The sequence below is a fragment of the Struthio camelus genome, chromosome 15 (genome assembly GCF_040807025.1).
Source record: "Struthio camelus isolate bStrCam1 chromosome 15, bStrCam1.hap1, whole genome shotgun sequence".
NCBI lineage: Eukaryota > Metazoa > Chordata > Aves > Struthioniformes > Struthionidae > Struthio > Struthio camelus.
Genome location: NC_090956.1, coordinates 112,941 through 254,038, shown reverse-complemented (window position 1 = coordinate 254,038; position 141,098 = coordinate 112,941). Strand labels below are relative to the sequence as shown.

At 43.2% G+C, this 141,098-nt stretch overlaps 4 protein-coding genes and 2 long non-coding RNA genes across 29 annotated transcripts; 5 read left to right on the top strand and 1 right to left on the bottom strand.

Moving 5' to 3' along the window:
- Positions 1-7,588: 7,588 nt before the first annotated feature.
- Positions 7,589-24,303, top strand: UBE2I (ubiquitin conjugating enzyme E2 I). 2 transcript variants are annotated; one of them, XM_068908496.1, is made up of 7 exons: positions 7,589-7,749; positions 13,937-14,015; positions 14,243-14,326; positions 18,355-18,427; positions 20,131-20,240; positions 20,421-20,500; positions 23,645-24,303. In XM_068908496.1, exons 2-7 carry the CDS (start codon positions 13,950-13,952, stop codon positions 23,706-23,708), a joined length of 477 nt encoding a protein of 158 aa, XP_068764597.1. In that variant the 5' UTR covers positions 7,589-7,749; positions 13,937-13,949; the 3' UTR covers positions 23,709-24,303. The 2 variants fall into 2 exon arrangements, with proteins under 2 accessions (XP_068764597.1, XP_068764596.1); XM_068908495.1 differs by having other exon boundaries at positions 7,625-8,123.
- Positions 24,304-26,452: 2,149 nt separating this feature from the next.
- TSR3 (TSR3 ribosome maturation factor) lies at positions 26,453-31,007 on the bottom strand. Its single transcript, XM_068908494.1, has 6 exons — positions 30,855-31,007; positions 30,140-30,356; positions 29,188-29,381; positions 28,242-28,415; positions 26,692-26,755; positions 26,453-26,614 (listed from the first exon to the last, which is right to left on the bottom strand). The coding sequence occupies exons 1-6, from the start codon at positions 30,964-30,966 to the stop codon at positions 26,470-26,472; spliced, it is 906 nt and encodes a 301-aa protein (XP_068764595.1). The 5' UTR covers positions 30,967-31,007; the 3' UTR covers positions 26,453-26,469.
- Positions 31,008-31,013: 6 nt separating this feature from the next.
- GNPTG (N-acetylglucosamine-1-phosphate transferase subunit gamma) lies at positions 31,014-42,130 on the top strand. 5 transcript variants are annotated; one of them, XM_068908492.1, is made up of 12 exons: positions 31,014-31,071; positions 31,152-31,206; positions 31,365-31,432; positions 32,982-33,036; positions 33,140-33,223; positions 34,632-34,725; positions 36,284-36,398; positions 36,963-37,045; positions 37,308-37,439; positions 38,795-38,876; positions 39,775-39,912; positions 41,611-42,130. In XM_068908492.1, the coding sequence occupies exons 1-11, from the start codon at positions 31,038-31,040 to the stop codon at positions 39,897-39,899; spliced, it is 927 nt and encodes a 308-aa protein (XP_068764593.1). In that variant the 5' UTR covers positions 31,014-31,037; the 3' UTR covers positions 39,900-39,912; positions 41,611-42,130. The 5 variants fall into 5 exon arrangements, with proteins under 5 accessions (XP_068764593.1, XP_068764590.1, XP_068764592.1 ...); XM_068908489.1 differs by having other exon boundaries at positions 39,775-39,935; XM_068908491.1 differs by lacking the exon at positions 41,611-42,130 and adding an exon at positions 41,319-41,339 and having other exon boundaries at positions 39,775-39,935.
- A 1,719-nt stretch (positions 42,131-43,849) lies between these two features.
- UNKL (unk like zinc finger) lies at positions 43,850-107,231 on the top strand. 14 transcript variants are annotated; one of them, XM_068908059.1, is made up of 16 exons: positions 43,864-43,982; positions 45,963-46,069; positions 53,056-53,232; positions 56,720-56,853; positions 58,855-58,990; positions 59,687-59,804; positions 62,934-63,018; positions 67,785-67,939; positions 77,136-77,324; positions 78,900-78,962; positions 84,661-84,826; positions 93,526-93,618; positions 97,622-97,852; positions 98,450-98,652; positions 99,463-99,717; positions 103,233-107,231. In XM_068908059.1, the coding sequence occupies exons 4-16, from the start codon at positions 56,814-56,816 to the stop codon at positions 103,386-103,388; spliced, it is 1,890 nt and encodes a 629-aa protein (XP_068764160.1). In that variant the 5' UTR covers positions 43,864-43,982; positions 45,963-46,069; positions 53,056-53,232; positions 56,720-56,813; the 3' UTR covers positions 103,389-107,231. The 14 variants fall into 14 exon arrangements, with proteins under 14 accessions (XP_068764152.1, XP_068764157.1, XP_068764159.1 ...); XM_068908050.1 differs by having other exon boundaries at positions 43,875-43,982; positions 45,860-46,069; positions 99,463-99,651; positions 105,348-107,231; XM_068908048.1 differs by having other exon boundaries at positions 43,875-43,982; positions 45,860-46,069; positions 99,463-99,651.
- Positions 107,232-107,801: 570 nt separating this feature from the next.
- LOC138061106 (uncharacterized) lies at positions 107,802-112,158 on the top strand. Its single transcript, XR_011134755.1, has 2 exons — positions 107,802-107,916; positions 111,862-112,158. It is a non-coding gene; the product is annotated as an uncharacterized lncRNA (long non-coding RNA).
- Positions 112,159-114,182: 2,024 nt separating this feature from the next.
- Positions 114,183-119,063, top strand: LOC138061077 (uncharacterized). Of its 6 annotated transcripts, XR_011134701.1 has the most exons (6): positions 114,801-114,918; positions 115,114-115,252; positions 115,594-115,698; positions 116,725-116,807; positions 117,249-117,410; positions 118,972-119,063. It is a non-coding gene; the product is annotated as an uncharacterized lncRNA (long non-coding RNA). The 6 variants fall into 6 exon arrangements; XR_011134700.1 differs by lacking the exons at positions 114,801-114,918; positions 115,594-115,698 and adding an exon at positions 114,183-114,323; XR_011134699.1 differs by lacking the exon at positions 115,594-115,698.
- Positions 119,064-141,098: the final 22,035 nt, after the last annotated feature.

Sequence of the window (141,098 nt, the reverse complement as noted above, 5' to 3'; positions counted from 1 at the left end):
TGTACTTGAAGAGCTACGCTGCAAAAATCTTTGAGGTGAAGTGTAAACTCTGGATTTATACAGCTTTTCTATCCTTAAATCAAAACAGTATTCCAGTTAAAATTTAAGATCCTGAGCACGAAGAGATCACAGCAGAAAGAAGTAAAGCAGAAAGGTGGGATACCACAACATACAGTTCATAGCGATGACCTCTCATGAAAATTTAAATTCTATGGAAAGTTTAACTTTCGACCCTTTTGCTATATAAGTATTCTTCTATCTACATGTGGTGAAGTTGTTTGGTGTGTTGTCTGTGGAACAGGAAGTTAATTTAGTAGATGATTAATGGATTTTCAGTGGAAATCTTTAAGGACTTTTACATGACAAAGTTTTGTAAACTTGTTTAAAAACTGAGAAGTTCAAATTTACCATAGCAGTTTCTTGCTTTAAGTTAGGAAACTGGTAGTACTATTGGCTTAATTTAGTCAGAGAATAATTTTTGGTATTGGGGATGATTGATTTGTAAATCAAATGCTTTTGACTTTCTTCAAGCAGCCATTAAATCAGAGTTTATTTGTTCTTCCAATGAGCAAGTCATTCTGAGTCCTCTGAGACGTAAACGTCCCCTGGTCCATGATAACTGTCCAAAAGTATAGTCTGACTCAGCAGCTCCCCACGGTAAATGTGAAATAGCTTTTTTAGTGAAAGACACAAGGTTACATGGAATTTTCTCCCATTTACTCTCAGGTTATCATGGATTGTGGCTGATAGTAATTTGTTATCCCCCAGCAACTTAATTGTGTGTCAAAGGCCTGATTGTATTTAGAAGCATAAACTGATTCTCTACTGAACTTTTCAGCCCTCAGTATCACGTGCTCAGTTTATTAGGAAAAAGTACTCTGTTTCTTCAAATGCAGCCAGGCTTCTGGTAACGATTAAAAATTCCTTTCATCCTTCATCTTAGCATGAATAAAAAAATATTTCTGAAGATATTGAGCTGAAGATATCTGTGCAGCTTTTTAGTCTTCAGATTTTGTTGAGACAATTGCTGTGTATCTCCGTTTCCAGCAATGTGCCTGCACAGCTATGGTCAATTAGAAATGGGCTTATTACCTGAAAATACCAAAACTGAATCCAGCTCATTTTTGTGTGAGAGAGATTTTTTTTCAGAAGAAAATGAAAACTTCCAGCAGCTAAAAAACAAACAAACAAACAAACAAAATGCCAACAAAAACACCTTGATCACCGGCACGATCAGGGAACAGGTTTGTTGAGTAGGATGATAGCGTTTCCACAAAACCACTTCTCAAAACAGAACGCTGTGTTCTGCGAACCTGTCTGTTGAGTTTTCAGTCTCTCCTTGAGCAGTAAAGCATTTTAGAGAGCTACCATCAGGAATTAAGACACATATATTAAATACAAATCTGATATTTTTATTGGTGTTAATAAAAATGAGCTTGGAATGCAAAAATGTAATAGCATCTAACTGAATGAAATTATCTAGAAACTGTATTACAATGTATATTGTGCAGTCATTCAGGTATATTGGAACACATTTCTTGAGAAGTACTAACAGAACAGCAAAATACTGGGCTTTTCATGGAGACCAAAGTCAAGTGAAAAAGTCTGGAGCTGAAGCTTGGGCTTTTGTTCACTTGACACATGATAAAATTGGGAAGTGTCATTCTCCAATTTTATTCTCCCTCTCCCTCTCTCCCTCTCCTTCTCTCTCCTCTCATCAAAAAATCTCTTTCAGGTTTTTCAAATTATCTTCAATCAGCCCTGAAAGGTGAGGCCCTTGAAAAGAGATGGGATTTTGTTTTTGCCTCCCACCCTTTTAACAATACCTGTTAGCTCAGGATAGTTGGATTTAGACTTCTGGTGGTCACTGGTGAAGTGTCTTTTCTAGCACAGCAATTTTGAAATACACAAGGTCTGAGGATGCTCCCTGTTTGTTTCATTATGGTTTAGACTGCAGTTATTTCTTCCTTTAAGGACAATCTCAGGATCTTACTTGGGTCTGTGTGTAGATGGATTCTTAAAATAAATTACCATCAATACTCCATTTAAAAAATATATATGGAAGGCTCTCTAAACTCAGTGTAACATAACTTTTCTTTCTTTTGGCTTGCAGCAACTGGGAGCTGTTTTTAAAGGCTTCCCCCTGAAGTGAGGCTTTAAAGGGCTAAATAGGTCACACTTTATTATTGTTCAGTTCGCCTAGGTGAGTGTCAGACAGAAGGAACTCTCCATTTACAGTGAAGAAATGCTAAGGGCTATAATGCTTTCCAGGGCTAATTTGAAGTTCCAGAGACGTAAGTTTTTTTAAAAGAGCCACTCTGTTTTTCTTGTAACTCACAGACTCTAAAATCCCTTTTAGAAATGGCTAAACCAGTTGCAGATATACATGTGTTCCTAATCTGACTTGGAGCTTCCAGCTTGATAGGGACAGAGGGGAAGAGAGTACACTTGCCCACCCCTTTATTTTGGCCTGTGCTGAAATCTTAACAGCTTCTATGAACAAAACTGGTAATAGACTCTGAGGAAGACTCTATTCCAGGAAATATTCGCTGAATATTCCTTTGCAATTTAGCTTTCCTTTAGCAAGGTCTAGCAAGGCATTCTACCAAAAGGATTCTCTTTAGGATTTTCAGTGTTAATGGCTACTACCATAATGAGGGAAAAAAAACTTTAATAGAAAGTTATTTTGCTACTTGGAGGGGTGGGGATTCTGCAACAGCATTCTCTTTCTCTTAGAATCCTGCATCAAAATTTTTACCTAACTTAACACCTGTTAAGATTTCCAAGGCCTATTTGTCTGAAATGTTTAAGTTGATGGATATTTGTACTTGGTTCTTGCTCCTTTTGAAAATTTTCTAAAAGCTTATGTGCAACTTTACTCAAACTTAACTTAGCCCATGCGCTTGCTAAGAGGAAGCAAGCGCCGAGACATTGTAAACCGAGTGTTGCTCACCTCTGCTTGGAATTGAACCAAGATCACCAAACCAAGCAAGTATCAGATGGCAACTATTTCCAGCTGCTTCTGTTCTGGGCCTGACCTGAGCCTAAGTATGAAAAAAATTTATTTCCTGTGTGCTGTATAGGCCTGCCCACTCAATTCAGCAGTGGTTGGTTTTTGTTATATTTATTTTTTTTAAACCACTGGTCTCACAACTAGTTGTGTATCAGCTGTTTATGTTAATGTCTAAGTCACCACACTTGCAAAATGTTATTTCCTGGATAGTGGATTAGCAATAACATTTCCTTTTGTGCCAATTCATTATCTCTGAAGTGTTCTTACTGCAGCAAAGTTTGAATTTTGATTTGGTTTTAATGCTTTTGCATTAGCCAGAATTATTAGCACAAACATGGACAACAAATTCAATCCAGGGAAATTCCCTGGATAAAAATCTGCTAGGGCTTCCCAGATCAGTTGACAATGGTTACAATTAGCCATTATTTTTAGAAAAAGCATACAATTAAAATGTGTGTGAGTATTTTTTTAACCTCCTTTTCATAACACTAGCGTATTGTAAACTGCATGAAATAAACGTTTTCTCCCTTTTAAAGTCTGATGTCTTAAGTTTTTCTTTTCTGAATCCATTACTGTTGACGTTAACAGTGCAACACTGCTGATATTCCCTGTTTAGCACTTCAGATATAAAATGCAGTTTGTAGTTCACTTTTGTGCAGTGATTCAAAGCAGTAATACCTTTTCCTTTGTAAAGGAGATGCATCCTTTTCTTAAGCCCCAATGCCTTTCTTAAGGCATTGGCCTTAGTTATTAAAAAAAAAAAACACACACACACACATTTATTCAGATACTTATTCACTGGGAAATTAAGGTATTTTCAATTAAGGTATTTTCCTTCGTGTTTACTGTTGCTGCCCATTACAGTAGGAAATTCTTCCCTCCAGCATGGATATGTAATCACAAAAGAGCCATATACCAAGGTTTAACTAAATATTTTGCATATTTTCTTTCATACAGCTCACAAGTGAGCCTGCCTAAAAATGTCATTTCTTTTAGAATACCTCGATTTTTAACGTAAATGGTTTTTGTTTGAAAAATTAAGCTAACTGAAATCAACACTTTATAATAAGGCTGACATACAGTATAATACAGGAGATGTAAATATGAAGCCACTCAGTACATTTGCTGCAAAAGTTTTGAAGATATAAATTGCTGAAAGAAGTAAATGGTTAAGTACCTGAAACAGCTCAGACAGCTGTTCACAAGTATAGAAAAGATAATAATTCAGTGTTAGTACTGAGAAATCAACTGGATTGCTCTTATTTTCCAAACTGCTAATAAGAACTGTGTATGAGCGGCTAAGACTTGTGAGTTCTAAAAGCTTACAGTCTGTACAGTTAAGTATGAGGTTAATTTCATGCTAACAGTTTTAATCAGTTTTAAATGCAAATAATGGATTAATTTTTCCTTATATATCCAGGACTTTGGTATCATTTTACTGAACTGATTTCTTGCATTTTAATAACATTCCAATTTTACCAGAATGTCACAAGTAAAGACATTAGTCTAGTAGAAATTAACTACTCAGCACATATTTCCATATTTTGTCAGGCTTTCTTCCTAAAAGTATTTGCACTTTACAGTCAAGTAGCACTACTTCCAATCCAAATTCCTATTCTCCGTATTTGTAGCTTCGAGTGTCTTCACAAATTGGCAAAAGTGAGAACTTAAAAGGGATAACTGTATCCCAAACCAGAAACCAGTTAATAAAGGGCACCCAAAAGAGATCATCCTACACTTCCAAGTAAGTCATTAATGTTCCACTCGGATCTTTTATAATATTTGGAATTTATTCTCCTTTTGGTAGGAAGTTTCATATCAGGAAGATGAAAATGACCCTGCAAATTTACCCTCCAGCGTGCTGAAGTCTTGCCTGGCAGTTATAAACAGATAGTCCCGTATTTATGTGATATTCTCTGAGGCTGCAATCCATGCAATTACATAAGATAAATGCTATAAGCATGGTGTTAATAGTTTTCTCTAAGAGCATTGCTTCTGGTAATGTCCTTCCAATCCTCTGCACAGAAATGTCATTTCCTCCACCACATCCATTCAGATCAACGGTGACAATCTTCAGTGCTGAATGTGGGAGGATGCAAATTCAGGCAACATGAAAAACCCTGGCAAATCTATGTACTACAATACAGTGAATCTGCCTGGTACCTTAAGGACCATGCTACCAAAGTTTCATCTTAAATGCAAAGATAATACTTCAGCTTAGAAGACTCTATACTGCAAATGATTGGATACCAGAAAGGTATACAGGGGAGTACATGTTTGTCCTGTTCCTACTGTGGGTATTCACTACTAGCAAAAGCTAGTAGTGAAGCTAGTAGTGATTCCTGAGCTAGAGTGACCTGTAGTCTGATTAGGCATAGCCACTACTATGTTCTTACAGAGCCTTGCTAAATATCTCAATTCCAAACTTCTGCAAAGAAGCCACCAGACATCCCAGGTATGTTTTCACCAAGTGACATGCCATTGAGATGGCATTCAGTAACTGTTTAGTGAAGCAATCTGCATCTGGTGTTTTCCTGAAGAACTCTGAGACTCCCCCTCATTCCCCAAGTCATTTGTGACTGTTCACGATGTATTTTCTGTACATGCATCTGCTAATTGGCTTCCCTCTCTACTCCAGCATTTACTAGTTGAAAGGAATAAAGCAATTAAGGCAGATGCTGCCACAGGTATCCATGCATCAGGAAGAGAACTATGCAAGAGCAAGGACCCACAGAAAGGTAAGTATCCTTATTTTGCATCCTTGTGATACATAACTGGCTGAATCACAAATGTGAATAGGGACTGTTCATTCAAAGAGAACATAGTTACTGTTAAGTAACTCCGTTACGGAGATAAGCTAAATAAGGACATGATGAGAACAGGGCAAGTGATTCAAGGATCTGGGCTGTTTATATGAAGGTGAAATCATTATTTTGCATTCTTAAACAGTTCTGTGATGTGCCACTATTCCTGTTCTGCCTCATGATCTCGTTCAGCATTCCTTGCTGCAACAGGGAGATGTTCCAACCTAAGGTCAGTCCTTTACGGAAAGGTGTATGCGGCCAGCGGAGGTGAATCCAAAGGCTGAAAAGTTGATTTCAACTCTTTCCCTACACCTGGGAGACATGGGATTCCAAGCACAAACTCAGACCCATTCCAGAATGAGAGGTTTCTTTAATGACATATAGTTGTTGCAAATATGTCTGTGGAAGCTCTGGAAACAGTTCTTCCTTGTTTTGCATCTATGCTGGGAATGCCATCTCTTTAAAATATTGCCTAGTTAACTTTTGAGATTTAACGCAAAGATGTTACTACATCAGGCAAAAACTACTGTCCTGATAGCTCAACAGTTCTCGAGACCAGCCTAGAGAGGTGAAAACCAGAAAGAATACTTGTCCTCTCCATCCTTTCTGTAGGAATCAAAACTGACAAGATTAAATGAGACAATGAATTAATTAAAGACACATAAAAACAAAAAGCCTAGAAGGGGGCTGAGACATACCACTCAGCTCATGCCCTTGACCAAGGGCAGGAACTTGCAGCACATGTTGTCTAACCTACTTTTAAAGCCTCCTTTGATGAAGTCTCCACACCCCTCCCATACCCATTAGGCAATCAAATGCTTTAGCATCTTTGCCATTAAATATTTTCTTAATGCCTCACCTTCATTTTTCTTGCTGCAGTTTATACTGTTGACATCTTGTCCCCTCCATTACAGGCATGAATAGTAGGTTATTCCCTTTCTCTGGGCAATACCCTTTCATTTTCTCAAAAACAACTTATGTCTTCATATTGTTTATCATGTTTACAGTGATTCAAGGAGCGTAAAAAATCTAACAAAATTTTAAGTTGGAATTTTAAAAGCCAAGCAGAGCAAAGCACAAACAAAAATTTCAAACGAGGTCTAGATTCATCCTGCCAGCTTTAAGTGCCAGTTGCAACCAAATCCCAGATGTCAAGGGCTACAGAGAAACAGAAGTCCTCCAACTGGCATTTTAATGCATCTAAGATGAACTGCTTGCTCTTTGCCGCTGCCTACTCACTAGCTGGGATGTCGGGCAATGAGATTTCTAACAAAGCACATGTTTTGGATTAGGACAAAGTCAAATATAGGTGGGTTTTTTTTTTTTAAAGTTAATTTTAGCACTCCCAAGATGAGATACAATTTTAAATTTAAGCGCTATATAGGAGGTAATGCAAGAACCACTAACACAGAGAGACCACAGTGAGGCTTTAGCTAGAGGACTGAAACATCATTTAAATTTCAGTAAAATTAAAAAAAAAACGAACAGAGGAGCAGAATGTGATTCATGGCCTACATGCCACTAAAAATGCGTTCTTATAAACCAAGGAAAAAAAAGGAAACGACCACGGTACATAAAGCATCTATCTACCTCTTAAGCATCAGACAAAAACCAGGCTCGGGCCGAGCTCGAGCTCGAGCTACAGGCGGGACGCGGGGCGGCAACCGCCAGGCTCGGAGCTGCCGGCCCCGCCGGCGTCCGGGCAGAGGCCCCGCCCCCTCTGACGAGCCGCTCCAGCCAGCCAATCACCTGTGAAAGGCCCTCTAGGGGCGGGGCCTCCTACCACCAATCAGAGGCCCGGCTGCTCACAGCGGGTTGGGTCCTGTCGGCCTCGAGAGCGTCCCGGGGCAGGCGCGGCCTGCGGCACCGGCTTTAGCGCCCTGCGAGGGACCAGGCCAAATTAGGGTGCAGGTGACTCTCCCAGCGCCCGAGGTAAAAATTCACTCCGTTTCTTGACGGGGCTATAGGAGGCGAGAGGCAAGAGGAAGCGAAGAAGGCTTCAGAGACCCTCCCCCCGGGATTTCCCCTTGCGCTCCCTACTCAGGCATTGTTCCGGGCGCCTCGGGTCCTGTGTCACGAGGATGCGTAAAGCGTGGCGGACGGGTCGGATTCAGGGTCATACCGCGCCGGCGCAGCGGCACGGACGGGTCGGCCTGAGGGACACGCCATCGTGCCGCGCTCTGCACCGAGGAAAGAGGGAGGGAAACTCCGGGCCAGAGACAAAGGGGGGGAGCCGAGTGGGGAACATCCGGGTCACTCGCTGCCGCCTCAATCCGGGACACGCGCGGGTGCTGCGGCCGCTCACGGTGAGGCCTGGCCGGGCGAGGGGCCTGGGGCGGCGCGCTGGCGGCCGCGGCTCCGGGGCAGCGGGGCCCGGCCTGGCGCGCCCCGCCCGCGGCACGACGGGCCGGGCGGCCGCGGGGCGCGGGGGCCGGGCGGCTTCTGCGGAGACCGTGCGGTCGGGCCCGCCAGCGCAGCGCAGCGCTGCCCGCCGCCCCGCGGCCGCCGCCGGAGGCCGCGGCCGCCGCGGGCCGAGCGCGGCGAGGAGGGCTGGGCGGCACCGGGCCTGCGCGAGGCGGCCCCCGCCCCGGCGAGCGCTCGCCTGGGTCCCGGCGGGCGCCGAGCTGCCCCGCGCAGGCCTCGGCGCCGCCCCGGCCCCTCCGCCGGGCCCTGCAGGCGGGCGGCCCGCGGCCAGCGCAGGCACCGCTCGGCTCGCCCGGGGCCGGGTGGCGGGCGGCGTTGCTGCGGCGGTCCGGACCGAGGGCTCTCGCCGCGCCGCTCCTTCGGCTGTTCTGCTTGCGGCTCTGGTGGCCGTGTGTGTCGGGATAGTAACCCCTTTTGCCCTTTCCCCTGCCGCAGGAGGCGGTTTTCTCTCCCAGTGCGGCGCTGGTCTGTTTTGATTAAATCACAACCGTGGGCTTTCTCTGCTCTTCTGAAAAGTAAAGGTCTTCAAGTTCTTGGGCAAGCTACTCCAGTTTATAACTTATTCTTGTGCTAGTATTCAACCCACAGAGCGGGAATGTGAGGCCAGGAGTCTTAAGTTTATTTTAGGGTTGTTTGAAATGAGTAGGAACTAGTTCAAGTTCTTGACGTTTAAAGAGCATGCTGTTCATGTATTTAGGGACTTGCCACAGGTCAGAACTCTGTGTGTAGTAGATGTTGCTTTCCCGCAGCAGAACTGTTCTTTGTGAGACTTGCTTTTTACGTTTGGAAATAGATTTTTATTTTATTATCTCCCCTATTGGAGGATATAAGTAGCTATGATCTGTAATGGAACACAGCCGGTTCACTCCTACGATAAATGTTTTGGTTTTATTTTGGTGTGTGTGGTTCTTGTTTTTATTTTTTCCCCGAAAGTGGGTAGTAGTAGCAGCAGCAGCAGAGGCAAACTACAAAATAAGTTTTGAAGCTTCTGTTCGTTTCCTAATGTTTTGATAGCAATAAAAGAGGCATTTCTGCCTTTTAATGCGGTGGGGGGGGAGGGGGAAAGAAGGAGGGGAGTAGAGTGGAGTGGAGTGCAAAACCAAATGGAACGTGGAGATGGACCTCTTGTGCTTGCATGGCCCCTGCAAGATAAGGTTTATATATTTTTCCAGGGCAGAAGAATGTGTTCTTTCCAGTGATGCATCCCTTTAATGTGTTCTGACCTCAGTTCTGTTCCATAGCAATAAATTTCTCAAGTGGAGGAAATAAATCAGATGTGTTAGTGGGTTTTTTTTGGTTTCATTTGGTTTTTGGTTTTAATAAGAGCTGTTTTTTCAGGTTTTAACTATTTCAAGTTAATAGTAACATCTTGCATTTGCTAGAAATTGCAAGAGCTAAACGTTAAACTTAGGCATTTGGACAAAATGCTACTGGGAAACTACTACTGCAAATTAAAAATGCATAAATTGTGGAGGAAGATAAACATAGCAGTGAGGATATGAGTTCTTCAGTTTTATTTCTGAAGATCTAGTTTACCTACTATAATATCTCACTCTTTCCTGCTACTTAGTTACTTTTGAGACCAAAATATATATTTAGATGACCAATCTGTGCTTAGCGTATCTCAAGCTCCTGCGGAGCAGCAGTTTGATCAAGATGTCTCGATTCCTCTACTGAAGAGCTGCTAGACAGTGTATGTTAGAAATTTGTTAATAGATTGATTCCCTTTTGAGCAGATTCTAATGGGATCTTCATTCTAAACTGAGCTTTCAGTCTCAGTTGCACATCTACTTTGTTTGTGACAAGAGATGAGTGGTGGGGTTTTTTGTTTTTTGTTTTTTTTTGGATACTTGTCTGTTCTTGCAAGGGTACTGAAGCCTCTGAGCCTCATGAAGAGGTTCACCAGGCGCTGACCCATGCCATGTAAATATGTAAGATATTTAGATGCTCTGAAAAAGAAAGTGACAAGCTCCGGAACTGACAATTCTCCTTTTCCACATCCTTTTATGCTGGATGCTCCTTACGATCTTAGAGTCATGCAGGAGCCACAAAACTCAAAGTGAGTCCCCAGGAGTACAGGAAAATTACTCTCCCAAGACAGTTCTTGATTTACTTTAAAATATGAAAAGAGAAGGGAGAACTTAATGTGGTGTTTACTTGCATAGTAATAAGTGTGTAGCACTCACTGCCTGAAGATACCAATTTTAGTTACTTCAGCGTCCCTGGACCCTTCTAAGACATTGTAACAACAGTCTTGCAGAAGAGAGGCTAGAGGTAGGCACAAATATCAGAGGTCAAGTCCAGCTGTGGTTGAACTTTTTCCCAGTTGTATTCAGTAAAACTTAATCAGCAGTTCAGGTTTGACTGGGGGGGGGGGGAGGGGGGGGCAGGATCGACAAAGGTTCGAACTTGCAATAAAACCACTAACTATATATTGTAATAGATCAAAAATTTTAAGTATGTATTACTAACAACTAAATCTAATATAAATGACTTTCTTTCTAGTTGTTTACCTGTCTCTCTGATTTGATATGGATAAAGTAAATATTAAAACCCTGGGAAGTATCAGTGTTTATCAGTGGTTTTTTTTTTTTCGTTGCAAGGTCTTTGGTATTCAGGGTACTGGAATAGCAAAGACTAGTAGACTACACTTCTTTATCAAGCTTCTCAATATATCCTAGTTAATCACATTTGGCTCATTAATGAACTACAGTGTTATGTGAAATTCACATTCAGACACTGAAGTACTCAATTTTTTTACCCAAGCAGCAGAGTTGCTGCTAATTAAATACTGAGCTATTAAGTCACAGATTCCACTTAACTGTGAAATAATGAAAATCAGCCTAATATTTTCTTCATTTAAAATATACTAATTGGGAAAACATCTTTTTGGCTCATAAATCATTTTGTCAAAGTGGTTTTGGAGCCAAACTGTCTCTTAGTATTACCCTTAACTCTTTGGCTAGGCTGTAGAATAGCTGAGAGCTTTGAACTATTTTTACACGCTGTTATCTTTCCCCCTCCCCCTTGCATAAAATATATTATCCTCAGAACTTAAATAATGGCACTTAATTTTGTGCTGTGAGGAGGGAAGAGCAAGAAATTGTCATTTGAACTAAGGGAACGGAAGGCAGACATTGGGAAGACAAATGTACTACACTTGGGAAGGAAGTGGTACGTGGTCCCTCTTCAAAGCTTGATTTAACGTCTTGAGGTGCAAATCAGTTAAAAGATTAGACTTAATCTTTTTGGTCATAACACAGTGTGTGTATATACACTGAAAAATAGTTCTGAATGTAATCTGATCAGTGGTTAATTAAGTCAAATGCCTCAATATTTGAAGCAGTCTTTATAGAACAGAAGAAAGTCTTAAGTTTACTAGGCTGCCATATAGTGCATAACTAGTGGCAAAAGCTAGCAGCTTACAAAAAGTAACCTAAAACAAGTCAGAACTGGAGCTTGAAAATTCATCATTTTCTTCTGTTGAAAATGTATTTAATTAGTGATGTTCTGAAGGACTTGTGTAGTTTATAGGCCCTCTGAGAAGCCAGTGTTTCCCTTGAGATATACATAATTGCCTGTTAACCACAGGAAATTTAATTCTTCATGTATTTGAGAGCATTCTGTAATATTTTCCTTGGAGAAAAGGTAACTGAGATACTAAAGTATCTAAGAATGTCTGAATGGTTAATAAGCACCACTAATTTCCTCAAATTATTGTAGCAGGGTTAGCGCTGCAGTGGGCCACCATGTACTGACAGCACAACTGGAATTCTGTCGTGTATTCAGTAGTGGTTTTTTTTTTTTTTAATCTGTTGCAAGAATATGAGGTCATAGAATAAAATTACTCCCTTTAAAATTTCTCTTGAGGGAGAATTTTGTTCTGACAGCATCTTTTCAATGGCTCCTACTTCTTTTTCTTGTGAATGAAATAACATCTGAAGTGCAGTTTCTTTGTTAACTAAGTCTTCGGACGTAACCAAGATCCAGATACATACCTCTATTTTACTTATTAAACAAATGATAGTGGTGATAGGTATATAACACTATGAGGAATATTAGACTGAATATAGGGTTTCCTGTCCATATTTGCTGTGTTTCAGGATTAATGCTCCTTTCTAAAAATAGCTTTGTCTGGCATGAATTTAACCGCTAGCTTGATGTTGAAATTATGTTTTATGGTCATCTAAGCAAAACTGACTTTGAATAAAACTGGAGGAAGGATTTGAAATACTGACTGTCTCAGGAACTCATTAAAACTCTATCTGGAGTTTTTAAAGCCTTTGAGTTGGGGTGTCTGCTCTGCCAATTTTTGATGACGTGTAAGTACTTAAATTGGAAGCCGGCTGTCTTCTAATCTTTAAAGTATATGGCAAATGAGCATGAGTAGTCCGATGTGAGATTTTAAAATAAAGATCTTTGTAAGCTACAATTCATATGACTGTAGTAATGGACTGTAATATTCTTATGAGTAATGTGCATATTAATGTTATATTGAATGTTGCATAGTTCTTAACAAGCGCTTAAAATGTTCATGTTAATGGAGTGGCAATATTCCTTTCACTAATTCTGTGAGCCTGTTTAGTGGAAGAATTCTAGTATTATTCTGGCTGTCGTAAAGGCTTGTTAACTACATGTAGAGTTAAGAACAGTTGGAGAAGGCAGGCCAACTGCACAGTACCAACTCCTCCTCAAAAAGAGGAAACGTGCAGTAGGGAGAAGGATTAAAAACCTTTGTCAGAAGAGGGTTATGAGTTCCTTTTGACCACGTGGCTAGTAAAACCCCGAGTTCAAGTACAGTTTAACGATGAAAAACAAACTGTCTTTGGCTAATGTTCTGTGTGACTGGAGAATCCTCCCTGAATGTGAGTGAGCCACTCTATTGCAACCATCTCATCTAGAACTATTATTGTATCATCTACGGTGATGACCTGCGCTCTGCATACTTTCTTCTGCAGTTTGCTGTTTCAGTCATCATGCTCGGCTGTTACTAAGGGTGCTGAAGGTGCAGAAAGAACGTTCAGTTTATGTTGGAGTTCAGAACCTGCCTTGTGGAATGAGTGGGACGCTGGTTCTTCCTTAGATCGCTTCTTTATTGCTGTCTGTGTCTGTTGATGTCTAGAAGTTGCATAGTGGCATCTCAGTGAAATTAAGATGACTCTGATAAGCTCTATGCCCTTGTTCCTTTTGCATAGGGCACTGAGTTTCAGCAGGGACTTACTGTCTAAAATCGACACTTCTCATTCCCCCGTTTCCCCCAAACAAGAACAACAGAAGTATTGGCCTGCAGAAGAAAATCATACGCTTCATGGTGTGGTAGAGAGGCATTTATCAGTCACACAAGTACAAAATCTGGGCCCTTTTCTTGTCACTAGTATTTCTATTGTCAAGCTACTGTTGAAGTATTTTTGAAAATGTGGTTCACGTATAACACACGAGGTGGGGATAGTATTTAAAACTAGATGAAGTCTAGTAACTTAGAAGTTGTTGCCATGCAGAGTCTTGATGGTGTTTTTCCTGATGTTGAGACATGTATGTTTTTTCCCCCCACTCAGACAGAACTCAACAACAGTAGTGAAAATCATAGGTGAAAGTGTTTCCTGAGTATTCATAGCTTTTCAAAAGACAATGTAATGTGTGAAATGCGTACATTTTAAGTAAAAGTTTATACTAAAAGCAATTGCTTCTGTTTTAGAGGGACTCCAAATATGTCTGGCATAGCCCTCAGCAGACTTGCACAGGAGAGAAAAGCCTGGAGAAAAGATCATCCATTTGTAAGTATGAGAACTGTCAACTTTCTGACTTCTATAGCTGTTTTGATGATTCTTTCCCTGATGTGTGTTTTTAGTGGTGTTATTTTTAAACACGTGACCAAACAAAAAAGCTACTTAAAACTATGTAGTGCAAAACAAAATAACACCATGTATAAAAAGAAGATAGATAAAGTATGCTAAGTATATCTTCTGAAATCCTCACCCTTTGGCTTTTTGCCTTAATTCAGGGATTTGTAGCAGTACCTACAAAAAATCCAGATGGCACAATGAATCTAATGAACTGGGAGTGTGCTATTCCAGGAAAGAAAGGGGTAAGATTTACTGTTGTCCTAACATCTCACTTGTATACTGAAAAGTAACATAAGCCTGCTCATGTATTAAGGTGAAAACTGAGAGTATAACGTACCTGCAGTTTAATGCAAATGTTTGGATCCTTCTGCTATGGAATCCAGATGGAGTAGATGGAGAATGACACTGGACTAAATACACCATGAGTCTGTTTGACTGTTGGCACTGACTACTTTAAGAAACAAGTGTTTCAGAGGAGTGTGCGAGAATCCTGCATAGAGCAGACTTGAGATAATCTTCTGCTTCATGACAGGATTTATTGTGACTTCTGCTCTTATTAAATGCTGGTTTAAGCCCTAAAGCTTGAAGATTAGTATTTCCAAAATGTTGCCTCTGCTCATTAATTGCCAGTGCCTCTCTTTTGTCCACTGAATAGTGAGTCCCTTCAGTCTTACAGAAGTGCTGTGCTGTAGCACTGTTCTTAATTTTATGGATTTCATGCAAAATAACTTTGCTTTATCATCGTGGAAAATTTCATAAATTGAAGATATGAGATTCCCTTTTTATTTTGGGAAAAGAAGAATAGAGCTTTCTAACATAGTGTTTTTCTAGCTGATTTCATTTATGCTTTTATGTTCACTTCCTAAAAATAAATAAATCTGCTCTCTACAAACCTATTTCTTTCCCTTGTTACTGTAATCAGTTTAGTCTGGTTTTAAGGGAGCGAACCAACAGAACTTCTAGATGGAGATAATCGTTAATGCATGAAGCTTTTCTTGATTGCTACACTGCCATTATAACTTCTCATTTTTGGATGCTATTTCGCTTCCTCTTAAGCTTTTCCTTAGCAAGGAGAAATTGATTATTCTTGAACCCAGTGGGTGCATTCTTTTCTGGAATAATGCTATTAATTTCTTAGTGTTTTTCATTCCTGCTAGCCTTTGGTGTTTTGCATTGGATGTAGAATTTCTTTTGTTGCTTTGACTGTTTTACCACCCCTTCATACCAACTTGCTTAAGGCCCCCTAAAATCTGGTCTCATGGATTTTTGACAAGGAAAGTATATGTTAGTAAAACATGCTGATTCGTTAGCAAATATGCTGATTCCATACTATTGCCCAGTTTGTTTAGTGCTGAACGTGGCATCGAGTGTTGCTGTTAAAGATCTAACTTGAATAGACAGCTACCAAAGCATGGAGCTAATTGATGCTTCATTTTTGTATGACTCTCTGAAACTGTGTACCTCAAGTTATTTCTTAAAGAAGCATCTAAAAATAATTTAATCGTATAAGGAAAAACTCATCTCAGGGTATTCTGCCAAAACAAGATTATCACTTGTAATGGCTAACTATGTATTTTGTCAAGATGTCACCTTTAAATATTTATGTTAAGAAATCTTAACGGTACTGCTCTGTAAATTGTAAAATGAAGCACATAAAACCCTTAAAGGCCAACTTCTTGCCTCCTAGAACACAGCGTATCCCAGGACAAGATCAGATAAAACTCATGTAATTCTTGGATAGAGATCTGTAATAATTCAGGGTTTTTACTTCTGAACAGACTGAATTTTTTCTAGAAGCAGCATGTGGTGTTCGTCTCTGCCAGACCAACCAGTTGCTGTATATTGCCTTTGTATTTGGCGGTGCACTGTACTGCAGCTGCCACCTCTGAGACAGATCAGTGGATGAAATCACCTACACGGCATAGGAGATGTATGTTTGGATCCTTGATGCTAGGTTTTATCAAAACTTAATCGTCCTCCAAAGAGTCTTAAAGACCTCTGATGCTGGTGCACAACTTACTGAGTTGTTCCTTCTCGTGACTGTCTGATATAAGGTTCAGTTTGATTCACTTACCAGGCTTGAATCCTTCTCTTGAATCCTTGCTATCTAATCACTTTTCCCTGTCTGGTATGTGCATACTTGATTATTCTAATCTAAATGTAGAATCTTGCACTTCTGCCTGAGTTGCATCCATTTCTTTTCCAAACTGTTTAAGCATATTCAGTGTAAGTAAGTCTGAACCCAAAATGCTTTATCATCTGCCTGTCATTCCTGTCAGCTTGGTTCTGCCTGCAGATTTATTGTATGTCTTCTCCTGTGCTATCAGCCAGCTCACAAGCTGAAGTAGCAAACGGTATTAGACCTGGAATGGATGTCTCCATACACGTCTTTTTTGACAGTGAATCATTTATTAACTGCCTGTAATATGACTTGAAGATACACCTGCAATCTGTCCAGGAGCATAGTAGGATCTGGATGATACTGCTATGTCATACTTTTATCTTAGTAAGGTTTTTGAATGTCTGCTATTTTACATCCATAAAGTGTATTGGTCTATCAGAAAGAGTCAAAACTTGTTATTGACTGTTCTTGCATTCTACTTGAGTGGTTTATCAAAAGTCATTTGTCTTCCCCCAAGACTGAAAACAAACAAAATAAGAAAATTCTATCAAAAGGCTTCTGTTTCTCTTTTAAAAATGGACAAGTTTGTCTCCTCTGAGAAAGTGTGGAGAACAGATATTTCTAGTTGATCACAACTGACTATCACCAACTCGGAACCTGTTCTTTAAGTACGCTATAGTAAATTTAGTCAAGATCATTCACTCTTAAAAACGCTCCTGTCTTGGTATTCTTTAGCACTTTCCCCCCCCCCCTATTTTAGCCTGAGACTTTGCACAATGAAAACCAGCAACAACAGAATACACTTTTTCCACTAAAAATCACCTGGTTCAGGTAGGGAAGAGGTAGGGCTTTTCTCCTAAGGTGATCTTAGAATGTATCTGTTTGTCCTCGAGGACACAAGTTGATCGCTTATGTTGATAGCTTGTTGGGACTGTTGTCACTCAGATTTGTCTCTAAAGGACAAATCCAACACTTATTTTCATTTTAGTGAGTCTATAGAAAGAGCTAGTTACAGATGAGTGATCTACCATTTTAGAGATTACTCTTTCACATTTCTTACCAGAAGTCAGTTTCTCAGGAGAGAGGCTTTTCTCCTTATGTTCCAAGTGAGGTGACAAGGCAGGATATCTTTTGAGGCAGGCTTTCTGTCTTTTGCTAGATGTTTGTACTTCTTTAGGTAACCACCTTGAGTAGTGCCATCTTATTTAGTCCCTGATGTTGTGTAGTGCTAGAACTGCTCTAACAGAACAGTGTTCGCGATTTCTGACAGGGATGAAAACCTTCTTGGTTTGTCTATGTTTTATACAAAAAGAAGTAATCTGCAAGGTTACGTGCTACCAAATGCAGACAGGAATAATTTAGACTAGTGAAGAACCTAATGTAAATCTAGAATGCACTGTAATATTATTAGTCATTGTTGGTTTGGGGGTTTGTTTATTTTTATGCTTTTTCTCAGGCCAAGCTCTCCTGAGTCAAAATAGAAGCTGTTTATATCCACCCGCTTAAATGGTGTATCCATATCCTATCTTCTCAGATTTATTTTAAGTGTGGGTATAATGTTCATCCCTCGTTACATGTTTAGCATCTAAAACTTTGCTTTATTCTTCTAAATACTATGACAGTTTATACTTGTATTTGAAATTATTTGTGTTTGTATTGAATTTCTTGACTGACTCTGCAACACTTATTAGCAATAATCAAGTGGAGAAAGCAAGTATTTTTTTTTCTTCCAACTGCTAACGATATGGGTAGAATAACTAGTCTCAATGTAGATGTCCCTGTACATCTTTGTGGATTTGGTATGCAGATACAACACAGATATTACTGCTATGTTAAAGCAGACATGTACTCTTAAATGAATCTGTGGTTTGTTTTGTTTCAAACTCTTGAGATTTTGTTTACTTTTGAAATCAAATTCCAAACTACTGCTTAGTATATGAACTGATTGTTTACTCTGTCAATTAAAGTGTTGTACTAGATAGTTCTCTCAACATATTCTTAATAAAACCAGCAAAAAGCTAATTAGGCAGGAGGACAAACATTTCCTACTGGTGTAGCAAAAGGAAGTGTCTTACTATGCTGTTTTGTTTTTGTTCATTTGACTTTTCCTTGCTGTAATCTGAGTTCTACTTAAACTTCTTTTGATAGACACCATGGGAAGGAGGCTTATTTAAACTACGGATGCTTTTCAAGGATGACTACCCTTCTTCACCCCCAAAATGCAAGTAAAATGACCAAAAAACACAGGTTAAATAGAACAACAGGTTAAAGCAGTCCATGAGGCTGTTTGAATGGTTACTACTTCTTATTGATTTCCTACTGAAGCGTGTTTTCCTTCCCACCCTGCTTTTGCGTTTAGGGGGAAAAAGTGATGAAATGAGCAAAATGCGCAGTATTAGAAAGCTGAGGAGTAGAGGGCTGCTTTGTGGATTTCCTGAAAGTTTGACAGAAGCATCAGTTGAAGTGTCCCCTACTTGATCAGCACTCCTCAGAATCAAATAGCCAGGCATGGTTAATCTAAACTTCTTGGGACATTTTCTTCCTTAAAGTTGGTCTTTTAAGCTGAGAACTCACTCAGAAAGCAAGATATTAGACAAATTTAAAAAAAAATAGTTCCATCAACTTTAACCTTTTTATCTATTAACACTAAATGTGGACCTGTTTGTTTTGTTTTTTATTTTTTTCATATTACATACAACAAATATACTCAGATGTCTTCTTTCCTTGTTAAGATAAGGAAACTTTTAAGACACACCTCACTTATAAACTTTAGAAGTCTGACATGATGTGCCTTGTCTAGTTCCTAGGGCTGTTAAAAAGGCTACTCCCACAAGTCAATGGACATGATAACAAACAGCTCTTTAGACAATGGTTCACTACTTTAGTGTTTCAGCAGTGTCCGTTTTCTTGGCTATTCCTTTAGTTTGTCTCCACCTAAATTCTTGTGACACAAGAAGAAACATACTTTTTAAACTAGAAAATATTTTAACATGAATATCTCAAGAAATACCAACTAGTTTAGCACGCTTTGCAAGTGCTGAATGAACTATCATCCCTTAAGGTATATCTGTGAGTTACCAATTATTATGACTTATTTCTTACCAGTACAGCTCCTCAGTTCCCACTGAACTTCATTGAGGGGCTCATAAGCAAACTTAGTTGTGATGTAGGTTGAATAGAAAACTGCACCAGTATCTAAATATTTTTCTACTTGAGTAATGCAATGAACGGTTACTAAGATTGTGGCTTTTGCATTTAAGTCCTGCATAGATTAAAGAAATGTCAGAATATGTATTGCTTGGCAAAGAAATAACTGCACAAGCCTACCTCAGTGAGTCTTGCAATTGAAACTTGGTTCCTCATGTTCAGTGCATGTTGGTTATACATAAGCTTCTGGCACTTTTTTCAGTTTCACTTTTCTTTTAACTTAAATTTTTCTGCATGGACCTTTCAGTATTTTAAAGTGAGGGGAAAACAGATGAATGAATGGTAGTATCTCTCCTGTATGGAGTAATATGTGTCGCTATAAATATAGGATTAGTTTAAAAGGCTTTTTATCATAAAGACATTACAAACTTATTTGGTCATTTTTTACTCTTACTTCGAAAGATTGCTGATCACAGTGATACTGATATATTTATTGCCTGGACTGATCTCGCAGGCACTTGATGGAGTTTCTGTTTTAGATGCAGGCTGAGCCAAGAGGAAAACTAGTAGCAGTAGCCCTGAAAAATCTCTTTGGGGATTGTCTGTCTGTGTCTCTCTTTTTCCTTTATTCCTTCCACTTCCCTCCCCCCCCCCCCCCCCCCAAAAAAAAAAAAAAAAAGCCTTTTGTCATTGGCCTGTTTTTTTTCATTGATAGTGTAAACTAACTTTTTAATTTTAGTCTTATCTCTGTATGCAAGTAACTCTCTTCTTCCTTAGGTAAATTTGAACCACCATTATTCCACCCAAATGTGTATCCTTCAGGCACAGTGTGTCTCTCCATCTTAGAGGAGGATAAGGATTGGAGGCCAGCAATCACAATTAAACAGGTTATTAATTATACTTGGACATAAGCACTTTCCTTTGTTTTGCCTGCTTGTGTTACCTGAATCTAAAATGTTCAGTGTATGTTTCTGTAATTGGCTTCTAAGAGGGTGGGGGTTTTTAATTGTACGTTTCTTAGTAATATCTATGCCTACATTACTCGCTTCCTATTCCTTCTTAAATAGATCTTGTTAGGAATACAAGAACTTCTAAATGAACCAAATATTCAAGACCCAGCTCAAGCAGAGGCTTACACAATTTACTGGTGAGTATCTTTACGTATCAGCTTGAAAGCTGTCATATTACCTACAACTATATATAACTGACAGTATAATATGGGGATGTTCTTAAGAACGGTTAAGGTTTCTTACCTTCATGGCTGTGACCTGTGGAGATGCCTAGCTTATGCTAAGCTTAAGCCAAAGAGTAACTTTGAAGTTAATAGGCTAATGGTGCTTTTAATAATGTGACAACAGCAATAAATTACAGAACCTTTCTTAGTTGGACCATGATTCTTGTATTGTTCCGTCTTGGGACAGAATCACTTCCCTTAAAGGCTAAGTGAGGGACAGTGATGAGGTGTAATGATCTTGTGCAACTAGTGATTAGAAGAATGGGACTGGATTAGGTGATAAGTCCCATTCATCAGTACAGGAATAAGTCACTTCTATCTGGTAGTGGGTATCTATGAGCATTTGTGCCTGAAGGGTAAAGTGTAGCTTGTGAGATTACTGTAGTGAGTGTAGGGCATTTTATGAAAATTAGATCTTCAAAAAGAATAGGCTAACAAGTATGGAAAACTTGTAACTTTAGCAGAATGAACATTGTAGCGGTTATGAAAGGTGATAGTGTTTAAGCTGAAAAAATACCCCTCCCCCCCTCAATCCTAACATTGTCCCATAATCAAAAATGGGCAGCTGATCTATAGCCTGTATGGGGGCAAAACACATTAAACAAATGCTTTTGGCTCTGTTGGCTGCTAAAATAATGACCAAGATCAAAACGTAAGATTACTGTTCCAGACAGAAGAACAAGTCTCCAGGAGACTGCCAGGTTAGAAAATGACATTTTATGAGACTTCATCTTTGACATACCTTGCATGTGTCTATATTGCAGGACCCTAGTGAAAAGGAAAGTTAGGGCCAAGTAGTATGTCTTGGATTTAAAGACTTCACTCAGTGTTACTCTTTAAGAATAAATTCACATAATTTACTGAAGATTGGATGGGACTTTGTGCAGATGAAGAACACACAGAAGGCCACGACTGTAGGTAGTGCCTTCAGGAGCAGGTAGTGATGAGGCAGGCCACTTCTAAAAATTAAGCTAGTCTGAGGGAATGAGGGGAGAGGAACAACATGCTTTTAATAAAACAGATATATAGTCTGTGTGTCTTTTATTTCTACACAAACACACACACGTGTGTGTATGTGTGTGTATATATATGTATGAAAACAATTTCTTGTTCTTGTTTCTGCCTTATTGCAGAGACTGAAAAGACAGGATCTTGGTTTGTACCTTGATAACTGGTTAGTACTAATGAATTTACTGCTTGAAGTGTGCAGTCGTTAATAAAAAAAAAAAAAAAAAGCAAACAGTTTCTATGACTATAAGCTTAACACTGTCTTTATTTGGTGGGGGGGGGAAGGAGAGGGGTGCTGGAAAGGTGTTGCACAAGCTGCTTCTGTATTGTGCTAAGGCTTTTCGGATGCATTAGTCAAGCACTGGGCTTCTGTGCCTGTTTCAATACAATCGATTCCCCCAAAACAAGATCTGCACCTCCTGAAATATGTGATAAAGTTTTTTTTTTTTTTTTTTCCTCCCCTTCCCCCCCTTTAAAATGTTGCTTTCAAGTGTTAAAATATGTTAATTCTATATTCTTTCAATGTGTCTTTTGGACATGCATAGTTTTTCAACTAGGTTATTGTATTTCTGCAGCCTGACGGTATAAGTCACACTTTTACTACTTAACGAGTAACTGTTAGAAGCTCAACAGAGCGGGATTATGTATGCATCTGTAATTTGGCATAGTTAATAAATATGGGGGAAGAGGCAGTGCTGTGTAACTAGATGCCTTTTAGACGGGTTGTTAAACTTCCTTTTCAAAGATAAATTTTACATACAAAATAAGGATACTTACACTACTTCTCAGTCTCACAACCGCTTTGGTATGCGGTTACTGTTGCTCTGTTAACTTTAGCACTCTTAATGTGCTAACCTATTCGAGACTCCTATCATAGGCTCCTATAGGACTCCTATCCTATTCTTTTGCTTGGGTTCTGAGGGCGCGAGACTTAATCAGCTGGGATGAGTTCTTGTGTGGCAGTGCAGTATAACCTAAAGAAAAGTTTTTAGAAGAAAGTTTTTAAGTTCAGTTATATGAGAAGAAACTAGAGTATTTTCAGTCTACTTGCTGATAATTGCTCATCTGACATGTCCAGAATTGGCTTCATGTCTTCCTCAAAACCATCAACTACTGATGATATAATTTGCTGCCTTTTTTTTTTCCCCCTGCACAAGCCTTTAAAGCTGAAAGTGAGTTGGCTCACTCAGGCTCTCTGTGAAATCTAGTCACTTTGTTTTAGCCACGGTGTAAAGAACCTTACACACAAGAGTGAAGGTGATATATTTGTTTAGTAAGAACTTGCCGTTTTCTCTGTTCATTCTGTGAGCCTTAATGACTGGTTATAGTTCCTCGGAGTAATACTTGCTTATTTAATCAATCTTCATCATGTATGCTAGCTGCTGTGAACTATAGTGCCTTTTTTAATGTGGAACACTTTATTTTACAACTAAAGGTTAAGATACAAATCTCAAACTGAGGCAGGGTCTGCAGAGATAAAGAGTGAAGCTGCCATCATCTTTTCCCCTTTCTTAGAGTGCTTCCCCTCTCCCCTCAAAGCAGTAAAGATGACACTTTAAAATCATATGAATTCTACTAACTGTTATGTGAACTGGTCTCATTATACACTTTGTGTTATTAGGATACTGGAATTCAGGTCTCAGCATGAAGAGGGGAAAATTCTTAGCTTTGAGTGAGTAAGATGCTTGTATGTAAGGCACAGCTGGCTCTGAGAAAGGACAGGCATAAACTTACCCATTACATGTTGGTATGGCATGTGGTCAGATAGTACAATCATTCAACAGAAGATGAAGTAACTAGTTAAATGGAACCTAACTTCCCTCCAAAGGAAGTTGGCAGAGTAATGGTCCTGATAGGTCTTGAATACACTGTAGTATTGTGATTTTTTTGGTGCGTTGTGAAGATTTCAGAAGAGACTCCTCTATCTAATGTGTTTTGCCTCCAGCAATGGCTTAGTTTCATATTGAAGGGAAATAAAAGAAAAACAGCTGTGCAATTTGGCCTCTGATTTCTCAAGCTTTAATTGCCTTTTATTTCTTTTCTATTCAGCCAAAACAGAGTGGAATATGAAAAGAGGGTTCGAGCACAAGCCAAGAAGTTTGCGCCATCATAAGCATCTGTCATGCAGCATCTTAAAAAGGAAGGGATTGGTTTGGCAAGAACTTGTTTACAAAACTTTTGCAAAATCTAATGTTGCTATGTACAATTAATATCCACTTAGGGGAGGGGGTTGTATGTGTGCCATTTTCCATATTCGCCACTTGTATACAGTTCTAAATTTGCTGAATTGCCCCCAGTTTTTTCATACAGGGTCTCTTCCTTCAGTCTTTTGTATTTTTGATTGTTATGTAAAACTTGCTTTTATTTTAATATTGATGTCAGTATTTCAACTGCTGTAAAATTATAAACTTTTATACTTCTATAAATTCACTAGTATCTCTAGTTACTTTGCTATCTGATGCAGGCATGCTTTAAAATGTTTAGAACTATATTTAGCCTCTAGCTGGCTGTATGAAAAAAATCATGCCCTCCACCCCCTTCCCTCCCTGAATTTGTTTTTCTATCTTTCAGAAACTAGGTTGTTATTGCTTAAGAGCCTCTGAGATCCAAAGTCAGCCAGCATCTTTATTCTGCATCACTTCCTTTGTGTTTATATGGCGTTCTGTCTGTGTTGCTGTTTAGAGTAAATAAACTGTTTATATAAAGGGTTTTGTTTCATTATCTTCATTAAAATTATTAAAAGGCTGCCATTTAAACAGTTCTGAACAGAATTCAGTTAAAGTCCTGTTTTTAAGGCCTTTGCTGCTACACTTCTGTTTGTTTAGAAGTTTCCCTCATTTCTCTCTCCTACCCCCTCCTTGCCTCCAACACAGATGTGGTCCTTTGGGCTTAAGTCATGATTATGCATAGCTTTGGGCCTGAGTCATGATTATTCATCTACTTAAACAGCTCATCGAATTCTGTGACTAGAGACGAATTGCTTACTGTGCATAATGGATCAACATACTGGTATGACCACTTTAGCATAAAATAACACAAGCGTAGACTGACATTAACTATAGTACTAACTGTCCAAGGAATGCAAGATGACCTACAGCATCTGGAGATTTTAAATGATATTTGTTTCTCCGAAATACTTCTGTGCCTTCTTCCAAATGTCGTGTATGTAGTCTTTAGGAAAAGGACATACTCTATGCAACTACAGCTTCCTTCTGTAAAGGAAATCGGTTAAATTATGTAAGTTATTTTCCATGTATGTCAAGCTGATATACCCTCTATTAAACTTGCACTGCTTTTTTACTGTATTTTTCTAGTTCAAATAATTTTGCAAAACATGCAATGATAAAAGCTTCATTCCATCTGAGCTGTAGCTTCTTCAGTGCTTTTGTTATTAAAAGAGTTACTGCTGCAGACTTATCTTAAGAATGCTACAGCTTTGCTTTCAGACTTGCTATATTTGTCTGCATTTGATTATGATAGCATTATAACATGAAAGTAGTCTCTCAAATGAGAATAACTAGCACGCTCACATTCTCATTCCTTTAAGAACTGTGTGTAGAACTGCTTCTGAAAGGCTAATTCTGAAAAGACTTCAAATTCTTGGGGTGGGAGGGTGAATAACTGAGGAACAGGGTTAAAGGAAAGATTCCCTGTCAAATCCATTGAATCAGACTTCTTTTTTTTTTTCTTTTTAAAGGGAAATGGAATATTTGTACCACTACAATTGCTGGTGCGACTCCCAAGTGTTCCAGCAGAGCTAGAATTTAATCTCCTATGTAGACTAGAAAGAAGGTTAAGAGGTGAAAAACTTGCTGTGACTTGAAGAACTTAGCAGTCTTGTGGGTATACGAAGGTAACAAATCATGAATTGTTGTCCTCTGTACCTCCAATTGTACTGAAGGGTTGCTGAAGATCAGGTTTAGGTTTTAAACCTGATCTTCAAAGGTTAGGTTCCAGTTGGGTCCTGGAAACTCAAAACAGCATTCTACTTAAGTGCACAGAAACCTTAAAACAATGGCCAATGGCTATACTTTTATTACACGAACTGGCAAGTATATGGAAAAGTGAACTAAGATACCGGTGCCAACTTATAAAAAGCCTTACTCCTGCTTAAGGGCAAGATTATGTGTATTTGTGATTTGGTAGAATGCCGTTTCAAAATACTGAGAACATAGGCAGATGGTATCGCTGAACTTGCTGTCTGAAATTCTGCGATATAACTCCAAATATAAAATGCTAAAACTTTGTATGTTGCTGAGGACCCTCTAACTGTAGCTAAGTAAATCAAAAATCAGCATATAATCTTACTGAAAAGACAATGAGGTTTTAAATCGATTTCAGGAAGTTTCCCCCCTGCCCCCCCCCCACCTTTTTAAGCTTACGTGTTTGGTTTACTGTAAAATGAGTGATGTAGCTGAAATGCATATAGCAGCTTCAAGCCTGTACAGAAGTCAGAGACTCCTTATGTGCTCTAATTTGGGTAATGACCTAAAATTAGAGCTGTTTGCCAACTTGAAATATTCCCCAGATATCAGAAAAGCGTAGTCTATAATGTACTACTATGTAAAAATACTTCCTATAAATCACTTTCCGGAAACTTTTTGTTTCTTTACTAATGTAACTAAGCTTCAGGATCCTTACAGAATAACAATGAGTATTCCATAAAGAACTGTCCAAAAGAGGAAGCTAAATAACCTTAAAACCTTGACATGCATAAGTAGATCTATAAACCTCCATGGGACCCCATTGAGAATAGAGGTTCATCTGGAAAGAGGTAGTTAAGCATCCAATTATAGGTGGGCATCCCCCATATTAGTAACTGTTCACCAGAAAGTTTCTTACACAAGATTTTACAACTTTGTTCACAAACTATTTTATTTTTCAAATAGTTGATGTATTGGTTCTTGGTGCCGCAACTTCCCAGTATCATCTTCCTCTGGACTGTTCTCATCACTGGTCTCACTGCCATCATCTGGACTGCTTACACTGTCCTCAGATTCTTCATTGCTTTGTGCTATTCTGGAAACATTTTTCAGGATTATAGAAGCAAGGTAACTTTTAAGAAAAAAAATAGTATGTAAGTTAAATTTCATTACCCTGGAGCATTGACTGGTCTATTAGGATTAGAAAATTCTTTTCCTGAGTCAACATCAAATGGATCTGGAAGGAAAGAAAGGAGGGGGGAGGGAAGCACATTCCTGAAGCAGTCTGCTTTTATTTTCATTTTAACAGAATGTTATTGCCAGGGAGGGGAAGATGTGGACAACAAGTCTGGTTCAGCTTTCTAATGAACCTACTGTACTTGTTTGGCCAAGAGGTCAGAAACCAGGAATTGAAAAAAAACCTAAGTTCTGTTCCCTGTTCTCATCTTTTCACTCTCTTCTCCCCGCCCCATCCCCCCAAAAAGGGGGGGCTCAGTAACTCTTTGGGGACAGCCAGACTGCCCGCATAGTTTGCTAAAGCTTTGGGTAAGACAACATGCATATTTTCAAAACCAGATGGTTGTCTAATCTGTTTACCAATAGCCAAATCTCCAAAGTGAAGGAGCGCAGCTGTGCAGGTTGAGTACTTCCTGAGGAGCGAGAATAATGCTAGATTTAGCTTTGCTTACATAACTGGAGAACAGCAACATGTTACCCCAGAAAACTCAAAATGAGGCGTGATAGTTATGATACTACACACCATACAGAAAACACAGGAGTGTGGGTGGAACTGTGCCTTAACTGGCATAGTAGGGTTGTCCCTTAAGGTCTGTTTTCAGTTTAATGTAACAGCAGTTCAGCTTCCACTACAAGGCTACAAGAACATACACTTCAAAGACAGGACAATTTTATTCAGCCTAACACGTCACAGCTGAGAGAGCAAAGGCAAAAGACACTAGAGGCTGTCTGCCATCTCCTTAGTGTGTGGGAGTCCCCTGTTCTATTTTTATGGGACTTAGCCACTATGGAAGAAAGGAACTGGTTAGGAGTATCTGTCTTCGTATGCTCTTGATCGTTTGGCTTTTTTGCATTGTCTTGAATGAGACCAAGCACTCGTTTGTGAATACAACTTGAAATACTGGGATAACATAAGTTATACAAAGAATCTGGGAATAAGCTATCCTGTACTGAAATTTAAGGTATTTTCATTATCCTCACAGGTCTGCTTTTAAAAGCATCTTGGTTAGGGACTGTATAAACTTGTCTGTTAAGGATTTATCTAGGTTTATATATGACTGATTTACTGTCAGACTGCACGCCTGTATTTCTGTTACGGTTCTCTTGTATTGCTAGTCATCTCGTTCATAGTCTGCCTTTAATATTTGTAGATACGGTGGGGAAGTCATATATTTTCTTTTTACTCCTCATTCTCTAATAACATCCTTAATTAGGGTAGCTGCTCCACAGTTCAGCTAAATAAATTAATACCCTAATACAGGCATTAAATTGCTTTAGTCTTTTTCACCTTTTTGGATTAAAAAAACAAAGACAAACTTACTTATAGCTAGAAAAGACAGTATAGAGACAGAAAAAACACATCTCAACAAAGCTTTTATTTTTTATCTTCTACCTTGCCAATATTTCATGAGATCAAAGGAAAAAAAAGTGTAAGGAAACTACATGGAACACTAGGTAAGAAAAGGAGATGTGTGTATGTTTCTTACCTATTTCTTCTTCCTTTGTTTCTTGGACACTGGCTAAAAAATCCCTTTCGATTCTCAGTACTTCTTCTTGGCAATGGCAGGCTGCATACTTTTCCAAAAGAATTTTGTTCAAATCAATAAAGCTCTTCCCCCATTTAAATTTCCTTAGAAGAATGGTGGCTAGGTCTGGGAATCCTAAAACAGAAAAGAAATTATCAATTTTTTTTTTCAATGTGAGATTTGGCTTGGCTTACAGATTTCTGTTTTTAATGTTTGCCAGCATTTCTCAGTGTTCAGGGATTCAGATTTTTTAAAAGATTAAAGGGTTTTTTTTAATTTCACTTTAACTTGAAATATCTAACTCAATCCAAGAAAAGTTCACAGTCTTTTAGCCTTATATGGAAATATTAAAATATTTTGTAAACGTGATTCAAGCTGTAGCTCCTACGTCCTTCTGTAAGACAGCATGTGTACATACCATATTATCAGAAAGATCTGTCAGCAGTATAGCAGAGAATGTCTGTTCAGTTGTCAAGAAAGCTCTGTCGCGAGCTTGTAAAACATCATGAGGAGGGGGTGATCTTTTTTTAAATGTTCTCAACCAGAACCCACCATGTTAACGGATAGCTGTTACCTCCCATGAAGACAAAGATGTCTAAGGATTAACACTGGTTTGTTTTTTTTTTTGAGATTTACTAACATCCAGTGCTGTCCTGACAACAGTAGGATCACCAGTTCATATGTCCTGTGTAGTAGCTGAGGTGAACTCCATCCCAGAGGTATCTCAATGGCTATTAAATACAAGCAATTGGAAGAGAACTAGATAATCTTATTCCAAACACAAGACCAAAGTGATGACCAATGGGACAGCATTACACTTTATTCTATCAAAAATCATCCATTCTGATTTATTAAGGATATGAGAATCACTGGTAACACATTTCATATCAGATCTGTTAGAGCCTACCAACAATGCAAAAAGTAGCAGCAAAAGCTTCCACGCAGGACAGCTTGCATGGCCGGCCATAGTTTACAGGATTTGCAGCCACCAAGTAAGGTAACAGCCGTAGATGACTTCCTCTCATTCTCTTAAAGGGAGTTTCTTCCAATTTGGCCCATGAGCAATCTATGACTGCGATTCCGCTCTGAGCAACAATATGTCTGAAAAAATAAATATCCTGTATTTAAAAAACTTTGTGTTGTATTGATAAATTAAAGTGAGAATTACATATGCCAATTTATAGTGACAACAAACGTGCATACAACCCCCTCTTTGTCTATCAAAGAGCAAACATTTTATAACAACCTAAAATTCAGATGTAACAGGAAAGAATAACATGCTTCTCCTCAGAATCTGCACAGGGCAAGAAAGTCTTTTCCATATGTTTCAAACTGAAAATACAGAATTTTAGGATTAAAAATTTGCGAGGGGAAGGCGATTAGAAATAATGTTCCCATTCTTAAGGCAACAAAGATCAAAGTTCAGATTTAGATTCTCCACTAGCTTCTAAGATAATCTCTGAATATATACATCTTTATACAATTTTGCAAGTACATTTGAAGAAAACTCATTAAGTTTCCCCAAAATAAGTTTTAATTTGCATGTGCAATCATAAAAAATGGAGTATGTATAGGCTGCTGCGATTCCGAGCGTGTTAACCTACAGACTGCATAGTGTCGTCATGTGGGAGCTATAGATCCATCTATTGATACCAGCTGTTTAAAAGTTTTGATCTTATTTAACAAAAAGACTCAATTTCTCACGCTTATGCGTCAGCAGTAACATGACAAACGCATTGCATAGCACAACCTTGGCCGTGAAGGAGCGCTGAAAGCGCTCTCCCTGCTGCCTCGAGGGGCTGCGAGCAGCGCGGGGGCGCTGACCCGCGCGCGGGGCGGGGCGGGACCGGCCGGCGCACCTGTCGGCGGGCGAGACGGGCGCCGCGGCCGCGGGGCTGAGGACGAGCCCCGCGAACCTCTGCCCGAGGCGCAGGGTGCGGAGCAGGCCCTTCCGCGCCAGCTTCCTGCCGGTGCATCGCTTGGGGTCGCAGTGCCCGAGATCCCACATGGCGAGAGGGCAGGGGAGCCTCGCCGCCGCGGCGCCGCCCTCCGCAGCCTCACCGCCCTCCAGGCAAGCTGCGAACACAGGCGCGCCGTAGTGCCCGCCCCGGCCCCGGCCCGCCGCCCCGCTCCGTCCGCCCCGGCCCCGGCCCCGGCCCGCCACCCCGCTCGCCCGCCCCGCTCCGTCCGCCCCGCTCGCCCACCCCGGCCCGCCGCCCCGCTCCGTCCGCCCCGCTCGCCCGCCCCGGCCCCGACCCGCCACCCCGCTCGCCCGCCCCGGCCCGCCGCCCCGCTCCGTCCGCCCCGGCCCCGGCCCGCCGCTCCGGCCCCGGCCCCGGCCCCGGCCCGCCGCCCCGCTCCGTCCGCCCCGGCCCCGGCCCCGGCCCGCCGCCCCGCTCCGTCCGCCCCGGCCCGCCGCTCCGGCCCCGGCCCGCCGCCCCGCTCCGTCCGCCCCGGCCCCGGCCCGCCGCTCCGGCCCCGGCCCGCCGCCCCGCTCGCCCCCGCCCCGGTCCCGGCCCCGGCCCGCCGCCCCGCTCCGTCCGCCCCGGCCCGCCGCCCCGCTCCGTCTCCCACCTTCCAGCGCGGCCCCCGCTTCCGCCGCGAAGGTATCGAGGCTCCGGGCGCCGCAGCGGGCGCTCCGTGGCGGGGCCGCGGCCGGCCGCGGCCGGTACCTTCTCCGCCTCATGGGCCCGCAGCCGGCCGGCCTGGGCGGAGCGGCCTCCCCGCGACGCCCTTCCGCTTCCGAGGGGAGCGGCGATGGCGGCTGCCCGGCTGCTGCTGGCGGCGCTGGGTGAGCGCGGGGCCGGGGCCGGGGCCGCCGCCGCCGCCGCCGCCGCCGCCGCCGCCGCCGACCGCTCTCTCTGTTCGCAGGTGCCTTCGCCTCGGCGGGGAAGATGAAGGTCGTGGAGGAGCCGAACACGTTCGGGTGCGTGGCCCCCGCGCGCCGGGGCCCTTCCCGGCCGGGCCGCCGCCCCCGCGCCCGGCTCCCCGCGGCTGGGCACGAGGAGAGCGGAGGATATAACGACCCCCCAGAAACACAACTGCAGATTAAATCTTGTATTTTAAATTTTTTTCTTTTGAAAGGTTGAATAACCCGTTCTTGCCTCAACCAAATAGGCTGCAGCCAAAGATGGCCCCTTCTGCAGTATCAGGTATATAGTATATACAAACGTTACTTTTCTGTACGGTTTTTACCATTTTCATGGCAGTCGTATATAATCTACCTTGAATTTGTGCACACAGTGACCAATTTTGCCAATCATTTGATGGGAGTAATGGAAAATAAGCATGACCAAATGCATCTTATTGTGCCTCGGGAGGATTAAAAACCTGGCTTGACATCTTCGGTGCTTTCTGTCAAGGGGCTGTTCGGACTGTTTTTGTCACAGTCTGCTCTCCATGTGTTTATTCCATATTGTTTGAGCCCGTCACTTATCCATATTAAAGACTTCTTTTCTTTCTGAAACAATCCCTGATGTCCTTGAGATTCTCATGTAAAAGTGACAGCATCATTTAATAGTACTCAAAAGTTATTTTTTCAGACGTTTTTAAAGTAGGCTTAGAATGAGTCATCCAGGCTCAATTTCATATGCAAAGCATAGATGCTGCAATATAACCTACCACTGTAGCAAAATACATAGAAATCTAAGGATTTTAGACCTGTATGGAGGACAGTAGGTACAGTAAATGCTGAATTGCAACGGGTGAGCAACAGGAAATAAAGATACAGCCCATTTAATGTTAAATCTTGTCTCTCTCCTAACCTTAGGCACAGACATAAACCTCCTTATGGGTTCAGGCCAATAAGGACACTTATGTATGGTGATGTTAAATGTGATTGTACTTTTTCTTTTGCAAGATGTTTTATAAACCTGAATTAAATATATAAATTATGTACATGCTGCGTGTGAAAAGTGAAATAGTTAGAAATAGGATTAATAATAGTTAGAATGCTGAATGGGAAGACACCAAAAATAATAGGAAAAAATTAGAAGAACAGTACACCAGAAATCCTTTTTTTCTGGACTTTTCCAAATGACAAGTTACCTATATTAGATTCCATTGACAGCAAGGATGGAATGGTCAGTTCTACCAGAAAGTTGTGATTACTGATCTATCAGATAGAAAAAAGACAACAACAGCATTGCCATTTCTTCCAGCAGCTTTTGAGTGGCTTACCTTGCTGAATAACAACTGGATCAGATCTTGAAGGCCAACTGTGAAGAAGAACATCTCGTTCGAGAGTCTTAGGGAAACTTATGTGTGCAGCACTGACAACATTCTGAGCAAAAGGGCTTTACTGACATAAACTTTAGGAGTTTAGATGACTCTGGGGACAGACAGTTGCCAAGTAAGAGTCCTGGTGATTGTGACTACAGATTTTGGCAAGATCTGCACTGAGGATTGCTTTTATGGAGCTAGCTTCAAATATTTGTCTGTGTCCAGGTTTCTTGTTTTTATTGTAGAGAGAAGCTAACCTATTTCATAGAGTGCTGAGGATGAAAAACTTGAAAGATTTGGAAGCAAATTGATATAATGTTAGTGGGAATTTATGGTAGTCCATATGGAAGATACTGATTTCCTGGTGTACAGCAGAAAACTAAATTTTTGACGTACTCCTTACAAATCTGTCACCACAATAACTTGTTTAAATTTAACGAAAAATTATTCTTCCTTGATGTCATTTTTTGGTGTTTTTAGGCCCTGCGCATCTTTTTAGGCTTGCTGGCAAGTGTTTCAGTTTTGTGGAATCCACGTGAGTAATGGATTTGAATATATGACTCTGTTTTGAATAGGAACAAACTAGTTCTTAACTCTAATCTGAAACATTTCTTGTTATTTTTTGCTTTTTTTTTAAGGTATAAGTACGAGTTTTGTCCTTTCCATAATGTCACTCAGCATGAGCAGACTTTTCGATGGAATGCCTATAGTGGGATTTTAGGGTAAGGCTATTTAGAGCTTTATGTTTTACCTAAATTATTAGCAGACCACTTTATAGATTGACAAAAAGGTGGCAGTTTTAAAATGAAGATTCTTTTACTGGTTAGCTTAGGTCATTGTAGCTCCCAGAGCATTATGCAGACGAGTACTCAGTCTTGAAATAGCCAGATTTTTTGCTGATTAAAAGCTAACCTCCTGTCTTTAGCTGGAAGCAGATTAATAACCAGTATCAACAGCACTAATTGTATGTTCTTGTAAAAAATCCAATGACATACAACTACAATTTATATTAACCAAAGGCTTCTCGTCTCTTTTAGATATTTTCATTTTGAGTTGCGTATAAACTTGCAAAATAAAACAAAATACATGCTGTGGTCACTTTAAACTTATTTAATAAAAGGTAATAAAAGGCTCAGTGTAGATCCAGTGTCTGCATTGGAAGAGCTGGCATAAATTTAATTGTAAAACAGAACGCTGCCTTAAAAATACAACCTTTAACATTTTTCTCTATGTAGATGTCTGTGCAGCTTGAGTGGAGGACTTGTCTCTCTTCAGTGAGCCAGTGTGAGAGGAAAGGTTACATCATTATATTGAGAGAATCTGAACTTTAGGACGAGCAGAAGTAGAGATTAGTTTTTGTAGATACTCTCACCAGCGCTATAAGTAGTCCCTCAAACAGTCTTGAGTTGCCCTGGATTTATTGTGAGACAGATCTGTAAGCTGTTTTTTATTGGGTTTAAACTATAATTTTTAAATGCAAATGGTTTATAAACTGAGAACTGATATGAAACTGTGCTCCCAGAATAATATTGATACCTAATTACATGATGATACATGATTAGGAGACTGGAGCATCTCTCCTCTGAAGAAAGGCTGAGAGAGCCGGGCCTGTTGAGCCTGGAGAAGAGAAGACTTAAGAGGCGATCTCATCAATGTCCACAAGTATCTGAAGGGAGGGTGTCGAGAGGATGGGGCCAGACTCTTCTCCGTGGTGCCCAGTGACAGGACAAGAGGCAACGGGCACAAACTGAAACACAGGAAGTTCCATCTGAACCTGAGGAAAAACTTTCCTGTGAGGGTGACAGAGCACTGGCACAGGTTGCCCAGAGAGGTTGTGGAGTCTCCTTCCCTGGAGATATTCAAAACCCGCCTGGACGTGATCCTGGGCAATATGCTCTAGGTGACCCTGCTCGAGCAGGGGGAGTTGGACTAGACGATCTCTAGATCACTTCACTGACTAAAAGGTGACCAGATCTTGGCTATAGGAAATGGCAGTATTAGGACAACAAAACTGGGATGTATACAATTAATTTGGATCTGGTGTATGAGTATTCCTTCTTTTCTTCCTATGTTTTCCCATTTTTCTTTCCAGTAATTTAAAATAAAACTCTTGATGTTCTCATTTTTCAGAATCTGGCATGAATGGGAAATTGACAACAACACATTTGTTGGAATGTGGATGAGGGAAGGAGACTCCTGTGAAACGAAGAGCAGACAGACAAAGGTATAATAATGAATTACATAGATTCCACAGATTCAGACAGCATGGCACTCTGCAGTTACTCATGACACTACAGACTGAAACATTTCTACCTCAAAGAGTTCATGGTTTAAGATCTGATATAAAATTACAAGATGACTTCTTATAGCATTTAGGTGAATAGATGAAGAGGGGAGCTAAAATCAGGATAAAAATCTGATGAAGTTTACTTACATATTCTCATTAGCCTGGCAACTTTAATTTTTTTGTCCCTGATAGAGTGGAGTATTCTGGTATTATCATCACTGTTAGAAACGTACAGGACGTTATAATTTCCAACAGGAAAAGTAGACAAAAAGAGTTATTTGTTGAACGTAAGCCACCAGCCTACTGTGCACAAGAACGTCTAGTAAAAAGGAGGGAATAGAATTAGGCAGTTAACAGTATGCCGAGAAGCCAAGTAAGCCAAGTATTAGAACAAGACCAGGTTGCATGCAGGGAGAATTAAAGAAGGAGTTACATATATGGGAGTGGCAGGGAAACAAAACTCAAGAACTACAAATTGGTGTGAGTACATTTTTAAGAAAAAATAAAAATACTTATTCTGTTGAACAATTAAAATGTTCCTGTATCTGTGCCAAGGAAGTATTCAACTAGAAAGGTTAGAAAGGGTGTCTGAGACTTGTCTAATGTATGGCACGTGATTTGCACAAGGCCTTTATCTTTTTGTTCATAAATGTTCTTCTTTTCTCCAGCTTCCATTTCAGCTTTACAGATGCAATGAATTAAACTCACATTCCCTGGTGAAATAGATCTCTATCATGAAGAATTGCTAAAGATATCATAAAGTTCACAATAGGTTTATTCTCATATACGAGAAGCTTAGCTATTATAGTGATGGGTGACAATACAATACTTAAGAGAGAGTGATATATCATTGTAATAACACTAATGGGAAGGTGAGGTAAGGGACAAAATATCTTGGCCAACGTGAAAATATTCTGTACTAAAATGGAGGTACCTTGTTAACAACTTTTATCTCGCATAGGGGCTACAGAAAGGATCGCTATTCTTGCATGACCTTTGATATTGTGATACAAATCCTTCACAGGCATTTGGTTTTGAACAGTCATGAAATACTAGCACTGGAAATACAAAGATCAAAATGAATTTCTGCAGGCCAGATGAGTATTGCTCTCTTGAACAATAAAAAGAAGAGCCTGGTATTTAGTGCACTGGTCAGGAATCAAAATTTGTTAGATGAATGATGTTCCTGTCCAATGATGTTCGAAAGAGTCCTATATGCCCTCCCTTTTATTCTCATTTTTGCTAGAAATATGGTGCTTGGGAGTTCAAGTAACAAAGATAGGTAGGGTTGATTTCCCATTAGAAGATGGAATTTTTACAAAGAGCTTAATTTGAAAGACCTGTTATCCTATGGATGACAGTACTGGAAGCTTTAGGACTATGGTATTTACTGAAATGCATCTGTTAGCATAGGAACACAGCAAATTGATCCTGAATGCTGGTCCTGTTTAATTTGGAGCTAGTTTTGCTGATCTTTGTTTTTACTGATATTTAGGTTCTTCTTGTTTGTGGAAAGAGCAATAAATTGGCTTACGTGTCTGAGCCGAGTACTTGTGTTTACTCTCTGACATTTGAGACTCCTCTTGTGTGCCATCCCCACTCTCTTTTAGGTAAGATTTAGAAAACCATTTGTGCATGTCGAGCAGCTGGCATTGTACTCCAGCCTCAGAGTGTAGATTTTTAGGTTATTTGACCTTGTAGTTTGATATCAATGAAGATTAAATGTAATATATGTTGCTAAGTGTATTTAAAATCATCATAACAAATGGGTATTTCTAGAATAAACTGCCACTGCTAGCATAGATACAGCAGGTGGTTTTTTTTTTTTGCTTTTTTTCTTGGACTGGTTTTCTTAATCAGCCCTATAGTATCTGTTCATTTACCTGCATAACAGAAAAGGAGAGCTCAGTTAGAATTTCATTCAACGGAGAAATATGAGACCTTCTACCTGGAAATGAGAGAGAAATTTTTGGTCAGTAGCACTCTCCAGAAACTTTGTGTTTGTGTGAGCTGGGTTTGAAGTATAACCCCAACTCTTGAAAGCCGTAGAGATTGTGTACTGTATAGAAACATTGAGCTCTTAAAACAAGTATGTAGGTATGGCACTAGAGAAGCACTTAAATAATGGAGGACAATGCTGTTAATCTTTACAAAGTGTGACTTCCATTTTTTAGTTTATCCGACTCTGACTGAAGCACTACAAAGGAAGTGGGATGAAGCAGAGCAGTTTCTGTATGATGAACTAATAACTGAAAAGGTTTGTTAGTTCTTCCAACTCTATTTGGTAAAGAACAATTAATGCCAAAGTACTGATCTGACTTCTGCAGTTCATCTTTTTTTAGAATGGACACATTTATTCTGCAGTTGACAAACAGTAATTTTTGTGCTCTGTAACTGCTATATCAACCATAATGGCAATGTTTTGTAAAGTGAAGCTTGTGGAATTGGAATGGCCAGTGCAATTTACAAGCAGAGATGAGAATCAGATGGATTGATCTTTTACAAATCTTCTTTTTTAGGGATACAAAAAAATACTGAAAGAGATTTTTGAGGAAGCAGGTCTTCTAAAAGCAACAGAAGAAAAGGAATTTGAGAAACAGAATAAGAAAACAATAAGTCTGGAATTTGAAACAGTAGAGAACTGCAATAAGGTATAAAGCATAATGTTTACAATGTGGAATTAATTGCTACCTTTTTTACTGTATGGTTCAGTGTGACAAAGTTATATATTTATTCTTTGGATTCACCTAAGTCTGTTAATGGGATTATATTTTTTGTTTTTTTATGTAACAGTTTGTTTACAAATAAAGCAATTTGACATCTTTATTTTAGCCCTCAAGTCAAAAACAAACCAGCACAACTGAAAACTCAGTAAGAAGTTAAGAGGGCATTACATGGGAATTAATGTAGACTCCTGGACTTTGAACACCTTATAAGTACTCTTTCTAAGGGATATCAGTGTGGAAATAGGAAGGAGTTACTAGTGAAAATAAAGGTGCACCTAGCCTGGGGACTGTTGACACTTTTCTGTGTGGATTATTACCCAGACTTACAACAGAACATACTGGCCATTTTACAAGCAAAAGGCGGCATGATCTATGCCATGTTTATTTCTGAATGATTTTAATTTGTGTGAATATGCAGGTATTTTCTCTGTAACAGAACTAAGATGGAAAAAAATAGAGGTAGAAGGTGTATTCAGCCTAAAAGAGCACATGTTGAACATCATGAAAAGAGCATGGAAGGGAATTCATTGATTATAATGCAAAGAAGAAGCCACTGTTGTCATCTAATTTGAAAATGGTGCCCACACAAAATACCACCTAGTAATTCCTGCGTATAACCCCATAAACTGTGGTTAAACTGAATATATTTCTATAAAGATAATCATTTTGCTGTGGTACTGTCAGGAGCTGGAAAATTCATCTTATTTTATCAATGGTTAATTATTTTACTGTTAATAATTTGCACTTCTTTTTTTAATGTTCTTGGTTGGCTTCATCATAGTGTAATTGACATAAACTTGAGTGTTCTGGTAACCAAAGAATCTTAAATGGTTAATCTTTTGCTTGTTATTAAGTACAGAAATACAATTAAAAAATTTAGGTTCCTTCAAGATTCCAGGTGTATGGTTTGATTCTGAAAAGTGTGAAGCAGTCCCTGGTTCTATGATTCAACAGAAACTGTTGAAAGCAAGACCATGAAGTTGCTAGGTCAAGATCTGAGGAAGTGACAGATTTCCAGACTCTAGCCTTATGATAGAAGCTAAAATAAGGCTCGTCTTGTAGCAAAGGAAGGTAATTTTGTCCTAGGATAAAATGCTAGTTTAAGGATAGATCTGAGAATTTTTATAAAATTTGTATCTCGTTCTTGGAGTACACAAATTAAGATCTTTAAGTCAAAAGCTGTAACAACTATGCATAGACCTATTATGTTTGATAAAATGCCATTTTATGTATGTATTTAGAGAGTGGGAGAGCCTTTTTAAATGTATTTTCTTTCCTAGGAGTACAAGCAACTTTCAAAAGAATTAAAAAAAATTAAAGATTTATTAACTCAGCATGGTATTGCATACAAAACAAATTCTGGTAAGTTTTTCATATAATACTTTTTCATTATTGTCTATTCAGAATGCATACACCCAAATGTTGCTTTTGACTACAGCACTGATTAAATAATATGCCATATATGGAGGTAAAAATCAGTGTTACAGCATTTGTGGCACTTAAGGATCTTTTAAATGTCCACACTTTCTGTGTAGTCACACCCAACCAACCACAAGGCCTGACTTCTTCAAGAACACTTGAAACGTTTTCCTTATCTGTATGGATTGCCTTTATTCGTTCTTAGTCACCTTTTTTCTCCTCTGATTTTTGTTAGATAAATACCATATCCCATGCCGTTTTGAGAAGGAAGGATTGTTGGGTCCTGGATATGAGGAAGCAGGGCTTATCTGGACTAATTCCAGACAAGTTAAGACTTTTTCCTGCCTTATTCCCTCCAGTCCATCATGCCCATTATTACATTAACTATTTACCTGAGGAGGATTTAATTTCCCCACAGCTTGAACGTTCAGAATTGGCACCTCAAGGAAACAATGGACCTTTGAGCTAATAACATTAAGCAAGTTACATGCTTGATTTTTTTTTTTCTTCTCTTTGGTTTGAGAAACTTTCATGGGCATTTTTGAAATCAGTGATTTTTCTTTTCTAGAAAAAAAATCATCATATTGGAATTTTTGTAAAACATTTTATTTGCATGTTTAAACTATTTATCTATGTAACTTGCACAGTATTTCTGCCTGCCTGAAGGGTAGCTCGTTTAACTACTGCAGATCAGAATTTGAATTCTAGAATCAAAAGCAGAATTCACAGCTTACTCTGGATGACTTATTTCAAAACTGTTTAGTGAATTCTATGATTGAGACAAAAATGTTTCAGTGTTTAAAAAACAGAAGTAACTGATGTCTTAAACTAAACATTACAGCTGAAAATACCAGTGTTGAACGTTTAAGTCACAAACTGGCAACTGCAGATACAAATGTTTTTAATGGGTTGAAGGATGATGAGCACCTGCGTGGAGATACAGGAATTTGGAATGACACTGTCTGAAGAAATTTGTGTGGTAAAAACAAGTTCATATGTTGAGTAAGTTGAATGTGTGTGATGGCACTAAAATGATTTACCTTCTCTGAGTATTCTTGACTTTCTGAATTCCTGCCCTAAAGCAAAGGGGAAAATAATGGAGTGAGGTTTTGCCATTACTAAGCAGTTACCTCATTTCTGAGGCTTGCAGATTCTTTCTCTCCAGTTCTTTGATCAACTATTGCACAACCTGGAGTGAAAGATGAGGGGTGTAAGTACATAGAATGTACATTTTTATCAGACTAATGACTTGTGCCATAAAACGTGGGCAAACTAATTTTGCAGTGAGCAGTAGATTGCTAGCTTTTGTAGAAAATATTAGATATTATACCTGCATCACGTGATCCAGCAGTATGAACAAAGCCTCTGAAGATAACCAGAATAGGTGGGAGAGGGATTAAAATTTAGTAAATTATTTTAGCTAGTTGGTGGTTAAGGTAGTGGCAGTGCAAAAAGTGATGTTTAATAATACTTATGACCAAATTCTGCCCTATACGTTCACATGGAGTAAGACTACACCTAATTGCCTCCTCCTTGCTTCAGGTGGTCTTCAGAATCTCTGTTGGTTCAGGACCAGTCTCACCCTGAGTTTCATCCCCAAAACCTCTGCCTTGACATTCAACGTGTACTTGCCCTTCTGGTTGCATAGTGGAGCACTAACAAATGCTATCATTCGTGCATACTTGTTTCCTGTATCATATTAAAGAAATGGCAATGATTCAGTAAAGCTGGTGCATAACAGGTGTCATAAAGACAAAATAATTGAAGGTGAACGCTGTAAAGTGTTTTATGAAAGACAGTACAATGTTCAGAACATGTGTTTCACCTATATGCCAAAATAAGCATTTTTCTTACGGACTTCAGCAAAAACGTGTTTCCTGCTGCAGGAGTCAGTATCATGCCACTCCACTCACCTCTGTCCAGAGCTTAATTTAGTCTATGGATAGTTAGTGGATAAAATGAAAGCAGTTCAGGATCTGAAGGAAGGAAAGGTGCTATGAAAATGTAAAATTATTGCCGAAGAACGAGCTGTGTTAAGGAAACACAGGGCAGTTCTCTGCACGAATGAAAGGGGCCCCTCTAACGAGAGCTGTGTTAGACGGAAACGACTGGAGAAGTTGATGGGCGCGGTGCCCGCGGCCTCCGGGCGTTTCGCCTCTGCTGCCCGGCCGGCGAGCGCGGGTCCCGCGGCCGGAGCCCGGCGACCCGCGAGGCGACAGCTGCCGCCGGCGCGCCCGCCCTCCGCTTCCGCTTCCGCTGGCGGGCGGCGCGGGGAGGAGCGCGGCGGGATGCGCTGGGCGCTGGGCGGCTGGCGGTGAGCGCCGGGGCCGGGCCGGGCCGGGCCGGGCCGCTCGGCCCGCTCCTCTGACTCGTGTGTCTTTGCAGGGCGCGACGGCCCGTGCCCCTGCCCGGCCCCCGGCGGGGGCTGGCGCGGCGGCGGGACGCGGCGGGCGCGGCGGCGGCGGCGGCGGCGGCGGGCGAGGGCCCCGTGCCCTTCTCCGCCAGCAGGGCCAGCCCGCGGGTGTGGAGCGTCAGCCGGTCTATGGGGAGCGACCACGAGAGGCCCTGGGGGAAGGTGCTGCCCCTCAGCCTGCTGTGCGCAGGGCTGCTGCTCTGGTGTGTGTTTAGGGACAAAACGGAGATCGATGAGCGACTGGAAGCTGTTTTCTCCGATCAGATCGTGGACCCTGTAGATGTGACCCAGAAAAGCAACGCCGCCTTGCAACCGCAGAAGGAGGAATGAGGACGGGAGCATGACTGTAGTGAAGGAGCTGCCAGAAATCTGCTGTCGTTCAGCTGGCTGCTCGGACACTTTCATGGCAATATTTGTTTTTTCAACCTGTCGCAGTCCTTACCTTGCAAGCACGATTCCTTTACTTTTCATAGCTGCTTCCTGCATTGGTCTTAGTAGAGCAGTTTACAGTGAGAGCTGAAGGAGTGGGTTCTTCCCGTAAAGGGGTGAACAGAGTGTACTACAAGTCAACTTGTATTTGAAGGTACGTTTTAGACAACTCATTTCTTTTCCGTTAGTATTTTTTCTTAGAAGTTGAGTGTATTCAAATATCAAAGTTGTAACTGTAAAATCACTGCTGAAGGTGACCTTCATTTGACATTTTGCTAGTCGTGGCATTTATTCAGATTACATTGAAAACAACTATGTAAGTATATGAATTGTTAATAAATGATTTTTAATTTCATATTCTGATTTCTTTAATTCAACTATATAATGTAGCAATTACGTCCTTCTAAGTCATAGTCAGTAGGTGTTTGTTTTCTGCACTAGAGCGTTTTATGTATTCTTCATTTAGATGATCTTAAACAGTAGGAGACATTTTTGCAGGGAATCTAAATTATTGGCTTGTATTATATGGAGGAGGAAACCCCTAGTTTCACTGAAGAACTTGGTATCTAGTTTTTCCAACAGATTCATAGATATTCAAGCTTCTACCCTCTGGAAACTTTCCTTGGAGAGGAAGAATCTAAGCCACTGTTAAGGCTGTTTTCTTTAAAATAAGACGTAGTTTTTTGGAATCTTCCAAATGTAAAAATGCAAAACTCTCTTCTGTATTCTGTGCCATTAAAATCCCCAACCACAAAAAAATAACATGGCAGCAATTCATAAGACAGTATGCAGCTACAGCGAAACTAGCTGCCTAGTACCATGTGGAACATGGATGGTACTAACACTGCCAACTAGGCGCTGAGCAACATCCAGTGCTACCAGTGGCTTTTGATTCTGCTGTAGACTGTAGCTGTCTTTTAGCCTGTTACAAGGTTTAATTTTTCTTGGGATTCAGCTTTTGCTACAGTGGAATGTTGTGAGTCGGATACGCATAGGGGAGTGTGCTGGAGAAAACATCCACAATCATGAATTTTATTTATACTGAACGAAAACATACTGTCTATTTCTCTGACTAGTCTTTCTTAAAAAGCCTTCTTTCTCCATGTTCTACTGAAACAATGAACCCAACAATTTACTGTTCTACTTAAGGAAATAAAGGGCTGACCCTTTGGATCTGCCTTATTTTCAGGTGATATGATAGGTATTCAGTAAAGACTCTATGTGTAAAACTGTTTTCATAGTCCCTGTAGGATAAGTGAAATGAACTTTTGGTTTTAAGGCAAACTTTGGAAGCAAATTAAGAGTTAACAGAACTATTGATGTAGAAAGAAGAAGTTTAAAATGTTCTGAAGGAAGAGAACGTGGTCAACTTAGAGCAAACTGAATATTCTAAAAAGGGGAGATGTGATAAACTGGAAAAAAAAAACCCAAACTGCACAGCTCAGAACAAACAACTGAGTGTTAACTGAGGAAGAGAAACATCTGCTACTGGGTAGTCTACTGTAGTGAGCAACTGCAAAATCAGCATCATGTGTTAACCAATAGATTCACTTAATCAATGTATTAACCAAAAGGTTTGTTTAATCAACAATGTTGTAATGCTAGCAAACATATAAAAGAAGGAAATAAAAATCAGCGAGGTCCCTCTCCGGCAGCACCCAGCTCGAGCTGCTTTTCACTGTGAGTCTGACTGTGTTCCTGAGATCCCAAATTTTTATTAAAGTCCCTTTTCACGTGTTGGAAAATTTAAAAACTATTTGCAGCATTTTGTTGTTAAAGAGTTCGAGGCCATCAGCTGTAGATGAATGAACTGAATAAAAACGTCAGAGCTCTCTGAAGTAAGGAGCCATGCGTGCTTTTTTTAAAACACACCTCAAAGAAGTTGGGGGATGCCGGCGTCGTAGTTGCAGACACGTCTCAGGGCGCATCGTGCCCGGCAGCCCGCGGCTCCTCCCGGCCGCGGCGGGGCGGGGCGGGGCGGGGCGGGGCCGGGGCCGGCGGCGGGGCCGGGGCCGAGGCGGGGCCGCGCGGCGAGGGCGGGCGGGGCCGGCGGCGAGGGCGGGCGGGGCCGGCGGCGAGGGCGGGCGGGGCCGGGCCGCGCCTGCGCGCTGCTGCCCGCCGCGGAAGATGCCGTCGGTTTCGAAAGCGGTTTCGCGGGGCGGCGGGCCTGGGGGGTCCCCGCAGACCGAGCAGCCGACGCACTATACGTAGGTACCGCGCCCCGGGGCCGCCCTGCTCAGCAGGCCCCAGCGCCGCGCGGGGAGGTCCCCCGGCCCCGAGCGGAGGGCTCGGCCCTGTGCTGGGCCTGCTCCGCGCGGCCTCCTGCTCTGGCGGCGGGTCTGCGAGGAGACGCCCAGCCCAGCCCGGCCCGGCCTGGCCCTGGCCGCTCCCCCCCCCCTCCCCCGCTCTCCCTTCCCGGTTCCGGTTGCCGCGGAGAGGATCTGCCGGTCGGGCAGCGGCGGCCCAGGCACGGCAGGCTGCAGAGCGCCAGCGCCGACTCTCCACGCCTCCTGGCCGCCCCCGCTGCCCTGTCTGCCTGGGCTGCCCTGTGACTCGCCGACATCCTCCCGCGTCCCCCGAGCTCCCCGCATACGCGTCCTCGTGACGCGCCAGCAGCAGTCGTACTTCTCCAGTGTTGCCTAGCCAGTCTCTGCTCGGGCCTTTGGGACGCTTCTGTGATGCTTCCTGCAGGCCTTCGCACACCAAGAGGCAGATCCCATGTGCTCCCTGTCCTCCTTGCAAGTCTATCCACTTTTTCTCAGGTGTGGTCTATAACATGCATGCAGCCCTCAGCACTGTTGACGCCCCTGTTCTTGTAGGCCCAGATGCTGCCCACAAACGCAGGATAATTTTATCTCTAAACTTTGGCATTCTGTCCCTCCCATCCCCCCATATCACCACTTCTGTAATATCCCATTTCCAGCAGTCTCGGAAAGAGCATATGAATCTAGCCACTTACCTAGATACTGCTACAGTCCTTGCTACAGTCCTTAACATCCAAAATTCTATTCCCAGTTTTTTTCCTTGCAATCCTATATAGTTTTAAAGATTTTTCTCTAAACCTCAGGATATGCTCCATAAATTGGCATATAGGGGATGTAATCACACATAGTTAAGCAATTCAGAATTAAAAGATGCCCCAATATTCCTCTCTCTCATTCTTCTCTTCTCCTACCTGGTCAATCCCCTGTAAACTGCTAGACGTTTCATCCCTTTTGAAGAGCTCTGAGAAGTCTAAGGTTCTTCTGTAAAGCCCTCCCTGCCCTAACCTGTCTGGTCATCTATCCCCCCCAAAATTCATAACTTCAGTGATGTAATGAACTTGTTAAATAGGCTAATAGATGCATAAACTGAAACAGGAAGAAGTGCTGTCTTACGTCCTTTGATAAATGCCACAGTGGTGCCCAGTCTAACGTCATCTTGGTATGCTATGCAAAGAAGTATCAGAGTTCCTGAGTAGCTCCTATGCTGTAGGTCCCAATGAATGAACGCTTTTCTAACATCTGAGTAACCTTCAAAGACCCTAAACTGTCTCAAAAGAAGCACAACAATCCCTAAAATAAGTTTGCTGAAATCTTCTTGTAGCATCTGAAACCTTCTTGAACATCTTTTAACTCTGTGTCCACGCTTTGGGAATATTATGATTAAGGACTAATTTTTAAATCAGATGTGGTACTTAGCTAAAAATAGCCTTTGTAGGACTGTTTTGTATGGTAGCAAGCAATATGAATGCTCATTCAAGTAACTTGTATTTATAGTCTATTTAGTGCTTACTCAGGGAAGAATTCTAAATACTGTAGGTATTTTTTTAATTGATTTGAATTTAGTTCAGTTATATGACATAGTAATATAATTTGTCCAAGTATTTTACTGTGTTTTATTAGTAATGCATCTGTCATTAAAAATGAAGTCAGTTGTATTCGGCAGCTAAGCAGTAAATTGTGGATAGGAACTCAAATTGTATGCAGGTACTTTTGTACAATTTTTCATGGGCTATGCACACTGAATTGTCAAGTGCCCTGTTAATACTGTAAAAAACGTGCCTCCAATAAGATAAACTTGTAACACAGTTTAATTTTTTTAGGTATCTAAAGGAATTTAGGACAGAGCAGTGCCCCCTATTTTTGCAGCACAAGTGTACCCAGCACAGACCATTTACCTGTTTTCATTGGCATTTCCTAAATCAGCGTCGTCGTAGACCTATACGAAGGCGTGATGGGACTTTTAACTACAGTCCAGATGTTTATTGTACAAAATATGATGAGACTACAGGAATCTGCCCAGATGGAGATGAGTAAGTGATTTCTCTCAATCTTAGGAATTTATAATATTATCAATGACATTATGAAAAGATACTAATTTCTCCTTAGAGAGCGAAAATGATTGGTAGATCTTCTGGAGTTTATTTGAGACCCAATTTCTGCAAGTGATTTGCCAATTTTTGGCGTATATGCTGTTATAAAAGCATGTATTTTTTATCTTACCAAAGCTATGATTTTGCATTGTGACTGTTTTTAAAGCATAAAGATAAGAAGATGAGTTTTCAGTTACTGTTGTTCCTGTTGTTGCTGTGTGGGTTTTTTTGGCAGTTGTGCTGCCTTTTTCGCTGGACAACTTTGAAGTTGACCAGTATGTGCAAACTATGTTATATGGGGATGGCTCCAAGTTATTACGTTTCTGTAAGTTTTGTGAAAATGGTGGCTAGATAGACCAAAATGACCATTTTATGATACTTCCAGTGAGAAAAAGTAAAGGAAGGAGGTCACTCTTAACTCGCTGGCTAGCCAGTTGGTATTTGTACCTCTATGGACTAGTAACAGCACATGTTGTCTGTCATCTAGACAAAGGCTACAGAAGGTCTCCAGTAAACATGGGGAGGGGTAGAGGCTTTGTGGAAATGAGAATAAGCAAATAGTATGGTGTGTCAGGCAAGCAGGCAGGCATATAGAGTTGCTGGGCATATTGTGGTTCATATGTCCTAGTGTAGCTAGCTTCGTTTGCAGTGATGGAAGCAAGAGGGACTTCTGACAAAGATTTGTAGAGAAACAGACAGGTAGCATGTAGTTCTGCTAGTCACCTTTTTTAAAAAATGGAAGATAAATTATTTTTATTACTGTAATGTTTAGCTGCACTTGTCATGGATCAGTATCTTTTGTGTTAGATGTTGTAGTCACAGAAGAAAAAGATGCATTTTTCCCAGAGGATTTGCAATCTAAACAAAGGAGATAACAAGAGAAGGTAAACAAATGCGATAGGCAGTGTGACAATATTGGGTACCATGCCTAAGTAATATAGACAGCAAAAAATATCTACGAGGGATGATTTACAAGAGAATAAAGTACCTTTTCAGATGTTTGTAAAGCACTCCTGCCAACCCCAGGGGCAGCATGGGCAATTACTGTTTTAAAATCAGCAAGAGAATAATGGACGCTTGTGCATGGATTGACTGTGGACAAAAACTGACCTTTAATTATTGAGTGGTAGATAGATAGAAAGATGCTAAAGGAGGAAAAAGGAAGCAATGTTTTGAAAGGATATTAGCTGGGCAAGATTGTATTTGTTAGAAGCAAAGAACAGGAGGTTTCAACAACCTGAGATGTGAGATAGGAACCTGAACGGTCTTTGTGCTGTGATTAGGTTGGAAAGGCTGTATCCTACAGTTGCTGAAGACTGCTCCCAGGTTATGAGCCTAAATGACAAACAGGATGATGATGATATCTGGCATAGTGGTAGTGCTACTTGCCAGAAATGAGATTGGTAGTGAGACTCAGGCCTCTGTTTTAGCATGCTGTACTTGCAGTTTGAATTAAGCGGATAGATTTGTGAGTTATCAGCAAGAGATGGTGGTTGTGAAGTTTGTATTTTGCAGTGAAATCGCCCATATGTAGAAGAGCAGAGACCAAGGTTAGAGTTCTGTGAGGCCCCTCACAAAAGGCCACAAGAGAATGTGGATGTTAAAAGATACATTGATTGAGAGGAAAATGAGACCATAACTGAGTTCCCTTAAACAAAGGAGAACGGTGTTTCAAGAGGAGAAACAGCAAGTAGATGAAAGCAGCCAGTGAATTAAGGAAGTGAAGATAGAATTAAATAAAGAAAATGAAGATAGAATCCTGTTGCTGTGATTAAGTTATAAAATAAGGTTATTGGAGACAGTCGTGAGAGAAGTTTCAGCTGGACTGTGGAAGCCTTAATTTTAGATTTGATCCTGAGTAGAGCTTGAGGCTAGGAGAATAAAAGGCATATAGAGCAAATAGTTGGGAAAGGCAAGAGAAGTCAAAGGTAACGTTCTTAAAGATAGAAGACACTAAAGCATGCCTGCAGTAGCAGAAGAGAAAAAAACAGAGGAAAGCACCAACATTTCTGAGGACATGCCTACAGAGTGGCTGCATTCTTGTTTCAAAACTCAGCAAAAGAATGCTGTTTTGCCATTGTTTTTTCTTCTGCCTAAAATTTAGCCTTTTATTTGGAGCAACTCCAAATTCTTATAGATAGGTCAGCAACAGTAGTGGCAGGATACCTTTGTTTTAAGCTATCTGTGTGCATGCTTATGCCTTTTTGACGTTTAGGTATGTCTCTCTTTCCCTGTTCTTTTCACCTGAATACACAGTTAGGTCAAAGCAGGCGTGAGTTGCTAGAGAACTAACAGAAACATAAAATGATGACACCCATAATTGTTCTCAGGAACATACTTTCAGGAGAGTTAAAGTAGAAATTGCTGGTTTCACCCAGGCTTGACTGTAATATTTCTTCCTAAAATTCAACTTGGAAAGAAAGGAGGCCTGAAATTTTAGATCACAGAATAGTTGAGGTTGGAAGGGGCCTGTGGAGATCATCCGGTCCAACCTCCCTGGCCAAGCAGGGTGAGCTAGAGCAGGTTTTTGAACCATTATAGTCAACTGATATGTCAGATTGTAAAAGAGAAGATTATTCTGGATGTAATATTGGCATCTGTTTTGTAACACTGCTCTAAGTGAAAGAATTAGAGAAGTCTGTTATGGAAGAGCAACTAGAGTGATCACAGGAAAAAATGTCAGTGCCTCAAGACTAAACAGAAGTAGAGGTATGTAATTGTTTTCGTATACTTAAGAACTTAAAATTACCCTTTAAACTGGATTTTTTTTTATTCTTAAAGAATACCTCTGGAATATTTATGACATTGTGAATTAAAAAAGAGACAGAAGGTAACATGCTTTCCGCTTATCAGTTATTCTTTTAAGATTTTGTGAACATATGTTCTGTTTCACAATATATCCATCTAATTACTTTGAATATTATATTGCCAGTTTTACTTTGTGAGATGCAGATGCAGAAAACAGAGCTGATTTCAATTTTAAAACGCTATATCTCCATTATATAAGTTAATACAACTTAAAGTTAATACAACTTAACAAAACTGAATACAGTTCATTCACTGATTCATGGTTAGTAGGTTAGTATTCAGTATAATTCTTTTAAGGTGGGAGGTGAAATAGAGTTGTTATTCTACCTGGGAAACAATTTGTTTTCTTCTACCTTTTTTTGTTTTTTTAAATTTTCTCCTGGGAATAAATGATGTTTGAACAGCCTAAGTACCAAAGTATGGCACGTAAGAGCAAGTTTATCAGTTTGCAGCCATGTGCTCAGATGATAATTAAAATCTACCTTTTAAAATCAAAATACTAGTCCTTTTAAAGCTATGTATTACGGTGGTTTATTCTCCATTAAAATATTTCGTTAATAACCTGAAGCTAAGATAGAACATCCTTATAGTTCATTAAACATTGAGTTGAACCTCAGTTCTCTCCATGCATTGGCTTAGTTTGATACTAAATGTGAGTAAGTACCACCTGCTTTTATTAGGGGTTTTTGACTTTCTGACTAATTGTCCTAGGATGAACAACAGCTGATCACCAAGGTGTCAGTGGTTAATAGCGTGTTAGTATGGTATCATATAACATACATGTCCAAAATAGATAAATCATTGTTTTTACTGTATGAGCTTTGCATGTTCTTTAGTCCCTCTGAGTCACCTTGTATAATTAGATCTTATCTAGTTCTTTACAAATCTTAGATAAAGTTCAGATAACAAAGTGTTCAGTCACATTGTGTAGCCTCATTAAAGCACTCCATTAGCGTCTGAAGGAGGACTTCCCCTGTTATGGGAGTCTTAAGCAAAATGTGCAGTGGGAAAGTTCCCTTTTCAGTAAAAGTATCATGTCTCAGGCCAAACAAACCTAGGGTTAGTTTAGCAGAAATTACAGTTGTATAACACAATTTATATTTCCCAGTTTGTCTTTAGAATCCATTTTGTCTTTTTGTGGGAAAACTGTGACCTGAGTATCTCTCCCTCTCTCACATGGCGTACAACAAATGGTGCTTAGCTTGTCTGACAAGCTGTATCCGTATTCTATTGCATTCTCTTTTCTTCCTTTTTTAAACAGTCATTTGAAAATAATTGAAGACATTAACATTTCCTTGAGACTTCCACTGATAATGTGATGTCTCTGGGGAAAACATCCAGATATTTCAGCACAAATGCTTGGCCTCTGCTAAGGGACCATGGACTTAAAGACAGGCAGTGAGATATAAACACCTGTATACTTCTTGCATGGGAGATAAGTTCAGATGTTTAATTCTTGTTTCCAACAGGAACTAGCAAACTTAAGTAGATGGAAATGCAGGCATGAACATTATGCATAAGAATATGACAGTGTGTTCATATGTGTAAATGAGTGAGAGATCTGCTAGTCTGCTTTTCCATTTAGCCCCTGTACAAATTGTGCCTGTGGCAGGAGGGTCAGCAATAAGTAGAATATTCTCAGATTGCAATTCATTTTGTTTAGAGTTCTGTACAGGACCAGTGCTGGCAAAAGTATCTGAGGGACTTTTGTGGGTTTTCTCTTTTTCTCTTTAGCAATTCTAGCAGAATAGGAGGGCTGCATCAGTGCTACTCATATATTACAAAGCATTTCTCACGCCGTTCCACTGAGGCACCAAAGCAAGTCCAACAAAGATTGCATCCTGTCTGTCTTTTCATGTAGAACCAAGAGGTGTGGATAAAATACTTTCAAATCCTAGTTTTAGACTGTGCTTCATCTTAGGCTGACAAAATGAGATAAAACACTGAACTTGGTACGTGTTACCTTCCAACTAATTAATTTTGTTGAGATCTAAAGAGACATAGGTACAAATCCCATAGGTGCACCCTCAGCAAGTTTGCTGATGATACTAAACTGGGGGGAGTGGCTGACACACCAGAAGACTGTGCTGCCATTCCGAGGGACCTGGACAGGCTGGAGAGCTGGGCAGAGAGGAACCTCCTGAGGTTCAACAAAGTTCAACAAGTGCAAGGTCCTGCACCTAGGCAGGAATAATCCCATGCAGCAGTACAGGCTGGGGGTTGACCTGCTGGAAAGTAGCTCTGCCGAGAAGGACCTACCTGGGAGTGCTGGTGGACAACAAGTTAAGCGTGTGTGCCCTTGTGGCCAGGAGGGCCAATGGTCTCCTGGGGTGCGTTAGGCAGAGTGTCGCCAGCAGGTCAAGGGAGGTGATCCTGCCCCTCTACTCAGCCCTGGGGAGGCCTCCCCTGGAGTACTGTGTCCAATTCTGGGCTCCCCAGTCCAAGAGAGACATGGCACTCCTGGAGAGAGTCCAGCGGAGGGCTACAAAGATGATGAGGGGACTGGAGCATCTCTCCTGTGAAGAAAGACTGCGAGAGCTGGGCCTGTTCAGCCTGGAGAAGAGAAGACTGAGAGGTGATCTGATCAACGTGTACAAGTATCTGAAGGGGGAGTGTCAAGAGGATGAGGCCGGTCTCTTCTCCGTGGTGCCCAGCAACAGGACAAGAGGCAGTGGGCAGAAACTGGAACACAGGAAGTTCCACCTAAACCTGAGAAAAACTTCTTCACTGTGCGGGTGACAGAGCATTGGAACAGGTTGCCCAGAGAGGTAGTGGAGTCTCCTTCGCTGGAGATATTCAAAACCCGCCTGGACGCGATCCTGTGCAATGTGCTCTAGATGACCCTGCTTGAGCAGGGAGGTTGGACTAGATGATCTCCAGAGGTCCCTTCCAACCTAAACGATTCTGTGATTTTGTGAAATCACTAGCTGCGGTCCATTTATCTTTTTTAAGAGAATGCTGTTTTTAAATTCCTAAAAGGAAGCAACTTGACTCTCAGAAAACATGAAGAGTATCAATTCCTGGAAGTCAGCGCAAGCCACAGGAACTAGCAAACTTAAGTAGATGGCTAGCACAGAAGGAACAGCAGATCTTTTTGTTTTAAGTATATAAATGTTTTACAAATATTTGCGAATGTTTGCAAATATTTTTTGATTTATTTACTCTAGTTTCTAACTAATCTTTTTAGAATGTGATAAATAAAGGTTAAGCCAACATCAGTTCTTCTGAGGGTTAAACTCTGCTTAGTACTTCACCATTCTCCCTCCATTCAAAATCACTTATTTCTATGGGACTTGCCACTTGTTATTCTGTACCACACTCCGAGACTTTTAATGCAGCTGCTTTTTACTTTGGGATGGAAGAGAGCAGTCTTTGGAGATTTATATTTTTTCAAACCCAGTAGAGATCAACATTAATCACACTGAAATAGATTGTGGGAGAACGGGCATGACTGTGTATATTTTCTGTGATTTTTTTCATTTGTTTACTACTTTTGTAGTTGTTGAAACTGTAATCCATACATGATGCTAGCCATTTTAGTGTACAGACCTTAACTCAATGCATGTCTACAGAGATGTATTGCGGATAAAGAAGTTGTTCTCTTCCTTTTAACAGTGAGATTTTTTTTAGATTTCCTCTCAGGTTGTTCAAGGAGATTCCTGCCTACAAAGAGCAGGCAAAAAGCAACAACACTGTACTTCACGTACCCCTTGATTTTATGTGACTATAACAATCTTTAAAAAAACTAAAAAACAATTTTCTTATACCACTTAGTGAGGAAATGAAGTGAGCCTGTATAAGTACAGAAGATGTTATTCCTTAGTGCAAATGCTGCTGCTTGCTTACTGGAGTGCTTACTAGTTTTATTAATAATATCTTTGTGAACCACTTTGCTATAAATTCTTTTAACTTTTGCAGAGAATAATAAATAGGTTAAGATTTTTCATTTTGAAGTTGTACTGCAATGGTAATACGTTTCGGACGATTTCTATGTGAAGAATTCTGCCCATTATTTGTTAGAAGTTCAATAATAAGAAGAGTGATAGCATAATTCAGAGCTAAACGCTTAAAAACAAAACTCAAAGGAATAATCTAACTTTTATCTTTCTATTGTATAGTTGCCCTTACCTGCATCGAACAACAGGAGATACAGAAAGGAAGTATCATCTCAGATATTACAAGACTGGAACATGCATTCATGAAACAGATGCCCGGGGTCACTGTGTGAAGAATGGACTTCACTGTGCCTTTGCTCATGGGCCACATGACCTTAGACCACCAGTATATGACATAAGGTAGTTGTGTTTCAAATTCTTCAGCCTAGTTAGCAGGAAGTACCACATGTCTGTTATCACCTCATACCAGAAAATGTGGTATGTTTTGCAGTGAAAAATAGAATATACTTTATGTTATAACTGTAAATATAAGAATATATTACAAATACACAAATTACAAATACACAAACACTGGGAAATACAAATACTAAGGTTTTGTCACTTGCAGTTTCAGGAGCCGTATATGTCGTTCTCAAGACTGATGAAAGACCATCTGCCTTTTGTCGTTTATGCCTCGTAAATTTTCTTGAAGTGTTTACATTCAGAAAATAATAATTTTTCTGCCATCTTTCAGCATCTCAGCTCCTGTGTGACATTTTGCTTGCTGCGTTTGCACTTTTGTTTGAATTTTGCTGTGCTTTTCCACGTGTAAGAAACCAGTATTATTGTCTGTCTTTCTAACATATGAGCAAGCTACCATAAAAAGAAGATGCTTTGTGAATCAAGGTAGTGGTAGGGATGAGTGTTAGTTGTGACTGAGGCTTGGGAAATAAGCATATTGTCGTGAGGTATTATAGTTGGGTGAAAGAGGAGATCCTGTTACAGAAAGTGATCTGTATACTCTTGCTAGGAATGGGTAGCAATTCCCAGAGAACTTTGAGGCCTTGGAGGGTGACGAGCATCTGACTGGAGGCTGGAAGAGCATTCTGGGGAAGTATCCCTATATACTTGCCCTGTTATTATACTGTTCCCTAGGCATCAGCTATTGGCCACTGTTGGAGACACGATTCCAGGCTAGATGAACCTTTGAACTGAGCTGGTATGGCTGTATGTTACGTTCTCTCTTGTGTTATCCTGTGTTCCCTACCATCTATTAGAGCATCGTAGCTCTCCCTGCAACCTAACCTTTACCACAATTATTTTAGTATAGTTAGCACCTTTTCAGTAGTTTCACAGTTATTTCATGTAAAATTCATATTTTGCCACAGAATTCACTGCTGTATTGTGTGGTCATGTACTATTTAGTTATATATAGCTTTTATTTCCAAGAGATGTTCCTCAGTCAGATAGCTGACGCTTCTTCTATAAGACATCTGCCCATTTCCTTTTTCTTCTTCTTTTTTTTTTTTTTTTTAAACTTTCCTCATTTAACATATGCAGTATGATGCCATGTTAGTCCGAATACAGAATACTCAGTATCTTTGTAATCTTTCTTGCTGTGTTAGAATGGGGAACCAATATATAGCGATACTGAAGAAAAAAAACTTAGAAAAGTAATGCGTGGATTGGATTTGAAGCTTGAGTAAGATGCCTTAAAAATTGATTTTTTTTCCCAAGCATGTTGAGCATGATCTCTAATAAAGTTGTAAACTCCCTGTGATTCTAAAAATGTATCAAATTGTACAGATCAAAGAAGACAATACAGTTAATGACCAACTTCTATTTGTAAGTAATTTGTAACATTAAAACTTTGAAGAGTTTTAGGAGAGAACTGACCTGCTGACCTTAATAATTCTGAGAAGAAAAAACACAAGTTGCTAGATGTTGTCTAACATACCTTTAGCAGATAGAATCATGATGCTTATTAGTAAAGATCTTCTCAAGTTCAGAAATATTTCTGGCGTAGCCCAGTTTTCATTGCTTGGAGTTAAGAGTACTAAATCCTAGGAAAGAGATGTCAACGCTTGAGCCAGATATAATGTGCTCCTGTTTCCTCTGTAGGTAAAGCAGCCCTGAGAGGTCTGAACAGCCCATGAGCCCTAGCACTAGCCTTATGAAAAGAAACCATAAAAGGTGAATTTGGCCATGTAGTGTGTTCCTTTCTTAGTCACCAGAGGAGTGTGACCAGTTATCAAACTCTGTTCTCTAAATATGTTTTAATACGTTAGGCTGTTCTTTACTGGTGACTGGCTGCATATAAAGCATCAGGAGGAACTGAAGACACTCATGGTAGGAATCCCGTTCAATGGCTAGAACCTACAAATAGGCTGCCCCAGACTTTGATGTTTGTGAAAACCAGTTGTATGCCATTGCTGTGAAACTCTTCCTCTAATTTCAGACACCCAGCATTCTTCAGGAAGTCCAAGCAAACAGAGGAAATGTTTTCCTTGAGGAGAATGTGGTCTTTTTGCTCTAAAATGGCCACAGATCTTAGGGTTTCTTCACTGTAAGGAAGGAACAGAGAAACAGCAGGATAATCACTGATGCAGACGTTAACTTTATTCCTGTTAAGAGCCTTGTCCTTCTGCACATCCACCTAAAAGAAAACACTACCTGTTTTCATTCTCGTTGCCTGCTCCTTTTTTGTATTTAGAGAAGAAAGATTTTGACAGTTTGAAAGCTTTTGGAGTTGGCTTCGGACCTTTCTTTCCCCTTTCACATTTTCTTTCAAAGGGGAATACTTGGGGGTCTGGGAAGTCCTTGAAATGGTATGTAAATGATATCACAACTAGTTATGTTATAAAGCACCACACCTTCCAAATTCCTATTCAGAGATCCTTCTCTGAGTAAGGGTATTTTGGAATAGGAGGTAAGCTCCTTAAATATTTCTGTCTAGCAGTGCCATATGAAGATGGAGGCTTTTGGTTATGATGAGGAAAGAATATTATAGATCCATCCCTTGTATTTGATTCTTCAACATGTTTTTCCATTTCTTCAAAGTCTTCCTAATATAATTATGTTACAGTATTATAATTTTCCTTTGAATCCTTTGTATTAGTTTGCCATTGTTGAGCCTCTGTACAGCTTGATTTTGTGAGAGTGGTGTAATGAAATTATCTCAGGTTTTTGGTAGTGTTTTCAGCACAAGATCTTTCAGTTTGTTAGTGGTCTTTCACCAAGATCGTGGTTGTTTACTTGCAGTGAAGTTGTAAATATTTGCAGAGGAGCTATTCCTTTTCTTCATAATAGTTATTCTCAGTTACTAGGTCTCGTGAACATCTTGACAAACTTTTCTAGCAAAATTGTACTGTGAGCCAAAAGTAGTCTCTCATTCACTTTTCTATGACTCAATAGATTCATTTTATATCTCCTTTCAGGCATCCCTTTTCCAAGGTGAAGAGTGCTAAGCCATTTAATTCTCCCTCACAGAGGAGTTATTCTGTATTTCTGATCACTCTTTATTGCTCTTTGTACCTTTATTAGTTCTACTGTGTTCGATGTGCAAGGGGAATTCCAGAAATTAATAACACATTCAAGATGTCAACACACCAGCATGCAGAGGTGCAGATGGGCATTGCTGGTACAAGCACTGGTGGTGTACATAATGCCAGTATCCCTTCCTGTGTTCCCTTTGATTTGTATGACATGGTTATTCCATGGGATTTGTTAGCCAGCTTCAACACAAGTAACAGTTTGAAATACAATTTTTTTTTTCTCCAATCTAGGCTTATTAAGACCTGGATTAAATGATAAAATTTGGATAAAGTAGGACAGGATCTTACCTGTGGCGGGGATGGTTAATGTAGCTATAGAGTTTAATAGTGTTATTTTCTTTTTCCTGTTCCAGAGAACTTCAGGCACAGGAAACCTTACAGAATGGGCAGCAAGGATGCAATGAAGGCATTCCAGATCTACAACCAGGAATTTTAGCAAGCCAAGCAATGATTGAGAAAATCCTTAGTGAAGATCCAAGGTGGCAGGGTAAGGTTATATAAGTCTGTCTCCTTTCTCTGTTTCTCTTTTGGTGTATAATCCAACTTGCTGATCCTGTGTCTTCCACTGTTCAAAAGGCTTTTTTTTTAACAGAGTAAAGAATGAGTTTATATAAGGGATACCAATGCTTGTGAACAGGATGTACAGTCCAGCACATTTATACTCAGATTGCATACTGAAAATGTTTTGTTTTGAAAATGTTTGGTGAATCTTTTTTCATGTACTTTATACAAGTGTTGCTAGACTGTGTCAATTGATTAAATGTGATTAAAAGTCAGGGGGGGTTCTGTCTTGTGCTAAGAAATGATAATGATTAGAATCTTCATTTTTTAATGGACAGTTGTTCTTTGCTAAACTAGTTCCTAAACTAACTAGTTCCTAAACTAACATGAATGAAGTAGAATATTAACTGGAATATTTAAGTAGATTATTGAGATGTGAGAATGTCTTGAAAGCATTATATCTGATCACTTAAAGTAAATCCAGTTATACTGGTTTTCTTTAGGCTTTAAAATTTGGTTCTAATTTTCCTGATTTAGACTTCCTTATTACATAGACACAAATGTTAATATCAATGGAATGTTATTAGAGCTCTTGCCCAAATTTTGCTTTAGAAGAGACTGCAGGGTACAGTTGCTTTCAAAAATTCATGTGGGGACAATAACACAGGAAAAGGGTCAGAGTGAAGATTCTGTCTCTAAGGAATGCAAAGGATTCAAGGGAGTTAAAAGATTTAAAAAAATACAGTGGAGGCAAGGATTATAAAATTAAATCTACTAGAGGATGAGTTCCAAGCGTTGAAGTATAAGTAACTGACAGCACTTGATTGTCAGCTCTAGATCAAAAAATATTGGGTGCTCAAAGTAAGAAGACAACAAAATTGACAAACCACAAACATTTTTATTGCATTTCTTGCACTGTGGTGGGTCGATGTTATATGACAATGTACAGCTTCTGTCAATACTTTGAAGTATGGCAGGATTGAACGTAATTGCTGGGGATTGAAACTACTGATATAGCTGGTGGTTTCAGCCTTATTTTCCTAAGTTTTTACTGAAACCATTGAAAAGGACTGAACAAATAATATATCTTGTGTGAAACGTTAATTAATAATCGTTCCTATTTAAAAGTGCGTCATTAATGAGTCTGAGAATGGGCTTTCAGCTAGTTTTCCACAAGTCCTACAGGAGTCTTACTATATTCTGTAGTTTTTATTTGAGAGCTCAGGTTAAAAGGTTTGTTAAAGTTTGTTAAAGTTAAGATATATGACATCAACTGCTTCTGTCTTGCCTCCGTTTATTGTCCTGCCTTTGGAAGTTAGATTGGTTTGACATCATTCGCTCTTCATAAACTAATTCTGGCCATTAGCTAAATTTTACCTTTTAATTTATTTATTTACTTCATTTTTCTTCTGAATTTTTCTGTTTCTAGACAGAACCCCATTTGTCATTTCCTGTTTCCTTCTTCCTGGAATCAAAGATTTAGAGACAAATTTACATTTAGAGCAACGGTGGAAGAGAGGCTCTAGAATTTGTCCAGCAAGATCTTACTGGAGGTCCTTAACATGAAAGCAATTTTGGTGAAATAAGGATTATCAGCACTAGCTTAAGAGAAATCTAGATATAAAATTTTCTAATGTTTCAGTGGTTTTTTTTACTAAAACAAATAACATAGTTTCAGGTATTCATTTTCAAAATGTTAAATGCGTATAATAAGAATTTCTGGCAATTTCCTCTACTACTGGATTGCTAGTTCTTTATTTGTGTACTATTGCTATTGAGTGTAAATGTGATGAAGATTGCTTTGCATGTATGTATGTTAGACTGTTTTATTGCAAAAAATTCAGGTCTCAGTCTAAGCTTGTAAGAATGAAGGGATCTGTGAATCGTGATTTTTATGCCGAAAGCAGCGAAATACCTAATCTCACTAAAAGTACTTTGAATGTAAAATGTAAATACTCATTTCTATTCGTTGCTGATCTGTTTACAGACACAAATTTTGTATTAGCTGGCTACAAGACGGAACAATGTACCAAGCCACCCAGACTCTGCCGCCAGGGTTATGCATGTCCTCACTATCACAACAGTCGAGATAGAAGACGAAATCCCAGAAAATTCAAATACAGGTATATAAATAAATATTAAGAATTGACTCTTGGGTCAGTTAGACAATTGTTAATGGAGTGAGCTGTTGCATTCTTCTGTAATACAACTGGATATTCCTAAAGGAATAAAAATACATTTTTTTAATAGCCTTACTAAAACTTTTTTGGGAAACAAAGCATCTGTCCTGAAGAGGAGAACTAGGAAACTGTAGTGAAAATATCCTTCTTCCCTGTGAAGAATGAAAACAATTTCTGCGTTTCTTAGTAAAATTTTGGAATCTGTAGGTCGTATCTTCCTTGTTATAAAAGGATCGGTTCTAATTTCTGGCTTTATTTTTATTTTTTCCTATAGTTTTCCATTCCTGAGCAACAATTTTAGGACCAGAATTTAATGCATGCTGTCTGTCATTTAGTTTGGGAATGAACCCATGGTGTCTTCATTGTTTTTGTTTTCTCTGTGCCATGGTATAAGGTTTACAATTGATGGGCTTTGCTTGACAGTCTCAGGACTGTGAATAACTGTCACCAGACAGAAGGAAGGTAGAATTCTGCTAGCTCATCCTTCTGTCAAAGAATTTCCAAAAAATCAGGGCCTCTCAGAATTTGCTAACTTTTTAGATCCCAGAGGAGCTAAGACTCTGAGATGTAGTGAGAAGTTCTTTGAGACTTCTGCTAGGAAGTAGATACAAATGTGCTCTGGGCATCACTTTTTTCTAGGTCCACTCCTTGCCCCAATGTAAAACATGCAGATGAATGGGGTGAACCTTCAAGGTGTGAAAGTGGGGATAGCTGTCAATATTGTCATTCTCGTACAGAGCAACAGTTCCATCCTGAGGTGAGAACTATGTTTCTACTTATTTTTAGTGATTCAAAATTTATTATAGATTAGGTTATTGATTAAAGATATTATTTATGTAAAAATGTGTGACATTTGGAGAGAAAATTCATACAGCACTTCCAGTAGTTGAGGTGTTCACTTGATCAAATAAAATTTGCTAAAAAATTATTTGTGCTGCTGTGGTTTCCACTGATAGGAATTTTATTGCACTGCTTATGAAAAATGAATTAACTTAATAAAATTTGACATAATAGTTTGATGCCTTTAATCCAATAGTTGGATTGACTTTTCACATGATTCATGTGAAAATTCTTTTCTCATGTTGATTGTCCAAATATAAGATTTGGGTTTAAATAAACATATTCTGTTTTTTACCTAACTTCTTGGATCAGCAATAAAGTCACAGTAGTGGTTGCATTTAATCAATAACTCGGGGTAAATTTCTATTCTAAGTACAAAAAAGAAAACTTTATTGCAAATAATTGAGCGATACTGAATAGGTCTGTAGGTGTTGGACATAGCAGAAAACTTTCATAGTGTCTGAATAAGGCACTCAAGAAAGACAAGGTGATTTTAGAGTCCTCCATAGACAAAGTCATTGTAACTTTGTCAAGTGTTTGAATATAACAGTGAAAAGTTAGGGAAGAGAGCAGTGCCATGATCTTCATTATCTGAATTAAAGATTTCTTTTCATGTCCTATATTGAAGTCCTTATTAGAAGGACTGCATTTCCATTTTATAGAAAATCTTTGATTTGTCAAAGTTACATGGTGTCAGCTATTCTATACCTTTGCCAAATGTGCTTTTAATTTTATCCCATTTCTTTCTATCTTTAGTCTAAATTATGACACAGAGGATATTAGTGGGCCTGTAGCGGCCTGAATCAGCTCTTTCTGTTCTTCTCAAACATATATATGCTGTACGTATTATACCTCAGTCATATGTGCTACTTCCAATGTGACAGGTTTATTAAAACTACTTGCCAACTGCATTAGTGTTATATGCCAGTTCTTTAAAAATCCTGAGGTGACAATTTCCTAATTCATTTCCTCTCCCTGAACTGAAGGCAGTTTTGCTCCTACATTAGCTGTAGTCATCTCTGTCTGCTCATTTCTATTAGCTGTGCTATCTTTGTTGTAGTGTTGAACATAATTCTTACTGGGAATCGAAATAGTTGGTGGGGATATGGCTGTTTATCTCCACTAATTTTAGCTTTAGCATTTAATTTCACAGAAATTAGCAGCATGCCTCCCCTGAAAGGAGGAGTTTTTATTCAGCTTCATTCCCCTGCTTTGCTCCAGCTCTGGTTTTCATCCAGTTTGTATGCTTAGAATGGAAATTCCATACAGCTTTTGCACCTTTGATTTGAGGATTCAAAATGCCCATTTTATTCAGTTCATAATGGGATTCAGTCTACCTGATGATGGTAACCAGTTGCCTTCCTTCCTCAGTCTGCTCATTCGAAATCAAGAACATTGGTACAGCCTTATTTTTATATGTCCTTTAATTTAAGTTGAATTCATAACCACTTTATCAAACATTATCTTCTCTTATGGGGTGTTTTCATGTCCTCACTTTTTACCAAATTCAGATAAAGAATATTGTCATTGCCTCTTTGCTCAGTGACTATTGCAGAAATTGCAGAAATCTCTTGCCTATCAAATTCAGGAATGGCTGGATTCTACTCTTAATAAATAGCAGCTTTGTTCTTGTCTATAGCTGGAAAGTTAGTCTTCCATAATGATTTGGTTCTTCGAGTTAGCTGTCTGTCTGTCGTATTACTGGGCATGTGTCCCTCTCTAGATTGGTTCTTGGAGGTGTATACTGGACTGTCAGCTCTGCCTCGATAGTATTTTTATTTTATCTATATTATCAGTTCCTCTAGCTGTGGAATTTACCAGAAGGCACTCCACACCATTTGTGTAGTTCGTAGGATCAGGAAGGATATTTTGTGAGGCTAGGACCACAAACCAAAATTGAACTTCCAATTACAAATGTTTTGTTGAAACCACTGGAAGTCAGTGCTTCTCATTTTTTTTCTCCTGCGTCATAAGCGTGACGTATACAGCAGTGAGGTTTTATATTTAACAATCATCATAGAGCAAGGGAAGAAAAGAGGACTGGCTCAGCTTCATTTCCTGGTTCAGGTATGGTATCCACAAATGTTCCCAGTGAGACTGGTGGAAAGGTGCAAAGATCAGTCCCCCTGTTTCATTTGAAAAGTATATCATTTTGATGGATACTTCTGTGTAGCGTGGATGTGTTGTCTCTTTTGCAGTGTTCAAGGAAAAATAAATTATTTATAGAATGATTAGCATCAGTAACAATTCTGTGATTTAGTATCTTGCTCTGGTTTGTTGGCCGATCTTTGGGTTGTTATGCATGAACTAGCAGTGAATATAGCAACTAAAATTTCAACCTGAATTCAAAATTATTTCTCAATCGCAAGATACTTAAAGTGCTCTAAAATAAAGAGCTTACAGAACTAGTTTTTGATTTTGAATGAATTGTTTCATTTTGCATGTTTGCTCTAAGGCAGAAGTCCAAGAAAAACATTTTCTTTACACAACCTATGCAGAAGTGTCAAAGAAGTGTCATTCTGGACTGAGAAACTTTATTTATCGAGCCATGAATCCCTCAACTGACTCTGAGAGCCAAAGACCGCAATACCAAGGTTTGGGGAATAAAAAAGATCCCTGTACTATTTGCCATAGACTTGCCAATCCACAGAATTAAATTTTCAAAAGTCTATGGCTTTTAAATAGATTCTTAATAGTGTTCTTACATGACAGTAGGTCAGCCCTTCCTACCAACCTTGTGAGATACAAGATCAGCAGTTTCTGTACCACATAGAAAACTAAAGCAGTTTAAATACTGCTTTTCTGAAATATTATCGTTAATATCTATTGTTACAAAGAAGAGAGTTAAGATTCTCTTCTCTTAAAAAAAGATTCTACTCTTCTATTTGATTTTTTTAAAATTATCAGAAGAACTGAATTTTCTGAGAAAACCTTGTAATATGTAGCGTTATTAAGTATTTTTCCTTTAAAGTTTTTAAAATTTTCTAACTATTTTGCTTTTATGTAACAAATACATTTAGGTTAACCACCCTTCTGTTTTGTTTAGATTTATAAATCTACAAAGTGCAATGACATGCGCCAAACAGGTTACTGTCCACGTGGTCCATTTTGCGCGTTTGCCCATGTCAAAAGTAAGTAAGAGAACTGTTATTTTGTATCAGTGTTCATAAAAGTGCACCCTCATTTCTAAGCATCAGTAACACAAGCAACTTAAAATCATTAATTTTAATGCATAGAAGGTATTAGATGTCAGCTGTTTTTAGAAACTCATTCCGTGGTTTCCTATACAGAATATTAGTATGGGAGCTTGCTGCTTTTTCATAGAATTTGCAGCAGCGTTAAAAATGGAAATTGCTTTTCCTTGCAAATGCAGTCTCTCCCTGTAACTTTTCGGGTTTGATTTGGCAAATTTGTACAGACATGCTTCACTTTTATAAACATACTATTAGCTGTCCTATTGAAACTTATAGGATACTTTTCATCCAAAAGTGCTTGCAAGTATTTGCAGGACTAGGGCTTTAGTTACTCTGAAAAAGAACTCAAAGAACATAATGTCAGGTCTCTTGCTCTTTCCTCTATAACTGTCTTACATTTTCACTGTACTCAAGCTGTTATACCCAAAGGGAAGAGGGACCATTTTTTTCCAAGAGAACACTGAGTTCTTCAGTATTCATCTATGCAGATTTGTTCTGGGTATCCATCATCATATATTTTCTAATAGTAGCGTCAGTTTTGGCTACCCCTACACCCTTCCTGCTCTCCAGAATGTAAAGTGTGGAGTTGTTACAACAACTATTCATGCCGTCTTTTCAGCTGTGATGCAAAGCAGACCACAACGAATTTCGGTGTTTCTTGTTTCTTATACGTAAAAGTTTTTATTTTTTTAATAATTATTAATTTTTTGCCTCTGTAGTTTTTGTTTGGTATGTTGTCAGTAAAGCCTATTCTATCAGTAAAACCTAAAATCTGTTATTCAAAAAGAAAATAACTTAAGATCTGGTCCCAACTTTTTGTCTGCTGCTACAAGAGCTGGAAAGAGGGATAAGAGACCCTACAGATTTTGGGAACCTCCAAATTTCTGTGATTCAACCGCTATTTGTGATTTTGTCGTGATAATTATTGACAGTCTTCTCTCTCTGTCTAACCTATCTAAGCAAATGTGATGTTCTGTACAACTATTAATTCTGTCGCTTGTCTCCCAAAAGACTTTCAGGAAAGAGAGGCATGCCTAATATTATTCTTGCTGCCCACAGTGCTTGTCTCTGAGACACTTGTGTGGCATAATATTTTCCTTTCTTGGAAAAGCTTAAGGAGTATGGTTTAAAGAAATTCACAGCAAACATGCAGCATGGTATAATTCTGACATGCTACAAAATTATTGTGGGATAAGACTACAATTTTTGTGTTTTGCTCATTAGAGCATACCAAATACTGTCTCTCCTGTTGTCTCTCCATCATGGATGGTGTACTGGGTATACTCAGCAGAGCTCTAGGAGACTGAAGTTCTTTGGAGACCCCATCTTGATATTCTCACGTGCGTCTTGATCATTAGTATCTTTAACAGTCCAGTTGACATTTGATTCCCATCAGATAAATCATTCTTCCAGAAGCCCTCACTGACAATTACAAGGAAAAGAGTTCCATCTCTAAGGAAAAGTTGAGAGTTGTACGGGTTGAAGCTACAGAAGAGTGCTGAAGGGAAGTCCAAACTTTTCTCCCCAAGGGATATCTTTTCGATCTGCTGCTAATCCTCCTCCCTTCTTCTACTCCTTAGGATGAATTCTTTTACTCTATAAAAATCTCCAGAACTCTTGAAGAGCATTCCTGAGACTTGGAACATATTAGCAGTGCTAATTCAGAAGAAGCAACAAAAGTTTCTCCATATAGTTGCATTAGACAGAATTGTGATGCCCTTCAGAAGATATTTATTCAGGCCAGCCACTGTGTTCTGTCAGTCTTTGATTTGTATCAACTAGAATTAAGAATATCTGAGAAAGAAGTCTTGACAAATGAACTTGAAATCTTGCAGCAGTACCCATCCCCTGTCTCTCTGGTGATCGGAACAGTTCATCAGAAGTTAGATATCGGGTTACTATCACCACAAGTTTCTTTCTGCTGTTGGCAATAGCTTAAAGCTTCGTTCTGCAGCTCTGATGTTCCCCCTCCTGTGATCACAGAATAAAATGCTTGGTATGCTTCCTGTAATAACAGTGAGGGGGAGAAAATGGCTTCACAGCAGTAGAGCTTATCATCAGTATGAAAAGCACAAAACATTTGGCTTGTGGATCTTTTTGAAGCCCAAATTGTGTGGTGTTTTACAGCTAGTCTCTTTGAAGGCCTAGCTGTGTGGAACAGGTGCAGTAACTTTAATCCCACCATTCATACATGTTTCTCAGAACCTTTTTATCATTTTGCATGAAATAATTTGGGGAATAACACATTCTCTTACAATAGCGTTTCTGGTCTTCCCTCAATGACTTCTTGAGAATGAGCTGACTTTTTTTTTTTTTTTTTTTTTCCTTTTCTCTCTCTTTTGTGAAGGCCATGAGGAATTTTACTATTCCCCCAGACTGGTTTTCCCTTGTGGCCCTGGCTGCAGATAATACTGTCTGTTAAATTTCACTCATTGGTACTTTTCCACTGGCTGAAGCCCTAAGTCCAGTGCAGTCCCAAAGACCCTTTCTGGTAATAGGAGAAAGGGCATCAGATTCTGAAAAATAAGGAAATGGTGGCTTCTGACATATCTCTCTTTGCAAAAGAGTGGGTGGCTAGGTTGTATTGTGACACTTCAATAAGCTCTTAAAATAATAAGCACCTATTTGTTGCACTTATTTGTCTGCTTTTTACTGCCTGACTAGAATTGGCATCTTAAAAAAATTTTTTTTTGAAACAGAAACAAGGGCAAACTGAAATTCTGCTGTCAAGAATTAGCAAAGAACATACCTCCTGTATAATAACTTCTGTTACTTAAGGCATCTGCCTTCAGATGGTTGGTCCAAGATTGTTCTCTTCTATTTGTGCCATGATTGCAAGAATGAAAAATAATTACTCGCTGCTGACTTTCTGAAAGATTGAATTCCCTAGGCCAGACTTAACCTGGCCATGGTAACTCTGATTATTCATAAGATCCAGGCCTTGTTAGTGCAAATTCTCAGGAGGCTATGTAGCTGGAAAGTTCTGTCTCATGAAGAATACAATCCTATTTCTACATATTATCCTAGGCTACTGATACACAGTACCTGAAGCATCACTGCACTGGCAGTGGATAGTTAAAGGTCTTTCTGAGGGTGCTGTCCTAATCTCCATGAACTTCAGTGATGTCTATGAGCTAGGCCACCACGCAAGACTGCTGCTTTTCCATTAGTTGCAACCTCCTACAACAGCTGTAGGTCACTGGGAAAATAAAGTTAAGCTGGGGGAGCCTTACGTTGTTGAGTTTGTAACTTCTGTGGAACTGGACAGAAACATGATGCTCACTCTTGCAATGAATTAGAATGATGTAGGAACACACATTCCAATTTTAATGTGCTGCTTTGACTTTCTGTCAGGAGGCAGAATGACAAAAAGTAATCATGTTATTCTTCAATACACCTTTGAAAGACAAAGGAGAGATTATTTCTATTTTGAGATGTTTGGAAGGCGCTCTAATACTACCCTTTAAGAGTGGTATAAGTACTTACATTCATTTATAAAATATTGGAGAAGGTATGTGGTTGTATCAAGAAAAGAACGCTAATGAAGATTTAAAAGAGAGCGTGAATCAAATAGCACTTTTCCTAAAAGAATATGGGGGTTGACTGGACATAAGATGGCTGACTGGACTTGATCTGGGCAACCAGGTATACCATGAGATGATATTTAGCAAAAGTGAGGGTAGATTACAGTAGGTAAGTGCATCAGTTTCTGTTCCTCCAACTGTTTTTTGCACACTCATCCTGTCAGAAAAACAGCAGGGGACTAGTGACATTCTCTTTGCAATCCCTAGTGTTTCCTTTTCTGTTTCTTTGGACGTGACTGAACTAGACCTGAGTACATGGTGGTAGTTACTACAGGTTTTTTTTCTTTCTCTTTTGTGTGCCAATTCCCTATTTTTTTTTACTTCATACAATAGTGGAAATATTTGGTGAGGTACTTGATCATAAAAGGCATGGAGTTGTGATAAATCAAATGCTAGGTACAAAAAAATCCCACATAATTGGAAACAATCCTCAGCTATGATATCTCCACTGAAGATAGGTGTCTAAATATCTCATGCTCCCATCCTTTTTTTTACTATAGCTTGTACTTCTGTGCACTCTTATCAGAACATCTCATGGTCTGTAGCAGAAAAATATTCATATTGGGATTTTAAATATAGTTTATTATTACCCTTTCAGCAGTGCAGTAGTGGTTAGAGGTGAAAAAAATCTTGTGGTATCTGTAGAATTGATTAAGAGCTGATGAAATCTCATTTTCAGTCCTGACTTTCTTACTATGATGTGCTGTATGCATGGATTATGAGGTGAGGAATATAATAAACTGCAATTGCTTACTAAGTAAACATTTTTTGTTAACTGATCATTTGCCTGTAAAATTAGAAATCTAAATTTCCTTAATATGTTATTAAAACATTGGAATTTGGATCTACCTCCCACCAATTTTTGATGGCTCAAGTAAATAAGAGTATCACTATAGCAGTTCACATTTGTTAGTAGTCACAAATACATAATAGTGAATTATATTATTTTTTACCTTGCCTGTCTTTATGTTTATATTTTTTATTACAAAAAAAGATTTTTTTCGTGTGATTGATGTTTTCATGTGACAGGTGCTGTGTTTGGTATTAGGTATGTATTTGTTAAATTCACACAGCTAAATATCAAATCTGTGTGTAATTTGTTGGGGATTCCTTCAACAGAGGACACCATGAATGTAGTCATACTGCAAACTGGCTGTCAGTCAAAGCCAGGCGCTCACCTGTTTTCAGCAGACAGCATAGGAATTGCAAATGAATGGAGCAGCAGTCTTAACTCCACAAACAACATTACAAATAACAGTGGGCAGTCTGGAAATGTAAGTGTAAATAATTCTGGAAAAGTTACTAATAATGATCACTGTGCCAATATATAATTGTTTATTTTATTTCTCAAACATCTGTTTTTTTTTTTCTTTCTGTATACTTAAGCAAATGGGAAAAAAATCACAGCTACAGTAAATGTCAGGCAGTAATATTTAACTGGTTCTGAAACCTAATGGAATGTCTTCCCTGGTCACCAGATTTCATTATGTGTTACTTATGTTTTTTTTCCTCGTTTCTTGGTCTTTAGATGCAATATGTTGGATGCTACAATGAGGAACATCATATGATTACACTGAAGAGTTCTATTAATCAAATATACAACTACAGGACAGTGTTAATTTGCATGTCTGTTTTTTCTTTAGGAAAGGTATCATTCACGGAAGGTGTTACCTGATTCCAAGTCTCTTCTTTATCCTAATTTGTTAACGTTAAAAATGAATTTAAGTCCCACCCTAACATGCTTTATACTAAAAGCTTCTTTCAATGATACAGTATATGCAGTTTGGTAGTAGGGAGGTGCTTGAATACAAGAGTAATAAATGTCTATATTAGCTAGTTTTATCAACTAGGGTTGGGGGAGAGGAAGGAAAAAGACATATTGTAGAGCTTTTTTAATCTTCCTTTTAGTTTCAATTGGAACAGACCCTTTTGGTAGGTAGGTAATATTTATTCTGTGTATGCTCCAAAATAATATGTTAAGGTAGTTACGTCTCTGTTGTTTTCTGCTGACTTGAGTTTTTCTTACCTCATCTGCAGCACAGAGTCATAAGTACATACGTATTTATTCATAGACTTTTCGGTTCCAGGTTTCCAGCAGTGTCAGTCTATACTATTTGGTTAGAAACCAAATAAAAGGACATATTTAAAATTATATTTTAAAGGAATTGCCAATAAATAGTGCAGGTGTTAAAACTCCTGAGTTTCTTTCACGTAGCTTCATACTGCTGTCCTGTAGATCAAGAATATAGATACTGATGTGCCTACATTTCATCTTCAGTCTCCAACACAGAAGTCTGCTGGCTGTAAAGTTCTGAGGAAAAAGGTCTGCCTTTTTTTTAGGAGGCTACTCTTGCTGCTCAGGAGTCAAGTCCAGTTGGTCTTTTTGCTCAGTGTCACATACTTCTGAAGCTTTCAGGAGAGACAAACAAAAGCATCTGTTCTCCCAGCAGCCTCTTTGCCTGTCATGAATGATTTACGTACAGTTGAAAACACTTACTATCCTAATATGCCTTCCAGCCACAGGGAATCCACTTCCATATTAGAAGAATTTTTCTGAGAGAGTCATTGGAACTCTCAGTAATACTTTTTCCACTTTCCGTTCTGTGCTCAGTGAGACTTTACTTGTGCTGCTGTTCAAGTACGAAAATGCAAAAATTGTCTCTACTTTTCCTTATACTTTCTACTTAACAGTTTTATTTTAAGTGGCCACCTTTTCCTGGTTTCTGACAAAATGTTCTGCCCCTCTTTCAGTTGATTACTTACCTGCTGAATTGTCTCCTGCACTTCCATTATTCATTTTCTGAATATTAAGTTCCTAATTTCTCATCAGCATTTTTGTTTCCTGTTTTTCCATGTTTAATTCTTGAGCTCTGTTGTTTGCTTTCATTCACCATCACCATCTGCTATAACCTGCTTTATTTTAGTATTTAAGTAATCTGTCCCTCTCCTCTTCCTTCTCCCCTTTTCCCTGTCGCAGCAACATATCTTCCTCTGTGGTTTGTACTTTTTTCTTTCTGTTGCAATAAACTTTCTGCGCCCTCCTTTATCTTCGTTCTCATCACTGTCAGACAGTGTCTCTGAGTTAACTTAATTTTAGTAGTTTTTATAGTGCTGAAACTAGTCTTTCTTTTCCCCACATCTTTTATTTCTTCAAAACAAAATCTCCCTATTCATTCTCCAAAACGTCTTTCACGTATCCTGTTATAGTATACTGGGAAAGAATCTTACTGTTTTGTTTGCTTCTACAGGAAAAGGATGACATAGTTATAGTACAAACCTTGGGGCTTGAGAGACCTAACCTCAGTTCTCTGCTTGGTCATAAAATTCCTCTGACCATGAGTCAGTTGCTTAACTATCTGTTGCTGAGGTCCCCAGTTCTAGAATGTGGTAATACTGTTTCCCTATCTGTAAGGATTATTAGAAGAATGAGTCCCTTAAAGATTCTGGATGATCCACATTGAGGGAAACTGTATAACTTTTTAAATAGATTCTTTCTTAATTCACCAATGCCGTGTTCTTATGTGTTCATTGAAGTTGCCTTGTTGTCTGTTGGACTGTCATCAGTCATTCCTCTGCTTTATCTTTCCCTAACATTTCAGTGGGGAAATAAGCTGCTCCTCAGCCTTTTTGGTGAGTGTGAGTCCAATTTCTAAAGAGAGCTTCTACTTCTATGTTTCTCTACCTCCATTTTCTGCTTTCTGGTTCGACACGTTCAGTTTTGATAGCACTGTTTTTCCTGTCTATCTTTGCAGTTCCCTTCCATTTATTCACTGCTCTTTTAACTTTTTATTATTTGTTACCAAATGCGTCGTCCAAATGTACTTAACCTCCACAGTGCAGTTTATTCAGTGTGATACAGTATTTCCCTTGAGTGTCATTTTTCATCTCAGTGTTGTTCATTTCTCCGTACTTGCCATTGCCTCTTTATCTTTCTTGCTGTTGTGTTGCCCCAGCATTTGGTTAGATTACCAGCTCTCTGCATTTACTCATGTTCCCATTACTCTATGCACGTCCTTCCATGAATCTTCAGCTATGTAATTTTTTCATCGTCCAATAGTCTGTCTCCTTTCCTCAGTCACCTTTGCCAAAATAATACATCTCTGGCTTGCTGTCTTCTGCATGCCATTCATATGCTTCATTCTCAGCCACAAGCTTCTGCCTCACCCACGTTTCATCTCTTTGTTTCAACTGTTCTCATTTATATTCTGCAAATTCATTGAATTTTAACATACCTGTGTTAGGGTATCTTCATCTTCTCCCATGTTTGTTTTTTTTTTCTCCGAATGCTTTGAGACTTGGATTAACTAGCCTCTCTCAGTGTATGCAGCCACAGACACAGTTGTTACTTTGTGTTCCTTCTCTAGCTGCTTAACTTTCCAGTTATTACCCCGATGCAAAATGCGTATTCTTTTGAGCAGCGTTTTAGCCAAAAATGTCATGAATTTAACAAGGTCTCCTTAAAACATACTTAACTCAAGCTTTAGGATTATACTGCTGATCTTCTACACACGTTACTGCTCTTTGTTACTGGCTACTTTACAGTATACCTAAGTTAGGTGATGATATAGAGTAAAGGCCTGGCTGTGTGATATGATTTTGTCTATAAATATTGTGCAAGTTTGTGATGCTGCAAAATTAATAGAGGAAGTTGTTATTTCTTTTGGAGATGAAACAAGATACATCAAAGATCAATTGCATTTATAAATTATGAAATATTTATGTTATCCCTTCTAGGTTCAGGGCCATAAATCATAGTTTCCTTTTGAAGAGTAAAAGGAGAGAAATGTTGACCATGATATCATTATGCCTAGAGTCCATGATGTATTTAAAAGAATGAATATTTGCATGTGATATATACTGATTGCAGTGGATGAAGATAGGATAAACAGTACCATCTTCATTTTATCAAGTTTATCAAGGATATGTAAGTGCCTGATCACACGTTTGAGTTCCCATAGTTAACAAGTCAGTGCCTGCCAGCTCAGTGGTGATAAAGACTGTGCCTTCTTGGCCCATCCTGACTGTGAAGTGTTAACATTCTGCTGCCTTCATTAAGCCCAAAGTAGTTCATTTTACTTCACAGCTAAGATGGCGTGAGCAGGTGCACACGATCAGTTACCGCACTCAGTTGGTAGGTTACAGTTCATTAGGCTGTGATAATGTAATTGAATTTGATTACATGTGCACATAATCCAAATCAGAACAATGTGATGATTCATGTTTCCTTTAACGCTGGAGTGTTCCCAGCCAGTGAGAGGTGTAGGAGAGAAAATAAATTATATGAATTCAAAAGAAGTTTTTATAGCTTAATTAAAAATACTTATATACTTCCTCTTCCTGTCATCTTCCCCCCGCAAACGTAGATGATGTAGAAGAACATTTTTTAAAGCCATAGAATATAACACAAATCAAGAAACTCACAAAGCAGCCATTTTCATAGGAAGTATAACTCGTATTGTAGTTCTGTTTCTTCGGGGTCTTTTTGTAGAAGTTCAGCTATAAACAAAGGCCTAGAGTAGGCAGGAATGAAGGGGCAGAATGTATCACTTGTTTTGTATGCTTGTTTTCTAAGCAATTTAGTGGCAGTGAAGAATATTGACAAATAATTTAATGGTTCTTTGTAAGAATCTTAAGAGGCCAAGGCCTGTGTGATTATGACATTAGGAGTATGTGACCCTCGTTAGGGCAAGCTTGGCATCTCTTGAGTAGTGGTGGGTCAGAAATGTTCAGGCAACCTCCTGTCACCTTGAGCAAAGACACTAAGATGAAGTTCTTTTGAAATGCTGTGAAAGAGATAATCTGAAGTGTACCCAACTGCAATGTTTAGTTGAGCTTTAAACTGAGTAAGAGTATGTTACCATTTCTTCATTGTCTTTCTATTGTTGAAGTTTTCCCTGGATGTTTAAAAAAGTTGCCTATTTCAATACCCAATCTAGCAGCTGAGCCTCTGTAAAGTAAGGAATGTCAGTAAGTACCCATATTTAATTCAGTACCCATATTTAATTCAACTCTAAATTCTTAGGGTTTGAACTGTGTCCTTCCCATGGTAAGCTTATGTCTTTGGTTAGGTAGCACAGCAGACCTCTGTCTTTAGGGGGAACACATCCCTGAAAAGTACTTAATCTGTTGGGCCTTGTTATTCCACACTCAGAAAATCCAGTGCCACAAACCTGAAGTTACATTTGTAGAGAAGTTTACAAAGATCTTGTCAAAGGCTTCTTCCAGAGTTGAGGCAACTATATTAATTCCAGCTTTCTGTTGTTTGTGCTTCTGTCTTAATAAAGAGGAAAAAGCCTAAAAAATAAAAATCAAGACTAGTAATTGACAATTTCCTAGCATCAGTAGTGCTGATGAGGACATTGCCATTCATGCCAGCACTGATACCGAAGTATAAATTCTACAGCATCAAAGAACAAGAATTAAACCTTGGTAGGTTCCCTTCCTCCCTCTTGCACTCTCTCTCTCTCACACTATTATTGCACGTGTTTTTACGTTAGTACTGAGATTTGGCCTGATATTAGCGGTGACCACCAAGTCCGTCCTGATACAAAACGCGTGTTCACTTACTGTTTTGGCACCAGTGCAGCATTAAGTTGTATGGCTGCTTCTAGTGGTATACATCTTGACATTTCTCAAATGTTCTTTGCATCTTGCTCATTGCAAAGAGCAAGAAAGATAAAAGATACAGGAGCTAATGGGTATCCTGTAGCAAGCCATAAGGAACGAACGAATGGTTGAGAAAAAATTATTTGTGGTCAGACGAGTGGCAGTGTAATCTATCATACTGATTCTGTGGAGTCCACCTAGCCTTGAGTCCTAGAGGGGATGGTTCTTACAAGCCTGGACAAAGAGGAAGAGGGCCCCAATCAGTGTTGACATTTAGGGCCAGAGCCTCTTCACGGGATCTGGAGGAGTCTCTCACAGAGAGAAAAGAGATGGTTCCCAAAATCCTCCATTTGCTTTCTCTGCCTCAGGAATTATTTTGATTGATGACCATGGAGAGTGACCACGATTATGTATTCTCCCTAAATAATCATCTTGTCATGCCGCTATCAGTAGCAGTATACTACCCTGGATGGACCAATAGGGAATTTCTTATGTTCTTATTATAGGATATAAATGTACAGTATAAAGGCAAACAGGAAGATGAAAAAGATTGTTAAATATTTTAGATGTTAAATGTCTGTTTGCTGTGGGGAAAAAATGACTAGTGTGTCACAAGTAAAGTGAATCGAGATGAGTCAAGTGAGTCAGGTGTTGAGAATACTACATGGAAGGGCTGAGGCAGAGATGGAGCTATACATTTAGTGACTTTTTTCTTATAACTTTTATATGTTGTGAAATGTAAATAGTGCTGCTAGTACAGCCTATGTGAAAGGGTTGTTTATTTACTTATTCTAATCTATTTATTTATTTATTTGGGAGTACAACTTCATACGTGGTTTGCATGTTGTATGAGATGAGGAGGATGGCGCATTGATTCTGTGAGAGCAGAACTTTGAACATTCCATAATTCTAAATAATAACTTTATACCCAAAAAAGTGTTTTTTTTAATGTAGTTGCCGTGTAGATTCAGCTTCTGTTTGAAATTCAGATTTTTTTCTTGCTTGCGTATTTTAACTTACTATAGATATTGTGTAAGTTGAATTCTTTTCCTGCTTTATTTGCATGAGTGCTTTGTGTTTTCTTTGCAAGTTGAGTTATATAGCATTTGTGGATAATATGTAATCCACTTATTACAAATTAACTAACTTTTCTTCTAAAAATACAAAAGGCAGAGTAGAGGATAGCTCCGTCTACTTTCATCCTGTGGACTCTTCAGAGGATAAGAATAAAACCCTAAGCATTACTGTAATCAAATTATGCTGACTGCAGCTTTGGGAGTAGAGTGATCCTTTCAGAGCAGAAAAACAAAATTATTGTAAGCTCTTAGCGCTTACAGGGATATGTATGTTTATGCCACCACTAGTAGCTACTGCAACCAGAAGGATGATGTGAGGGGCACCTTAGGAAAATGATCTACATACCTGGTACCATCTGGTCTTGACCAGTAGCGATGTACCTCAGCCATTACTTTTGGCTGAACAAGAACATAGCTCCCCACTTATGCTCTGTTGTATGTAGGTGGCCCTCCAGCGCGAGTAATCTGTTCAGGCCATATCTCCCACACACGTATCTTCTGAGTGAAAATTCATCTTTCCTCACGATCTCCTACCCCTATGCCACTGAAAACACAGACTGAGTGCGCTGTACATTCTCATTAGGTCCAGTCACATGCAACCATGATACAAATCTTCCTGTGTTGGTAAAATAAACTATGTTGCCTGCCCAACTGAAGGAGTGAACATAGAGTGTGTGTATATATATATCTATATATATCTGAGAGACATTCTGTGCCTATTAAGAGTATGATGGAAAACTCCAAACATCTTAGAGTCAGTAGCTTACCTAAATGAGTACCTTAGCTCTGGCATTAGTCTGCCTGCACAGTCTAGCTGTTTTAACTTATATATCTCTCTGCTATATTAAACAGCCTTGTGCTACCAGAAGTATATTTTCACATGTACTTACAAGACGTAACTGTTATACATAAGTTTTCAAAACCTTTTGATATTGAACTGAATACCTTACCATGTTTTTATTGACAACAAAAAATTTTTTTAACCTAAGAACAATGTTTTTTCCCTGTTGTAAGTTTCCCCCTTTTTTAGATTTCTCCCTAAAATAAGATTTCAATATTTCAAAGCTGAAAAATGTACAAACTTAATAATGACAGTATTTAAAGTAAATGGCTACAGAAGAAGAAAGGTTGCATGCTGTAACTAGTGTGTGGCCAAAACATGAATTCTTCGACTTCAGTAGTTTTGTCTGAATAAACCTTGATAGTCAATCAATTTCATTATTTTTGCTGTGGCATCTCCTCTTTTTCTATCAGCTTTTAGGGCGTATGTGCATTTTAGACTGTTCTGTAGAGAAACTATGTTTGATCTCAAAAAGATTTTAATTACAGAACTCCACAAAGACAAAGTTCTTGACAGGAGATTTTCTGTAGGGGTAGGTGTGAGTGGATGCACAGGTAGTAATTGAGGTGGAGGTTTTAGCTTTGTTGCAGGGGGAGGGTTCTGTCCAAGGTTAGGACCTCATATAGGCTCATGTCTGTCCTCTACCAGATGTATAGGAATTCAAATTAAGTTCCTGCTGCTCAGGAGGGACACCATGAGATAATGTTATTCTGGGGAAAGAGGTATCTCTTGATAAAATCCTGATTTGTTTAAAATACTTTAACGTTCTTTGGAGCATAAAGTAAAATTAAATGTTAGAGTTAACCATTAGTTGAGAGTTCAGCAGTAAGCTGTATCACTTGTCTTGTTCAGTTGGTCTGATTCAGTGATTATTTTATGTTTATACAAACTGGAACAAACTTGACAGAGTTTTACTTTAGTTTTACTCTGCTATTGAATAGTGAATTCACTAGTCCAGTTTCCTGAGGGCTGAAAGATTCACATTCAGAACTTGTTCTGAATCAAGCAGAGAAAGGATTGAAATGTGTGTCTCATCACTTGAGTGTCCTCACCGCTAGGCTTTTAGGCATAAATGTAGGATACAACTATTTTCATACTGCCTTTATGAATCTAGTTATAAATCTAGCTTAAGAAATCAAAACAGTTTATTTAAAAAAAAAAAAAAAAAAAAGTAGAAGCAAGTAATACCCACAGTTCTGCTAGGGTATATTATTATAGGAAGCTGGTACTTTGGTTCATAAACAATTTCAGGTTAATCAAAACTGTGCTTTAGCCACAAATTGTCCAGGCCTGCTGACAGATTGTAAGCTTCAGCTTAAGCCTTTTATTTCAGAAGTGTAGAACTTTCTGGAAAACGTACATGAGGACAACAATTTATAAAGCGAGTAGTGTTTTAAAATACTAAAATATTAATTTATTAATTAATAAATGTCTGTGTTTAAGAATCTCAAAATGATTTGCGCTGAGCAATTTGAGATGCTTTTTGCCAAGCTTTTACTTGTCTTGTTAACCTTTTTAGCTTGTTCTGGATGAGATCTTTAAAAGGATGACTTACATAAAGCTATAGATTGAGAAATATATGAATGAATAGAAATCAGGGTTGTCAGAAAGCAAATATTCCTTTATCGTAAATGAATATTCATGAAGCACAGTAATCTCTGCCAGTGTGTCATTTTGTGTGTAGTGACCAAACAAGACTATTCTGATGTGTACCTCTTTTTGAAGTCTGTGGAATTACAATAGTTCCAGTCTGCTTTTTTCATCAGCTACTTTGCAAAATTAGTACCCAAAAATACGTAGTTAAACAAAAACTGGTGTTTTATCAGCATATGATAAGACTGAAAGTAATTGATAATTTCAACTAATGTTCCAAAAGGGAAATGTAACTATAAACATAAAAATATTATGAAGTAGAATATATTAGACACTGTTTTCTATCTTCTACAGATTTCGTGTTCTTCAAGTCCAACTGTAACATCAAGTTCTGGTAGCAGTAGTTCTTTATCACCCCTTGGACCCCTTTGTAGACAGAGGTCAATAGCAAATGGTGTTTTGTGTTCTGAGTCTAGTACATCAGGTGTTTCTTCACCAACGTCTAGCTATCCAAAAGCACCGGGCTTTGAACGAGGAGATCAGGTATGTAAATGATAAAATAGGTACTAGAAATACAAATACAATATTAAGATAAATTAGATTCTGCAGAAAATGTTCTCTGCCTCATGTATCTGCACTGATTTTTGATTGTCTAAAACACAGAGTTTGGAACCCTCTTCTGTAGTGAGTTAAACTGTTTCAAATTATTTTACAGTTGTCTCGGGCTACGAGCACCCCTGCAAACAGTCATTGAGGCTCAGCTGACATGCAGTCAATTGTAACCTTGCAGAAACATTCTGATTGTCTTTTTGAGCCCATGTTGTCAAGAATAGAGCAAGATAACAATGGAAAAAATAATAACTAGACTTGGTAGGATTCAGTTTTAACTTTCGTTGAAAGTTGACAGGTAAAAGATGCATTCATTCATTTCTGGGTGATGATACCATTTGCCGGTTCCAGTCTCTTTTTAATTTCAGTCTGTTTCTTCCCCTACCTAGAGAAAGAAAGGGAGGGAGAGAGAGGGAGAAAAAATGGGGAGATAGGGTGGGGGGAAAGGGAGAGAGGGAGAGCACATTAGAAACGGTAGGGGAGAGGTTGAAACTGAAGTTGGTGAGAACTTATAATCCCTTTAGTCTGTGGAGGTGGAGAGAATAGGCAGTGCTAGAGATAGTTGGGAGAGGGGAAGACTGGTATTTTTCAGGGTTCATTTCACAGTTCAGCTGGTCTGTGAGAGAAAAGCAGAAAACCCAGTGTTTACCTATTAAAGTGGAATTTGTCTTGCTCTATTATTATAAAGGAAATGTTAAGTTTACCTTGCTATCTATCTATGGTTTATTGATACTGAACTCCCTTCAAGTACTTATCAACCCACTTTGCAAACTGATTACACTTCTCAATTGTCAAAAAGGAGCTGCTTAAAAAAAAGAGCTCTGATCACACATTTAAATAAGCTGCAGTCAAGATAGTCAGTCTTCTTGCTAAACTGTGATTTATCAGAACTGATTTCTGTAACCTGAGATGCACAGAGAAGTGCAGAAGTGACAGACAGAAGAAGGAGGAAAGGAAAGAGAGAGTTTTTTGTAAATGGTGACTTGTAGGCGATGGCAAGATCATTACACTAGAGTAAAATTCTCCAGGCAGGATTGCTTTCTCGCATGTAGATGTTTGGCCATGCTATAGGTTAGACAGGTAGGATTTTCCTGTCTCCCGGCATAGGGATCAACTGGTCAGTGATCGAATGTCATAGGAGCAGGGCAATTACAGTATCAAAGGGCTGCTTGCTGGACGTGAGGAAGCAGTAATTCAGAAATGATGTAGATCTATTGGTGAAGATCTGTTTTGCAGTTTTGATCAGTGTGTAATGTACTATTACAAAGGATATGTCTCAGTGCTTGTGCATGTAAGTGGAGTAATCACAACTGCCTCTCCTTTTCCATGTAGATTTACCCAATGATCATTAAAATTTAAATCTCTGTATATGATTGCAGTGAGATAAATGATGCCCTAAAGAGGCTGACTTCAGTACAGTGAGGCCGCTGACCCTGCACTAACCAATTATATGTTTTATAGTAACCATTCATTCAGTTCATATATTACAGATATTTTTTCTCATTTCAGGCAAAGCAACGAAGCTTCCCCGCTGAGAGTCAGCAGAAAATAAATGAACAAGACAAAAAGCAGGTATTACCAAAAGCTAAACATTGTAAATATTTTGCCCTTTTGGTAATTTCCTAATGCAACATCAAAGTTGTGTAACACTTTACAACATGATTAGTCTAAGGAAAATATACAGTAAAGGTGCACTACAGGGAGTGGACAGGGACGAGAATATGAGGTAATTTGATGATGCTGTTGATTGTAGCAACTTCATGACAGTTTTCACAGTGAAATTTTGGATTAACTAGATTTAGAGATAGATTAATACAATTTAAGGAATGTCAGAAGGAAGATGACAATGTAGTTGTTTCAGCATGTGATGTTCAAGACTAGGAAAAGGAATAAAGCTACAGGGAAGAGGGCATAGCTTTGAGTTGCCATGAAGCTAAATCCCCCAGGGATTAGAGGTCACTGTATATGCATAGGAGGTTAAAACTCTGCCAGCTTTTGCTCTGCTAGAACAAAAAGCCTGATGCTTCGTTAATGGCAATGGTCAAAATAAATGAGAAGAGAAAAGAAGCTTTACCAGGAGGACATTCATGCAGCCATACAGGAATATAGAATCTAACGTGGAGGAATATTTTAAATTTAAAAAGTAGGAAGAGCAGTGTATAGTAAATAAAAATGGAAAACAAGAGATAGCTAGAAACAGAGCCCATGAGTTCCATATAGGAGAGTGATAGCACTCTATCCACTTTAAAAGTATATATAGATTTTTTTTCTACACATCTATAGATTAGTGAGGGTGGCAGCCATGGAAACTCTGACTGTCATTTTGTCCGTGGTGGTTTCCTATGGAAAGTAATTTTTATGTGAGTTTCTACTGTTGTTAACATTTGCAACAGAAAAATCAAGGCCTGTTTAACGTCTCTTTTAATGACCTGGCAGGGGCATCGGGTTTGCAAATGAAGTCAATTTCGGGGGGGGGACCAGTCCAATACATTTGAGGGCAGGGCTGCCATTCAGAGTGACCTAGGCAGGCTGAAGGAATGGGCCTACAAGATGCTTGTGAAATTCAACAGGGACAAGTGCAAAGTCCTGCATCTGGGAAGGAAGAATCCCTTGCAGCAATGCAAGCTGAGGACTGACTGACTGGGGAGCAGCTCTACAGAAAAGGACCTGAGGGTTTTGGTAGATAGCTTGGTAGCAAGCTGAACCTGAGCCAACAGTGTGCCCTGGCAGCAAAGAAGGCCAAACAGTATCCTAGGCTATATTAACAGGAGCATAGCAAGTATGTCAAGCCTGTTCACAGTGGTGCATGGTGGGTGAACAAGAGAAAGCAGGCATAAGTTGAAACAAGAGGGACAGTCACCATGGGGACAGTCAAGCAGTGGGTTGCCCAATGTGTTTGTGCAGTCTCCATCCTTAGAGGTTTTCAAGACCAGTCTGGATAAAGCCCTGAGTAATCTGGTCTGACTTCATAGCTTACCCAGCTCTGAGCAGGAGGTTGGACTAGATGGACTCCTGAGGTGCTCCTCGCTTCCAATCTGAATTTTCCTGTTATCCTGTGATCCTAAAAATGTTTACCAAGTTCTTTTAATTCTCTCCTTTTAAAAAATATTATTTAATGTCCATTGAACTAGTGTAGAATGTTCGACGTTCTGCTAAGTAATTGTAAAGCTATCGACTTTTTTTTTTTAATAACCTTTCTCTGCTGGCTGGTTTCTGGAATGATTATTTTTATTTTATCTCTCTGTTCTATTTAGATACCCCCCAGAATGGAGTTTGGAAGTTACAGATAGGGTCATTCTTGGTCTATCAAAAGAGAAGGAAAGTAATCCTTAAGCTGCCTAAGTGCAGCTCGGTGAAAATAGTGTGGGACAAGAAGCTCTATTGCTGCTTGTAATTATGTTAGGGAGAAAGAGGCTAAATAGTCCAGCAGATATACGTGTTTATGCTGTGGAGAAAGAGTAGTAATTGAAGAACCCTATTGTGTTTGTGTGTATGTTTGAAGAACAGGCAGTTTCACAATTGCTTCACTTCCCTGTCATCAGTAAGCCTCAGTTTAAGATGGGGCAGGCCAAAAGAACATATTTTGGGTCCAAAAAGCCTGTATCACCTCTTTTATTCCTGTTGACTTTGATATCGTGTTTCTCCAATGGCAAGGCTCATGATCAGGAATATGCCCTAAGAATTCTAGGCCTTGTCGTTAACTTCGTTTTGCTATGTTATTATACTGATGTTCTTTATGATCTGATAAGTACCTCCAGTTCAGGGTTATGACCTTTTTTTTTCAGCTCAAACATTTATGAAAAAGGAAAGGAGCAAAGGATAAGGGAGTTTTTGTGCTTCTCCCTGAATGGCCTAATTAGAGGCGGAGGCCACAGTATTAGAAATGCTTAAAATCAGGTGGTTAAAATCATAGAAAATTTATAACAAGAAACAACTTTATCTTAACTGAGAAATTCAATGCCTAGAACCTAAAAGGTTGCCTAAAATTCTGGATATTATTATATCTGCACCTTAGAAATTATATCCAGGCCACAGGAACAGTCCATTTATTGTATTGAAATATTAGAGAATGAGTATTGTGAATTCAGTGCACATGATGGAACAAAATTTGGAAAAACATATCATAGAATCATAGAAAGTTGAGTTTGGAAGGGACCTCTGGAGGTCTGTAGTCCTTCCCCCAACCCCTTCTTAGAGCAGGGTCAGCTCGAGCAGGTTGCTCAGGGCCTTGCCCCATAGTGTTTTGAGTATCTTCAAGCATGGAAACTCTACATCCTCTCTGGGCAATTTGTTCCAGTGTTTGACCACCTTTACAGTAAAAAAAGTTTTTTCTTAATGTTTAAGAGGAATTTTCCATATTTCAGTTTGTGCCCATTGCCTCTCATGCTGTTACTGGGTGCCACTGAGGAGAGTCTGACTCCATCGAATCAGGACTTAATGAAATTCCTGGTTTTTGTGATTTTATTTTTTAAGATTGGTTCCTGAGAGTCTGAAATCTTCATGTACATCACTGGATGTGATGGGGAGAGGGGAGGGAGATTGAGTAGTTTATTTCAGATCTTTATTTTTCTGTTAATTTAGCTGTTAAAATGAGGTTTGGCCTAACTGTGGCTAGGGAAAGAAGTTGTGCTTCAAGGAAAATTGCAGCAAAAACAGAACAAAAGCACAGTTCTGTTGCATGTTATATATGCAATAGATCTGCTCTACTCCTCCCAGAAAATTTTGTGAAAGCAGTTAGTATGACATAGTGTCCTGCAGGCATATCCTGAAAAGCAAGAGGTAGATTATCGGGAGAGGAGAGGCAGTGGAGAGAAATTGTTTGGTGTTGCTGAAAGAGTGATCTCTCCTTTGAAATGCAGATGATTAATTCTCCTTAAACTAGAGCATACAAGCTAGATAACAAGATTGTAATTGTACATGCTAATCTTGCAGAGTTCCTTGGTTGTCGTCTCTTCATTCATTATTTCAAAGTCATGCTGTAAAATACAGTGCACGTGTTTCGCAGTGAGGGTGGCCAGGCATCAGAACAGAGGCTCAGAGAGGTGGTGGAATCACCATCGACATTCCGAACTTGACCAGACAAACTCTTGTGCAACCTGATCTAATTTTTTGTACAGACAGACGTGTTTAAGCTATTTCTGTGGTTAAAGGAAAAATTGTTCATTATCATGAGGGGAGAGCAGTGGATGTTGTCTACCTGGACTTCAGCAAGGCTTTGGACACTGTCTCCCATCACATCCTCCCAGGTAAACTCAGGAAGTGTGGGCTAGGTGAGTGGACGGTGAGGTGGCTTGAGAACTGGCTGGATGGCCGAGCTCAGAGGCTTGTGGTGAATGGCGCAGAGTCTAGTTGGAGGCCTGTAGCTAGTGGTGTCCCCCAGGGGTCCGTCCTGGGTCCAGTCTTGTTCAATATATTCCTCAATGACCTGAAGGAAGGGACAGAGTGCACCCTCAGCAAGTTTGCTGATGATACTAAACTGGGGGGAGTGGCTGACACACCAGGTGCAAGGTCCTGCACCTCGGGAGAAATAATCCCATGCAGCAGTACAGGCTGGGGGTTGACCTGCTGGAAAGTAGCTCTGCCGAGAAGGACCTACCTGGGAGTGCTGGTGGACAACAAGTTAAGCGTGTGTGCCCTTGTGGCCAGGAGGGCCAATGGTCTCCTGGGGTGCGTTAGGCAGAGTGTCGCCAGCAGGTCAAGGGAGGTGATCCTGCCCCTCTACTCAGCCCTGGGGAGGCCTCCCCTGGAGTACTGTGTCCAATTCTGGGCTCCCCAGTCCAAGAGAGACATGGCACTCCTGGAGAGAGTCCAGCGGAGGGCTACAAAGATGGTGAGGGGACTGGAGCATCTCTCCTGTGAAGAAAGACTGCGAGAGCTGGGCCTGTTCAGCCTGGAGAAGAGAAGACTGAGAGGTGATCTGATCAACGTGTACAAGTATCTGAAGGGGGAGTGTCAAGAGGATGAGGCCGGTCTCTTCTCCGTGGTGCCCAGCAACAGGACAAGAGGCAGTGGGCAGAAACTGGAACACAGGAAGTTCCACCTAAACCTGAGAAAAACTTCTTCACTGTGCGGGTGACAGAGCATTGGAACAGGTTGCCCAGAGAGGTAGTGGAGTCTCCTTCGCTGGAGATATTCAAAACCCGCCTGGACGCGATCCTGTGCAATGTGCTCTAGATGACCCTGCTTGAGCAGGGAGGTTGGACTAGATGATCTCCAGAGGTCCCTTCCAACCTAAACGATTCTGTGATTTTGTGATCATGGTCATTATCAGCCTCAGTCTCACACTGTATCTAGTTTTGAAATAGAAATTTTCTATGGTATCGGTAGAAATCAGGAGAGTGTATCAGAAGATGCTGTACAATCACTGCTCATCACACAGAAGGCAATGAGATGCGGTCTCGATTAATTCAGTCTCAGTTAAGTGTTCTTTTTATTAGCTAAAAGATTGGAGGGAATAAATAAAGAATAAAAAAATTTACTGGGGATTCTGCACAAAGTCTCTGTAGACTTTGTGAAGTTATTTTCAAATTTCCAATGCTATATGATTACACTTTATTTGCATTTATTACATTTTGTAATTTAAATTTTTGATTAGTATGAAAATAATATTCAGCTAGAAAGAAGAAGCACCAGTCATTATATAATGCAATGGATGCGTGGAGTGAAGTCATATTTCTTGACTATTTGGACTTTATATCAATTTAGGCACCAATTACTTTTAGATTAAATATGAAAATTTGGGGATCACACAAAGAGTATAAATTGCATAAAAATGTATAGTGAAAGGGTACAACTCCTCAAGAGATGCTTTCCTTTTGAAAAAGGTCGTCAGACTTCAGCTGCCTAATTATACTGTATAGTTTCATTGCAAATACTTAAATACCTTTCTTTCTGAAAGCAGAATTCCCCCTTATGGTAGCAAAGTCCATCCAAATTAGAGAAATGCATGTATTGCTAAATGTGATGGAAAGTTATCCTAATCTAATCATTCAGCAGGTTCTTCTGGAGTGCAGATTTCACATTTCACAAAATACCTACCAGTTCTTTCTGTTTTGAATTAAAAGAATATCTTTTAAAAATACATTTTATTTCATGTGCATTTGTACATATCTGTATGTAAGTGTGTATATATATATATATAAAAATATATACGTGTGTGTGTGTGTGTGCGCGCGCACGTGCGCATGTATATTTTATTTACACACACACACACACACACACACACACACACACACACACACACACACATATATGTTTTTGTTTTGAACAGAACCATCTCAGTGTTTTCTCAGTGGTTAACCCACTTGCTTCAAGTATAACTTCCAGTCTGGCCTCCAGTGTTGGATCAGATAGTTCATCTCCTACAACTCTCTCTACTATCAGTGCAAAAGCTCTCCCATTCTATCCTGGCAGTAATACAGTTGAATCAGTTATAGGTAAGTCTGAACATTTAATCTCTAATTGTACATATTTTGTTGCATTTTTCAAGTTTTTCTCATTTCATCGTAGATTCAGAAATGCTTATTGATAAATACAGTAATATTTTACATATTTTCTTTATTATATGTAATTTAAGACAATATCTGAATTTTAATCCCCCCCCCCCCCCAAAAAAAAAAAAAACCTCACGATTTTTCATGAGGTCTACAACATGAGCAGAGGAATTAGTGAATGGGCCATTTATAATGGGATTTTAGCATTGGTAGTGGACAGTGATTTTAAGAAGGTGTAACACTTTCGTAATGCAATTCCCTGTGCTCCCAGGAGTAGAAGCAATGTGACTTTTTTTTTTCTAATTACCATAGCAGGTGAAATTATAGATCTTACTGAGTTCACATGAAAATGGGAGATTTTTCTTTGGCTGATTGCATGTTCTCCAGTCCGGGTATTTGTCTGTTCCCAGACAGAATCTTTTGTGCAGAGCACGTGGACTGGATCTGAAAGGACACAGTGAGGAGCGACCCTTACATTCTGGGCATACAACAAGACAGACTCTGGGAAACATTCAATTCCAAAATTTGTCATTATCTCAGAGTCGTTCTCTTGCTTCTAGCCAGCAAGGCTTTTTATGTGAAAAATGTAAAGAGAGATAAATATTTCAGTAATAATTAGATACTGATTTTCTAGCCAAGGTCTTAGTAGCAGAGGGAAGAACTTCCAAGGTCACTGAATCTAGTTAGCAGTAGGCAATCATGTCAGTTCATCCTGTTCTGTTTATTATATCAGTGGGTAAGGGAGATAATTAGCTACTGTTCGAGTATTTATAAATAAGTACATTCTCACTCTGTAAATTCCTATACATGACATTTGGTTGGAGAGTTCCTATTCTCAACAGCATTTATAGAGAGATACACACATTTTTATTCTAAAAAAATGGAAATTATGGTTTATCCATAGCCAGATGATGATCTTAGAAAGAGGTGTCCTGACAGGGTGTCAAATACAGTGAAAATTACTCAGAATCTATTACATGTCTTGTATCTGGGATAGAGCTTATAGTCCATGGTTTGGATAGTCCATGTACCATTTGTCCTCAGCATCTGAAAAGCATAGATGCTTTGCTGGAGATGCATCAAGCAGAGTGTAATCTTTCACTATACTCATTCCTTGGTGTTGCTGGCAAAACTACTGCATCAGCCCAACGCTTCTGTAAGAATCTACCTCACAGTGCTAAGTCATATGGCAATAAGCAATCGCGTGACACAGCGTGCAAAGCTGAACTTTTGGTGCATAAAGATATGACTTTAAAATATATGTTTGCCCTCTCTTCATGTGACGAAACTCAAAGATACTGTTTCCCAGGAGGTTTGGACTCTTTCTGTTGATAAATAAATGTGACAAGTATTCTAATTAAAGTGTTCTACCAGTTATCCCCTCAGCCCAGGAATATAGCAATAGATGGTTCTTTCTTCACTTGATGAAACGTAGCCGGAGAGAAGGGGAGAGAAGGATACTGAGACAGCTTGAAATCCTAGGGCTTATGGTGGTTCTCCAGAATGAAACGTGCACATCAATATGTAAGAATTCTTTGTAGTCTGAAATGCATATTAGTTATGTAGCCTTGCATTAACGAGCATCAGCACCATGGAGGGATCAGAACCCAGGGCTGGTCACTGAGGAGCCATGGGTGCAGCGTCCTGCACAGCCTGAAGGCCGTGTTCCATAGTGCTTAGCTCAGGGCTGAGGCAGTCTGAGCTAACTGCATAGAGCAATGGGGTCTTTAACACCTGAACCCAGGCTGGAGCTGCATTCACTCTTTTGCTAAGCATTACATTGTTGCAGAAGGTTCTGGACGTGAAGCTTTGGAAAATCGCTACTTCAGTCTCTATACCTTCTTCACCTTGCCTGCTACCCCTGCTTCTTTATTAGGTATGACTTGGTGATGTTGTACTGGTTGCAGTCACCCAAGTGTGAATGTGCATTTAGAAAGACATTCAAAAGCCAAGAAAAGTTATTTACGTGTTACTGTTCTTCTTTAGGTAGCCTTGTATTGACATATATTTGCAATCCAGCTTCCTGTTTCTTTCTTCCATAATTCCTTATATTTCCTAGGAGTTTCTGGGAGCGAGAAGAACTGAGAAGGTGAAAGATGGAGATGCCCCTTTTATAGTCTTGTGTGTGGAATGTGAAAGGGAGGAGCTTGTATATGCCACTGCAGCTAATGGGATAGGAGAAAAATTGTTCAGCCTGTAGTGCTGCATGCAGATATACTGAGAACAGATGTAGAGGACGCATCTCAAAGGAGAACAGTCAAAATATTTTTCTTTCCATAGCTGTACCATGTTTTCTTATATTAGGCTAGATGAACAAAGTTTTAAAATTGCTAACAAATTTGAGCTTCCTTTTTAATGGCTGTGCCTGATTTTTTAAATTGTCTTTTAAATGAAAAACTCTATTTCTGCAAGTAAGCAAATAGCCAGGCCATAATATTCACAATGTTTTTATTTCTTTGACTACTCTGGAAGAGGAGGAAGCAAACTCCCATGCTTTTTAGTTTGTTAATCTCATCCATAAAAGCATATAATCTTTATCAGCATTCACTTGTTTTCCAAATTACTAAATCATAGAAAAATTTAGATTGTTAGGGACTTGTTGTCCCACTTCCTTCTCAAAGCAGGAAGAGATTTTAAGTTAAATCCAACTTCAAAGTCTAATCGGGCTCTTGCCCAGTCAAGTTTTGTTTGACCACTTTAATTGTGAAGACTTTTTCATTACATCTGATTAAAATGTCCAGTGCTGCAACTTGTGTCCTTTGCCCCTCATCCTTTTGCTGTGAACCTCCAAGAGCAGTATGGCTCCACCATTTCTGTAAATAACCATCAAGTAGTTGAAGACAGTAATTACAGTTCCCCTTAGTCTTCTGTTCCTCAGAGTGAACAAACCCACCTCTCTTATCTCATATCTCTCATATGTTACATGCTCCAGCCCACTAACCATCCCAGTGGCCATGCACTGGATACACTCAAACTTGTCAGTGTCTTTCTTGTACTTGGGACTCCAAAACTGGACATGATACTCCTGTTGTGTTCTCACAAGTGCTGAACAGAGAGACATAATCACTTCCCTTAACTTGCTGGATACACTCTTACTAATGCAGACCAAAATGCAGTTAGCTTTTATTGCCACAGAGCATGCCAAACTCATCAGGATTCCAAGACCTTTTCCTGCAAAGCTACTTTCTGGTCAGTTGGACCCCAGCCTTTATTGTTGTATGGGGTTATTCTGCCCCAGACACATTATTTTGTATTTGCCTTTGTTGAACTTCCATCAGTCTTTTTTTCCAGCCTGTTGAGATCCCTCTAAGTGGCAGTCCTACCATCCAGTGTATCAGCTGCTCCCCTTAATTTGGCATTATCCACAAATCTGTTGAATTATGTGCCATTTTTGTGGTAAATATAAATTATTCAGGAGGCAGTGGCATGGAATAACGTGATTTCAAAGACACTGTATTTAACATTCTGTGGCTTAAGTCACATGATTAGGGAGTTGCTGCGATTAGCTGCTGTACTTGAAGAATTCTGTGTTTAAATTGATGTGTACCAGAGACGAGGAGACTGCAGAGAGTGAGTCAGCACTTAGAGACGGTAAGTTAGGCATTTGATTTTTTTTTTTATTTGATTTTTTTATTCTGCATAGACATCTATGTAGAATATTAAATGACGGATATTTTTTCTGCAGTCTTGCAAGTATATAGCTTGCCTTCCTTAAAGGTTTGTTTGTTGATCTGTGTTTTAGAACAGGAAATAAATTTTAAGCTATTTTTAAATTTCAGAATTAAATTGAGCAGAATTTTTAGTCTTCATTCTATGCAAGTAATATAATTTCATGGGCTTTTGGTTAATATTTAAGTAATGAGATGGAACAAAATCATATTTTTGTCAAGAGAAGCATTTTGGAATAAGTAGGGACCAGTTGACTGTAACATGTTATTAATATAGCAGTAAAAAAACAGATCTAATTTCTGTATACTAGATGTGGTGCTAATTCACTATAATTTTTAAATCATGATATACTGAACAAGTGTTACAAAATGATAAGTCTTTTAAGCAATGTTATGCTGTTTCCCATTTCCCAGTGTCATTAGATTATTGAGCTTAAGAGGCTCTTGATTCCTCTGTGTTAAAACATGCCTCTGCTATTTTTCTAAAACATTTTCAGTATGCTGTTTGTTAATAGAATCTGAACCATAAAATGAATATGTCTCATGTATGTATGTTAGTGTACTTTTCAATAACTGAGTAATTTGTTTTTTTCCTAGAAGAATTTCAAATATATAAAATTTTCTTTTCAGAGTTCTGCTTTGTGGGTGTATACAGGATGGTGGTGGAAGTAAAGTGCTGTATATAATCTGAGCAGAGCAGAAAATTAAAGATTGTTGTACAACAGAAAATATAGAGATAAGTGTTTTTAGGAAGTTGTAGGTTGAAGAATCAAAAGAATGGGGCAGAGCTGCAGCAAGGGAAGGGGCTAGAGGATTATGGGATAAACAGATCTTAATAAAGGATTGGAGGACTCAGGAAAGAGTTATATTATCGAGGGCTCAGAAACTTTCTGAACCACTTTCTGTGGCCTTTCATCTTGCTTTGTCAGTAAGGGAGATGCTGCATCTCATGGGGATCTCCAGGCTCTCCCTTTCTGCTCGCTGAGTGATAATCTCCAAGAGCAGGGGAAGAGAAGGATGCAAGGGAGCTGAGAATAAGCATGCCGATCATATACACAAAGTATCTAGTGTTGAGGCTGAACACCATAAAAACTGCAGCGTGCTTGAAATACTCTTGAAAATACATTTTAAAAATACAATACTTAAAATATTTGCTAAGATACTGAAGAAATTAGATGAGTAAAATGTCAAAGGAAAAGGATTTGTAGACAAATAAATTGGCAATGGGCAGTAGAGAAGGGAAATGAGTCAGGTGATAATGGGGAGAAGGTGAGACCTTAACATGAGGGGACACCTGCCAGCCTGATGCTCTACTCTCATATGTATGTGTTAGGTTCTGCAAGGACAGTCCTTCTAGGAATGTTTTGATTGCTTTCTTTGCTTTCTATTGGGTAGTCAAATGTGAGGATTTTGCCTGTCTGTGAGACGTGCCATTTGAGGGAAATAGGAGTCTCTCCCTTCGTCTTCCATATATGTTGTGATCTAAAAATGTCGTATTCTCTCCCTGCACTCCCTCCTTTGATTTTCCACTGTGTGGAAATTGGAGTTGGAATCTGAGAGAGCCAGAAGGTGTCAGAATTTAAACTTCCAAAATCTAGAAAATAAGTAAAGATGCATATCAGCCCTTTGTGTAGTTGGGGAGGACCAGCATGGCAGAATGAGTTAAGGCCTCACATGAGTTAGTGGTCTAGCAAAGGTGCAGGCTTGGATTTGATCTATTATTTAAGCAGTATAATTCACATTAACCTCATTATGTTTTGTTCCAGCTTGTGGTACGTGTGTAGCAACAGACTGAGCCAGACACTGCAAATTACTTTTGAAATGTTAGTAAAGTATGGAATCCTAAATACTTCATGAGATAGAAAGGGGAGAGTGAGCTTGAAAAGGTGAGGGAGGAATGTATGATGTGAGAGCTTGAAAAAAACATTTCTTCCAAAGGTAACGATGGTGCTAATGACTAGGTTTTACAGTCTCTCTTTTTATGCCTTAGAGAATGTTGAGTTTGTTGAGACAAAGTGAAAAAGCTTCACTAAATGAAAGTGAGACAGACCTACCCCAGAATATTCTGCAGCGTAACGATGAGAGGTTTACTCTCACAAGCGTATGGTGTTATTGCACAAAGGATGTTGAGACAGATTCACATGCATGAAGATTTCTTAGTGGGCTCTACCGCTGATGGCACACGATGGTGATAGTTACCGGATGGGAAATGATGGGCAGGGCAGACCAGCATCCTTCTCTGGGCATCCTCTCCTGTGCAGCAGGTGGTCTCCCCACCCAATACTTTTGCCATATTAACTATGCAGCTTCACCTCGATATCTGGAAAGGTAATGGAGGGACAAGAAGGTGATCAAGAGTAGTCAGCACAGATTCACAAAGGGGAAATCATGCTTAACCAACCTGATAGCCTTCTATGATGGAATGACTAGCTGGGTAGATGAGGGGAGAGCAGTGGGTGTTGTCTACCTTGACTTCAGTAAGGCTTTTAACACTGTCTCCCACAACATCCTCATAGACAAGCTGATGAAGTATGGGCAGTTAGAGAGGTGGATTGAGAACTAGCTGAATGGCAGAGCTCAGAGGGTTGTGATCAGCGGCACAGAGGAGGCCTGTAGCTAGCGCTGTCTCCCAGGGGTCAATACTGGGTCCAGTCTTGTTTAACTTATTCATCAGTGACCTGGATGAAGGGACAGAGTGCACCCTCAGCAAGTTTGCTGATGATTTAAAACTGAGAGGAGTGGCTGATACACTAGAGGGCCGTGCTGCCATTTAGAGAGACCTTGACAGGCTGGAGAGTTGGGCACAGAGGAACCTCCTGAAATTCAACCAAGGCAAGTGCAAGGTCCTGCGCCTGGGGAGGAATAATCCCATGTACCAGTACAGGCTGGGGGTTGACGTGTTGGAAAGTAGCTCTGCCGAGAAGGACCTACCTGGGAGTGCTGGTGGACAACAAGTTAAGCGTGTGTGCCCTTGTGGCCAGGAGGGCCAATGGTCTCCTGGGGTGCATTAGGCAGAGTGTCGCCAGCAGGTCAAGGGAGGTGATCCTGCCCCTCTACTCAGCCCTGGGGAGGCCTCCCCTGGAGTACTGTGTCCAATTCTGGGCTCCCCAGTCCAAGAGAGACATGGCACTCCTGGAGAGAGTCCAGCGGAGGGCTTCAAAGATGATGAGGGGACTGGAGCATCTCTCCAATGAAGAAAGGCTGAGAGACCTTGGACTATTCAGCCTGGAGAAGAGAAGGCTCAGGGAGGATCTTACAGATGCGTTTAAATATCTGAAGGGAGAGTGTCAGGAGGATGGGGCCAGACTCTTCTCCGTGGTGCCCAGCGACAGGACGAGAGGCAACGGGCACAAACTGAAACACAGGAAGTTCTGTCTGAACATGAGGAAAAACTTCTTTCCTGTGCGGGTGACTGAGCACTGGCACAGGTCGCCCATCCTTGGAGATATTTAAAAGCCGTCTGGACACAATCCTGGATAATGTGCTCTAGGTGACCCTGCTTGAGCAGGGTGGTTGGACTTAGATGATCTCCAGAGGTCCCTTCCAACCTCAACCATTTTGAGGTTCTGTGATTGTATACTATGTGAACTTTAACTCTTTGGCCAGTATTTTGTTCTGGACAGGTTAGGCAGCTTCCTGCTCAGCACTGTTCTGTGGATCCTGCTTCTAGATCAGTAACACTCTTTATGTATTATCTGCAGATCCCAGATTCTAGATTCCATTAGGTGTCCTGGTCAACCTTAGAAAGTGCCTATACAGAATAATCCTTCACTGATCTTGTATTAATGATCCAAATATTTTTTCCAGTTCTGACTTGTATTGCTTTTAAAACTGTGTAGTATTCTGCCAAAGAGATTTTATGCAGTTTACAGTGCCTAATATTTAGGACCAAGCTAAGAGGCATATGTCTGATTCTAAAGGACTCAAGAGATCCCTTTTGTATCTTTTGGAAACTTTTACAGGAGCTGGTGTATCTATTTACTTCTGTTTGTACCTTATCAACCCTTTGTGTCCAGTTTTTAATAGTGATTTTCAACAGAAGATTTAAAAATTCTTTACAGAGGTGATCACTCTCACTGACCACGCTCACTGGGATACAGTTTTCCTACCTGTAAAATCAGTATTTATACTAACTTCTCTCCTGTCTTCCTGACAGAGAATTTGTGCAATATAAGTTAAAATATAGGTACAAAGGGATAGACTTATTTACTCTCCTTTCTGTGAAGAAAAGAAGTTAAGGGGAAGGAGAAGGAAAGTATCTATCTTCTCACACTTTATTCAAGGATATAGTATAGAATAAGCAGTGGACTGAAGAGAATTTTTCATGATATCACTGATAGGAACTTTAGACTGACATAACCCTTAAAATGTAAGCCGGTCTAACTATTAAGTGTAAATTACACATTGGTTTTGAGTTCTGCTTTAGTTGCATAAAAATAACACACATTTCCATTTGAATATTACCACGTGATTGATTCCCAGCTTCCTTATATCTGTATGCCCTGATAAGTTTACTCATTTACAGTTACACCAAAGGGTAACTGCCCTAAAGGGCATTTACAGTGTCCTTTCTCAGGTATAAAACCTGTTTTTATTCAATAATAAATATTTTTACATACAAATCTATCTTCTATTTCTCTTCTTCCTTTTTGTTTTACTCTGCGCCTAAGCAGAACAGGTGACAGTTTTATTAGAAATCCAAATAAATAGCCACCTCTACGTTATCTGTTGTTTAGCTGATAAGCTTGAAGAGCTGTAACAGCTTCTATATGAAATTTTTCCCTTTAAAAAAATTCAGAGGCTGTCCTTTGCTGTGTGTTTGTACTGTACTTCAGATCATAACCTAGATGCTGAAGAGTTCTGTGCTGGAAGTACTAATAACAATAGTCAAATAAAATTTCTTTACTTCAGCCATCTGGCTAGTTTTATGTATAATTCAGGGATAATGCATTGATACGATGTTTTGTTTAACAGGTTCTGCTTTAGATTTACATTTTAATGATGTGAACGTCGCATCCATAGATAGAGAATTAGAAGATCAAGAAAGCAGTGACCTTGGATTAGCAAGTAAGAGGTCCAGTTTGTAAAGATAAGCTATATACTAATTTTAAATATTTTTCTTTCTTACCTTTCTAAACTTTTATTCATCAGAATAGTTATACACAGCAAAGACTTTGAAGAAAAGTTCTCAGTTGTTCTCCAGCTGCTTGGCTTTGGGGTGTGAAGAGGTTGCACTGCTGTCATCCTGGCTGTGTTTTGAAAGGGGTCAGTCTAGTAAACGTTTTTTTGAGCATGCTCAATGATTTCAGCCTACAGGCATAATAGGTGATGGAAGGACTTATTTATATATCTTTACAGGAGGGCATTATGCTTTAGCTTGAACTACCTGAGTGTTGAGTGCTGCATATGTCTGGCAGGAGACCGTATGTGCTGTGGGAGCATCAAGCACTTCTGTGGTTAAGGGGGATAATTCTTGAGGAGTAGGAGCAAGCCACCTTTAGGACTTTACTTCTTAAAAGTTAGGGCCTTAAACTTTTTTATATATCTAACACAGAATGAGCAATGTACTCGCAGGTCTGTTGGGCTTGCTTCCTACCCCTTATTCATGTCTGTCTATATTTTTCAGCTTAGATCTGTCAGCAAGTCCTTCAGCCAGTTGGCCTGTTCTTAGAAGGGAGAGGGAGATGTAGCAAAGGAAGAGCAGTACAGGGAAAAGACAGCCAGGGAGGAAGGATGAAGGGAAGAAACATCAAGGAAGAAAAAAGTTAAAAACACTACCTTTTCTATATAGAAGCAGAAAAGGAAAAATAAACAAGAATAAGAAAAAAGAATAGGAAAATAGGAAGTGAAAACTGACCAACTGTAGTTTTGTTAACAATTCAAGTTAGCCTATTCCTTTGAGAGTCATATAGCCAAGAAAATAGACATGTTTCTATAATATCTCCAGGCAACTGTAGAGAAGTCAAGCCTACCTTAACTTAATTAGGGATTGCTGACTTGGTCCAGGCTGTTTTGTCATAAACATTTGCCTTATGATATCCTTCTTAAATTTTCGCAGTGGGAAAACTAAATTATAAAGTTGAGACACAAAGTACTGCCCTTTACTATAAGGTAGCAATAATTATAGTAGTTACAGAAATCCAAACAAGCCAAGTATTTAGATGGCCTTTGAATTTTTTAAAAAGTACATGAACAGTGAAGTGCATGATAGACTACAAAAGAATCAAAATGTCACTTCTGTAAAAACTAGTCTTACCAGCTAATTCTGTTAACTAGTTTTTTAGATGTATATACCCTGTATTTTCTGATGTCTGTTTTGCTAACATTTCTTTGAAAGAGGTCTACAGTGATTCTTAAGGTTGTTGTCCACGTGTGCTGCTTCCAACTGTGTGAACTTAACTGGATTCTTGGTTGGCATACTTGTGCCTTCCGCACCCTTCTTGCCCTGTAGCTGTGAATGCAAAGGATAAAACGGCTATAGCCACTCCCTTGTTCATTATTGCCTCTAGTTCATTATTACTGACGGTTAGTCCAAGAAGAAAAGCTTGTAGTTTAAGTGTCTCTATATATTATGCAAATTTTCTTCTCTTAAAAAGTTACTTAATATCTTTAGTCCACTGTTTTTTTAAAAATACGGATTTATATGATAGCGTTGAAATATATAGGCTGTCACTGGGACCTCAGTGGGTATGACAGAACCCGAGCATTCTAGATTCAAAACTTCGTCCTAAGGTGCAGAAGCTACATTGACCCAAGTGACTTCCTTGGCAGTAGAGGGTGAAAGACTGATTCTGGTTGAGATCACTAAATTAATCAACCTAAAAATCTGTGGATACACGCCAGGCTGCAGAGCACACTGAATTCAGGAAAGTTCCCCTGGTTTAGTAGGGACTGTTTCACTTCGGCAGCCCACCCATTTGAAGGTGGGCATAAGATACCTCACAAAAAGAAGTGACAGGTGACATGCTTATGTCTTCAGATCCGAGCAGAGAATTTGGGGACGCAGTTTACAATTCTTATTTGGTAGCGTTGATGTTCTGGCATCAAGTAGATCTAGGCAGATCATAGCAGTGGCTTCATTATTGGTAGGAGGAGCTGGAAAAAGCCAATGTTGGAATACAATGATTAAAAAGTCTTTTATACCAGGCGTCAATCTCTGAGCTCTTGACAACAGTGCTAAAAGCTCCGGTGCCCTCCCCTCACCTCAGTAACTTTGTTTTTTCTGCAAGCTGGTTCTTTGCTACCAGAGGCTGTGTTTGTGGTACCTGTACAATTCAGGATATCAGGGAACCCATGCAGAAAGGTCCAAAATTTTATAGTCTCTGTAGATAGTAATCTAGTTTTATGTAGACTCTTGCTAATAATATCAGTAGCGCTGTCTTTCTTCAGAGGTTTTAGGGCTTTAGAATTATTCTAGTTGAGTGGCCTTGTACTATTTTCAGTAGAGTGATGATGCTAACAGGTCACTAGAATAGTTCATGTGCTATCTATTAATGTTTTCCATTGTTGTTCATGCTGTTCCCCCTCATACAAACAAACCAAGTCTGATATTTTATGCAATTCCAAATTTATTTCTCGGCCATTGGAGTCAAGTTCAACAATTATCCTGATACTACAGTTTGTTCGACTGGTATTTGATTTACTGCTTTGTTTTATGCTGCAGGAACCACTATACTTCATTGGAACTACTATAAAGTATGGAATACAAAGCAAATACTGTAACCAGTGTCATTTATATGGGGAGGATAAAGTTCATGCAGGCAGATTATATTTGCCAAAATCGAACTGGGTACTTTAGGTATCAGAAAATAAACAGTTCTTCCGCTACTATTCCGTGATGCGTTTGTTTTGAGGTTTTATTTTGGTTCTTAGTTTTTAAAAGAATTCTTACTTGGTCAAATTTTTAAACTAAACTCCCTGTACTTCTTTGCTTCCTTGCTCCTCTGGCAAATAATGGTGTAGGTTTATTGTCTGGTATATTTGGTACATTTGTGGTTATATGTCTGTTGTGTAGCTTCCTCATACAGTTGGTCACAAGTCAAAGTCATGGCCGACTTTGATAACATTTGCTGAGTATTTTAAGATCTGTTTTTGGAAGACATCGTGGCAATGTAACTTGTAATGAGCATCCCTGGTTCACTCTTTTTTTAGAAATATTTCCAAAAAGAGCAATGTTTTCTCTGTTGACATGAATTCACCAGTTTAAAGCAAAAACATAAATCCAAAGCTATGACTCTTACTTTAAGTATAATCATATATACTTATTACTTATCATATATGCCTTATTTATTTTCTTAACGGGAAGATGGTGCCATTTGTAGATGCTATTAAAATATATTGATGAATAAAATCTTTACAGTTAATCTTGAACTGTTTCCTGACCAGGAAAATGCAGTGTATCTGTGCATGCTTATTTAAGTAACTGTGTAATTTAACATCCTTTTTTTAAAAATATATATTTTTATTATCATTATTTTAGAAAATAATGAACAATGCATTTGACTAAAGTATTATTAATTTTTATGCTATGCTATTCTAACTTTTAACACTATGTAACATTTTAGAGGTCGTTAATCTACTTTTGCAACTCTAATTTACATTTTAAAATAGAAAACAACTTTTCTTACTTCTCTAACTTCCAGTTTCTCTACTTGCATTAGTTGGGTGTAAAAATGAGTAAGTCGAATAACCTGCTCTGAAAAGTGTTTTCTCTTTCTCTGTAGCTGCAGCTGAGGCCACTGCTGTGTTAAGCTACAGATTCTGTTTTCAGGCGCTTAGAAAACTATTTCCATGTGTTCTTTTTAAATTTTTTTTTTTTTGCAACAGCGGATAAGTATTTTTATTAAAATTATTTGCATATATAATTTAATTTAAAATGGATACATTATTCAGAAGAATACTTACATCTGATTGAAATTTAAAAATAAATCAATAGATGAAATGAGTGTTACTCACCTTTTTTGGAAAAGAAGGAACATCTGAATAATCTTAGACTGTGCAAATAGGAATTACAGAGAACTGTGTACTACTTGGCACTCATTTTTTTGTTGTTGTTTTTATGTATACATAGGTCAAAGATTAGTGGGAGGTTCAGCTCCTGTCAATATTCCAGGTTCTCTTGCTCGTTCCTCATCTCTACATTCATCATCATCCCTTTCAGCCTCTCCACTCAGTTCTCTTTCGCAATCGCTGTCTCAGTCTTTTGTTTCATCTGCTATGGCTCCTCACCAACAGCAGCCTCAGGCTTTGAAGTCAGAACACAGTATGTTAGGCACCTCAGCCTCTTCGCATAACTCTTTAGGTAAGTCAGTTGAAGGCTGCATTTTGTGTAGTGTAAGAGGGGAAACAATGGCAAGTCAGAAATGTTCAGTTCAAGACTTTCCGTGCTTCCTATGACTTAATATGGAAGACAAAGCTTAGTTATTACAAATGTTAACTGAAAACGGTACTGTTTTCAGTTAAAGTTAAATGTGGTATATGGGACAAAGCTCAATGAGAGAAAAGCAAGGAGATATTTAAAGAGGTGTTTGAAAGGGAAAAAATGTAATAGCTTGCATACAGGCAGCAGGAATGCATTTTATCTGTAGCGTCTGAAGGAAGGTACAAAAAGAGAAAGAGGAAGAACTGAAATGATGCAAGAGATGTGGGGAGCAAAAATTTTTGGATAGACAAATTCTCCCTTTTCTTTTGGTGGACTGTACTTGGTTTCATTAAAAACATCAAGAAAAAGCATGTGATAAGTTTGCGGAATTGTTTTAAATATCGTAAACATTTTCTGGATTGTCACATTTCTGACAATAGTGGAATAACATTGGGTGTCTTGCAGCTAAAATTATACATTTTGCATGTGTGGTGCATGTGCAGAATGTTTATTTTCTTTTCTGCCTTTCTTTGACAGGCTTAAATGGCGTTACAGGGAGCATTTGGGACTTTGTAACAGGGAGTTTCTCTCCTATTCCATCCCCAGTACTGAGCAGTGGCGCTAACCCCTCAATAAGTTCAAGCACCAGTGGGAACGAACTAACTCGAGTTAGACAGGAACTTCATGATGCCAAAAGAAAAATAAAACAATGGGAAGATTCTTGGCAACAAGTAAAACAGGTACACTAATTTATGGTAATATTAAATTTCCTATCTGTATTTTTAACATGTATCTCCTACTGTTCTTCCACTTTATATATTTCATTATCCTTGGACCTAGAGTTTTATTACAGTCTGTCAAATTAATCAATCACGTACGCTGTTTTCTTCCATCTCCGAAATGAGCTAGTGGCATAAAGGAAACTGAGCAGTAAAGAGGAATTCATTTTCTGGAAGTTGATCACCCTCTCTAGACAGGGACAGTTAGCTTCAGGATAGTGCTGAAAAGCAACTTATCTCTATGTTTAAGTAACTAGGGACATTCCTGTTTCAGATGGTAAGCATACAAAAAGGAGTGGCTTGCCCGCAGCTAGGGTTGCGTACTGTGTCTGGATGCTATCCAGCTATCTCAGCAATCAAACTGAGGTTGTTGACACCTGCCAGTGTATTGCGCACTTTCTGTAGTCCTTTCTTTCCCCTCATATTGTTCTCTCTGTGCCAAGGAATAGTTAAATAGTTCTACTACATTTTGACAGGTTTTGATGTCTCTTGACATGAAATTATGAATTGAACAGTTAAAATGTGTTTTAATTTGTACGGCTCCTGGCTTTTTACAGACAATTAACAATGACACATAAAATTTAATTTAAGACAAAACAAGAAGAGTTTATAATTAGAGAGCAGGGTAAGTATGGAAAATCATTAAAGTGATAGTGCATCGTAATGTCTAAAATTAGACATTACAAGCGTCTTTGGAGGCTTTGGAATTTGTTCTTCTGTTTTTAATTTTTAAAATATCTTTTTTATATTCTGCAAATCTTTTTCTCCCAGGCATGTGATGCATGGCAAAAAGAGGCTCAAGAAGCAAAAGAACGTGCTAATATGGCAGATGCTGACAAACAACTTGCTCTTCAGAAGAAAGAGGAAGTGGAAAGTAAATTAAAAAAGCTGAAGGAGCAATTTGCTGCTTGTCTGTCTACTACATTATCTTACATGAAAAACTATGGAGATATAGAAAAGGTATCCTTACCAAAGCTTCGTTCCTTACAAAGTCGACTGCGTTTAGATTTAGGAACAATAGATGAGGTGAGTTTCTTCATCTGTGCAACTATTTTTGATTAATTGCGATTGGCAGCTCAGTAACCTTCAATTGGATATTTCTGCCAGGTTTCGTTTCAAACAGTGACATTGCTCTCAAAGAAAGTCTTTCTTTTCTGGAATGGTTCAGATTTCTCAACACAATGGATTCTTCTAATTTTGTGATAAGCTATCAGAAGAAATGGTAAATAATTCACAAGAATTCTTAAGGTGATTTAAAAAGAGATCTAAAACCAGCTGTTAACCCCATTGTATTGACCACTACCTAAAATAGATAAAAACAGTTACAGGTTTTTCACTTGTTTAGAAAGTAGGTGGTGAGGTTCCCTAACAGGAATTTGTGTAGTTAGAGAGCCCAGGGCAGACTTGGAGCACAGAATCACTGAGGTTAAAAGGGACCTGTGGAGATGATTTAGTCCAACCTCCTGCTGAAACAGGAGCAGCTACAGCAGGCTGCTCCAGGGCTGTATCCAGTCGGGTTTTGAATATCTCCAAGGATGGAGACTCCACGACTTCTTTGGGCAACCTGTTCCGGTGTTTGACCACCATCACAGTAAAACAAATTTTTTTTCTTATGTTTAAATGGAATTCCTTTTATTTCAATTTGTGCCCATTGCTTCTTGCCCTTTCACTGGATACCACCAAGAAGAGTCTGGCTCCATCTTCTTTACTTACTTCCACTATATGCATTGATAAGATTCCCCTCCCCTCCCCGAGCCTTCTGTTCTCAAGGCTAAACAATCCCAGCTTAGCCTCTCCTCGTAAGTCAGATGCTCCGCACCCTTAATCATCTTAGTGGCATACTGCTATAGATGAGCCAAAGCATGTTAAAATATACATTAGTTGAAAATGAGTAATTCTATACCAGTGAGAGTCCACAAGGACCTTCAGATTTTGGATAACTGCACAACAAATAGAAAAACCTTCTTACTAGCTTTTGTGTTAGCCACAGGAGTACTGTAACCCAGTCTGCTGATATGTGGGTCCAGAGGCTGCAACAAACTTGCATAGTGTTTTTTCTCAACCAGCCTGAGGGAGAGTATTCATTATGGCTGTATTTCTTTCTGAAACAGATCTCCGTTTACTCCTGCCTTTGCTCTCACTTTTCCCATACGTGTCTGTTTCTCCTCTTCTTGATTCTTTTGAATTCCTATCAGAAAAGGAAAGCATTTTTACTAATGGCTTTAGTTGTGATCTTGAGGGCTCCGACACTGCTGGGAGTTTGGCCTGGTGTACTTGGACTCAGGCTTTTCTTCCATGTTCTCTTTAAACCTCCTGACTGTGGTCTAAGAGCCAGCTATGACATGAGCATATTGTGAGATGCATATTCCAGTATCTGATTTTCCATTCCAGTGCCTCTGCTGCTTCAAGAAGACCAACAGTATTGCTGGATACAGGCTCTTCAGGGATTTAAAAACCCCCGACTCAAGCAGAGAGACAAAACACTTCTGTCTACAGTAGTTTCCCCTTGAGAGAGCAGTTGGCATATTCCCACACCCCGAGACTGAGTCTAGACTAACCTCTCTTCTTTGTCAGGATTGATCCTGACACTGAGGCTATTGATTTTCTTTTGGAACAGCCTAAGTGACTCTGCAACTGGTAAATTAACTGGTGGATAAATCTGATTCTTGTGTAGGCCTTATGGCCATTTTTGAGTTGTTCTAGACCAGAAAGGCCACCTGTGAGGTCCAAAAGCTTTTGGAATGGTGACATCCAGTAATCTGACTTGTTGAAACTAACTGGCTTCATCTGGTAGAGCAAGCTGAAAAGTCAAAGAAGCAGAGACATGGCACTTTGACTGCTGAAAGTCTGGAGCCAGCATCTCAACCGCACACTCATAAAGTCAGGCTCTTAGTCACAAGCCTTTCAGCTAACACTGATTACTACTGCTGTGAAAATCAGGGCTCCCAGATTCCCACTCTTACTTAATAAAATATTCTTTGTTGCCAAGGTTTGCCCTATTACCATCACCCTCATGCTGTCGGCAGGGAATTCCTAGTGCTGCACAAAGGCATCCCCTGTCGATCTCAAGGTGGGGCAACAGTCAAATCAGCCGGCACGTTCTCTGAAATTCAGATGCAATTCCTGCCAAAGGTTAAGATGCTCTTCGGCTGCCTGCTTGAGGGCATTTCTGAGGGCTCTTGAAGCTAGGAAGGTCAGATGCCATTTGTCCCGTGAGCAGGATAAAGAAGATAATAATGACCATTCACTCATCCAGCCACCAAAAGGCTGATTCCTGCTTCAAACCTTTTTGAGCATGACCTGATTCTGCACTGCTTTCTTCCCTGCAATCTCAAAGAACAGTGACACCACATGTGATGCCAATTCTTGCTCTTTTCTTTTGACTGTGACAAGACGATTCAGACAAAAATTATTTCCCTTCGCTGCTGGAATGCTCTGCCATACTCCAGTACCTATTTGAGTTCAGCAGTGTTCAGTGTGGTCTTTGTCTCAGCAAACCTCCTGTGCAATGCCATCTGTACCAGCAAAAGAGCCAGGCTTTCTTTCAGAAAACCCTAAAACACATTCAACTCTTTGGCAAGAAAGTAGTTGCTAATTGCCAGGCTCCTGTTCCCAAGTATGATTATAGGACTTTGTATTGGGTTAGGGAACACTGGTTTTTGTTTTTTTGTTTTTTTTTTTTTTCCTGAGGTATTTTAAAGAGGAGTAGAAGAGTCCTGGGATCTCTCATCAACAAAGTCATCTCAGCTAGGCAGGTGTGAGCGGAACCAGGACCAGCCTCTCCAGCTCCTTAGTTTTTCAGTTTTCCTATACCAGTGTGTCCTCTTCTCACCTTCTTTCTCACCAGTGTGTCCTCTTCTCACTTTTCCTTCCAGCAGAAAGCTGCTGTCTTAGGCAGTGCCACGCACAGTGTTCCAAGCTCTTCTTTTAATCTTGCCATGCCTCTCTTTTCAAAAGTTGACATGGCTTTTGGATGCCTTTCAGTTCTTCCTGTTTCTTGATAGGGTTGATATGTCTCATCACGTGGAGATATTTATTTGCAGTTATAGCATCCTACTCAAAGTTTGTAACAGTAGCTTCATTCAAGGTATTGCACATTTGGGAAGCTTCCATTCTTTCTTGATGCAAATTATCTCCCACAGCATGAAAAAAAAAAGTTAAGAGTGGTTTAAAATGCCAAAATAAGGTACTGTATGACAATGACTAAGGCTTATTCCTCTCCTTCAAATTTGGTTAGCATCATTAATGCCAATTATACAGGTGAATTTTCATCTGGAGAGTTTGTCCTAGATACTTTCCTTTTAAACGCACTGGTACTTCTCCAGCTGCAACTCTAAATATTGCTCATGCGTGCTCTGCTCTTACGACTCTCAGTTTGGCTAGTCGTCAAATGAAAACATCATCCTTTGTGTGTTGTTAAATTAGAAGTTTATCCAGGACTGCTTAAGCATAAAGCTGCTAGTCCGTGTCTGTATACTTTGGGGGTTTTTTTGTTTGTTTTTTTGGTTTTTTTTTAACTGAGTGCAGTAATCTTTTTACAGGTAGTTTTTCAGCTTCAATCAAAGAAGTGTGTTGTATGTCAAGAAGGTGATCGTAGCATCATCCTGCCTCCATGTCAGCATTATGTACTTTGTGACCACTGTGCAGCTAAACAAGAAGAATGTCCTTGTTGCAAGAAAAAAAAAAATCAGTGGTAACATAGAGGCATAGTACTTATATCATGTTCATGAATTAAATATATTTTATGTTCTAGTATTTTATATAAGAGCTATATCAGTAGTAATTAATCCATTTAATAGTGCTAGACTGATTTCCATTCTGATACGATAAACTTAGTTGTTTTAAGATAGAGAATAAACGTTTGTTCACCTTTACATATCAACTTCACAGTTTTGATGAGGTTCTATAATCTTGAGGTTCTTTCATTCCCCTCAACCATGTTCCAGCCTTTTCGACTTCCACTTACACTCCTAGTGCACAAGCTACTTGGGTTCCTTTGCACTGTAGTCACTTTGTATAAATCTTACCATAATGCCTGAATGAAGTGTTTATACCTGTTATTGCCATTAACAAAAAAAATAGATATGTAGCTACAGTAACAACACACTCAACAGTAGAAATGGCCCCTTTGCCAGTTCTGTTGTACGTGGTATGCCAGACTCAGTATATTGAAATCGGTCTAACACTATATTTACTTGGTTATTTGAAGAACTCTAGTTGATGTAAAAGCACTTTTTAATAGTTGGGTTTTTTTTTTAGAGGATATGTTACAAATTGCTTCAAGCTGCTTTCTAGTTTTTATGTTTATTTTTTTAATATGCAATAAATGAAGCTTTATATGTGTACTGTGAATTTAAAATATTTCACACAGTTTTACTGTTAAATCATATTATTAAATAGAAAAGAAAACTTACCTAGAATTTTTACAGTTTACAAGTTAACTGCATACTATAGTATTTGTAAAGGTACCAGCGGAGAGAAAAAACAGTGAGGCACATATGCTTTCAAACAGATCAGTTTTAGAAACCAACTGTGCACCTGCATATTTCCCTCAGTTTGGATGTTTGCAGTCTTACACTTTTTGTAAACCCCCTAAGCTGCGTGGTATGCATCAGGAGCAGATGTGATATATATGATGACTTTTACCAAGTGCCTATGCCAAATACCCTATAAAATGGCAGAAGACATAAAAAAAAGAGATTTTGCAAATAGTTTCTAGCACTTAATTTTGTATTGAACAATTTGATGATAATTAGAGCCTATGTCTTACTTTTATAAATGTTTAAAAATATACTTTTTTCAGTAGCAGAGTAATGCACTTTTGAATGGTACTACAAAATTAATTAAACATAATCAGGCAGTGGCACTTTGACACAATGATTCTTTTGAAAGACGATAATATCCTTATTTCATCCTGGTAGTTGGGAATATGCAATTCAGGAGAAGTTAATTCCTGTACGTGAACACTGTATACTGCTACTTTTCTTAAAAGGAATTAATTGCCTGTGTTGTTCCTTTTCCTGTGATACTAGTACAGCTTACATTGAAATGACCTACTACTGTGTTACATAATTTGTATCTCCATATTATGCATTCAATACAAGAAGTGAGTTTGCACAGGCAGCAAAGAGTTAATCTATTTAAAGCTCAGTCGTGCTGAAACAAAAAACAAAGTGTATACTAACAATTATTATTGTTGAAGTAGAGCTTTTAGAATTGCGTCAGTGTTAAAGGGCCCAAGTCAAAAGTAATTAAATCACTGCGTTTCCATTGGGTTTTTTGTGCACTTTATACAAAGGCTTCAGTTAGCCAAAAAAAAAAAAAAAAAATTACACATTTAATTTAATACCTAAATGTACAGACTCATTGCTGCTTTCCTAAAACATGTCAGTCTGCAAAACCATTAAAAAGAACTTTTGAGAAAGGGGACGTAGGATAAAAATCTTAAATATATTTTTACTTGTTTCCGTTTCAAAATGTTGTCTAAAAATCACAGCACTACCTTTTAAATAAAGATCAAAGTTAGGCTTAGTAATACAATTTCACTGACTTCACATAGCTTCTCCCAAAGTTTTGTATTGAGTATAAAATTAGACTGCACTTGCATTTTCAACTACAATTTTCTGTCCTAAAAAAGAGATCTCTCTGTTTTAAAGGTGCAGCCATCTTTGAACTTTTTAAAAGAAGAGCTTGGATCACCAAGTTTAGCTGTAGGTATTAATGTCTTTTCACATTTGTGCAGTATATGAAAAAGTCTGATTTTAGAACCTTAAAAGTCATTTTGGACTAAAGCAAAATTAATTATGTAAGATTTTTAAACACTAACCATATCAAAGAATAATGTGTAATTATAGTTTGAAATTATTTTATGTATTTTTCAAACAAGCAATTGGTTTTGGAAGCAAGTCTACTATATTTATCTACAGTGTGGAACAGCATTCTACAACCATTGTGCTAACAAAAATTTTTAGAAACATCTTAGTGAAAACTTTTTCTTTGGTATTTTAGAGGAAGCCAGCTTAGTTCACATTGTGGCCATATGCAGCATTGTGACATTTGTTACTTAAGAGATATGGAAATATGATTTTGTGCTGTCTTGTCAAAGTTTACAGTTCTTCATATGTATCTTAGTGCATTTGCCTATGATCCTAGGGCTATTTCTTTGGTCTTTTTTTGTAGTAACAGGGGATTTTTCTTATCTTGTGACGCCAAAAAAAGACGATTTTTAACAGCACTTGCAGAGTGAATAATCAGATTGACATTCATAGCTTATATGTGCTGCACTTTTAGAGGAAATCAACTAATAAGTATGTTTAGTCAGTTGCTTTTTAAACAGTTGTATGTTTTGTATTTTACAATGATGAATCTTGAAAATAATGATGTGTGTCCTATTGTATATCATTACTGAAAATTTTATGGTGTTCCATTTAAGCCTTTCCTGCGCAGAATTATGGACACACTTAAATCAAACTATTTGGTCAAGAAGGAAAAAACACAGACCAAAGAAATGTACCTGAGAGTGAAATTCTCAGACTGTGTAGCTTATTACAATTACAGATGGACCCTTTGGTAGTCATGTGAACCATATGTAGTATTCACATGAAAACACTATAGTAGTTCTTCACAAAATCCTTTTTGGGAGGAATTATTAGCACAGATTCATGTATCTTATTAGAACAAGTCAACAGCAAATATATGAATATGTACCTTTAACTTTAAAATGGAGGATAATAAAATATATGCAGCTGACTAGAGATGACTGTTTGGAAGAAGACAGAAGGGAAACCTGACTTTTATTAGTATTTGTCCTTGTGTTATATAAACTATCTAGAAACTAGATACACTAAAATATATATTTTAGTGAAGATACAGTGTGGTTAATTTGTTGGATTTACAAAATACATAAAAGCAACATAAGTAGATTTTCAACGTTCATTCTGGTATTTGACAAAGTTTCATGTTAATTTATGTAAGAATGTAATTTTTAATGTGAAGGCCATTATGCTGTCATCATTATTTTAGCCTGGGGAATGATAGATTAAAATTGTGATTTCTCAGGGTTTTTACAGTTAAGAGTTGTAACTGAAAGTATGCTAATTTCAGATAGATCCCAAGGTGCATGTTATAGGCTTATTATTAGTCTTCTTTGAATAGCGGATTATTAAAGACACATTTGTTCTGTTGTGTATTGCCATTCAGAGTATCCTGATATTAAATATAAGTAGTAATATTATTACTGTCAAAATATATTTGTGTAACTGTGGTCAGCATCAGACCTTAAATAAATATTGAATTTTTACTCATATTAATTTATGGAAGCCATTAATGTTTTGAGTGTACAGACAGAGATGATTTTGTGAATGGAGTTGTTCTTAATACAAAATGCATTATTTATAATGCATACTCATTTACTTGTAGTGAACTGTTTAAAATTGATAACACTTGTTAAAACTTTTTTACACAATAGCATTTATGCAATGGTTTACAGAAGTCATGGAATTATTTTTATTATCAACATGCAAATAAAATTTTGATCTTTATTTCTGAGCTGTGTTGTGTTTCCAGAGAATCAAATTGTTCAGGCCCTGAAAGCCCTGCCCAGGCGTTCTCACCAGCCCCCAAACCCTGCCCAAGTGCCTCCAAAGATCCGCAAAGTTGCCCCAAGGCCCCAAAACACCACAAATCCTTCAGGGCCTCCAAATCCTGCCCCATGGCCCACAACCCCTCAATACCCTGCCCAAATGCCCGCCCACCTGCCCCAGGGCCATGAAACACCCTACACCCTGTTCCAGGCCTCCCCGAAGACGCCCCCCCTAAATCCTGCCCGACAGCTCACACCAATTCCAAACTCCCTCGCGCCGACGCCCGAACCTGCCCGGGGCCCCCGGCCCGCAGACCCCGTCCCGGCGCCGCCGCCGGCGGGTGACAGGCGGGAGGGCAGCGGCCCCCCGCGGCCCAGGCGGGCGGCTCCGCGCGGGCCAATGGAAAGTGTCTGGCTCAGCCAATCAGACACCGCTCTCATTGCGCGTGCGCAGCTGCCGGACGCTGTGGGGTGTTACGAATCGCCTGCAGTGGGAGACGCGGTGACGTTACCGCGGCGTTGCGGTGACGTTACCGCGGCGTTGCGGTGACGTTACCGCGGCGTTCCGTTGCCGGGGCGACCGGAGGCGCAGACCGGGGCCGGGAGGGTCCCGGCGGCCTGCGGCGCCGAGGGCAGGAGCTGCGGTGAGTCCCGGCCCTCGGGGCCTTCCTCCTCCTCCTCCTCCTCCCCCCCCTCCCCCCCCCCCCCCCGACACTCTGTCCTGGCCCCGTCTCTTGCCCCCCTGTCCCTGCCCCCGGCTCTCTGTCGCGCTGTTCTTCATCTCTCCGTCCCTCCCCCATCCCTCCGCCTCTTCCTGCCTCATTCCTCTTCACCTCCCTCCATCCTGCTGTTTGTGCATTCCTTCTGTCCAGCTCTCCATCCCTCTTTTACTCTCTCCTGCTCCCTGCTCCTCTGTCTGACCCTCCATACATCTGTCTGGCTCCCCATCCCTCTCTCATCCTTTCCTCCCTCTTTTCATCTTTTCTATCTGGGTCTCCATCCTTCCCTTTTACTCGTCTCACTATCCAGCCTTCTGCCCCTTTGTCTGGCTCTGTGTCCCTCTCTTTCTCTCTCCATCCCTTTGTCTGCCTCTCCATCCCTCTCTTTCCCTTTTTATTCCTCTCTTCTTCCACCCATCCCTCTCTTCAACCCCCCATGTCCCTCTCACCTTTAGGGCTGAGGTTCCTTCCCAAAGTGGCTGGCACAGCCTCTGTAGGTGTGGGGAGGTAGGCTGGCCCTAAAACAAGATTTTGATGTGAAGTCCCCAGGGGTATAGTCCTTATGTAGTACGCATGCCCAAGGCTATGGGGGAGTCATGGGAAGATAACAAGGTGCTGCCAGTTGTAGAGCTAATGAGATCAAGTGTATCCTTGAACGTTACTGTGAAAAGTGTATGTTAGTGATGTTTTAAAATAAGTCTATGGCAGTAGGGTAGTATGTGTAATGAAGATTAAATGCTGTAATATCCTGTTTTTATATTGTTCTCTTCTAGAAAAGTGTTTAGAGCAGATTAAAACATTGATTGTACTATTTTGCTTATTGAATGGAATATGAAACTAAGAAGAACCTTGGTGAAGGTGAAGGGGATACAGTGGTCAGACCCCCTGGAGAATATGTCTTGTGATTTGCTGTAGAGTTTAGTGCAAGTTTTACTGAACAGTAGTGTCTCTTTAAGCCCCGGGGAGCAGAAAGTTCTGACCTGAATGCAAAATGCTTTGTTGTCTTAAAGTTCTTGCAGCTTGGTTGCAAGAAGGTGGCTGTAATAAAAAAAAAAAAAAAAAAAAAAAAAATTTGGGATCTTGGGAATTAGGAGTCAGACAGTGAAAAGCAGCTCAAGCTGGGTGCCTCTGGAGAGGGACCTCGCTGATTTTTTTTTTGATTTCCTTTTTTATATGTTTGCTAGCATTACAACATTGTTGATTAAACAAACCTTTTGGTTAATACATTGATTAAGTGAATCTATTGGTTAACACACGATGCTGATTTTGCAGTTGCTCACTACAGTAGACTACCCAGTAGCAGATGTTTCTCTTCCTTAGTAACAGTCAGTTTTGTTTGTTCCGAGCTGTGCATTTTTTTTTCCAATTTATCACATCTCCCCTTTTTAGAAAATTCAGTTTGCTCTAAGTTGACCACGTTCTCTTCCTTTAGAACATTTCAAACTTCTTCTTTCTACATCAACAGTTCTATTAACTCTTAATTTGCTTCCAAAGTTTGCCTTAAAACCAAAAATTTATTTCACTAACAATCAAAAATAATGAAAATTCTGAGGAAATTTAAAAGACAGTATTTGGCTTTTTTAAAAGGCTGTGTACTTTCATTCCTAATACCTGTAATAATCAAGCCAGCTAAATGGTATATGGGACATCAAGCCAGCAGTCTTTTTCACAGGGCAATAGCCTGCAGGCTGTGGTCAATGCTCAAGAAGTCCAGATATCTTACAAACTGAACAAGCTTTCTTAGCTTGTTGCATGCAGGACTGCAAAAGATGATCAGAACACTGATATTTTTCATACTTTAGTGTGGTAGACATACTCTGTGCAAACATCTTTTATTTATTTAGTCTTAAAAACTGAGCAGACTGTCAAGGAAACAGTGTAGCTCTTCTGGCTATTTACACTTTGTGTAAAAATTATAAAGACAAGGGGTTCAAAGTCTTAAAGGCGTAAGAGCATTGCCTATTTAGTGGTTGCAAATTATCTCATTAAGAAGTATGTATTACTTTTTTTTTATGTAGCCTTTGGGTAATTATGTCTGTAGAGCATTTTGGATTGGTCAAATGAGTTTTTCAAGCTTCTAGCATAAGTGGTTTGAGTATGCTTATGTACAGCATCTATGTATAGCACAGGGCACTTAGAAATAATGAGGGATCAAATTAGGCAATAGCAGTGAATTAGTACTGGCATTGTACAGTTAACTTTAGAACTGAACTTATTCACATAGTTCTAAAGCATCTGAAACCAGTTTATCCTTTATATAAATATTAGGGAATTGAAATGATTTTATTAGAATGATACGACTATTCTTATAGCACCTAAAGCCCAATCTTAGCATGTTTCTTTTTCATATATGTGGAGGTCAATGTGGAAATCAACAATAGTGACAAGACGAACTTCATTGTTTTACTAATTGCTATCTTAAGATAGAGCAGAGAAAGAAACCTTGAGCTTTGTATCAAGTGCTCCAACTCCTGCCTGGCTTGCCAAGGACTCAAACTGAATAAAGCCAGATAGAAGTTGCAGAGTTTGCTAGTGAAGAACTTCCATTCTCTTTGTTCTCTGCCTTGTATATGTAGCCAATCAAGAGAGTGTAAGATAGTAACTTTACCAACCAAAGAAATGTATATAAGGCATTGACTTATGCTAATCAGGGAAGCCTCTGCCTGATCTGTGTATCGGACCTGGTGGGGGTGAGAGAGAATAAAGGCTCTCTCTGTACTAAATTACTGCAAGAAGAGTTTTTCTACAATGTATATTTCATAGTATATTTCTTTTCTTTGCAAATATTTGTTTGAAAAATGGGAGAAGAGGATGGGAAGAAATGAGGGGGAGAAAAAGCACCTAAAACTAGTCCCCACTGACTCCCACAAATGAGCAGTTGGACGCATCGGTGACTTGCAGTACTGATTACACAAAACGGGACTCTCCACTAGATGCCAAACGTATTGAGTAGTGCTTTTCAAAACATTCTTATACAGCAAAAAAAGAGTGTCTATGATGTGCTGAGTTTTACAGCTAAGCACTCCTTTCCTTTTTTCCATGCTTAAAAAGATATAATTGAGATACTTAAGAGTTCTGTGAGAGAAATGAAGAGCATAAATGTCTCCAATTTCCAAGGCTGAAGTTGCACCTTGACACACAGTTATAGAATGCAAAGTCATTATTATCACAGCTGTTATTGAAATATTGCCTTTTTGTGCAAATATAAAGTGAATAGACCACAAAAGCTGGTCATAGCTGATGAGTTTCTAACAAGGATGTTGGACTAGATGTTTGAGAGAACTAGAGCACACAGGAAATGGGGTAGGTGTCTTGAAAATTTTTCCCATCTTGAAGTGGGATAGGAAGACAATTCCCTGCATCTGTGTTGGCAGTTGTCAAAAATTCTCAGTAATGGAGAGCCTAAAATCTGCTGGAGCAGTTGCTTTCATGCCAACATAATTGAACAGTTGAAGGCCATTTTGCCTCCAAGTTGACTTTACAAAATTATTCTTCTAGTTTTTGAATGAAACTAGTATTAATTTAGCTTCCTCGCCTAGGGAGAAGAGAGGGGAATCCCCTCGCACTATTTCAGCCTATTGGATGTGCTGCTGTTCATCATTTAGGTTTGTGAACTGAATATAAGTTCTGGGTGGTTACAGGTTCTGTCTGTCTCAGAGGCTCCTATTTCCAGTTGTCATTTGCACTCTTGAGAAATATTTCATCTTTATATGTGGACATTTGTCTTAACTGTCTTACTGTCATAACTAAGTGTAAAACAAAGATTGCGTTGTCATTGCGCAAGCACCTCCCTCATGTGGTGCTTGTTAGTATACATATGCTCTTCTTGGGAATGACCTTGCCTTTTTTTTTTTTTTTTTTTAAACAAAGTAAAGAAACACCTTTGTGACCTAATATCAAAGAGCATGGTCAACGTGCTTCTATCACTAATGTAGTGTTGGGGGAAGCAGCCGAGAGCAGTCGATAGCCCAGTGTTCCAGTCATGCCAAGACAGGAAGAGGAGAACTAGCTACTGAGCTTCCCTAGAGAGTGAAGAAAGAGGAGAATCCTGATGGGAGGATTAGCACACCCACAGGATCACTATATGGGTATTATAATTGGGGAAACAGAATGCTGACAAGAAGAAAGGTTAAAGCATTGTGTGAAATAAAAGATCCTTTCCATCAATCCTGAGTAAGAGGGTTGCATTTCTTATAGCGGCATATCCGTCACTTTTCTGGTATCAGCCGACCACAATGGGAGGTGCTGGAAAGGAGTTGGGAGCAGAGCTGGAACAAGGGCTGTCAGCACGCTTGCCATAAAACGATGAGGACGAGGCCCGCCCTGGCTGGGGCCCTTGCCCTGGGCCCTGACTGCGGGCACCCGGAGCGCCCCGCCGCCCGAGGCCTGCTCCGCCTGCTCGCCGGGGCGCTGGGCACTGCCGACACCCCTCAGTGCTGCACCGCTGCCGGGACACCGGGTACTCGGGAGGTCCTCCGGCAGGAGAGAGGTGCCCAGCGGGCAGGGTACGAAAGGGTCGGGGCGGCCCAATCGGATGGGTCGGGGGGCGTGAGGAGCTGCAGTCGCCGGAAGATGATGTCGCCAGCGGGGCCGCGCACGCGCACAGCGGTGCTCACTGCTGCGCTCGGGTGGAGGCGCCTCGTACTGCAGTCAGCGGAGTAAGCGTAGTTGCGCATGCGCACTGGCGGAACTAGCTCCCTGCCGCCCTCGGGTGGGGGAGTCCCGTACTGCAGCCAGCGGGGTCGCGCATGCGCACTGGCGGACCTAGCTCCCTGCTGCCCTCGGGTGGTGACAAGCCGGTACAGCAGCCACAGGCCGCACGCATGCGCACTGCGGCCGACCAGTTCCTTGCTGCCCTCGGGTGGTGACACCCCCAATACTGCAGACAGCCGAGGAACGACTGCGAACTGGTGCGGATCTGCGCAGAGCTGCCCTCGGGCGATGAAATTCCACTGCTGCAGCAGGATGGCTCACCCCTGCGCAGCGCCGCCGCACCGCTGCCATAGCCTAATTACAGACCAGTACTAGAGCTGGGCGGAAAACGCATGAGCACTGCCCTCGGGTGTCGACAGTGCAGTACTGCACCCAGGGAGCGAGCGCATGCGCGATGATCCCGCCGTGCTCCCTGCTGCCCTCGGGTGTCGACAGTGCAGTACTGCACCCAGGGAGCGAGCGCATGCGCGATGATCCCGCCGTGCTCCCTGCTGCCCTCGGGTGTCGACAGTGCAGTACTGCACCCAGGGAGCGAGCGCATGCGCGGTGGTCCCGCCGTGCTCCCTGCTGCCCTCGGGTGTCGACAGTGCAGTACTGCACCCAGGGAGCGAGCGCATGCGCGGTGATCCCGCCGTGCTCCCTGCTGCCCTCGGGTGTCGACAGTGCAGTACTGCACCCAGGGAGCGAGCGCATGCGCGGTGATCCCGCCGTGCTCCCTGCTGCCCTCGGGTGTCGACAGTGCAGTACTGCACCCAGGGAGCGAGCGCATGCGCGGTGGTCCCGCCCTGCTCCCTGCTGCCCTCGGGTGTCGACAGAGCAGTACTGCAGCCAGGGAGCGAGCGCATGCGCGGTGATCCCGCCGTGCTCCCTGCTGCCCTCGGGTGTCGACAGCGCAGTACTGCAGCGAGGGAGCGAGCGCATGCGCGGTGATCCCGCCGTGCTCCCTGCTGCCCTCGCGTGTCGACAGCGCAGTACTGCAGCGAGGGAGCGAGCGCATGCGCGGTGATCCCGCCGTGCTCCCTGCTGCCCTCGCGTGTTGACAACGCAGTACTGCAGCCAGGGAGCGAGCGCATGCGCGGTGATCCCGCCGTGCTCCCTGCTGCCCTCGGGTGTCGACAGTGCAGTACTGCACCCAGGGAGCGAGCGCATGCGCGGTGGTCCCGCCCTGCTCCCTGCTGCCCTCGGGTGTCGACAGAGCAGTACTGCAGCCAGGGAGAGAGCGCATGCGCGGTGATCCCGCCGTGCTCCCTGCTGCCCTCGGGTGTCGACAGTGCAGTACTGCAGCCAGGGAGGGAGCGCATGCGCGGTGATCCCGCCCTGCTCTCTGCTGCTCCCGGGTGTCGACACGGCAGTACTGCAGCCAGGGAGCGAGCGCATGCGCGGTGATCCCGCCGTGCTCCCTGCTGCCCTCGCGTGTCGACAAGCCAGTACTGCACCGGTAAGGCGCCCGCCTGCGCACTGGTTTCCCTGTGCTCCCTGCTGCCCTCCGGTGTCGACACGCCAGTTCTGCAGCCGCCGCTGCCCTCGCCGGCGTACGGAGAATACTGCAGCCAGCCGGCGCGCACCCGCGCAGTGCCGGTCGCCGTGTTCGCCCCTACTCCGCCGTGTTTGGGTAACGGGTAAGCGAAGGGGCCGTGCTCCTCGCCCCTTCCCCGTGCTCACAGACCCGCAGCGCAGAGTGCTTTTCCGTACTGGTGCTTCCTTCCTGTTGTCGCGGGGACGGGCAGTGCCGCCTCGGCGCTGCTCCGCGGTGCCCTCGCACCGGTGCAGCACCGGAGCCCGCTCGCTGATCCCCGCCGGGCTCTCGGGCACGGACCGAGCAGCCCCGGGGCGCCCGCCGCTGAGCGCGAGCCCCGCGGGGCCGCGGCGGGGGCGGCGGGCTGCAGCCCCGCGCCGGGAACACGCGGGGGCGCCGTTCCCCGCCTGGCCCCCCTCCCGCTCCCCCCCTCCCCTTCCCTCCGTCCCTCCCACTCCCCTCCTGGCCCCTCCCCTCCCCTCCCCTCCCGCTCGGGGCGGAGCCGGCGCATGCGCGGTGCTCGAGAGCCGGCCCCCGGCGCTGCCGCGCCCCGTTCGCGATCGGCGCATGCGCGGAGGGCGGCGCATGCGCGGCGGCGGGGAGCAGCATGGCGGCGCGCAGGGACGGAGTTTTCGCTGGGACGGCGGCCGGTGAGGGCCGAGGCCGCCCGGAGTCGGGGATGCGGGGGCCCCGGTGAGGTGAGCGCGTCCCCTCGGGCGGCCGCGGGCGTCGGGCGGTTCCTGCCCGCGGGGGCCGTCGCTGCGTGGAGGCGGAGGTGCGGGGCGAGGTTTGGGGAGGGGGCTCGGGCCTGGCGCCGCGCCGCGCCGGCAGCGCGGCCCAGGGTCTGCCGGGAGCGCGGGTTTGACCGTCCGTTTGCCGTGTGTCGCCCTCAGGGCCCCGGTTCCTCCCTGGCGCGGCCGGGGCGGGCGCTCGCCCCTGCGGAGGCGGCCGGGAGGAGCGGCGAGGCAGGCGGGCCCCGGAGCGGCGCTGGGCGGACGGCTCCCGTCGCGGCTGGCCTGCCCGAGGGTGCTGGTAAAGTCGCCAGGAAGCTTAAAGCTACCGGACCAAACCGATTTAAGGTCACTTTGAGCCAGGTGCAGTTAGCGCAGCGCCGAGAACGTTTATTTGAGAGTTGTAGCTAGGGAAACGAGAAGGTGGACAGGGGAAAAATACGCCCAGGCACCCGCACCCTGAGGCCTCCCCCAGTCGCAGGCCCAGACTGTGGGCCCCAGCCAACCCGGGCACCAACTGACTGTAACCCCTGCTGAGCCTCGCTGAGCCCCGCGCCCTCCTGCACAGCTGCCCCACAGCTGTGGGGTTCCCCAGTCCAGCGTGTGTCGATGGGTCCTCCGTTGCCTCTTACATCTCCCCAGGCACGCGTATGTTGCACGGAGGTGTGGATGTCTCCAGCAGTGGCACAGCAGCCTGATGCCTCTTGTCTGGAAGGTGGGGTCCTTCACAGCTCTTCTGGACTCTTGGTGAGTTCCCTGCTGCCTCTTCTGGCATTCTGTACAAGCTCGTAGATCCTTCCTCCTCCTCCAGTGGCTTCTGCAAAGCTGACAGCCACATGCAGCACTGCTGTGCACTCAGTATGCATCTGGGGTGGCACCCCTGCCCTGAGGGCCCTGCAGATTCCCACTCTTCCTGCATCCAGCTCCCCCAAAAGCCAAGAAACCACCCACAGATCCTGTCCTAACACCCCTACAGACCCCAAAATGCCTCCAAACCCTGCCACAACATTGTCACTGACTCCAGACTTTCCCCCTCCAAGCCCCATACAGTCCTAAAACCACTCCTAGACCCTGTCCCCACAGCAGCGAGGTGTCCTAATTAGAGGGTGTGATCTGTGTCCCCCTTGACTCAGTCCTGCTTTGGAGAAAAGAGAATTTGCAGCACTTCTTGGTGAAGAATGTTGGCAGGTGGGTGCACAGATGACAAACCGATTTTTCTCTCTCTTTTTCTGAGCCACCTCTCAGAACCCTCTGTGCCTGCAAGAGGACTTTCTAAATGTGGCTGGTCTAGGATAATTGTGCTCTGTGCAATGCTTAAGGAGAACATTAACATACAATTGCAGGCTAAGGAATAACCTAAAAAAAATAAAAGGCTCAGGAAAAGCCTAAGAGAACGCTGAAGGGCTATGGGAAGCCCCCAACCATACTGTAGAAAAAAGTGTGGGTCTTAGGCACGTCCTCAGAGAAGGAGAGATGTGTTACTCCAATCCATGGGAGAATAAGGGGTGCTATTAATTACCACCTTTAATTACCAAAAGCGTTGTGAAAGCAGAAAGGGCTAGAGATGATGCATAGCAGATTATGGACTATATGTAAAGTTGAAACAACAATCTTCTCTTAAAATAGAAAAACGTTAGTCCTAAGTAATAGATGAATGTAGCTTTGGGTAACGTGAAGAGAAGTGGTTAAGTCAGTCACCCTGAAAACCTTGGAGAAGTGGTCAAAAATCTGGTACCCTCATGGCCTCATCAGTCTTTTGGGTTTGTTTGGCAGGGTGGCCCACTGAAGGGGGACACCTTGAAGAGAAGCAGCTAGACGTCATGATGCAGTTGTTCATTTTGGTCATCGCCTCTGAGGTAAGCATCCAAGTACAGGAGGAATAATCTAGGAGATGTATCAAAAAGGTAACAGGTTTGAAACAGAGGCAGGCAAATTAAGTGCTGTCATTCTTCCACGTAGTTAAAGACTAAGAGAATTGTTGGTTAAGCACGTGTATACAAGGGTTTGAGAAAGGATATTGAACGGTACAATAATACTGAACCAGACTAAGGTTTCATGGAAGATGGCATAGGTGTGTACTAGGTGATGTGCCTGCCTGTCTAATAACCTAGCCCTAGTTGCTGTATGTTTTGTTACCAAACTGTTTACCCTGTAACGTATGATGCCAAGTGCTGTTATAGCACCTTTCCTTTAAGGAAAAGAAAAAAGAGAAAAAGAACATGGTAAAGAGAAAAAGAACATGCACAAATGTAAGCGTTTCATTGAAGGTAAAATGCAAGTTTATCTGTTTGTTACAGAGATGGAAGCAACGATAGCAAATGCTGACAAAGAGAAAAGATGGACAAGCAGTTTTTTGTGATTAATACCTAATGGACTGGATGAAACAAGGAAGCAAAAATGGACCCTTAATATCACCAGAAACTGCTACAGAAGGAGGCGTTCCACCATGGGTAACTAAGGTAACTATTATAACAAATAACAAATCCCTGTTATTTCTGTCTTCCGGGGGCAGCACTGGGGACCAAGTAACCCATTCTTACCCTTTGGATATTGTTAACTGTATCTGCCTCAGTTTTGCTTTGGTTGTTTCTGTTTGGTGTTGTTATCTGATATCCGTATACAAAAAGGAAAAGATATAATACTTGTTAGATTAATTGCTATGGCTGAAATTGAACAGACCAGGAAAACGTAAGCAAGCTGAAGTAATAAAATCAAATGGAACCAACTGAAAGCTGTCTCCATCTCCCAAGAAGAGAAATCCCATTCCTCCTGTTGAGGAAAGATTCCTAGGAATAGTCATCAGGATATCAGATCACCAACGTGTAACAGAAGATTATATGTATGCATCTGTATGTGTTACGAAAAGTATGCTGCATACATATATTTTTCTGTGTGTGACTTTATGTATCTCTGAAAGCTCATATTTTATGAGCTACAAGACAGCAACTTATTATCTTAGGGGAATGATAGTCAAGTGACCAAAGTTCCCGAAGAGGAAGTGAGAAACAGCAGTGTCTGAATTATAAAATTAAGAGGTGAATTTCAGGAAGGCTCAATTGGTGCAACCCCAGGTTAATGACATGGGAATTGTGTTTGGGAAAACAGGAAGACAGGTAGGTAGAGGAAATGTTAAAGCTTTGTGGAATTAAGTTTCCTTCTCATCAGTTCCAACTTAGGGCAATTGCAGGATTTAAATTCTTGTAGCAGTGTTAATGTAGCTTTACCGGTATCAGCAGACCATGGTGGGAATTACAGGAAAGGAGTCAGGAATGGAGCTGGAACAAGGAACGGGATGCTGCTTTCACTAAACTGAAAGAAGCAGCTGTGAAATCTCCATGTCCTCAAATTCCCAGGACAAGGCAAGCCTTTTTCAGTAAGGATTCCCACATCTACTGATTCCGTGGGAGGAGCACCATTAGAAAACAGTGGTAAGGGAAAGTGGGTGCCAGTAGCAGCATCCCTACATCCCCTCTGGGGCCAGAGCAAAAATTCTCTGGCTGTGAGAAAGACTGTTTAGCAGCAATCCGGGCTGTAACTATCTTTGAGACTTTTACCTTTGATGGCGTAGATACAGTCCAGTCTGCTCAATTCCCTCTAAACTAGCTAACGTCAGGGAAATGAATAGGCAGCAGAGTATCCTCTGTCCAGGTGGCACAGTGGGCACTGATCTTAACAAGGGGGGAGTTACAGTGCAAGTGTACCAAGAAGCGGATCATCTTCTGTGCATCTGAATTGAATGAGGGGTAGAGCGCGGTTGTGCCAAAAATGTGGACACAGAAGGCTTCTGAAAGATTAAGCTCTAGGAGCTACTTAGTCTAACTTCCCTTTCACAGCAACCCAAGTGTCCTCATGGCTTCCAAAAGGGGAGTTGGGGGAAGCGGTATTTGTGGCTTGCCTGTGCTCGTTTGCTTTGCTTGTGTGTATATTAGATCTGCTTTTGTGCATATAAACGGGTTTGTCTTATGATTTTCTGCAGAGCTCTGATTTTTTTTTTTTTTTTGCTTTGCTTTATACTTTCAGAGGATGATGGATTTTACCGTGCCTCCATCAACAAGCGCTGGCTGACAAAGTTATAATGTCCCAGCGGAGACTCTTAGGCAAGACGGAGGAGTTCAGACACGCAGCCTGCCAGAAGAACGTCACCTGGGAGGGGTTGCTAGCCTTGAGCTATAGGCGCTGATGCATATGGCTCATTCTGGCAGACACGGAGGGGTTTTCTTTGGTGGCAGAAATTGTAGCTTGACTGTACACCCTATAGCGGCAGTATTTTTGTGTTTATAAATTGTGTTAATCTTAGGTATTCAGAACATCGGGGATCGACTACATGCTGCCATGAAGAACTACAGGCTACCGCTCTCAGACCTTTGTAAGTTACAGCGTGTCAAGAGCGGCCAGGAGAATCCAAATGCCAGTGGAAAAATTCTCTGCGTGGTCCTGCTGAAGAACTTCGGCTGTAGGAAGGTTGGCTGCATCCTCACTGGACTTGTGAGTAATAAGCCACAATTCATGGACCAGCCAAGGAGAGAGGGGAATAGTGGGCCCGTGGGTGCACCCTCGCTCTTGCAGACACAGACACTCTGGAGGTATAGGGATACAGGCAAGCAGGCCCACAAGTGGCCTCCACGTGCCTTTCGGTGTGGCTGCAGGTCCTCCACACAGCAGTGCCCAAGTGGACTTTGGGCCCAGCGGTACACAGAGAGCTCTGCAGCTCAGCAGGTGAGTGGAACTGGAGCGTGTTGAGGGCTGTTCCGGGCTGTCTGGATCCATCTGGTTCCACTCGCTGTCCCTCTGTCCAGCGCTCCATCTTTTTCTTTCTTTCCCCGTAGCTCTGTCCGATACCCCGTCCCTTTGTTTTAGCTACTCATTGCCCTGCCCAGTTCCCCATCCCTCTGGTACTCTTTGCATCCCTCTGTCAATATCTTCCTCCCTCCGACTGGCTCCCTATCGCTCTATCCAGCTCTCCATCATCCTTTTCCCCTCTCTGTCCCACTACCCGCCCGCTGTTCCTCTGTCCAGCTCCCCATCCCTCTGCTGCTCTTGTCTGTCTCTTTGTACCTTTCCAGCCTCTGTCCCCCTCTCCAGCCTTCTCTTTCTATTTCTGTCCCTCTGTTCAGCTCCCCATCCATCTATTTGTCTCCCTATCCCTCTTTTCCCCTCTTCTATCTCATCTCTCTGTCTGACTTCCCCTCTCTCTTTTTTTTCTCTCCACCTTTCTGGTTGGCTCTTCATCCTTCTCACTCTCTTCCCATTGCTCTGACTGGCTCCCTTTCCCTCTCTTCCAGTCCCCGTTCCTCTGTCTGGTTCTCCACCCTTCTCTTTTGCTTCCCGTCCCTCTGTCTGCTTCCCCTTCCCTCCTTTCCTCTCTTTATTCTTCTGTCCACTTCTACATCCCTCTTTTTCTCTCTTCTGCTCCCTGGTCCTCTGTCCAGCCCTCCACCTGTCTGGCCCTCTGTCCTCTCTTTCTCTTCCTTTGTCCAGGGCCCTGACCCTGGGGCTAGGTCTCTATCCTTCTCTTTCTTTTTCCATCTGTCAGCCAAGCTCTCTATCCCTCTTTTCTTCTGTTCTGCTCCCTGTCCCTCTGTCCAGCTGAAGGTTCATCATTCCTTTGTGTTTTGTCTGGTGTGGAAGGTGTCAAGAGGCAATTGGTGCTCAGCAGAGACGATCAGTAGCAACCAGAGGGTCCCATCAATCTGCCTGGTTCAGGTCATGTCAGATACCCCTGCAGTGACTCTGTGCAGAGGCATGGGGCTGCGGATGTGCAGTGGGGGAGCACTAATGGGCCAAAGATGCTGTGGGGGGATGTGGTAGACATTAGCATGTGGTAGAGATTAGCAGAGGCTCTGAGTATTCGGGTGTTAGGACAGGTGCAGGTAGGGCAGGGTGTGCTAGGGCAGTCTGGAGCTGCTGTTGTCCGTCTTACACGTCAGCGCAGTCTGCAGTTACTGTGTCTTGTCTGCCTGTGCGCAGACAGGGCTGCTGCGCGGTGCAGTTGGAGTCATGATTGTGTCGCTGGCATTGAGCCCTGTTTTCTGACTTTATGCAAACTGTTGTCTTCCCTACATCAGCCTTACTCTGCTCCTCTTCCAGGAGCCTGTGCTCAGCTCTGCTTTCCAACACGCTGTCACGTCACAGGGATTTCCAGCACGGTCTGTCTAACTTGGGCCACATGCTAGGCAGCCTGAACGAGTGAAGCAAAATCCTTCTTCTGTCATTGTCCAGGCCAGAGTCAGTTTCCCATCAGCTCAGTCTCCAGAGTTTGGAGTTTTTGGAGGCCTTAGTTTTTATCCTGCCTTGGCTGGACAGTGCTTTCTGAGAGTGTCCGTCAGCGGCACAGTTTCCCTGAGGAGGACCATCTACCGAAGGCTGGAGGTGGCCGAGTGCCTGAGCGAGCCTGACTGTATGTGAGGGCTGCCGTGACATCCTTGCGATAAAACGGAGCCTGAGAGAGTGACTGGAGCAGTGTAGAGGGTCAGTCATAATTGTGGGAACAGTTACGGGCCTTGGACTAGGGAGTAGTTCTAGGAGGGCTGTGCAGTTGCCTGGCCTCTCAGTAACTGTTCTGGCTTCTTTGCAGGTGCTGAAGCATAGTCTGGCAGTCGAAGGAGCGGTGTCACAGCTGGGAGCTCTGCGGAGATCTGTGGCTGGCCATGAAGGTTGCGCTCTGACTTGCAGCGTGGACACAGCTAAGTCTTGGGGCTGCACTGTGTGTGTGCAGGGCTGGGAGGTGGAAGGTGGTTGTCCCCTAGGTGGTTGCTGGTGTCACTGGCTGTGGATGTTTGCCCATGGAACTGAGGGGACCAAAAATATTAATTGTCTGTAATGGAGTTGAATAAGCGCTTGCAATGTTTCAGGTAGGTTCAGTGGAAGTGCAGCTTACTGCAGTCCTGTGGAGCGATTCTTGCATGTGCTCACATTTGAATGGTGGCTAAGACCAAGCTTATAAACAGCAACTGTAACATGATTCTGATGCATATCTTCCTGTTCTGCTGTACTTCTAAATGAAGGGGAAACTTCTTAAGCTGTGGGCAAAACTTGCAAGCTCATGTGTACTTTGGTGTTTCTTGCTTAAAGCTGAGGGTTTGGAGTTTTTCACTTGAGGTTTATTGTTTAGTTTGTTGTTGAGGGTCTGTCACTCAGGGGCTATGGTTTATTACTTTATTTTGTGGGGTTGTTTTTATCAGTCAGGGTTTACAGTTCGCTGACTTAGCGATCAGGGCGCAGGATTTAAAATCCAACCTCATCCGTAAATTTTAAAGCAACCACTTGGGTTCCAAGATTTGCAGTTTGTCACTTAGGGTTCAGGGCTTACGCCTTACTGATAAATGACAAGGGCTGAATCCTTAGATAATAAACTGTAAGCCCCGAAGCCTAAGCAGCAGGCTGCAAACTCTTCTTTGGGGTTCCTAACCTTCCCCTGTTCCCAGTGTTCAGCTTTGTGCACTGACCTGAGGTCTGGATTTGATAAGGTGCAGGCCCATCGCACTGAGAGTGGTGATGTGACAGGTGAGGTGAGAGCTGTGAAAGTGTCTTGCAGGGCTCTAGCCTGGGGTAGGGCAGTAATGCAGACAGGCAGGATCAGAGATCAAAGATCCTCTCACCTGTCAGAGCTGAATCCTATCCCTGAAGGAAAAAGTAGAGGGGATAGGCTGTCAGCTACTCAGACGCCTGCCACCTCAAGGGCAGCAGCAGGAGCTGACCCTTCCCCAAAGGACCGACGAACGCTGGTGCAGAGATGACTCTTCAGGTGTCACAGGGTAAGGAGAAGCATGCTGGCACTGAGCTCCATGGCACTCTCAGGTGTTGCTTCTGTGCAGTAAAACAATAAACAGTTGCTTTACTCTTTGCGCTCGTGTCTGTGGTTTCTGCTGTCGCTTTGCCTGAAGATGATGCCCAGGGGAGGAGGTTACACATTGTGTCTGGGATTGGGAGCTGGTCCCCACATCCTTTGTACTTGGGGGTCCCTGTGGTTCCCAGGGACCCCAGTGCTGTTCACAGGGCTCGGGGTAACTTCCCTTGTATTGCCTTGACCCTTGGGGCTCTTGGTGGAGTTTTCCATTATCCTGGGGGCAGCCAGGGCCCCCCCCAGGGCCATGTGAAGTCCCCAGACTGCCCTCAGATTTGCTTTCAGCACTCCGCAATGTCCCTCATGTGTCGGTGGCGGGGGCCTGTGTGCCTGGTGCTGGGAGACAGTTTTCCTGGGGAAAGGGGGAGCCTGCAGGCACCTTGCCGTCAGCTGCATTGAGCCCTGTGACATGCCTTGTGGCCCCTTTAGTGTGCACAAAGGCCCTTCACTTGAATTTTAGTTTGCCCAAGAGCCCTGCATTTGCCCTTTGGTGGTCCTCAGGACAGCTCAATTCACGTTTTGGGTTGCTGGCAAGCCCTCTGTGCTTTTCCGCGTGCCCTGGGGCCCGATGTTTGTTTTGCAGCACACTGCAAAGTTCCTTGTCCAGGGATCCAGGACAAGGATCCCTGGAAAGATCCAGAGGATCTTTATCCCCTGTCCCAGAGTTTTCTGGGTGATTTTTGGTGTGCCCCAGGGTCCTGCCTTTGCCTTTTGGTGCCCCCAGAGTCACTCTGTTTGCTCTATCATCACCTGGTAATTTTTTTTTTTTAACTTCTATTGCACCCAGAGGTCTCGATTTGTTCTCTTGTCCCCTGAATACTCCCTTTTCCTCTCTGTACAGCCCAGGGCTCTCCCTTCAGCTTTTAGCGAGCACCTCTCAGGCGCTGGGGTGCCTCTGCTGCCCTGGCAGCCCCAGCTGTCCCTGATGGGGCTGAGGGTAATTCCCTTCCCCTGGTTCCTGAGGGCTGCAGCTGGGGGCCCTGGGGCTGGAACAAGCCCCAGGTGGGGCTGGGGGCCACGGCAGGCATGTGCCGGGGCTGGGGCCGCAGTCGGGAGGAAGCTCGTGCAGGGGCTGGTCTGGGACAACGGAGCTGCCTCTGAGCACCGCCCGCCGGGACCGGCGCTGCGGCCGCACCGCGGAGGAGGTGAGCGGGGCTGGGGGGTGCGCGCGTCCCGGCAGACGGGAGCATCTCGGGCCAGCGGAAACTGCGCCGGGGATGGCGGTGCACCAGGGCGGTGGGGAAGAGCGGAGCACCGGGGCCACGGGGAGTGGTCAGGAAGGGGGTGCGCCGGGGCTGGGGGAGAGGTAGGAGGGGGGCCAGGGCTGTGATGGGGCGAGGAGGGGAGAGAAAAGGGGGGCGCCAGGGCGAGGGTGGAACGAGGAAGGGGTTGCACCGGGGCTGGAGGAGGAAAGAAAAGGGGCGTCGGGGCTGCAGTGGTGTGGGGGGAGGGAGGACGGGGGGGCGTCGGGGCTGGCGGGGTTGGTTTATTGCGCGGTCGGAGGGGCGCGGGGGGTCCTGGGTCAGACCGGGACCGTGTCGGGGGGGGCGGGGGAAGGAGAGATCCTAGAGGAAGGCCTGGGAGAGTCGCAGTGGGGGCAGGGGCAGTGTCGGAGCTGACCCGGGGCCGGTCCGGCGGCGTCGGGGGAATCTCGGGCCGGGGTTGGGGATCGCGGGGCCGCGCTCCGGGCTCGGCGGCGTCCGGGTGTCAGGGGGCGGGAGGGTGGTTGGGACGGGAAGGAACTGAATCGCCCGAGGGTCAAGCTTCACCGAGCGCTGAGGACCGCGGCATGCCGGGAGCAGTAGTCTTCCGGCACGGGGCTTCCGGGCGGCCATGTTGTTTCGCCGTGCATGCCGGGAGCAGTAGTCTTCCGGCATGGGGCTTCCGGGCGGCCATGTTGTTTTGCGGGCCATGCCGGGAGGAGTAGTCTTCCGGCACGGGGCTTCCGGGCGGCCATGTTGGTTCGCCGTGCATGCCGGGAGGAGTAGTCTTCCGTCACGGGGCTTCCGGGCGGCCATGTTGGTTCGCTCTGCATACTGGGAGGAGTAGTCTTCCGGTACGGGGCTTCCGGGAGGCCATGTTGCTTTGCGCGGTGTGCCGGGAGCAGTAGTCTTCCGGCACGGGACTTCCGGGAGGCCATGTTGTTTCGCTCTGCCTGCCGGGAGTAGTAAACTTCCGGCACTGAGCTTCCGGGAGGCCATTTTGTTTCGCTCTGCCTGCCGGGAGCAGTCGTCTTCCGGCAAGGGGCTTCCGGGCGGCCATGTTGTTTCACTCTGCATGCTGGGAGTAGTAAACTTCCGGCACTGAGCTTCCGGGCGGCCATGTTGCTTCGCTCTGCATGCCGGGAGGAGTAGTCTTCCAGCAGTAGCTTTCCCGGCGGCCATTTTAATCTGCAGGGCATGCTGGCAGGTGTTACCTTCCCCTGCTGGGCTTTTGGGAGACCATCTTGTGTCTCTCGAGGTGGCAGGAGGTGCAGCTGTCAGCGGGTTTCCCACCCGCTGGCCACGTTGTGTTCTGTGGCATACCAGGAGCTGTAGTTCCAGGTGTCTGTGCCTTCTCAGCCCTGCAGCATTGGCCCAGTGTCTCTGTTCCTCACTGGACATTTGCTGCTCCCAGGAGAGTGTCCATGGGTCACTGAGGCAGTGGAATTTCCCTGTCTTTCCCTGGTACAGGGCAGGAAGTATTTTCCATCTCTGGTGTGCCCAGACAGGGTTCTTCCCCAGGGCCTGGGGATGTCCCTATTGTCCCTGGGGAGGGCAGGGAGAGTGTGAGGGGCGGTGGGGGCTCCTGATAGTCATAGCTTTGTTCAGGCTTGGGGCCAGGTAGGCAGCAACAACTAGGAGGAGTGGTGGCGCTGGGAGGGAATGGTGCAAAGCTGTCCTGTTTTGCAGCACAAGGAAACGCAACCAGCACTGTGGCTGTCCAAGGACCCTAAAAGAGCCGGAGAGACCCTGGAACAGCCGCAGGCACCCACAGCAGCCCCAGGGACTGTGTCACTGCCTCCCAAGGTCACTGTGTTCAGCTACCTTTAACTGGGTGGAAAGAGCCTCCAGGAGCCCTGGGCACAGCTGCAGAGGATCCCCAGTTGCCTCTACATATTTTCTTTACAAACATGGGATCTCTTGGATGCCTTGCTGCTGCTTCTGTGTTGCTCAGTGCCTAGGTGTGCTATGTTCGCATCCACCCTCTGTGCTGCCCTCTGCTCTGTTAGAGCTGTTGGCCGGATCAAAAGGGGTGTGCGGCTAAGAGCTAGGCCAGGGTGTCTCAGCTGCCTGGTATAGGACAAATAGGAGGGGGAATGGGCAACAGGACATAAAAGTACATGTGGATGAGAAACAGGTGCTTTAGAGGACTAAGATGCAGGGGCAACTGACAGGAGTAGAAGTAGCAGGGGAAAACAGTGATGAGGAAGATGTGTTGTTAGAGGCAGTACAGCGGAGAAGAGAGGGGGAAAATGCTCCTATGATGAAATAAGAACTGTCCTGAAGAGATTTGCTTTTTGCCCTTCAGGTTATGACTCTACATGACTTCCTGAGAACTGTTCTGAGCACATGGTGTTGTAGGTCAAGACTGCCTGGGCAGTGATCCTCAAGTTGTCTGCCAAGACTACGCAACAGCTGACAGCTGCCTGCGGAATGAAAGCAAAGGCCTGCTTCTCAGAGGTAAGAGGCAGGGTCCAAGTGGAAGGATTATGGCAGGTGAGTTAATGTCCCAGAACCTTCAGTTTTCTGCCTCATCACCCCAGGACTCACCCGTTTGCTCCCTAGTTCCTTCAGGACCTATCCATTTGCCTTCAGGTGTGCTCCAAGACACTCCATTTGTTCTCCTGTCCCCTCGGAAGTCTTTGCTGCTTTCTAGTTCCTGCATGATTACTCTGCCATTTAGTGTCTGTGGGTCTTCTGGTAGCATCAAGACTCCTATGTTTGTTCTTTTGTCCTATTAAGTCCCCTCTCTCTTTCTTCTGGGTCCCTCAAAACCCCTCCATTTGCCATTAGTGCATCCCAGAGCCTTTGTTTTTCCCTGTAGTCCTCTCAGGATGCCTCTGTTTGCCCTCTGAGCCCCTTAGGGCCCACCTCACTGTCTCTTAGTCCCATCAGCAGCCCTCTGATTGCCACACGCTCCCCTCAGGAACCTTTGTTTGCCTTGAGGGCACTCCAGAACCCTGGGCGCTCATGGCACCCTTTCAGTGTGCCCTGAAGCCCTCCTTTTCTATTGATTGCACCACAGAGTCCTCTCTATGCCCTATCCCTATGACCGTTCTGTGTGCCCTCTATCCCATCAGGTCCCCTTTCCTTCCAGTCCCCTCAAGACTCCTCCATCTTCCTTTCTTTTACCTCAGAGCTCTCTGTGTTCTCTAGTCTGATCAAAATCAATCCATGTGGCATGTAGCCTCAAAACTGCTGGCCTTCATTGTGTTCCAGCATTGCCTAAATGCCCCCAAATCCCACCTGAGCTCCTCCTTGGGAGTTCTGTTTCTCTCAGATCCCTTTCTGTTCTCCTTCTTTGCCTCTTAGTGCATACTATAGCCCTCCATTTCCTTGCAGCCTGCCTTATGCCTTCTCAATTATCTTCTACTCCCTTCAGAACCCCCATGTTTGTTCTTCAAAGCACCCCAGAACCCTGTGTTCTCCTGTCGCGCTCCAGGGCCGTTTGCAACCTAGTCCCATCAGAACCAGTCCTTTTCCATTTTGGGGTGCCCCAGTGCCCACTGTGTGCTGTCTCTTCCCCTCAGGACCCCGGCATCTAATCCCCACAGAATGCCTCCTTTGGCCCTTGGGCTCCCTAACAACCCCTTCCTGAGCCCTTGATTTGAGCTGGAGACATCCTTCTGACATGCCATCCTAGAACCCAATGAATGCCCTCTAATCTTCTCAAGACTCTTCCATTTTCTAATCTAGTTACCTCAAAACTGCTCCCAAAGCCTTCACTGTGCCCTAGAGGCCTCTCTTTGATGTCTAGTCTCCCTAGGCCTGCTCCAATCCTCTCAGAAGCCCTCCATTGTGCACCAGAGGCTCTCTTGGGTGTGTAGAGTCCTTAGGAGCCCTCTAGTACCCTCAGAACCCCTCCTGAGGCCTTTGTAGTGCCCCAGAGCCCTCTTGGGGTCCAGTAGCTCTCTTAGGACCTAATTCCTTCAGTACCCCTCTTTTGGCCTGCGTTGTGCAGGAGCCCTCTGTTAGCCTTCTAGCTCTCAGGGGACCACTCCAGTCCCATCAGAACCCCTCCTTTTGCCTTCATTGTGCCCCCTTGCTTTTTTTTTTTTTTTTTTTTTTTCTTTCTAGCCCACTTACAACCTCCCTAGTCTACTCTAGGTGTCTCTTTTGGCCAAAATTGTGTCCCAGAGCCCTCTTTTAGCCCTCCAGATCCCTTAGGACCTCTCTTTTCCCCCTCAGGATCCTTTAGGACCTTTGTTCCCAGAGGCTTCCTTTGATCATATAACCCCCTTATGACCCTTCTAGTGAACTCGGTACCCATCTTTTGGCCTTTCCTGTGCCCCAGAGAGCTCTATTGACCCTCTAGACCCACTAGAACCTTTCCAGTCGCCCCTGAACCCCTCTAGAGGCCTTTATTATGCCACAGAGCTGTCTTTTGGCCCTCCTGACCCCTGAGTCTTTTTTTGGCAATGTTAGACCCCTGAGAATCCCTCTAGTGCACTCTGAATGACTCTTCCAAACTTCTTTCTGCCCCAGAACAGTCAGGCCCTTTGGACCCCTTAGGACCCCTGTAGTCCCCTTGGAACTGCCCTGTAGGATTTCGTTGTACCCCAGAGTTCTGTGTTAACCCTCTGGAGCCCTTAGCACCCCTCTAGGCTGCCCTACTCTCCACTTTGGCCTTGAATTTTGACCCACAGACCTCTGTTGGCCCTCTAGTCCCTTCAGAAACCTTCCAGAGGCATTTGTTACTCAGAACCAGTCCTCGGATGCTTGTTGTGCTCCAGAGCTGTCTTCTGGCCCTCCAGCACCTACAGGAGCCCGTTTATCTGCTCAGAACCCCTCCTCAGGTCTTCCTTGTTCCCTAGAGTCATTTTTCAGGGACATGGAGGCCCAAGCGGTCCTCTAGTGCGCTCTAGCCTACTCTTCCAACATTCTGTCAGCCCTAAAGCTGTATCTTGGCTCCTCAGGCCCCTTAGCACCACTCCAGGGCACTCTGGACCACTCTTTGTGTCTTCCTTGCTGCCCAGAGCTGTCTGCCAGCCCTCCACTGGCAAATAGTTCCTTTGGCTAGGAACTGTCTAGTTGCCTCTGAAGCCCTCCTGAGGTCACCCTTGTTCCCCAGGTTTTAATTTGTTGGCCATCGGGTCTCCTCAGCATCCCTCTAGTGTGTTCTGGGCTACTCTTTTGGCCTGTCTTCTTCCCCGAGGCTGTATGTTGGCCCTCGAGACCCCTTAGGCCCCCTGGAGTCAACTCACAAACCCTCTGGAGCCCTGGGTTGGCCCTCCAGCCCCCTCAGCAGCCCTCTCTTCTGCTCTGGAGCCCCCTTTAGGCCACCTTCTTCTCACCACAGACATCTGCTGGCCCCCATAAACCCCTTGAAGGCCCCCTCCAGTGTGCTATGGCCTACTCTTGCCGCCTCCTTTGGGCCCCAGAGGTGTCTTTTGGACGTCCAGCCCCTTTAGCCCCCCTCTAGTCCCATCAGAAGGGAGACCTTGGTTTGTCCTGGAGCCCCGCTGTGGCCCTCCGGCCCTCCTAGCAGCCATCTAGTATACTCGGGACGACTCTTGAACCGAACGCTGTGCCCCAGAGTCCTCTTTAGGCCCTCCAGACCCCTTGGGACTGTTCTTGTTCCCCAGAGGCCGCCATGGAGGTCCTCCTTCTTCCCCAGAGTTGTCTTTTGGCTAGGCACACGCCTGGAGGGCCCCCTCTGGTGCCCTCGGGACTACTCTGGCAGGTTTCCCTGTGCCCCAGAGCTGGATCTTGGCTCCCTAGGCCCCTTTGCACCGCTCTAGAGCACTCCGCACCACTCTCTGGCTCCTCCTTGCTAGCCAGAGCTGTCCCTTGCTCGTGCTGAGCCCTCAGGAAAGGTCTAGGTGGCCCAGACCCCCTCCTCAGCTCCTCCTCCTTCCCCAGAGTTGCCTTTTGGCTAGGCACACGCCTTGAGGGCCCCCTCTGGTGCCCTCGGGACTACTCTGGCAGGTTTCCCTGTGCCCCAGAGCTGTCTTCGGCCCCCCCACAGCTCTTAGCACTGCTCTATCCACCTCAGAGCCCCTGCGGAGACCTTTGGGGTGCCCCAGAGCAGTCTTTTGGCCCCCCAGACCCCTTAGGCACTGTCTAGGTGGCCCAGACCCCTCCTGAGCTCCTCCCCCTTCCCCAGAATGGGGTTTTGGGCCATGTAAACCCTTGAGGGCCCCCTCTGGGGCCCTCGGGACTACTCTGGCAGGTTTCCCTCTGCCCCAGAGCTGTCTTCGGGCCCCCCACAGCTCTTAGCACTGCTCTCTCCACCTCAGAGCCCCTGGGGAGACCTTTGGCGTGCCCCAGAGGTGTCTTTTTGCCCTCCAGACCCCTTAGGCACTGTCTAGGTGGCCCAGACCCCTTCCTCAGCTCCTCCCCCTTCCCTAGAGTGGGGTTTTGGGCCATGTAAACCCTTAAGGGCCCCCTCTGGGGCCCTCAGCACTACTCTGGCAGGTTTCCCTGTGCCCCAGAGCTGGATCTTGGCTCCCTAGGCCCCTTCGCAACTCTCTAGAGCACTCCGCACCACTCTCTGGCTCTTCCTTGCTAGCCAGAGCTGTCTCTTGCTCGTGCTGAGCCCTCAGGCAAGGTCTAGGTGGCCCAGACCCCCTCCTGAGCTCCTCCTCCTTCCCCAGAGTCTCTTTGTGGCCATGCAGAGCCCTTAGAAGCCCTCTCGTGACTTCTGAACTACAATTGCAGTACTCGTTGTGCCCCAGAGCTGTTTTTTGGCCCCCCAGATCCCTTAGGCACTGTCTAGGTGGCCCTGATCCCCTCCTGAGCTCCTGCTCCTTCCCCAGAGTGGTCTTTTAGCTAGGCACACGCCTTGAGGGCCCCCTCTGGTGCCCTCGGGACTACTTTGGCAGGTTTCCCTGTGCCCCAGAGCTGTCTTCGGGCCCCCCACAGCTCTTAGCACTGCTCTATCCACCTCAGAGCCCCTGGGCAGACTTTTGGGGTGCCCCACAGCACTCTTTTGGCCCTCCGGACCCCTTAGGCACTGTCTAGGTGGCCCAGACCCCTCCTCAGCTCCTCCTCCTTCCCTAGAGTGGGGTTTTGGGTCATGTAAACCCTTGAGGGCCCCCTCTGGTGCCCTCGGGACTACTCTGGCAGGTTTCCCTCTGCCCCAGAGCTGTCTTCGGGGCCCACAGAGCTCTTAGCACTGCTGTATCGACCTCAGAGCCCCTGGGGAGACTTTTGGGGTGCCCCACAGCACTCTTTTGGCCCTCCGGACCCCTCAGGAACGGTCTAGGTGGCCCAGACCCCCTCCTCAGCTCCTCCTCCTTCCCTAGAGTGGGGTTTTGGGTCATGTAAACCCTTGAGGGCCCCCTCTGGTGCCCTTGGGACTACTCTGGCAGGTTTCCCTGTGCCCCAGAGCTGTGTACGTGCCCCCCACAGCTCTTAGCACTGCTCTATCCAGCTCAGAGCCCCTGCGGAGACCACAGCACTGTTTTGGCCCTCCGGACCCCTTAGGCACTGTCTAGGTGGCCCAGACCCCTTCCTCAGCTCCTCCTCCTTCCCCAGAGTTGTCTTTTGGCTAGGCACACGCCTTGAGGGCCCCCTCTGGTGCCCTCGGCACTACTCTGGCAGGTGTCCCTGTGCCCCAGAGCTGGATCTTGGCTCCCTAGGCCCCTTCGCACTGCTCTAGAGGGCTCCGCACCACTCTTTGGCTCTTCCTTGCTGCCCAGAGCTGTCCCTTGCTCGTGCCGAGCCCTCAGGAAAGGTCTAGGTGGCCCAGACCCCCTCCAGAGGTCTTCCTTTTCCCCCAGAGTCTCCTTTTGTCCTGGCACACGCCTTGAGGGTCCCCTCTGGTGCCCTCGGGACTACTCTGGCAGGTTTCCCTGTGCCCCAGAGCTGTCTTCGGCCCCCCCACAGCTCTTAGCACTGCTCTCTTCACCTCAGAGCCCCTGGGGAGACCTTTGGGGTGCCCCAGAGCTGTCTTTTGGCTCTCCAGACCCCTTAGACACTGTCTAGGTGGCCCAGACCCCTTCCTCAGCTCCTCCTCCTTCCCTAGAGTGGGGTTTTGGGTCATGTAAACCCTTGAGGGCCCCCTCTGGTGCCCTCGGGACTACTCTGGCAGGTTTCCCTCTGCCCCAGAGCTGTCTTCGGCCCCCCCACAGCTCTTAGCACTGCTCTATCCAGCTCAGAGCCCCTGCGGAGACCTTTGGCGTGCCCCAGAGCTGTCTTTTGGCTCTCCAGACCCCTTAGGCACTGTCTAGGTGGCCCAGACCCCTTCCTCAGCTCCTCCCCCTTCCCTAGAGTGGGGTTTTGGGCCATGTAAACCCTTAAGGGCCCCCTCTGGGGCCCTCAGCACTACTCTGGCAGGTTTCCCTGTGCCCAGAGCTGGATCTTGGCTCCCTAGGCCCCTTCGCACTGCTCTAGAGTACTCCACACCACTCTGTGGCTCTTCCTTGCTAGCCAGAGCTGGCTCTTGCTCGTGCTGAGCCCTCAGGAACGGTCTAGGTGGCCCAGACCCCCTCCTGAGCTCCTCCTCCTTCCCCAGAGTCTCTTTGTGGCCATGCAGAGCCCTTAGAAGCCCTCTCGTGACTTCTGAACTACAATTGCAGTACTCGTTGTGTCCCAGAGCTGTTTTTTGGCCCCCCAGATCCCTTAGGCACTGTCTAGGTGGCCCAGATCCCCTCCTCAGCTCCTCCTCCTTCCCCAGAGTGGTCTTTTAGCTAGGCACACGCCTTGAGGGCCCCCTCTGGTGCCCTCGGGACTACTTTGGCAGGTTTCCCTGTGCCCCAGAGCTGTCTTCGGGGCCCCCACAGCTCTTAGCACTGCTCTATCCACCTCAGAGCCCCTGGGCAGACCTTTGGGGTGCCCCAGAGCTGTGTTGGGGCCCCCCATAGCTCTTAGCACTGCTCTATCCACCTCAGAGCCCCTGCGGAGACCTTTGGCGTGCCCCAGAGCTGTCTTTTGGCTCTCCGGTCCCCTTAGGCACTGTCTAGGTGGCCCAGACCCCTCCTCAGCTCCTCCTCCTTCCCCAGAGTTGTCTTTTGGCTAGGCACACGCCTTGAGGGCCCCCTCTGGGGCCCTCGGCACTACTCTGGCAGGTTTCCCTGTGCCCCAGAGCTGGATCTTGGCTCCCTAGGCCCCTTCACAACTCTCTAGAGCACTCCGCAGCACTCTTTGGCTCTTCCTTGCTAGCCAGAGCTGTCTCTTGCTCGTGCTGAGTCCTCAGGAACGGTCTAGGTGGCCCAGACCCCCTCCTGAGCTCCTCCTCCTTCCCCAGAGTCTCTTTGTGGCCATGCAGAGCCCTTAGAAGCCCTCTCGTGACTTCTGAACTACAATTGCAGTACTCGTTGTGTCCCAGAGCTGTTTTTTGGCCCCCCAGATCCCTTAGGCACTGTCTAGGTGGCCCGGATCCCCTCCTAAGCTCCTCCCCCTTCCCCAGAGTTGTCTTTTGGCTAGGCACACGCCTTGAGGGCCCCCTCTGGTGCCCTCGGGACTACTCTGGCAGGTTTCCCTGTGCCCCAGAGCTGGATCTTGGCTCCCTAGGCCCCTTCACACTGATCTAGAGCACTCCGCAGCACTCTTTGGCTCTTCCTTGCTAGCCAGAGATGTCTCTTGCTCGTACTGAGCCCTTAGGCACTGTCTAGGTGGCCCAGACCCCCTCCTGAGCTCCTCCTCCTTCCCCAGAGTCTCTTTGTGGCCATGCAGAGCCCTTAGAAGCCCTCTCGTGACTTCTGAACTACAATTGCAGTACTCGTTGTGTCCCAGAGCTGTTTTTTGGCCCCCCAGATCCCTTAGGCACTGTCTAGGTGGCCCGGATCCCCTCCTCAGCTCCTCTTCCTTCCCCAGAGTTGTCTTTTGGCTAGGCACACGCCTTGAGGGCCCCCTCTGGTGCCCTCGGGACTACTTTGGCAGGTTTCCCTGTGCCCCAGAGCTGGATCTTGGCTCCCTAGGCCCCTTTGCACCGCTCTAGAGCGCTCCACACCACTCTCTGGCTCTTCCTTGCTAGCCAGAGCTGTCCCTTGCTCGTGCTGAGCCCTCAGGCAAGGTCTAGGTGGCCCAGACCCCCTCCAGAGGTCTTCCTTCTCCCCCAGAGTTGCCTTTTGGCTAGGCACACGCCTTGAGGGCCCCCTCTGGTGTCCTCGGGACTACTCTGGCAGGTTTCCCTCTGCCCCAGAGCTGTCTTCGGCCCCCCCACAGCTCTTAGCACTGCTCTCTCCACCTCAGAGCCCCTGCGGAGACCTTTGGGGTGCCCCAGAGCAGTCTTTTGGCCCTCCAGACCCCTTAGGCACTGTCTAGGTGGCCCAGACCCCTCCTCAGCTCCTCCCCCTTCCCCAGAATGGGGTTTTGGGCCATGTAAACCCTTGAGGGCCCCCTCTGGGGCCCTCGGCACTACTCTGGCAGGTTTCCCTGTGCCCCAGAGCTGGATCTTGGCTCCCTAGGCCCCTTCGCACTGCTCTAGAGCACTCCGCAGCACTCTTTGGCTCTTCCTTGCTAGCCAGAGCTGTCTCTTGCTCGTGCTGAGTCCTCAGGAACGGTCTAGGTGGCCCAGACCCCCTCCTGAGCTTCTCCTCCTTCCCCAGAGTCTCTTTGTGGCCATGCAGAGCCCTTAGAAGCCCTCTCGTGACTTCTGAACTACAATTGCAGTACTCATTGTGTCCCAGAGCTGTCTTTTGGCCCCCCAGATCCCTTAGGCACTGTCTAGGTGGCCCGGATCCCCTCCTAAGCTCCTCTTCCTTCCCCAGAGTTGTCTTTTGGCTAGGCACACGCCTTGAGGGCCCCCTCTGGTGCCCTCGGCACTACTCTGGCAGGTGTCCCTGTGCCCCAGAGCTGGATCTTGGCTCCCTAGGCCCCTTCGCACTGCTCTAGAGGGCTCCGCACCACTCTTTGGCTCTTCCTTGCTAGCCAGAGCTGTCCCTTGCTCGTGCCGAGCCCTCAGGAAAGGTCTAGGTGGCCCAGACCCCCTCCAGAGGTCTTCCTTTTCCCCCAGAGTCTCCTTTTGTCCTGGCACACACCTTGAGGGTCCCCTCTGGTGCCCTCGGGACTACTCTGGCAGGTTTCCCTGTGCCCCAGAGCTGTCTTCGGCCCCCCCACAGCTCTTAGCACTGCTCTCTCCACCTCAGAGCCCCTGCGGAGACCTTTGGGGTGCCCCAGAGCTGTCTTTTGGCTCTCCAGACCCCTTAGGCACTGTCTAGGTGGCCCAGACCCCTTCCTCAGCTCCTCCTCCTTCCCTAGAGTGGGGTTTTGGGCCATGTAAACCCTTAAGGGCCCCCTCTGGGGCCCTCAGCACTACTCTGGCAGGTTTCCCTGTGCCCAGAGCTGGATCTTGGCTCCCTAGGCCCCTTCGCACTGCTCTAGAGTACTCCACAGCACTCTCTGCCTCTTCCTTGCTAGCCAGAGCTGGCTCTTGCTCGTGCTGAGCCCTCAGGAACGGTCTAGGTGGCCCAGACCCCCTCCTGAGCTCCTCCTCCTTCCCCAGAGTCTCTTTGTGGCCATGCAGAGCCCTTAGAAGCCCTCTCGTGACTTCTGAACTACAATTGCAGTACTCGTTGTGCCCCAGAGCTGTTTTTTGGCCCCCCAGATCCCTTAGGCACTGTCTAGGTGGCCCTGATCCCCTCCTGAGCTCCTCCTCCTTCCCCAGAGTGGTCTTTTAGCTAGGCACACGCCTTGAGGGCCCCCTCTGCTGCCCTCGGGACTACTTTGGCAGGTTTCCCTGTGCACCAGAGCTGTCTTCGGGCCCCCCAGAACTCTTAGCACTGCTGTATCGACCTCAGAGCCCCTGGGCAGACTTTTGGGGTGCCCCACAGCACTCTTTTGGCCCTCCAGACCCCTTAGGCACTGTCTAGGTGGCCCAGACCCCCTCCTCAGCTCCTCCTCCTTCCCCAGAGTGGGGTTTTGGGTCATGTAAACCCTTGAGGGCCCCCTCTGGTGCCCTCGGCACTACTCTGGCAGGTTTCCCTCTGCCCCAGAGCTGTCTTCGGCCCCCCCACAGCTCTTAGCACTGCTCTCTCCACCTCAGAGCCCCTGGGGAGACCTTTGGGGTGCCCCAGAGCTGTCTTTTGGCTCTCCAGACCCCTTAGACACTGTCTAGGTGGCCCAGACCCCTTCCTCAGCTCCTCCTCCTTCCCTAGAGTGGGGTTTTGGGTCATGTAAACCCTTGAGGGCCCCCTCTGGTGCCCTCGGGACTACTCTGGCAGGTTTCCCTCTGCCCCAGAGCTGTCTTCGGCCCCCCCACAGCTCTTAGCACTGCTCTATCCAGCTCAGAGCCCCTGCGGAGACCTTTGGCGTGCCCCAGAGCTGTCTTTTGGCCCTCCAGACCCCTTAGGCACTGTCTAGGTGGCCCAGACCCCTTCCTCAGCTCCTCCCCCTTCCCTAGAGTGGGGTTTTGGGCCATGTAAACCCTTAAGGGCCCCCTCTGGGGCCCTCAGCACTACTCTGGCAGGTTTCCCTGTGCCCAGAGCTGGATCTTGGCTCCCTAGGCCCCTTCGCACTGCTCTAGAGTACTCCACACCACTCTCTGGCTCTTCCTTGCTAGCCAGAGCTGGCTCTTGCTCGTGCTGAGCCCTCAGGAACGGTCTAGGTGGCCCAGACCCCCTCCTGAGCTCCTCCTCCTTCCCCAGAGTCTCTTTGTGGCCATGCAGAGCCCTTAGAAGCCCTCTCGTGACTTCTGAACTACAATTGCAGTACTCGTTGTGTCCCAGAGCTGTTTTTTGGCCCCCCAGATCCCTTAGGCACTGTCTAGGTGGCCCAGATCCCCTCCTCAGCTCCTCCTCCTTCCCCAGAGTGGTCTTTTAGCTAGGCACACGCCTTGAGGGCCCCCTCTGCTGCCCTCGGGACTACTTTGGCAGGTTTCCCTGTGCCCCAGAGCTGTCTTCGGCCCCCCCACAGCTCTTAGCACTGCTCTATCCACCTCAGAGCCCCTGCGGAGACCTTTGGGGTGCCCCAGAGCTGTGTTGGGGCCCCCCATAGCTCTTAGCACTGCTCTCTCCACCTCAGAGCCCCTGCGGAGACCTTTGGCGTGCCCCAGAGCTGTCTTTTGGCTCTCCGGACCCCTTAGGTACTGTCTAGGTGGCCCAGACCCCTCCTCAGCTCCTCCTCCTTCCCCAGAGTTGTCTTTTGGCTAGGCACACGCCTTGAGGGCCCCCTCTGGTGCCCTCGGCACTACTCTGGCAGGTTTCCCTGTGCCCCAGAGCTGGATCTTGGCTCCCTAGGCCCCTTCACAACTCTCTAGAGCACTCCGCAGCACTCTTTGGCTCTTCCTTGCTAGCCAGAGCTGTCTCTTGCTCGTGCTGAGTCCTCAGGAACGGTCTAGGTGGCCCAGACCCCCTCCTGAGCTCCTCCTCCTTCCCCAGAGTCTCTTTGTGGCCATGCAGAGCCCTTAGAAGCCCTCTCGTGACTTCTGAACTACAATTGCAGTACTCATTGTGTCCCAGAGCTGTCTTTTGGCCCCCCAGATCCCTTAGGCACTGTCTAGGTGGCCCGGATCCCCTCCTAAGCTCCTCTTCCTTCCCCAGAGTTGTCTTTTGGCTAGGCACACGCCTTGAGGGCCCCCTCTGGTGCCCTCGGCACTACTCTGGCAGGTGTCCCTGTGCCCCAGAGCTGGATCTTGGCTCCCTAGGCCCCTTCGCACTGCTCTAGAGGGCTCCGCACCACTCTTTGGCTCTTCCTTGCTAGCCAGAGCTGTCCCTTGCTCGTGCCGAGCCCTCAGGAAAGGTCTAGGTGGCCCAGACCCCCTCCAGAGGTCTTCCTTTTCCCCCAGAGTCTCCTTTTGTCCTGGCACACACCTTGAGGGTCCCCTCTGGTGCCCTCGGGACTACTCTGGCAGGTTTCCCTGTGCCCCAGAGCTGTCTTCGGCCCCCCCACAGCTCTTAGCACTGCTCTCTCCACCTCAGAGCCCCTGCGGAGACCTTTGGGGTGCCCCAGAGCTGTCTTTTGGCTCTCCAGACCCCTTAGGCACTGTCTAGGTGGCCCAGACCCCTTCCTCAGCTCCTCCTCCTTCCCTAGAGTGGGGTTTTGGGCCATGTAAACCCTTAAGGGCCCCCTCTGGGGCCCTCAGCACTACTCTGGCAGGTTTCCCTGTGCCCAGAGCTGGATCTTGGCTCCCTAGGCCCCTTCGCACTGCTCTAGAGTACTCCACAGCACTCTCTGCCTCTTCCTTGCTAGCCAGAGCTGGCTCTTGCTCGTGCTGAGCCCTCAGGAACGGTCTAGGTGGCCCAGACCCCCTCCTGAGCTCCTCCTCCTTCCCCAGAGTCTCTTTGTGGCCATGCAGAGCCCTTAGAAGCCCTCTCGTGACTTCTGAACTACAATTGCAGTACTCGTTGTGCCCCAGAGCTGTTTTTTGGCCCCCCAGATCCCTTAGGCACTGTCTAGGTGGCCCTGATCCCCTCCTGAGCTCCTCCTCCTTCCCCAGAGTGGTCTTTTAGCTAGGCACACGCCTTGAGGGCCCCCTCTGCTGCCCTCGGGACTACTTTGGCAGGTTTCCCTGTGCACCAGAGCTGTCTTCGGGCCCCCCAGAACTCTTAGCACTGCTGTATCGACCTCAGAGCCCCTGGGCAGACTTTTGGGGTGCCCCACAGCACTCTTTTGGCCCTCCAGACCCCTTAGGCACTGTCTAGGTGGCCCAGACCCCCTCCTCAGCTCCTCCTCCTTCCCCAGAGTGGGGTTTTGGGTCATGTAAACCCTTGAGGGCCCCCTCTGGTGCCCTCGGCACTACTCTGGCAGGTTTCCCTGTGCCCCAGAGCTGTCTTCGGCCCCCCCACAGCTCTTAGCACTGCTCTCTCCACCTCAGAGCCCCTGGGGAGACCTTTGGGGTGCCCCAGAGCTGTCTTTTGGCTCTCCAGACCCCTTAGACACTGTCTAGGTGGCCCAGACCCCTTCCTCAGCTCCTCCTCCTTCCCTAGAGTGGGGTTTTGGGTCATGTAAACCCTTGAGGGCCCCCTCTGGTGCCCTCGGGACTACTCTGGCAGGTTTCCCTCTGCCCCAGAGCTGTCTTCGGCCCCCCCACAGCTCTTAGCACTGCTCTATCCAGCTCAGAGCCCCTGCGGAGACCTTTGGCGTGCCCCAGAGCTGTCTTTTGGCCCTCCAGACCCCTTAGGCACTGTCTAGGTGGCCCAGACCCCTTCCTCAGCTCCTCCCCCTTCCCTAGAGTGGGGTTTTGGGCCATGTAAACCCTTAAGGGCCCCCTCTGGGGCCCTCAGCACTACTCTGGCAGGTTTCCCTGTGCCCAGAGCTGGATCTTGGCTCCCTAGGCCCCTTCGCACTGCTCTAGAGTACTCCACACCACTCTCTGGCTCTTCCTTGCTAGCCAGAGCTGGCTCTTGCTCGTGCTGAGCCCTCAGGAACGGTCTAGGTGGCCCAGACCCCCTCCTGAGCTCCTCCTCCTTCCCCAGAGTCTCTTTGTGGCCATGCAGAGCCCTTAGAAGCCCTCTCGTGACTTCTGAACTACAATTGCAGTACTCGTTGTGTCCCAGAGCTGTTTTTTGGCCCCCCAGATCCCTTAGGCACTGTCTAGGTGGCCCAGATCCCCTCCTAAGCTCCTCCTCCTTCCCCAGAGTGGTCTTTTAGCTAGGCACACGCCTTGAGGGCCCCCTCTGCTGCCCTCGGGACTACTTTGGCAGGTTTCCCTGTGCCCCAGAGCTGTCTTCGGCCCCCCCACAGCTCTTAGCACTGCTCTATCCACCTCAGAGCCCCTGGGCAGACCTTTGGGTTGCCCCAGAGCTGTGTTGGGGCCCCCCATAGCTCTTAGCACTGCTCTATCCACCTCAGAGCCCCTGCGGAGACCTTTGGCGTGCCCCAGAGCTGTCTTTTGGCTCTCCGGACCCCTTAGGTACTGTCTAGGTGGCCCAGACCCCTCCTCAGCTCCTCCTCCTTCCCCAGAGTTGTCTTTTGGCTAGGCACACGCCTTGAGGGCCCCCTCTGGTGCCCTCGGCACTACTCTGGCAGGTTTCCCTGTGCCCCAGAGCTGGATCTTGGCTCCCTAGGCCCCTTCACAACTCTCTAGAGCACTCCGCAGCACTCTTTGGCTCTTCCTTGCTAGCCAGAGCTGTCTCTTGCTCGTGCTGAGTCCTCAGGAACGGTCTAGGTGGCCCAGACCCCCTCCTGAGCTCCTCCTCCTTCCCCAGAGTCTCTTTGTGGCCATGCAGAGCCCTTAGAAGCCCTCTCGTGACTTCTGAACTACAATTGCAGTACTCGTTGTGCCCCAGAGCTGTTTTTTGGCCCCCCAGATCCCTTAGGCACTGTCTAGGTGGCCCGGATCCCCTCCTAAGCTCCTCTTCCTTCCCCAGAGTTGTCTTTTGGCTAGGCACACGCCTTGAGGGCCCCCTCTGGTGCCCTCGGCACTACTCTGGCAGGTTTCCCTGTGCCCCAGAGCTGGATCTTGGCTCCCTAGGCCCCTTCGCACTGCTCTAGAGCACTTCGCAGCACTCTTTGGCTTTTCCTTGCTAGCCAGAGCTGTCTCTTGCTCGTGCTGAGCCCTCAGGCAAGGTCTAGGTGGCCCAGAGCCCCTCCTCAGCTCCTCCTCCTTCCCCAGAGTGGTCTTTTGGCTAGGCACACGCCTTGAGGGCCCCCTCTGGTGCCCTCGGCACTACTCTGGCAGGTTTCCCTGTGCCCCAGAGCTGGATCTTGGCTCCCTAGGCCCCTTCACACTGATCTAGAGCACTCCGCAGCACTCTTTGGCTCTTCCTTGCTAGCCAGAGATGTCTCTTGCTCGTACTGAGCCCTTAGGCACTGTCTAGGTGGCCCAGACCCCCTCCTGAGCTCCTCCTCCTTCCCCAGAGTCTCTTTGTGGCCATGCAGAGCCCTTAGAAGCCCTCTCGTGACTTCTGAACTACAATTGCAGTACTCGTTGTGCCCCAGAGCTGTTTTTTGGCCCCCCAGATCCCTTAGGCACTGTCTAGGTGGCCCGGATCCCCTCCTCAGCTCCTCCCCCTTCCCCAGAATGGGGTTTTGGGCCATGTAAACCCTTGAGGGCCCCCTCTGGGGCCCTCGGGACTACTCTGGCAGGTTTCCCTGTGCCCCAGAGCTGGATCTTGGCTCCCTAGGCCCCTTCGCACTGCTCTAGAGTACTCCACACCACTCTGTGGCTCTTCCTTGCTAGCCAGAGCTGTCTCTTGCTCGTGCTGAGCCCTCAGGAACGGTCTAGGTGGCCCAGACCCCCTCCTGAGCTCCTCCTCCTTCCCCAGAGTCTCTTTGTG

Coding starts and splice junctions, on each gene's coding strand:
- GNPTG (XM_068908492.1), top strand. CDS start 31,038: ATGGCGGCTGCCCGGCTGCTGCTGGCGGCGCTGG. Junction 31,207..31,364: donor GAGGAGCCGAACACGTTCGG/GTGCGTGGCCCC, acceptor TTCTTTTGAAAG/GTTGAATAACCCGTTCTTGC. Junction 36,399..36,962: donor CCATCCCCACTCTCTTTTAG/GTAAGATTTAGA, acceptor TCCATTTTTTAG/TTTATCCGACTCTGACTGAA.
- TSR3 (XM_068908494.1), bottom strand. CDS start 30,966: ATGAGGCGGAGAAGGTACCGGCCGCGGCCGGCCGCGGCCCCGCCACGG. Junction 28,416..29,187: donor TGCTACTTTTTGCATTGTTG/GTAGGCTCTAAC, acceptor TTTCTGTTTTAG/GATTCCCAGACCTAGCCACC. Junction 26,615..26,691: donor AGACCAGTCAATGCTCCAGG/GTAATGAAATTT, acceptor AAATGTTTCCAG/AATAGCACAAAGCAATGAAG.
- UBE2I (XM_068908496.1), top strand. CDS start 13,950: ATGTCTGGCATAGCCCTCAGCAGACTTGCACAGGAGAGAAAAGCCTGG. Junction 18,428..20,130: donor CCCTTCTTCACCCCCAAAAT/GCAAGTAAAATG, acceptor CTTCTTCCTTAG/GTAAATTTGAACCACCATTA. Junction 20,501..23,644: donor GAGGCTTACACAATTTACTG/GTGAGTATCTTT, acceptor TTTTCTATTCAG/CCAAAACAGAGTGGAATATG.
- UNKL (XM_068908046.1), top strand. CDS start 43,903: ATGCCGTCGGTTTCGAAAGCGGTTTCGCGGGGCGGCGGGCCTGGGGGG. Junction 93,619..97,621: donor CAGTGACCTTGGATTAGCAA/GTAAGAGGTCCA, acceptor ATGTATACATAG/GTCAAAGATTAGTGGGAGGT. Junction 98,653..99,462: donor CTTGGCAACAAGTAAAACAG/GTACACTAATTT, acceptor TTTTTCTCCCAG/GCATGTGATGCATGGCAAAA.